This window comes from Tachyglossus aculeatus, chromosome 8, assembly GCF_015852505.1.
Source record: "Tachyglossus aculeatus isolate mTacAcu1 chromosome 8, mTacAcu1.pri, whole genome shotgun sequence".
Lineage (NCBI taxonomy): Eukaryota > Metazoa > Chordata > Mammalia > Monotremata > Tachyglossidae > Tachyglossus > Tachyglossus aculeatus.
In genome coordinates this window covers 22133374-22276764 of record NC_052073.1, presented here as the reverse complement: position 1 = coordinate 22276764, position 143391 = coordinate 22133374, and the positions used below count along the sequence as shown (strand labels likewise).

General features: G+C 47.6%; 2 protein-coding genes and 1 long non-coding RNA gene across 6 annotated transcripts in view; 2 read left to right on the top strand and 1 right to left on the bottom strand.

Annotated features, from left to right (window-relative positions):
• Positions 1–4790, top strand: part of LOC119931711 — a 15173-nt gene extending 10383 nt beyond the window's left edge. Inside the window, exon 3 of the long non-coding RNA XR_005452148.1 lies at positions 3822–4790. This is a non-coding gene — a long non-coding RNA (uncharacterized LOC119931711). The remainder of the gene's footprint in view (positions 1–3821) is intronic.
• Positions 4791–39511: 34721 nt separating this feature from the next.
• On the top strand, positions 39512–64803 carry TCEA2 (transcription elongation factor A2). 2 transcript variants are annotated; one of them, XM_038750148.1, is made up of 10 exons: positions 39512–39636; positions 45576–45638; positions 48198–48303; positions 50483–50573; positions 53839–53972; positions 55760–55816; positions 56966–57120; positions 59057–59203; positions 62674–62745; positions 64481–64803. In XM_038750148.1, the coding sequence occupies exons 1-10, from the start codon at positions 39562–39564 to the stop codon at positions 64487–64489; spliced, it is 909 nt and encodes a 302-aa protein (XP_038606076.1). In that variant the 5' UTR covers positions 39512–39561; the 3' UTR covers positions 64490–64803. The 2 variants fall into 2 exon arrangements, with proteins under 2 accessions (XP_038606076.1, XP_038606077.1); XM_038750149.1 differs by lacking the exons at positions 39512–39636; positions 45576–45638 and adding an exon at positions 45891–46042.
• A 12663-nt stretch (positions 64804–77466) lies between these two features.
• On the bottom strand, positions 77467–128644 carry RGS19 (regulator of G protein signaling 19). Of its 3 annotated transcripts, none has more exons than XM_038750312.1 (6): positions 128520–128644; positions 91143–91273; positions 89938–90074; positions 82062–82136; positions 80965–81199; positions 77467–78617 (listed from the first exon to the last, which is right to left on the bottom strand). In XM_038750312.1, exons 2-6 carry the CDS (start codon positions 91170–91172, stop codon positions 78429–78431), a joined length of 666 nt encoding a protein of 221 aa, XP_038606240.1. In that variant the 5' UTR covers positions 91173–91273; positions 128520–128644; the 3' UTR covers positions 77467–78428. The 3 variants fall into 3 exon arrangements, with proteins under 3 accessions (XP_038606240.1, XP_038606242.1, XP_038606241.1); XM_038750314.1 differs by having other exon boundaries at positions 89938–90067; XM_038750313.1 differs by lacking the exon at positions 128520–128644 and adding an exon at positions 91451–91574.
• Between the last annotated feature and the right edge of the window lie 14747 nt (positions 128645–143391).

The following is a 143391-nucleotide window of genomic DNA, read 5'->3' as shown; positions in this document are numbered from 1 at the left end:
AATTTACAGGAAGATCCCTTCTCCTTCGATGAAGAGGGTTGGTCTCCTAGACCCCCTTTCTTAAGATGCTAATGGTCGACTTTTCCTTCCCTCGATGTTTGCTTCACTCTAGGCTGTTAACTCAGCCCAGAGTTTCCCAACAAGCATTTTCTCCTGGGGCTTGAGAAGGCTCACCCAGGCAGGCAAGAGGCAAGGAGGTTCTGATCAGATTTAATGATTAATGAAAATCTCTCCTCTGATGGATGATTCACAAGCTGTATGGTCGACCGTTTCCCTTTCTGTTTAATGGGTGATTCCACCTGGAGAGCCAGTTCTGTGGGTGGGAGTGGGCCCCAAGCTGCCTTTAGCTCTCCTCTGGTGGACCTCTGACCTCAGAAACCTTTTCTTCTGGTAATCCTAATCATAGTGTCCTCCTGGGTTAATTCATTCTGGGAAAGATAATAATAATAACTGTGATATTAGTTAAGCATTTACTATGTGCCAAGCACTATATTAAACTCTGGGATTGATAGACTATATGCAGGTTGGGCACAGTTCCTGTCTCATATGGGGCTCACAGTCTAGGTAGGATGGATGAACAGGAGTCCAGGCCACAGGAATCTTGGGGAATTCCTTCCTCTTCTCAGTTGGAGAATGGAGAGGGGAAGGAGTAAAAAAGAAGAGAAGAGGAAACAGTGAATCTGAGGAAGAGGGACCCTGAACGAAGCTTCAGCTCTTCATTAGGTTATGCCCTCCGCTGAGAACAAACAAGGGATAATTGTCTAAAATAGCAGCAGCATGAGAGAAATTAGAGACAGGGAAGATCGTCTTCACAGGGAGGATTGAAAGATAGTTGGGTGGGTAACTGAAGATCATTGACAAATGTTTTTACACTACTGATTTCAGAAACTGGAGGCAATTCTGTTGGGACTCCAAGTAGGGTCTGTTCTGCACGGAGGCAAGGGAATGGATGGGATAACTTTGAGAGGGCCTTGGGAGTCTCATTTCTGTGGCTAGCCCTTTCCCCTCTCAATGAGTCTCCCATCACAGGATCTGAACAATATCACCCTTCAGGTGAGAAAGATAACGAAAACTCTCCTCTTTTCCAATCAACTTTATTTACTGAGCCGCTACTGTGCAGGAATCACTGTACTAAGAACTTGGGAGAGTACACTAGCTGTTAAAGACACTATCCCTGCCCTCCATGAGTTTTCCCTCTAATCCCATCCCCATTTCAGCCTTTTCTTTTGGTGGTCAGTGATCCTGGTCATCGAGTGTATCACTGCTAAGCCCCTGTCATAGTAAGCAGTTTTTTTAAAATGGCATTTGTTAAGCGCTTGCTACATGCCAGGCACTGCACGAAGTGCTGGAGTAGATGCAAGCTAATCAGGTTGGACACAGTCCATGTCCCATGCGGGGCTCACGGTCTTAATCCCTATTTTACAGATGAGGTCACTGAGGCCCAGAGAAGTTAAGTGATTTGCCCCAGGTCACACAGCTGACAAGTGGTGGAGCCAGGATTAGAACCCACATCCTTTTGACTCCAAGGCCCGTGTTCTAACCACTAGGCAATGCTGCCTTGCCCCTGACGTGGGAAGCTTTTGGGGCCTGGCAGGCGTGTTTTGGACTCAGAACTGACAGACGGCACTGTAAGGATATAGTCGTCTATCGACACTGTTGGGTGAATCATCTCATAATCCAAAGTACTAAGCGAGCCCCGATGAGGACAGTTCCAGCTCAATAGAACCCTGACAGTCTTCCTCAGCAGCAGCAGCGACAGCAGCAGCATCAGCAGCAGCAGCAGCAGGGGTAAAGGTCACCTGAAACAGCCCAGGGAGGAGGAAATGGAACCACCCCTTCCCCACCTCCTGAAAATCCAAGATAGAAACAGAGGAGCCCTACATCTGGGAAAGATTTTCTGTTCCTCCCAACGGCTGCGTCCTTGACAGGCTCGAAGTTATTCTAACGCACCATTACCTCACCATCCCCCGCAAATGGTGGCTCCCTGGTCAGGCCCGGAGCACGCCGCGATCCGCCGATGGGCTGGATCCCGCTGGCGCCAGGCAGCTGACCGTCTTGGATCTGGCCTGGGGAGGCCTCCTGGATTTGGGGCTGCATCCTCACTGCTCCCTCTTCCCTCCTCCCTGCAGCTCTGGGCTCAGGCTGTTGAGGTTTCACCGGGTGGGTGCACGGGTGGGATGTGAAAAGGCGGCAGTCTTGAGAAGGGCCATGTCCGTTTTGCAAACAGACTGCGGTGCTCTGGGAGCGGGGCACTTTCTTGGCATGGCGTGGAGGGGGTCTAAACTCCTTTGGATGTACTGATGAGACTGTGCTGACCTTGGCCAGTATCCTCCCACTCTCCTCCCACCTCCCCTGGTCCCCAGCCCTAGCCCCAGCCCTGGAATGGGTGAGATGGATTTCCTTTTTTCTTGCTTTGGGCAAGCCCCCCACCCCTCTCTATTCTTACCCTGGTCACTGGGGCTGCCAGAGACTTTGCAAACATCTGTCAGTGGCAAGCATTGGTCCATTTCATCACTGGAGGAAACAGAAACCCAGAGAGGATTAGTGACTTGCCCAAGGTCTCTCAGCATGTCAAGGGCAAAGCCATAAACAGAACCCAGGTCCTTTGGCTTCCAACCCAGTGCAAATAGCGCACATCATCCCTGGATTCCTTCATGGGCTTTTCATTGTTTAGGCAGTCAGGGTCCAAGGAGGCTGAGAAGAGCAATGACCGGCTTTGCACCATTTCCAGGGCAGCAAACCAACATTATAACTAAGACTTGCAGATAAACACCAGAAAATTACCAGTCACTGACATTTTTTCTCCCTCCAAGTTTCTCTGTAAGTGAGAGAGGGCTTGGGGGAAATACAGGTAACAAAACCATCAATCCATGGCACCCCTGTAAGATGTAAGCTCATCATTATTATTATTATTATTATTATTATTATTATATTTTCTAAAGTGCTTACTATGTGCCAAGCACTGATAGGTTCAAGATTGTCAGGGTGGACAGAGTCCCTGTATCGCATGGGGCTCATGGTCTTGGTGAGAGGGAGTAGGATTTAAATCCCCATTTTACTAATGAAGAAACTGAAGTCCAGAGAAGTTAAGTGGCTTGTCCAAGGTCACACAGCAGACAAGTAGCAGAGCTGGGATTAGAACCCAGGTCCTCTGACTCATAGGCCCGTGTTCTTTCCATTAGGTTATGCCACTTCTCTACCAATTCTATTTGCCTTGCACTAAGTACAGTGCTCTGCATGCACAGTAAGTGCTCAATAAATACCACTGATTGATTGATCGATTATCCTACCATTAATGGTTCACCTAGTATAAGGGGGCAGATGGTTATTCGCAAGACCAAGATCCTCTGACACAAAGCTCAGGCAGTATCAGCCCTGCAGATCTTGAAAAGAGGAAAATGTTTCTCCCCGACTTGTCTCCCACACCCTTATCCCCCTGAGTCTTGACAGACCTCATCCCTTCCCCTGGTGAGCTCCGGCCAGCCAGTGCCACTGGGGTCCGGGAAAAGGAGGCTCATCTCTCCCTATCCTTGAGTGTTCCCAGAAATACGACCGGTTGGGAAGGGCTGAGCTAAGCATCACCCCAAGGAAAGGGCCTGAAGGAGGAAGCCTGGGTGTCTCCTGGGGAGTCCCGGGGAGATTAGTCAGGGAAGCTGGTGGTGGTGGTGGTTGTGGTGGGGGGGGGGTCTCTTTATAAATAACAGCCCCGGTGACTCTCAGGATGTGTCAGGATGATGATGATGGAGTGTTTCTTTCCTGGAGGGGAGGAGAAGGGGTGGGGCTGGTTTTCTCTAAAATGACGGCTCCTTTTATTTTGGCAGGGGAAACTACCAGGCAAAGGTTCAAGAGGAGCAGCACTTTTCCTTTCCAGTCCTGGAAAGTTGGTGGTGAAAAATCAGAGCCACAATCTCAGCTTCCCAGCCCCAACCTCCTGCTCCAGCCTCAGCCCCAGCCCCAGCCCCAGCTGCTCCAGGAGTGAAAAGCCCCAAGCCTGGCAAGCCTGAGAAGGGGGACTATGTAGAGTGGGGAGCCGGATACGCTTCATCATCACTAGGAACCAAATAAGAGGAAATGGGCTTCAACTGCAGCACAGGGAAGAGAGGTTAGATGGAAGGATGGACTTCCTGACAATTAGGAGTATGAACTGCTGGTACCAGGGACCAAGGAAATAGCCTTTCCTGGCTGTGTCATAGGACAGCCTGTTCAGGATGGTTTGGTTGTGGTCCTGGGTCTTAGGACAGCCTATTCAGGATGGTTTAGTTGTGGTCCTGTGTCTTAGGACAGCCTGTTCAGGATGGGTTAGCCATGGCCCTGCCTGGTGGCAGGTGGTTGGATAGGAGGACATTTCAAGGTCCTTTCAGCTTGACGATTCCATCATGATCCTAAATTTGGAGGATTTTTTTTTTTCCCTGAAGGATCACTAGGGTCTCAAAGCATTTTACATGTAGGCACAACTGAAATCCTACAAAAAAATCTACCAGCCCACCACCACCTTATCAGTCTACAACCAATTTTTTCTACCAGTGTTCTGGGGCTTTCTTAAATAGTTCAGGCCCAATTCAAAGTGTGTGGGTGAGGGGTAAGATTAAGGTGATGGGAAGCAGCCCTACTCCAATGGGCCTGAAAGAGAAGTGGAATGGACTAGTAGAAAGACCTCAGGCTGGGAATCAGGAGACTTGGGTTCTAATCCCAGCTCTGTCATTTGCCTGCTGTGTGACTATTGACAACTCACTTAACCTCTCTGGGCCTCAGTTTCCTAATCTGTAAAATGTGGATTAAATATCTCTCCTCCATCCCTCTTTGACTATAAGCTTCATGCAGGACAGGGACTGAGTCTGATTGTATTCAATTACCACAGTGCTTGGCACATAATAAGTGCCTAACAGATACAGTTATTATTATAATTGTGTTAATAATAGTAATAACAATAATAATAATAGAAGCAACATGATTAGTATGTAGATTGGGGGCCTGGGAGTCAGAAGTATCTGGGTTCTAATTCCAGCTCTGCCACTTGTCCACTGTGTGACCTTGGGCACATCACTTAACTTCTCTGTGCCTCAGTGGAATTAAGACTGCAAGCCCCATGTGGGACATGGACCATGTCCAACCTGACTAGCTTGTATCTACTTCAAAGCTTAGTGCAGTACCCGGCATATAGTAAGCACTTAACAAATACCATTAAAAATTATTATTGCTATTTTAGGTGGAGAGAAAAAAAAGGCAAATGGAGATATATCCTCCTCAGGATGTGTTGGGGGAGTGGGTGGACAAGGGTGGAGGGAAAACCTTACTGCAATATTCCCACTTCAAGATGAAGAATTTCTATCTTGGGGCGGTTGAACAAGTAGTGATTAATCTTGCCTCAAAGAAAAAGACACTGATTTGCAAAGCATTTTGCAGATAATTTACACGTTAGTCCCTGGAAAGAAAATTGCACTTCTGTCCCCTTGAAGCCCTAACCCTAACCCACGCAGTGAGAAGTTGGGTTAATGCAACCTGGAAAAGCCCCTGGCAGTGTGCTAGGGGGCCATTCTTGCCATCTGACCACCCCCAGTTTGGGTCTGCCTAGAAAATCAGCCTCTGGGACCACTTGTCACTTTTCCACTCCTCCTTTTCCCCTTTTCCTCCTTTTCCTCCTTTCCTCCTTTTCCACTACAACACTACATCTTGAAACCCCTAAGAAGACTTGGTGTGGAGACCAGGCTCCTGATTAAGGAAAGGACCGCCAAGGGGAGAAGGGAGGGTGGCGGGGGGGATGAGGAAACAAAACATCCGGATGGCCCCTCCTGTTTTGTGCCACGTCCAGAGCCCTGAGAAGTGAGGCTGGAGCTCTTATCTGATGGAGGGGCAGGAGCAGCTCAAGCCACTGCTATCAGCTCAGGACACATGGGCCATTGGCAAGGACCCTGAGACAGAATAATACAAACAGTTTGCATTGTGGAGTCAACAATGATGGGAGAGGAGGCCCATCCACAGGGCACCCGAGTACACCATACACCACACACACACACATGCACATACATACACACGCATGCACGCATACACACACACACACACACACCTCTCTAGGTGAGAGAGGAGGCTGTCAGAATTAGCCCCAGGACCCAGCAGGATGCCTTTCTTTTTTTTACACCTGGGGAAAGAGACACCCAAACTCTGTATGAGCCCTGGGAGAGTAGGTAAGGTGAAAGAAGAGCCATCTGCACTGCACCCCCGTGAGCCTGAATGCTCTGAGCTGGGGTCAGTACACGACCCTCTGAGGACGCGGCTAGCTGCTGGTTCTTCTGAGTAGCCAAGCCAGAAGAACACAGCTCTGGACTCTTGGGCACGGGGAAGAGAAAAGAGTTGGGAGGTGTAACCTCAGCGTGGCACGGAATGACTCCAGGAAGTGACAGGCAGTGAAGGAATCATGCCTCCCGTGCCCTAGACCACCCTCTTCAGCCCTCCTGAGGGATGCCTTTAAGTGCTCAGTATCCAAGTCAGGGCTCCGATGGACCTGGGGTCCTGGATACTGGAAAGCAGGGAAGTCACTCATGGTCATTTTCCGCAAAGGGCTTGAGAGACCACACAAACCCCAGGGCGTCATTCTGGGTGTAGGCTACAGTCTGGGCAGCCCAGCTGTTAGCTTTCCTGCCATTTGCAGTAGCAACGGCAACAGCAGCAGCAGGGTATGGCAGAGAGAAAGTGATCTGCCCCTGTTTGAACATGCAGTTCCTTTGACTTCCCCTTCACTCTCAACCACACAATGCATTGACCCATGGTTTGGATCCACTAAATATTTACATACTCAATTTATGAATTCATCTCTGATATTTAACAGTTAGAGGTTTCTGTGCTTGTTTTCCCCACTGGAACGTAAGCTCTTTGTAGGTTGGGAGTGTCTTCAAGCTGTATCTTTGTTGTATGCTGTATGAATAGAATATATGAATAGAATCAACATGACTGAGTCAAAAAGGCATGGCCTGGGAGTCAGGGAACGTGGATTCTACTCCAAGCTCTTCCCCTTGTCTGCTGTAGGAACTGGGTAAGTCACTTAACTTCTCTGTGCCTCAATCTCCTCATCTGTAGAAATGGGAATTCAGTGCCTGTTCTCCCTCCTACTAAGACCAAGACTAAGAGCCCCAAATAGGACAGGGATTATACCCAACCTATTTATCTTGAATCTACTATGAAGCTTGGCCCATAGCAAGTACTTTACAAACACCCCGGTTAATATTATTTTTAAATGCCTAATGCTTTACACATTGAAAGCAGTCAATAGACAGTATTCATAATAATAATAATTTAATAATTCATGTGCCAGTGTTTTACTAGTCTCGCTGCTATCTACACTTTATAAATGTTTCTATGTTACCCAGTTAGGCTGTAAACTCCTAAAAAGCTGGAGTTTATTGACTCTCTTTGTAAATCCCCCAGCCCACTATACTACCTCAGTCAGTCAGTCAGTAGCATTTCCTGGGCTTTGTGGGGAATTCACGGGAAGAAGAAGACCCAGACCCTGTCTCTGAGGAGCTTATGGTCTAATAGAGGTGTCAGGAGAGGGACTAATGCACAGACATTCAACAAGACATCAATCAATCAATGGTATTTATTCAGCCCTTACTGTGTGCAGAGCACTGTACTAAGCACTTGGAATAATTTGATACAACAGAATTTGTAGACATGTTTCCAGCCAACAAGGAGCTTACAGTCTAGAAGGGGAGACAGGCATTAAAATAAATTGCAGATATGTGCATAAGTGCATAAAGGGGACAAATCCAAGTACAGGGTGACATAGAGTGGAGATAGAGTAGAGGAAATGAGGGCTTAGTTGGGGTAGGTCTCTTGGAGGAGATGTGATTTTAATCAGGCTTTGAAGGGGGATAGAGAGACCTGGACTATAAAAGAACCCATCCAACAAAATCACTAGCCCTTGCCTTAGAGAGCTATTATTACTATGGCATTTGCTAAGTTCTGACTATGGGTCAAGCACCATTCTAAGCACTGAGGTAGATGCAAGCTAATCAGGTTGGGCACAGTACCCATCCCTGTTCTTCAGGAGGCTCACAGTCTAAGCAAGAGGGAGAACAGGTATTGAATACCAGATGAGGAAACTGAGACACAGAGAAGTGAAGTGATTTGCCCAGGGTCACACAGCAGGCAAGTGGCAGAACCTGGGTGAGAACCTAGGACGTCTGATTTCCAGACCTGTGCTCTTCCCACTAGGCCATGCTGCTCCTCTTATTGGTATTGGCAAGCATCGGGGGGGCAGAGATGGAGTGTTGGTGATGTCAGGAATCAGGTACTTATTCCCTGGTTTGGATGATGGTGGGGATGATGTGGTATTCGGAGATTGATCCAGAATCCTCCAGTGAAGAGAGCTGCCCCTCCTTTTCAGAGAAAAGACCAAGAGTGTGTCATCTCTGCTCTGAATTTGAAATGTGCCTGCAACTCTGTGGTGACCCAGGAGGCCCCGTTGGTCCCTCCGCCAAGGTCCCTCAGTTTCCCTCTGGACCTTGCCCCCACCCACCAACATTTCTCCTGGGGCCGACGTGGTCATCTGGGTTCCCCTCAGATGCCTGGAAAGGAGACAGGGTGTGGGTAGCACCCGCTCTCTGGCCCTCCCAACGTGAATTTGCAGAGAAGGGGAGACCTCCTGTATGCCAGAGCTCAGGGAAGCATGGGGAGACCTCACAGGCGCTGGGTCTACGTACATGGAGCAGACCGCACAGGCTCAGGGAAGCAGGGAATTCACCGATGGCTTCCCCTGTTGGGTCACAGTCTCGGCTTCGGGAAACATAATAAAGCTGGGACCAATTAGCCTAGTCTCCCAGACCCTCCCGGCCTCTCTTGGAAATGCCTCACACGGCAGAGCCACTCCCAGTTGGTGAAGGAGGGGAAATGATTTGAAAAAAAAAAAGTGGGGAGAGGAGGAGTACATCACTGACCCCTTGGGTGAGCAGTTTAAGACGAATAAACAAATCCCCTCTGTACACTGGGGAAGGCTCTGTTTGGGTTTCTAGCCCGAGGGGACGGTGGGGTGGCCCCTGCAGTAAACCGAGGCCTCCCTACTCACTTACTGGGGTGACGAGCCGGGTGGAAGGCTCACCTGCAGGTCCCTGAGATCTGGATGTTAAAAGGGTCACCAGGCTGCAGGCCAAGCTGAGTGTACCTGGCCAGAGCCCAGCCTGACCCTGAAGGAGCTGAGTGGGCCTTGCTGGGAACAGAGCAGAGCCTGGAGCGGTTTCTGTGAGCAAAATGAATAGCAGCCAAATCCTAGGTGAAATAACATTGCCAATGAGCCCTTGTTGTTTCTGCATTCACAGTCTGGGTCCTTGCTTAATAGAATGGCAGCTTTGGATATTACCTAAGCCCATGTTGGTGTTTGTCAGCTGGGAGGCCAGGCCTGATGTAGAAAGCTGTCTCATCTGTCCTTCAGGGTGCTGATGTGGGAGAGGGAGGGGGAAAAATGAGAGGAGGAGTTTCTGAAAGGGTGAAATGGCCAAAGCCCTAACTTCAGCCCCTCTCTCAGCCCCAAGGGAGACAACTCCCCCAGCTAATTTTGACTGTGTTTCCTGACAAGTCCTGTGGGCCCTGGGACTGAGATTTACAGTCAAGGTAACGTGCTCCAATTGACCTGAAAACATAAGTAAAAATGGGTCAAGCACTTAGTGCAATGCTCTGCACACAGCAAGAGCTCAATAAATACAACTGAATGAAAGTTGGAGAGGAATCTGCTCCATCAAGACTACTGACAGCCACCAACCTCACCCCCGATTCCCTAGTGGAAACCAGTTCCTTTGAAGGATAACTACAGCATTGCAGAATAACTTCAAACCACTCACTGCAACGACATTCATGGGATCTAAACACTAGAAACCGAGCAGCATCGAGTTAACATGGAAAACAACGAGCAACATTTTCATGACGCGGCCCATGAAAATGCCACTTAATCCAGCCCCGGCTTCTGATCTTCTCCACAAGGGCTAGAAATATGGCAAAGTTAAAGAGAAGCCAAACAATGCCATTGAAATCTTAGAGAGAATTTGTTCAGTGAATTCAGCCTTTCGTACAAGAACTTTAGACTCAGAAAACTGGAAGGGACCTTCAGAGATCATTTGGTCCACCCCCCCCTCCCTCCTAACAGATGAATGACTAAACTACCCAGGGCAGACGGCTGTCCATTCTATTTTTTTTTTAAGCATTCAAGGATGAAAACTTCATAACATCCCTTGTAACACCTACGTAGAAATTTTCCTACCTTGTCAGACCATTAAGATGTTATTCCTTTCACTGAATTGAACTTTCGCCTGCTTCCCTGTAAGCTGATTTTCTATCTCTTGTTCCACTGTACCCACTGCATAGGGTCAGCTTTATCAAAAATCCCACATTTCCTTCATCCCCCAAACCTAACTGTACACATCCATAGTTTATTTTAATGTCTGTCTCCCCCTCTAGACTGCAAGCTCCTTCTGGGCAGGGAGCATGTAAGCCAACACTGTTGTACCATACTCTCCCATGCATTTTAGTACAGTGCTCTGCACATGGTAAGCTTTCAATAAATGCCACTGATTGATTGATATCTCCAAATAGAGTTGCTAAGTCATCCCTTAGTCATCTGTTTTCCAACAACCCCTTTCTTCCCAAGGCTTTTCTAATGGAAGAAGATTGTTGTCACTCGTTCCTGGTTACACTCCAGTTTGCATAGATCCTTTTCAAAATTTGTTGCAGAAAACTAGATGTAATATCCCAATTAGGATCCAATAAGTGCAAAATATAGTGGAAAGATTCCTTTCCAGCCCTAGCATGCCACGCCCCTGAGGGTCAGGGACTGACTAATTCCCACCTGTGTATTCATTCTCTCCCAGGGCTCAGTGCAGTGCAGTGCACAATCAATAAATTGATTGTATTTATTGAGCACTTACTTTGCTCAATATTAAGTTTACTAAGTGCTTGAGCACTGTACTAAGCATTTGAGCTTGCATACAGTAAGCATTTAAATGCTAATATTACTACTACTAATGATAATAATGATGGTATGTTTTAAAGGTTTACGATGTTCCCAGCACTATTCTAAGCACTGGGTAGAAACAAGATAATAAGATTAGATGCAAGCACTTAGTACAGTGCTTTGCACACAGTAAGTACTCAATAAATATGATTGAATGTATGAATGAATGCAATCCCTGTCTCATATGGGGCTTACAGTCTAAATAGGAGGAAGAACGGACATTAAATTCCCATTTTACAGTTGAGGAAACAGAGGTACAAAGAAGTTAAGAGACTTGTCTAATTTCACACAGCAGGCAAGAGGCAGAGGTGGGATTAGAACCCAGGTCTTCTTAACCACAGGCCTGTGCGCTTTCCATAAGACCAAGATGTTAATACACCCTAGGACAAGACCATTTTTACTGTTTTTAAATCACAGCACTGCATAGCTGGCTCAAATTCTATTTGTGCTTGATTATGATTCTCGGTCTTTTTCTGCTGCTTGTGCCTAGCCATCCTTCCTTAGCCTTTGTTTGTGTTTGTATTTTTGTCCTTTTGTTCCCTGTACTTGTCCTGATTTTTCTGCTATTGTAGGACTGCCTGGCTAGTGTATTGCGATCACTGAATTTTTTTTGCTTGCCTTGCACTTTGGAAAGTCTTAGCAACCAAGAGTTAGCAATCACCTGCCAACTTAGTGAGGGTACTCCCTGCCTTTCTTTCACCCGGTTCTTTAATCCAGGTCCTGTGTAGAACGGGGCCGTAAATCCAATCGCTTGGGAAGAAGACTCCATACTAGACCTCTAGCCATTGATAAACACCCTTTGGGTGTTACCCGAGTTATGAAGCTGTTTTGATATTTACTAAGCAGCTGCAGCAAGCTGAGCACCAGAGAGAACAAAGAAGCAAGCCTTCAAGGAGTGAAGTTGTCCATCATCACTAGGAAATTTGCCAAGACTATCACTGCATGGGTTGCAAAAACCGGCCTCCCAGCCAATCAGAACACAGAGGGAGCTCAGAACGGGCCATGCTCTCCGTTACATTATCCTTTATTTTGTTTGTTTCGATGTTGCCAGCCTGGGCACTGGCTTCACCCTGTGGCTTCCTGGCAAACTACAATTGCTGTTGTGGTTGTGATTTTCACAGGCTGAAGACAAGTGGCCGGTTACTGCTGGCTAAGTGGGGTAGGGGGTTGTGCAGTTGTTCTGCCAGGGGGGCAGGTAATGTATGGTTTTCTCAAGGGGAGGTGTAAGGTTGGTTTATCGTGCAAATATGAAGGGTGTGTGTGTGTGTGTGTGTGTGTGCGTACATGCAAGTGTGTGATAGTCACTGGTCAGTCCTTGGATCTGCGTTGATGTCAGGCCGCCTGCTGTAGGGCGGCTGCAAAGTTTTGTTTAGATTTATCTCTCCACCAGCCCGGGAAGACGGTGGTGCCTGGCAGTGGCCTGACCTAAAGCCGGCCTCACTGCTGCCTCTGTGTTTCCATAGTGATAAGCCCCGGGCAGGAAACAGCTCAGGGAGCAGGAAGGAAGTGCTCTGCTCCCTTGGAGTTGCGCTTTGGAGTTAAGTCCACGGAGAAGCCTTGAAAGGGGGCCAGGGAAACACAAAGCAGGGGCGGGATGGGAGTTGAAGGGGGCCAGAGCCCTGCCAGCGAGGCGAGGAGCAGAGAGGGACTTCCTGCTGAGGTTAGCGTTCTCCAGCAGTCTTGGTTTTCAGGCTTCCAACCTGTTCCCAGGTGCACAAACATGGACTCCCCATCTCAGCCTGGAGACTGGTGACCCCATGACTGATGCCATAAAATCAAAACAAAATTACTTTGGACCCTTCCAGACATCACTTGGGCTCTTGCCTTGCTTTGGACTGTGGAGTTAGCTATTTACCCAGCACAATGACGATTGGGCATAAGCAGAAGCTTCTCCCTGCCCCTGGGAGCGGATCTTTTTTTAAATAAAATTTTTTTTTTAAATGATCATTTTTATGGTATTAGTTAAGCACTTGCTATGTTCCAGGCACTTTTCTAAGCACTGGGGTAGATACAAACTAATCCAGTTGGACACAGTCCATGTCCCACATGGGGCTCACAGTCTTAATCCCCATTTTACAGATGAGGTCACTGAAGCACAGAGAAGTTAAGCGACTTGCTCAAGGACACACAGCAGACAAGTGGCAGAGCAGAGATCAGGATCCAGGTCCTCTGACCCCCAGGCATGTACTCTAGCTAGTAGCTCTTTGTGGGCAGATAATGTGTCACTTGTGTCAACTGTCACCTAGTGGGTGCTCAATAAATGCCATTACTACTATTAGTCCTACTTACACAGAGATCAACACAAACACTGCCTATATGACACACTCTCCTTTCTTTCTTATGGGACAGATTCAGGAGATAGTCATGGGAGAGAAACAGTCACCAGGCCCGGATGTTTGGAGCAGGCAAGAATACTCATGGAAGGCTTCTTGAAGGGACAGGGATCACGTCAAACTACTCCAGTGTACTCTCCCACATGCTTAATACAGTTCTCTACACACAGTAAGCACTCCATAAATACCACTGACTGGAGGAAGATGACTTTGGGGAGATTTGGGAATGAAGGGGAGGTAGGAGCCGTGAGGTAAGAAGCTCTTCCGGGCTTTAGGAAAAACACAGAAGAGGAAGTTACAGATTTGGGGGCACATAATGGAGAGAAAGAGGGTAAGAGGAGGTCGTTTGGCAGGTGTAGAGGGTAGAAACATGAAGACGAGGAGGGGCCACAGCGAGGAAGAAGAGGAGAACCTCACTGGAGGCAAAAATATGGGTCAATGAGTGGGCAGGTGGATGAGATCATTGGTTGATTAATTGATTCGTGGGTGTGGGTTCTGCTGCTACTTTCTCAGTGGTCCCTATATGGTGACTTGGAGAGAGGGTTATGAGCATGGATTTAAGTCCAGGTCCTTATGGGAAGCAGCTTGGTCTAGTGGAAATAGTCCAGGCTGGGGAATTGGAATTTGGGGGTTCTAATCCTGACTCTGCCACTTGTCTGTTGGTGACCTTGACCAAGTCACCTAATTTTTCTGGGCCTCAATTTCCTCATTTTTCAAATAGGAGAAAGAGAAGAAATACCCGTTATTCCTACTTAGTCTGTGAGTCTAGTGTGGAGCGGGAGCTGTGTCCAACCTGAATATTTTGTATCTGCCCCCGTGCTTTGTACAGTGTTTTTTTACATGGGAGGTGCTTAACAGATCCCATATTTATTATTAGGGCCTGTGGCAACATAGCATTGAAAGGGAGGTGCTCTCCTTCTGTTCAACAGAGGAGTAATTCTGTGGAAACAGCCTGACCTCTCACACATTCTCACCCAACTCCAAACCTCCTCTGACATCCCCTACTCCCGATTTAACTGCAAAATCCCTCCTATTGTTAATCTCGGACATTGCAGGGGTCGGTCACATCATCCCAACTCCAGATCTTTCATTACTGGACAGAGTCCAGGGTCTGTCCTGTTCTTAAGGGTCTGACCTGATCATCTTGTATCTACCCCAGTGGCTTGTACAGCTCTTGGTACAGTGCAAGAACACACAAAAAATAGCATAATTATTATTAAGAAGCCCATGGAAGTGGACACCACGTCTTCCCTTGATCACCCGTTCCAGAGTTGCACACCTCTCATGGTTATCTTGTTTTGTCTCACGGTCAGGGAGTTCTTTTTTAGATCCAAGCCCCTGCTGCAGGCTCCAAGGACTGAAAAAGAGAGAGGAGTTCACCAAGGATCCTATCCATGGAAAGAATTGAGAGGCAAAGAAGGAGAAGGTGAGCAAAGAGGAAGGTGGGAAAGTGAAGTGGATTGGAGTTCAGGGCATTCTGCAATGGTACTGTCGGGTACAGGCGATGGTCGGCCCCTGGAGCTTTCCACCCCTGCTCCTCAGTGCCGTCACGCCCTCCCCGGCGACGGAAGGAGCAGGAAGTCTGAAGCCCAGAGTCTCTCTTCCGCTGCTTTCTCCATGAGCTCTGACAAACAATGTGTCCCCAAAGAGCACATGAGCTAAGCTTCGCTTTTTTAGATTTGGGGTGAATGGGAAGGGGGAGAGGGGTTTCCGGGGGACTCGAGCCTTTTAATGGTTTCTGGAGGTGAGCTTGATCCTAAATTCACCCTCTAACATGTTCCAGTTGTGAGCCCCAGTGGGGCAGAGGCCCAGCCTGGTGCCGGCTCTTGGTTGGCCGCAAGGGAATTGTTCGCTCTGAGAACTGCACGTGATAGAATTTTAAAGCTCTCACTAGCTGTGAGCCAGCCTTCCTTCTGGCCTTCTCCTCTGGGACCCCAGCAGTCTGTCAGAGTAACTCTTCTCCACATCTCAACCAGATAGGTTCTGGGGTGACCTTACGCAGGGGCCCAGGGGGATCCCCAACAGCATTAAGGTCATCGTGGGCAAGGAATATATCTGTTATATTGTTATACTGTATTCTCCAAAGTGCTTAGTACAGCGTTCTGAACACAGTAAGTGCTCAACAAATATGACTGACTGACTGACTGTTGTTTTGAATTATCTGTGCCACTAATGCACTCCATAGCAGAGGCCATGGAGGGGAATCTAAAGAGAAGAAATCTTCCAGTCAGTCAATCAATCAATCAATGAGTGGTATTTATTGAGCACTTACTCTGTGCAGAACACTGTACTAAAAGTGCTTGGAAGAGCACAGTAGAGTTGGAAGACACGATTCCTGTCCTCCACCTGCAGAATCTTTGAGTCCAGTCCAGGGAGTTCAGTGAACAACACCAGCATTTGTTAGCATTTGTCAAATTTAAATTGCAAGGCATCTGGGTGAGTGGACAGGTGGTTCTTTGCAAGGATTCTGGGCTGTGTGAGAAAAAGTTACCATCTGACTTCCCACCCTGGGCAGATCACAGGCCCTCTCCGGCACCCACCTTCTTCTAGTCTCCCCTCTGAATCATGCACAAGAGCATTCTTGGAACTTCTACTGATGGTAAAAGAATCCAGACAGACACAACCAAAAATCTACCAGGTCAGGTGCTAGGTGAAACGTTCCCTGCCTTTGGACTCACAGTCTAAAAACCCCACCAAGCACCCTCTCAAGGTGAGGACAGTAAGAGTCAGAGCACTATAGTAATAATAATAATTAGGTACTTATTAAGTGCTTATGATGTGTCAAGCACTGTTATATGCACTGGAGTAGATATAAGTTCATCAGGTTGGGGCTCACACTCTTATCCCCATCACATAGCAGACATGTGGCAGAGCTGGGATTAGAGCCCATGACCTTCTGACTCCCGGACTTAGCTCTATCCACTAAGCTGCACAACTAGAAGAGAGGAGTTTCCAGATCAATCAGTCATATTTATTAGGCACTTACAGTGTGCAGAGCAGTCAGTCATTCAATCATAGTTATTGAGCACTTAATGCATGCAGAGCACTGTACTAAGCATCTGGGAGAGTACAATACAATAATAAACAGACACATTCTCTGCCCACGCTTGAGAGAGTACAATATAAAAGATCTGGTAGACACTTTCCTTGCCCACAATGAGCTTACAGTCTAAAGGGGTGAAATGGGTCGGTGAGAAAAGGGGAAACCAAAGATTCTGAGAGCTGCAGTACAAAAGTGTCTTGGCTCATGTGGGGGATTCCCAGAGACCTACCCACCCCCCATCCTCCAGCCCCAGCCCTGCCTGATCTTCCCTGGGCAATGGAGAGGATTCTGGCTGAGGGGGACCAGGGGGAGAGCCGACGGGCTGGCTGGGACTCTTTCCCCAGGGGAGCCCTGGGCAGGAGGCTGAGCATTTCTGGGAATTGTGTGGGTCAGGGAAGGAGTTCATTGTTTGATCCAGGAGTGTGCAGCAGTCGATGAGCTCAGGCCCCAGGGCTGTGTTGGGGTCACTCAGCTGGCTCTGCTGAGGTTTCTCTGCAATGGCCCATCAGGGGACCTTTCCTGCATCCCATCTGTGCTCTCCCAGGCCTGTCCACACACCCCCTAGCAGCTACCTTCCAAGCAACTCCCCTGACCTCTCTTTGGATCCCATAATGGACCATGACCAGAGGGCAGGACTGGCAGCTGGACAGGTGGATTGGGCTCCAGCCAGGTGTTGGGGATGAAACCTCAGTTCTACTTGTTTCAGTTTCTTTGGCTTAGGATGCTGCTGAGGAGGGGATGGGACTTTCTGGGGAAGATTTGTTTTCTTTATTTAAAAATTCCCAATGGGACAAACGTTGGGAAACTTTCAGGAATCTAGGGGCGGCCCCAACGGGCAGCAACAAGCTTCAGAACCATTTCTCCCTCCTAGTTCAACCCTTTGCAGGAATGTATCATTCCTAACCCTACAGGTCAAGGGGCTGGAAATGGTGCCTTCATTTTACAGACACACACACAAACATATGCACATGCACATGCACACACACACACCCCCAAACACATGCACACATGCTCTATGGATCCCCTGCAGTAAAATGGACTTTATTTAGACTTGAAAATAAACCTATTTACCACATGTTTAGGCACTGGAATGGGTTTTCAAGGAAGGCTATGGAGCTTCCTTCCCTGGAGATGCTTCAAAATAGAAGCCACCCCATCGGCACAAGCTTGTGGGAAGGGTCATTCTGTGGAAGCAGGTGGGTGAGACAAACTTTGGACTGCCCTGCCCATGCAGAGGGGGATCTGTGACTCTCTGAGTTTCTTCTGCCTCCCCTGAGCATGCCCCTCAGCGGTTTTGGCAATCTCGAGAGCGGCCAGGATTGTGCCACAGAAAGGAAGTGGCTTTTTCACCGCTGAGCTCCCTTCCGCCCCCTTTCCCCTGCTTTTGGCTTGATCTGGTTTGTGGGGACAATATAGGAAGTGTTAAATGGGAAAACCCTGTGTGAGAGTTCAGGAGCCCCTGCCTTCCCACCGCAGACTTTATCGAGGACCCGGCTCAGAGCAGAGTGCTCCCCGGGCCAAACGGGAAGTGTCTGAACTCCAGTCTTCTCAGGGTCAAGGATATTAGGCGAGTGGAGAAGAGAAAGGCTGTTGGGGGTGGGCGGGGGGTGGGGTGGGGTGGGACACAAATAGAAAAATAAATGACTTTAACTTCCCATGGTTCATTTAGGCCAAAAAAAAGAGAGAAAAGAATGGAGACACCAAGTGACAGGGAGAGGGCACAGATCTCCTCCAGCTGGGCTGACCGAGGGTATCGCGGTCAAAGTTAAAGAAGGTCTCTTCTTGGACCGATTCACTATATGGAGGGAGAAGATCATAATAACCCACCCTTGTAAATAAGCACTGAACATTTACCAGCCCACGTGCACTATTTCTTCAACTGAACTCCCTCCAGAGGGGTGGCGGAGAGTTTGATGGAATTGTCGTTCTTTCCATTTGACCCTCACAAACTGATTCCCTGTCGGAGAGATCCAGGTGAGGAGAGGGTCTGTCTGCAGAGCAGTGTAGCGCTGGAGACCAAACTCAGGTTCTCAAGATATCTGCAGCTCTTTTGACATCAAAGAATGGTTCTTGGAGATAGCCCACTTAGAATGTGCAGTTAACAGCTCCTGGTAGAGTTTCATTCCTTCCCACTGCTCCAAAACTAGTTTTGCCCCCACCCATAACTGTAGAACTTATAATCTGAAGAATCCGCAGTGAAGAAGCTGGGAGGGGTAGCCAAAAAGATGGTGTAGGCTGTCATTCTCATGAACATCTGATCACTAGTTTCTTGCGGCTTTTGCATTTCTAAAGGATGACTTGAAATGGCCCTTAGAGTTCCCAAGTTTGACACCCCCTCCTCCAGGTTTTGTTATAGTGAATAAAGGTGTAAACCTATAAGAATGAAAATGAAAATATAGAAGGAATTGAGATCCTAGAAGCTGCAGGGGCATCTCTAACAGACTGACCTACCATAATCCCGAACTGTGGAGTAGGTAATCTGCAGACCCGATAACCACTCAGCATGATTTAGTGGAAAGAGCATAGGTCTGGGAGTCGGAGGACCTGAGTTCTAATCCTGGCTGTGCCATTTCTCTGCTGTGTGACCTTGGGTAAGTCACTTAACGTCTCTGCACCTCAGTTTCTCATCTGTAAAAGGGGGATTTAATCCTTCTCCCTCCTACCTAAACTGCAAAGCCCCATGTGTGATAGGGTCTGTGTTCAACCTGATTATCTTGAATCTACCCCAGGACTTAGTACAGTGTTTGCACATAGTAAGTGCTAACAATACCATTATTACTATTATTATCATCAACAGCAGTAGCAGCAGCAGTATTTACTAAACATCTATTTTGGAAGTGCCATGTAAGAGGTGCATGGAGAAATATACAGTAAAAGTAAAAGATTCAGCTGCTGCTCTCAGCTTCCACAACCATAAAATGGGAATGGTTCATACATCCCACCTCAGCACACCACAACCACGAAGAGCAGGAAAGCTCCAACCCTGGCAAATCTGCCCAAACCTAGAAGTCCAGGGGCAGAAAAGGAATCAAGGGAGCAAATGGAAAATAAATGAAATAATCTCTTCCCTCTCCTTCCTATCCCCATTATGTAGTTTTCCTAGGACTGTGTGTGTCCCCAGAATGGAAATGGGAAAGACTGAGCATCCTTGTAGCAGGCAGAGGCCATGGTCTATGAGCCCAGATTCCTAGGCAGAGTAAGGTAATTAGAAGACAAAGGAGAAGATTTAATACGATTGAGTGAATGAATGATTTAGAAAATGAGGGTAAGGTTCATTCAGAATTTGCAAGTTAGCAGTCATGCTTGCAAGCTTGAGCACACCTGCAAAGCTGGGCTGAATTTGGCTCATGAAAGAAGACCCGACATCTTGATGGGATCAAGAATAGCCAAGTGACCAATAACAGTGTAAACAACATTTTTTGAGCTTGAGGGACAGTCAAGTAAAAGATGTAATTCTGGCCCTCAGGGTGCTTGCAGTTAGAAAAGAGAGCCATTGAATGTAAGTTGAGGACTATACCCCAGTGAAGAGTACTGTGAAGAGCCCAGACTAAGCCCCCTCCTTCCTCTCCCCCTCTTCCCCATCCCCCTGCCTTACCTCCTTCCCCTCCCCACAGCACCTGTATACATGTATATATGTTTGTACATATTTATTACTCTATTTATTTTACTTGTACATATTTATTCTATTTATTTTATTTTGTTAATATGTTTTGTTTTGTTGTCTGTCTCCCTCTTCTAGACTGTGAGCCCACTGTTGGGTAGGGACCATCTCTATATGTTGCCAACTTGTACTTCCCAAGTGCTTAGTACAGTGCTCTGCACACAGTAAGTGCTCAATTAATATGATTGAATGAATGAATGAATGAAAGTAAGCGGACATACATAATAGACACAAATGAATAAAATACAAAAAAGTTGATAGATTGCTTAATTTAGACTGCAAGACATCGAACCTGTCTCAAAAAGGACTCTTCTGCTCCTTTGCACGTCCCTCAAGGCTTGTCCAAATTACGTGCAGAGTTTGGCTTTTCCTTACCTTGAGAGCCTTGAGGGAGGAATAGACACTGACCCTGAGAGGGAAGGAAAATGGATTTGGAAAGAGGCATGAACCAGGCATAGCCAGGGATGTGGGGCTTCATGGTGAGGTGGCCCTCAGGCAGAAATCTGGACAAATTGCTTGAGCTGCACAAACCCAGATGAGCATGGGCCTTAGAGTCAGGGGACCTGACTGCTGTGTGACTTTGAGCAAGTCACTTCACTGATCTGTGCCTCAGTTATCTCATCTGTAAAATGGGGATAGAGACTGTGAGCCCCAGGTTGGACAGGGACTGTGTCCAACCTGATTTGCTTATATCCACCCCAGTGCTTAGTACAATGCCTAGCATATAGTAAGTGCTTAACAAATACCATAATAATAATAATTATTATTATTATTATTACAAGCCTGTTTGGTTCACTGTAGGTGAGTGTGACTCCAGCCTGAAAAGAACTTGCCATTTCTCTCTACAGGATGAACTAATAATAATAATAATAATAATAATAATAAGAAGAAGAAGAAGAAGAAGAAGAAGAAGAAAAGAAGAAGGAGGAGGAGGAGAAAAAGAAGGAGAAGGAGAAGAAGCCAAGCACTGCTATGTGCTGGAGTAGAAATAAGATTGTCAGGCCAGAGAAAATTCCTGTCTCACTTGGGTCTCTCATTGTAAGAAGGAGGGAAAACAGGTATTCAATCCCCATTTTACAGATGAGGAAACTGAGGCCTAGGGAAGTTAAGTGATTTGTCCAAGGTTGCCCACAGTCAAGGGGCAGTCAAGGGGCAGAGTTGGCATTAGAACCCAGGTCTCTTGGCTCTTAGGCCCGTGCTCTTCCCACTAGATACATTGCTTGTAGGGTGCTGGGTCCGGGGGCCATGTCACCCCCAAGATCCTCCCGGGGCAGGCTGCTCCCTCGGGGGCTGCGGTCCCTCTGTGTGCTCCTGGTCCCCGGTCTCCGGCCCCCAGCCTCCAGCCTCCGGCCCCTAGGCTCCAGGAAAGGCGCTTTTCCCTCCCAAGTCCGAAGAGGTCGGAGAGGGGGCTGTTAGAGTAACGGGTCGGCTGGCTCGGCCGGGGGTCAGCGGCCGGCCACGGGTCAGCGGCGCCTTGGGCCTGCCTCCCGTGGCAGGTTGGCTCCTGGAGAGGTGGGGTTTCCTCCCTCGTCCCTCCACCCAGTCTGCGGGCCGCCACAGGAGGAGTTCGGTCCGTTGGCTCCGACCTCAGTGGAGTGGGAGGGGGGCGGGCTCCGGCCACTTCCCTGCCCAGCAACCCCACCTCCAACAAAAAACCTCCAAGACAGTGGGCCTTTGTGCTTTTATGTTTGTGTGCCTGTGTGCATTTTTGTCTGTGTGCTTGTGTGTCTCTGTGTCTGGGTGCTTGTGTGCCTTTGTGTGTCCTTGTGTGCCTGTGTGCCTGTGTTTGTATTCCTGTATGCTTGTGTGACTGTGTGCTTGTGTGCCTTTGTGTGCCTGTGTGCTTTTGTGTCTGCGTGCTTGTGTGACTGTGTGCTTCTGTGTCTGTGTGCTTGTGTGCCTGTGTGCCCGTGTGTCCATTGGCTTGTGTGCCTGTGCTCTTGTGCGCCTATGCTGCAAACCATGGGGAGGGCGGGTGGCACTGGAGAGGGGCAGGGGGCTTGGGTGGCATCAGGATGGGCTGGGCAGGGCTGGGCAGGGCTGGGCTGGACAGGGCTGGGCCGGATGGTGGGAAGGGCTACTGGTCCTCGGGGGAGCGGTGTGGCCAGTCTGGGAAATGGCCAGAGCGGGATGACTCCCCCTTCCTGATACAGGAACAGCAGAGGGAGGGGTCATGCTGCTGCCCAGCGCCCAGGGTCTGGCTGGAGCCTCTCCCTCTCACCCCATCCCAGCCTCCCGGATCACCCTTTCTCTGGTGACCGGAGCTCAGAATGAGGGTGGGGGTCCGGCCGGCGCTGCCCTGGGGGTCTGGCGGAGCTTGGGGTGGGGACACCGTGGGGGAGGGAGGGGAGAGGCCTGACCTCCCCTAGCCTCACCACCCCAGGAGCCCGGATGGCGGTGTGTGTGGTAGTGGGACACGGGGAAAGAGGAGGGGGCAGGAGGGGAAGGGAGTTCATTTCCGCCTAACCCCGGGCCTGGGAGATTATGTCACTGTATGAAGTCATCCTCCTCTTACCGGCAGGGATGCAGCCTTCTTAAGAAAAGTACCAAGGCCCTTGCCTCTAAAACGGAACTCACCTCTCCCTATTTTGCAGATCTTTGGATGGAGACAACGAGGCCTTGACTCCTCCTAGGAACTCCCCCTAACCCACATTCCAACCCACATCTCATCACGGTAAGGGAGGTGAAACAACAAAAAGTGGGTAATGCCAGCAGGGTCCAGCCCATCAATGGTGAAGGTATTTCCAGGACGGCGGGAATCTCGATAAATAGCTCTCTAACGTGGGCAATAGGGATGACAGAGGTTTCCGAGTCAACCGCCGATTGGATTATGGCGCTAACCCCCAGCATCGATTCCGGGCTGTGGTCACTTCTGCCGTAAGCGGGCCCTGCTCTTATAAAATCTGCCTATGCGTTTCCCAGTGTGCTGCGTCCCTGCCCATCTACTCACTCGTTGCACTCTGTGCCCCCAGGGCAACTGACTGACAGGGATGAAAAAGTGCACGTGATGCTGCACAGATTAGTATTACTTGAATCAATTTCTCAATGCAAATGCTCCATCCTGAAATCCTCCAACCGGGCTAAGACCCCTCCATCATTTACAAATGGGGAATCTGCCACCTCCTAGGAAGTAAAATAAAGTGTATTGGTTCATGCTACACTATGCACTTACATAGACTGCAGCAGCAACCCTATTAAGTGCTTAACAGATATTAACGTTATTATTATCGTTATTATTATTTCTTCATTTCCCTCTGTTCATATCTATTCTATTGTTCATATCTATTCTATTTATTTTATTTTGTTAGTGTGTTTGGTTTTGTTCTCGGTCTCCCCCTTTTAGACTGTGAGCCCACTGTTGGGTAGGGACTGTCTCTATATGTTGCCAACTTGTACTTCCCAAGCGCTTAGTACAGTGCTCTGCACACAGTAAGCGCTCAATAAATACGATTGTTTGATTGATTGATTGATTCTCCCTACCCTCACTTGGTTTCTACTTCTCTCTATCCAGGGACGCTGCCTTCGAAGTAGAATACCTGGTTGGGATAGTACAGATTGGCCCAAGCCGCTTAATCGGGGAAGACTTCCTGGAGGAGGTGGTCTTTGAAGGAAAGGCAGGCCAAGTTGGGTAAGAAATTGTGGCAAAGACCGATTTAGTTTATTTATTTATCATTTATTTTTAGATAAATTCTATTGTTCATATCTATTCTATTTATTTTATTTTGTTAGTATGTTTGGTTTTGTTCTCCGTCTCCCCCTTATAGACTGTGAGCCCACTGTTGGGTAGGGACTGTCTCTATATGTTGCCAATTTGTACTTCCCAAGCGCTTAGTACAGTGCTCTGCACATAGTAAGCGCTCAATAAATACGATTGATGATGATGATTTATTTATTTATTTTTATCATAAATCATGATATTTTTTTCGTGACATTCTGATTTGTCGTCTTATTAAAGCTGCCTACGCCTAGCTGGCTCGTGAGTGGCAGGGGAGGGGAGTGTTACCAGGGGGCTTAATGGCCCCAAAAGCGCACCATTCCCGCCCCCTCCAAATCTTATTCAACCCATGTTTTAACCTTTTGTAGGCAAAAGATGGAGAGAAAAAATGAAGGGGAATGGGGAGACCGGGAATGGGGAGAGCAGCAGGGGGGAGTTTGGGGGTCCAGCCCCTGGAGGAGTGAGGCGGCATCTTGGAAAAGTGGAGGCAGGGAGGTCCGAGGGGGCAATTCTTGGGCAATTTGGTCGGTGGTGATTGAGAGCTCAGGAATCCGTGCAGAAACTCCAACTCCAAGCCGGCGGCAGCGCCCAGACCGGCAGATAGGAAACACATGGGCGGCGGTGGTAGTAGCCAGGGCATCCCTCCCGGGACCGGTTCTCTTCCAGCTAGCCAGGAAGAGGGGGAGAGGGGCACTCCCGGCTCCGCCACTTGTCTGCTGTGTGACCTTGGGCTAGTCACTTTACTTCTCTGTGCCTCAACTACCTCATCTGTAAAATGGGGAATGAAGACTGGGAGCCCCACGTGGGGCAACTTGATTACCTGGTGTCGACCTCAGTGCTTAGGACAGTGGTTGGCACATAGTAAGCACTTAGCAAATACCATAATTATTATTATTATTATTATAATTACAACCCTCTGAACTAAATGTGTATTGATGTCCGTCTCCCCTGCTCGAGACTGTAAGCTCACGGTGGGCAGGGAATGTGTCTATTGTTGCATTGTACTCTCCCGAATGCTTAGTACAGTGCAAAGGTGGGTGTTCTATAATTCTATTTATTTATTTTGATGCTACTGATCCCTGTCTACTTGTTTTGTTTTCTGTCTCCCCCCTTCTAGACTGTGAGCCCGTTGTTGGCTAGGGATTGTCTCTATATGGTGCCGAATTGTATCAATCAATCAATCAATCAATCACATTTATTGAGCGCCTACTATGTGCAGAGCACTGTACTAAGCGCTTGGGAAGTACAAATTGGCAACATATAGAGACAGTCCCTACCCAACATTGGGCTCACAGTCTAAAAGGGGGAGACAGAGAAAAAAAACCAAACATACTAACAAAATAAAATAAATAGAATAGATATGTACAAGCAAAATAAATAAATAAAAAAATAGAGTAATTAATATGTACAAACATATATACATATATACAGGTGCTGTGGGGAAGGGAAGGAGGTAAGATGGGGGGGATGGAGAGGGGGACGAGGGGGAGAGGAATGAATGAATGAATGAATGGAAAAGCTGTAGTTTCTCCTTCCCCAATCACAGTCTGGATTCTTCACGGAGGGAGGTGGGAGAATCTCTTCCCCACTCCAGACCCCCCTCCATGCTCTCCTGTTCCCCACCCTCCAATCTCTTTGTGTCTCCAGATTGATTTTCCCTGGTTTTCACCCAAATGTCCCCTAGATTACCCACGCTGTTCCCGTCCCCTCAAATGCTGGTGAGCTCAGGGGAGAATGGGGCACGCCAGGGGTTGGTGTAAGAATAATAATAATATATGATAACTATGGTATTTGTTAAGCGCTTATTATATGCCAAGTACTAGTCTAAGCACTGGACTAATTCATTCATTCATTCAATTGTATTTATTGAGCACTTACTGTGTGCAGAGCACTGTACGAAGCGCTTGGAAAGTACAATTTGGCAACAGAGACAAACCCACGCTGTTCCCGTCCCCTCAAATGCTGGTGAGCTCGGGGAGAATGGGGCACGCCAGGGGTTGGCATAAAAATAATAATAGTATATGATAACTATGGTATTTGTTAAGTGCTCATTATATGCCAAGTACTAGTCTAAGCACTGGACTAATTCATTCATTCATTCAATTGTATTTATTGAGCACTTACTGTGCGCAGAGCACTGTACGAAGCGCTTGGAAAGTACAATTCGGCAACAGAGACAGTCCCTACCCAACAACGGGCTCACAGTCTAATGGTATTTGTTAAGTGCTTACTATATGCCAAGCACTGTTCTAGGCGCTGGAATAATGGTATTTGTTCAGCACTTACTATGTGCCAGGCACTGTATTAAGCGCTGGGGTAAATTCAGCGCTTAGAACAATGCTTTGCACATAGTAAGTGCTTAATAAATACCATCATCATACAGGCAAACTGTGTTGGAAGCAGTCCCTGTCCCACGTGGGGCTCACAGTCTCAGTCCCCATTTTACAGACGAAGGAACTAAGGCCCAGAGAAGTGAAGTGACTTGTCCAAGGTCACCCAGCAGACAAGTGAGAAGCAGTGTGGCTCAGTGGAAAGAGCACGGGTTTTGGAGTCAGTGGTCATGGGTTCAAATCCCAGCTCTGCCAATTGACGGCTGTGTGACTTTGGGCAAGTCACTTAACTTCTCTGTGTCTCAGTTACCTCATCTGTAAAATGGGGATTGACTGTGAGCCCCCTGTGGGACAACCTGATCACCTTGTAACCTCCCCAGCACTTAGAACAGTGCTTTGCACATAGTAAGCGCTTAATAAATGCCATTATTATTATTATTATTATTATTATTATAAGTGTCAGAGTCGGGATTAGAACCCTGCAGAGAAGCAGCGAGGCTTAGTGGCAAGAGCCCGGGCTTGGGAGTAGGAGGTCGTGGATTCTAATCCCGGCTCCGCCACTTGTCAGCTGTGTGACCTTGGGCAAGTCACTTAACTTCTCTGGGTCTCAGTACCTCATCTGTAAAATAGGGATGAAGACTGTAGGCCCCACGTGGGACAACCTGATACCTTGTATCTACCCCAGCTCTTAGAACAGTGCTTGGCACATAGTAAGTGCTTAACAAATACTATTATTATTATTATTATTATTATTATTATTATCATCATTCCATGACCTTCTGAACCCCAGGCCCCAGGCTCTAGCCACTACAGCATGGAGGGGGCGGATAGAGAAGCAGCGTGGCTCAGTGGAAAGAGCACGGGCTTTGGAGTCAGAGGTCATGGGTTCAAATCCTGACTCTGCCATTTGTCAGCTGTGTGACTTTGGTCAAGTCACTTAACTTCTCTGTGCCTCATTCATTCTATCATATTTATTGAATGATCTGTGTGCAGAGCACTGTACTAAGCGCTTGGGAAGTACAAGTTGGCAAAATATAGAGACGGCCCCTACCCAACAGTGGGCTCACAGTCTAGAAGGGGGGATGAAGACTGTGAGCCTCCTGTGGGACAACCTGATCACCTTGTGACCTCCCCAGCGCTTAGAACAGTGCTTTGCACATAGTAAATGCTTAATAAATGCTATCATTACTATTATTCAGCATGGCTCAGTGGAAAGTGCACGGGCTTTGGAGTCAGAGGTCATGGGTTCAAATCCCGGCTCCATCAGCTGTCTGACTTTGGGCAAGTCACTTCACTTCTCTGGGCCTCAGTTACCTCATCTGTAAAATGAGGATTAAGACTGTGAGCCCCACGTGGGACAACCTGATTACTTTGTTTCCCCCAGCGCTTAGAAGAGTGCTTTTCACATAGTAAGCGCTTAATAAATGCCATTATTATTATTATTATTATTATTATTATTCTCTGGGCCTCAGTTACCCCATCTGTAAAATGAGGATTAAGACTGTGAGCCCCACGTGGGACAACCTGATTACCTTGTTTCCCCCAGCGCTTAGAACAGTGCTTTGCACATAGTAAGTGCTTAATAAATGCCATTATTATTATTATTATTATTATTCTCTGGGCCTCAGTTACCCCATCTGTTTATTATTATTATTATTATTATTATTATTCTCTTGCGTGGGGAAGTGGGGTCCGTCACGCCTGTCCCAGCAGGGGGCAGCAGAGCGCGGAGGGACAATTTACGCGGTTCGCCAGTGCCATCTTCAGGCCACCTGGGGCATTGCCGAGAGCCGCCGCTCCCTCCGAACGGCCGAGGCGCCTTCATTCGTTCATTCATTCATTCATTCATTCATTCATTCATTCATTCATTCATTCATTCATTCACTCAATCACTCACTTAGTCATATGTAATAATAATAATAATAATGATGGCATTTGTTAAACGCTTACTATGTGGCAAGCACTGTTCTAAGCACTGGGGTAGACACAATGTTGCCAACTTGTACTTCCCAAGCGCTTAGTACGGTGCTCGGCACACAGTAAGCACTCAATAAATACGATTGAAGAAGTGAATGAATACAATAATAATAATGATGATGACATTTGTTAAGGGCTTACTATGTGCAAAACACTGTACTAAGCGCTGGGGAGGATACAAGGCGATCAGGTTGTCCCACGTGGGGCTCACAGTCTTCATCCCCGTTTTCCAGATGAGGGAACTGAGGCCCAGAGAAGTTAAGTGACTTGCCCAAAGTCACACAGCTGACAATTGGCAGAGCAGGTATTTGAACCCATGACCTCTGACTCCAAAGCCCGGGCTATTTCCCAAGCACTTAGTACAGTGCTCTGAACACAGTAAGCGCTCAATAAATATGATAGAATGAATGAATACAATAATAATAATAATAATAATGACATTTGTTAAGCGCTTACTATGTGCAAAGCACTGTACTAAGCGCTGGGGAGGATACAAGGTGATCAGGTTGTCCCACGTGGGGCTCACAGTTTTCATCCCCATTTCCCAGATGAGGGAACTGAGGCACAGAGAAGTTAAGTGACTTGCCCAAGGTCACAGAGCTGACAATTGGCGGAGATGGGATTTGAAGCCATGACCTCTGACTCCCAAGCCCCTGCTCTTTCCATTGAGATTATCAGGTTGTCCCACGTGGGGCTCACGGTCTTAATCCCCATTTTACAGATGAGATAACTGAGGCACAGAGAAGTTAAGTGACTTGCCCAAAGTCACACAGCTGACAAGTGGCGGAGCCGGGATTAGAACCCATGGCCTCTGACTTCCAAGCCCGTGCTCTTTCCACTTGAGCCGCGCTGCAGAGCACTGCACTAAGCACTTGGGAAAGTACAATGCAGCAGTAGAGACAACCCCTGCCTACAACAGTGTAGAAGCAGTGTGGCTCAGTGGAAAGAGCACGGGCTTTGGAGTCAGAGGTCATGGGTTCAAATCCCAACTCCGCCACATGTCTGCTGTGTGATCTTGGGCAAGTCACTTAACTTCTCTGGGCCTCAGTTACCTCATCTGTAAAATGGGGATTAAGACTGTGAGCCCCACGTGGGACAACCTGATCACCCTGTATCCTCCCCAGCGCTTAGACCAGTGCTTTGCACATAGTAAGCGCTTAACAAATGCCAATTATTATTGTTATTATTATTACAACAAGCTTACAGCCTCAGGGGGAGAGGGGAGGGGACGAAGACAGACATCGTTACAAGTAAACAGGCATCAATATAAATAAATAAAATTACAGATATATACATAAGTGCTGTGGGGCGGGGGGTTATGGTAATAATGATAATAATAATTGTTATGTGCTCACTACGTGGCAAGCACTGCTCTAAGCTCTGGGGCAGATACAAACTAATTAGGTTGGACACAGTCACTGTCCCCCATGGGACGCACAGTCTTCACCCCTATTTTACAGATGAGGTAACTGAGGCACAGAGAGGTTAAGTGACTTGCCTAGGGTCACACAGTAGACAAGTGGCTGAGCTGGGATTAGAACCCAGGTCCTTTTGATTCCCAAGCCCATGCTGTTATCCGCTACGCTATGCTGCTTCCCATATGCTGCTTCCAGGGGTGCTCCGGGTCCTGTCCCAGGACTCGTCCCTTCCCCAGTGTCCCCGGAGGAGGGGCAGCTCCTCTACTTTCCCTAGGGAGGTATTCCCAACCTATTCCCTGCCCTCCCCTTTTGATACAAATGTCTTCATCGTGGGCAGGGAGTGTGTCTGCTAATTCTGTCATAATGTGCTCTCCCAAGCGCTTAGTTCAGTGTTCTGTACACAGTAAGCTAAATATGATCTTTCGATTGATGGCTAGGTCTTTCCAGCAGTAAATGTTTATTTGTGCGTTTCTTATCCCTTGTGTTCAACCAACGCAGAGGGACAGTCTTGGTTCTCCCTCTCCCTCGCCCTCCCATGCCACAGAGTTCACTCATTTAATTAGCAAATCTTCCAGGGAACGTTTCTGGAGATCCAGCAAGTTTCAAGGAAAATCCTTTTCTCCCCAGAATAAAGATGCTTCAGCTCATTCATTGAGGCCGTTGTTGGTGAGAGACCCCCCCGCCTCCCACGCTGAAAACACTGGAGAACTGATTCCTAAGTGACTGTTGGATCATTTGGGGAAAGTCAGGCACAGTTCTGGGTTCTAAAAAACTCTGCCAGGCTCTCTCCCTGAGGACTTTCTGACATGGAGGGAGTGAGACACTGAGGCAAGAGATGGAGGAATGTTCTGTTGGTCTGTAAGAACAGGACAGAACTACCCAAACCCCTTCAGGGCTGGGCAGGAGAGGCTTTCCCTCATTCCCTCCTACTTAGACTGTGAGCCCAATGTGGGACAGGGACGACATCCAGCCTGATGAACTTGAATTTATCCCAGCACTTAGAACATGCTTGATATATCATTATCATCATCATCAATGGTATTTATTGAGCACTTACTGTGCATAGAGCACCGTACTAAGCACGTGGGAGAGTACAACAATACGTGTTCTCTGTCCATAATGAGCTTAAAGTCTAGAGGAGCATACACAATAAGTGCTTAACAAATACAATAATAATAATAATAATTCCTGTGCCTCACGTTTTCAGAACTATTGATGAGATTCTGAGATCTAACCTCCAGTCATCCTGCTGTATATCATTATCATCATCAGTCGTATTTATTGAGCGCTTACTGTGTGCAGAGCACTGTACTAAGCGCTTGGGAAGTACAAGTTGGCAACATATAGAGACAGTCCCTACCCAACAGTGGGCTCACAGTCTAGAAGGGGGAGACAGAGAACAAAACCAAACATACTAACAAAATAAAATAAATAGAATAGATATGTACAAGTAAAATAAATAAATAGAGTAATAAATATGTACAAACATATATACATATATACAGGTGCTGTGGGGAAGGGAAGGAGGTAAGATGGGGGGGATGGAGAGGGGGATGAGGGGGAGAGGAAGGAAGGGGAATGTATATCCTCTGGGATTTACATTCTCCAACTGTAGAATCATTGAACAAGATCTTGATTATGAGATAGGTTTGCATGAAATGCTTCTTGTAGCGAGGCTGGATCAGCTGTGAAAATAAGCACCAGTCCATAAGCCCAAGGGCTAAGAGAAATCAGGCAGAGGGCCTAATGGAAATCAGGCAATGTGCCTAAAGTAAATAGAATAGATTAGAATAGTACATTTCTGTTCCATTTTTGTTTAGGTTTTATGGGAATCTCTGTTGGGGAGGTAAATTGGGGGAGCGATTCTGGGTCTATTTGCTGTAAGCAGATGCTTTTTTTCTGTTCTTTTAGCTTAGTGAGATGAGCAGCAGGAGTGGGATGGGCGGAGCAATGGGGAACATCCACGTCAAATTGCATTTTTAATGTGAAGAAGAAAGGGGGCGATTTGGGGGAGGATGAAGAAAAATGGGTGATTTTTGTTGGGCTAGTGCAAGTGGAATTGGGAGTGGACGGGCTTTCAAAACTAATGGGACAAATATGTTTTATTTTGGATCTTTTCAGCGTTGCTCAGAAGCTGGTGTTTTTAAGGATCCCGGGGTGAGCAAAACTGGGAATCCAGCCCCAAATGTTTGGCAATGAAATCAATGACTTCAACCCCCAAAGCTGGAAGCCCTTGGGAGCAAAGACCCCTGTCATCTCCCGGGAGCCGGCACCTGTTTTGGGGAAGTGTGAACTGAACCAGCACCCATTTAAATCACGGGGCAAATAATTAACTTAACAGTATTTACTGACTACTCACATCATCATCATCATCATCATTTTAGTATTGGTTAGGGTCATACATTGTGCCAAACACTGTACAAAGCACTGGCGTAGATACAAGATAATTAGGTTGGTTACAGTCCCTCTCCTTCTTGGGGCTCACAGTCTACGGGGAAACAGTATAGCCTAGTGGAAAGAACAGGGGCTTGGGAGTCAGAGGACCCGGGTTCTAATCCTGACTCTGCTGCTTATCTGCTGTGTGACTATAGGCAAGTTATTTAACTTCTCTCTGCCTCAGTTATCTCATCTGTTCAATGGGGATTAAATCATCCGCCCTCCAATTTAGACTATGAGTCCCAAGGGGGATAGGACTGTGTCCAACCGGATTTTCTCGTATGCTTAGTACAATGCCTGGCACATAAGACCTTAACAAATACCATAAAAAATAAGGGGGAGGGAGAACAGGTATTAAATCCCCATTTTACTGATGTAGAAACTGATGCACAGAGAAGTAACTTGACCAAGGTCACTCAGCAGGCAAATGACAGAGTCAGGATTAGTATGTGATGGAAAGAGGTAGAGTAAGAATCAATCAATCAATCAGTCTTATTTATTGAGCACTTACTGTGTGCAGAGCACTGTACTAATCACTTGGGAGAGTACCCTGTAACTGGGGAGATAGGCTAGGCTAGGCTACATAAAGCAGTGTCAGAGAGCATAACAGATACATGTAAACAGGCATCAGCAACACATACTCATAATTTACACTGATAAGAATAATCAGCGTGACCAGAATTGAATGACCTGGGGCAGCAATTTCCAAGACTGCACTGCAGGATTTCTGTTTATCCAGAGCTCTAATCCCATTTGCTTGGGTTCATTCGAAGTGGTGGGTTGGGAGAGCAAAGGAGGAAGAGAAAGGTCTCAGGTAGAAGCCAGAGATGAGTTTCTAGCTCCAAGCACTGCAGCTGGAGTGGAAAGATGAAAAACAAAGAGGGACAAACATCTTTCCCCAATCTGCCACATATCAGACAACTCCGGAAATTCTGTTTTTGAGACAGCAGTGAACAACTCCACTTCCCCTCTCCATTATGGTCTCAGTTCCTTTGCTCCCGATCCCTTAAAAGGGAGAGGCTCTAGGCATTTACTTGAGGAGGGGGCTATGTGTCCATGGGAACAGCTCCCCGAATTTACAAGAGGCTTCTGATCATCCTTCTCTCTTGTTCCTCCTCCCCTACCCACCCCTGCCCCACAAGACATTTTTCTCTGGAATCCCAGCTGAGCAAAAGCAGCAGAAAATGTCTGGGGGTGGGCAGGGAAAGAGTAGACTTTTGCGTTCCTTTTTCTATCGTAAATTCCGTCATGAAAAGACATGTCTGCTAACGGCCTCTGTGACCTCCCCAAGTACATTTTCTTTGTAACCTAATCCTTCTTTCTCCTGTAAAAAGAGCAGGCTGGGTGAAGCCCAAGTAGAGCTAATGAGAAGGGCAGACAAATGACTTCCAGCTTCTTAGGCTTAAAGGGAAAGGCTCCAGGCACGAATCTGGGGTGAGATGATTCTTTTATCAAAACTGTACATATATTTCCAGGGCTTTCCCACTACCAGAGGGCTAAACTGTCGTTCTCATTAGTTGTCTATCCTATTGGAGGAAGAGAAATCTTGTTACCCTCGCATTTTCCAAATTGGAAATACAAGGCCCTGAGAGGCGGAAGAATCCATTGAAAACTGGGGACCTGAACTTGAATGATTGGCTACTTGGACGGATTTCAACCAGTTGTTTTGTCAGGCTAGCCCAGTTCAATCTGATCCACAAGGGACTGAAAGAGGAAAGAATCCAAGAGAAGGGATTAACTGAGACCAAGAAGGAATCACTAACTTATGAAGATAGAGTGCCCCTGTGTCTCTTCAGGGCCTGATGATTTCACTGCCTCTTATCAATTTTTGAGAAGAGTGCATACTGATGCATAACTTATTCACCAGTGTACTACTCAAGTCAGTGATTCCAGCCAAGCTGGGATTCTTACGGTCTCTAAACCCATACCTCCCTCTTTCCCTTCTGAACCCTTATCCCAGGATATGATATTAAACGTGGAGCAACTTCCCAGTCCCTGTCTGTCCATTACCTCCTTCTCTTCCTTTAAACCACAATTTAAGCTCATTGTGGGTAGGGAATGTGTCTGTTATATTGTTGTGTTGTATTCTCCCAAGGGCTTAGTACAGTGCTCTGCACACAGTAAGCACTCAATAAATACAATTGATTTACTTAAGGTCCGTTTTTTTGAGAAGCTTTCTCAGATTATCCTTACTCAGTCTCCTATCATCCTACCTATTCTGGAGTCCACTGCACCCCCACTCGTTTTTATAATTACTCTGAAGAAGTGTGAATATACGTATATAGAGATATATCCTTATGCTGATTGTATGGTATATTTAGTTACCTTCTACAACCTTCCCCCCCTATTAGAATGTAAGCTTCTTGAGACAAGGACCATGTTTTTCTCCAACATGGTCTCTAACTTTTGTGCCTGCAGAGTTGAGGCAATTTGCCAAGACGGTCCACTTCTGGATTGATTGGGTGTCTGACCTAATTATATCTAACCCAGCGCTTAGAACTGTGCTTCACACATAGTAAGCACTTAACAGATGTTATAATAGTAATAACAATAATAACAATAAGAAGAAGAAGAAGAAGAAGAAGAAGAAGAAGAAGAAGTAGAAGAAGCAGCATGGCTTAGTGGAAAGACCATGGACTTGGGAGTCAGAAGACGTGGGTCCTAATCCCGGCTCCACCACTTGTCTGCTTTGTGAACTTGGGCAAGCCATTTAACTTTTCTGTGCCTCAGTTATCTCATCTGTAAAATGGGGACTAAGATTGTGAACCCCATATGGGACAACCTGATTACCATGTGCCTACCCTAGTGCGTAGAACAGTGCTTGGCACATAGTATGTGCTTAACAAATATTATAATCGTTATTATTATTATTATTATTATTACTAATACATTCTGCCCTTTGTCTGACACGTTTAGGACAGCACTTGAAAAGCACTTGAAAACCTGCAATGCCAGGAGGGGGTTTGGTGGAATAATCCCCCCGCCAATTCCTTTCCTCTAGACTGTAAACTTGTTGTGGGTAGGGGATGTGTCTGTTTATTCTTATACTGTACTCTCCCAAGAGCTTAGTACAGTGCTCTACATACAGTAAGGGTTTAATAAATACGATTGACTGACTTTCCTATCTGCCATGGGGAGAACCAGGGAGAGAGGGCAGGAGCCCTCATTAACAATAATAATAATAATAATAATAGTATTTGTTAAGCTCTTACGATGTGGCAAGCACTGTTCTAAGCCCTGGGATAGATAAAAGGTAATCAAGGTTGTCCCACATGGAGCTCACAGTCTTAATCCCCATTTTACAGATGAGGTAACTGAGGCACAGAGAAGTTAAGTGACTTAACCAAAGTCACACAGCAGACGAGTGGCAGACTGAGGATTAGAACCCACGTCCTCCGACTCCCAAGCCCGTGCTCTTTCCACTAAATCACGCTGCTTCTCAACAGAGAAGTTTCATGGCAGGGACCCTAAACTGGCTTGTGCCCTCGTATTTCTGGGATCTTAATTCCACCCTTGTTCTTAGGCCCTCAGAAAATACGGTATTTGAATCCAGTGATGATTGAGCCAGGGTACCTAGAATCAGTTATTCATATTGATGGTATTTATTGAACGTTTACTGTGCGCAGAACATTGTACTAAACGCTCGGGAGAGTACACTACCAAAGAGTTGCGTTGAGGGTACGGCAAGTGTGGTAAATGCCACACTGACCACAACCATTTCCAGCCCCTTTGTCCTCCTGCCCTGTAGCATCCAAGACTAAACTCGGTAACGGACATTTGCAGTGAGCACTAAATCGATTGTGAAATCAAACAATCGGCCTCAGCTGCAGCTGTATTAATTCCAGGTAATGAATGGGCCCAGCGCTTAGAACAGTGCTTTGCACATAGTAAGCGCTTAAAAATGCTATTATTATTATAATTATTATTATTATTATTATTATGGGCAAGGGCTCCGGGATTGGGGTCTGTTATACTTTCCAGAGACCAGGCAGCTGAGACACGAACACTTCATCTTTGCCTCCCAAATCAGCTGCACCTCTGGTCATTAATGCGCTTCCCATCCGCTGCTGCATTGATACCTGTAACGGGTCTCAACAGGTTAAATCACTTCATGAGAAGCAGCGTGGCTCCGTGGAAAGAGCCCCGGGCTTTGGAGTCAGAGGTCATGGGTTCAAATCCCACCTCCTCCAATTGTCAGCTGTGTGACTTTGGGCAAATCACTTAACTTCTCTGTGCCTCTGTTACCTCATCTGTAAAAATGGGGATTAAGACTGTGAGTCCCCCCTTGGGACAACCTGATGACCTTGTAATAATAATAATGATGGCCTTTGTTAAGTGCTTACTATGTGCAAAACACTGTTCTAAGCGCTGGCGGGGGGGTACAAGGTGATCAAGTTGTCCCACATGGGGCTCACAGTCTTAATCCCCATTTTACAGAAGAGGTAACTGAGGCTCAGAGAAGTTAAGTGACTTGCCCAAGGTCACACAGCAGACATGTGGTGGAGCCGGGATTCAAACCCATGAGCTCTTTCCATTGAGCCACGCTGCTTTCTCTTGTAATAATAATAATAATAATAATAATAATAATAATGGCATTTATTAAGCACTTACTATGTGCAAAGCACTGTTCTAAGCTCGGGGGGCGGGGGATGCAAGGTGATCACATTGTCTCACGTGGGGCTCACAGTCATTCATTGAATGAATTAATTAATTAATTAATCCCCATTTTACAGATGAGGTAACTGAGGCTCGGAGAAGTTAAGTGACTTGCCCAAGGTCACCCAGCAGACATGTGGGGGATGTGGGATTAGAACCCATGACCTCTGACTCCCAAGCCCGTGCTCTTTCCACTGAGCCATGCTACTTTCTCTTGTAACCTCCCCAGCACTTAGAACAGCGCTTTGCAAAGAGTAAGCACCTAATTAATTCTATTATTATTATTCATTCATTCATTCTATCATATTTATTGAGCACTTACTGTGTGCAGAGCACTGTACTAAACGCTTGGGAAGTACAAGTTGGCAACATATAGAGACGGTCCCTACCCAACAGCGGGTTCACAGTCTAGAAGGGGGAGACAGATGACAAAACAAAACGTATTAACAAAATAAATAGAATAAATATGTACAAGTAAAATAAATAGAGTAATAAATGTGTACAAACATATATACATATATATTCATTCATTCAATCGTATTTATTGAGTGCTTACTGTGTGCAGAGCACTGTACTAAGCGCTTGGGAAGTACAAGTTGGCAACATATAGAGACGGTCCCTACCCAACAGCGGGTTCACAGTCTAGAAGAGGGAGGCAGATGACAATACAAAACGTATTAACAAAATAAATAGAATAAATATGTACAAGTAAAATAAATAGATACAGTAATAAATGTGTACAAACATATATACATATATATTCATTCATTCATTCATTCAATCGTATTTATTGAGTGCTTACTGTGTGCAGAGCACTGTACTAAGCACTTGGGAAGTACAAGTTGACAACAGAGACGGTCCCTACCCAACACTGGGCTCACACTCTAGAAGTACATGTATACACATATATACATATATATACACATATACATACATACACATATACATATATACACATATGAATATATGCATATATATACACATATACACATGCATATATATACATATATACACATATCATCATCATCAATCGTATTTATTGAGCGCTTACTATGTGCAGAGCACTCTACTAAGCGCTTGGGAAGTACAAATTGGCAACATATAGAGACAGTCCCTACCCAACAGTGGGCTCACAGTCTAAAAGGGGGAGACATATGCATACATATTACAATATTACTCTTTATTTATTTGTACATATTTATTCTATTTATTTTATTTTGTTAATATGTTTTATTTTGTTGTCTGTCTCCCCCTTCTAGACTGTGAGCCCGCTGTTGGGTAGGGACCATCTCTATATGTTGCCAACTTGTACTTCCCAAGTGCTCTGCACACAGTAAGCACTCAATAAATACTATTGAATGAATGAATGAATATAATAATAATAATAATAGCATTTATTAAGCGCTTACTATGTGCAAAGCACTGTTCTAAGCACTGAGGAGGTACAAGGTGATCAGGTTGTCCCACGGGGGTGGGGGTGTGTGTCCCCATTTAACAGTTGAGGTAACTGAGGCACAGAGAAGTTAAGTGATTTGCCCAAAGTCACACAGCTGGCAATTACATATATACACACATACGTATCTATCTATCTATCTATATATCTATGTATATATACACACATACATATATACATACATGCATACACATACACACATGCATATATATGCATATATATATACATATACACACATATACATATACATATATACACACATACATATGCATATATATACAGATATGTGCACACATATATGCATATATACACACATATATACATATATACGCACATATATAGACATGTGTGTGTGTGTATATATATATATATCTATATATCTATATATATATATATATATACACACATGTATATATATGCAGGTGCTGTGGTCTATTTATTTTACTTGTACATATATGTTCTATTCATTTTATTCTGTTAATATGTTTTGTGGTGTTGTCTTGTCTCCCCCTTCTAGACTGTGAGCCCGCTGGTTGGGTAGGGACCGTCTCTATCTGTTGCCCACTTGTACTTCCCAAGCGCTTAGTACAGTGCTCTGCACACAGTAAGCGCTCAATAAATACGATTGAATGAATGAATGAATGAATGAATGAATGACTATGCAGGTGCTGTGGGGAGGGGAAGGAGGTAAGACGGGGGAGGGGGATGGGGAGAGGAAGGAGGGGGCTCAGTCCTTGAAGGCATTCATTATTAACCAATCGTTTTTATTGAGCGCTCACTGTGTGCAGAGCACTGTACTAAGCGCTTGGGAATACAAGTCGGCAACATATAGAGACGGTCATCATCATCATCAATCGTATTTATTGAGCGCTTACTGTGTGCAGAGCACTGTACTAAGCGCTTGGGAAGTACAAGTTGGCAACACACAGACAGCCCCTACCCAACAGTGGGCTCACAGTCTAGAAGGGGGAGACAGACAACAAGACAAAACATATTAACAAAATAAAAAATAGAATAGATATGTACAAGTAAAATAGGGTAATAAATATTATTATTATTGTTGTTATTGTTATTCTCCCCGCTTCTCGGCAACGATGACGGGACTTGGAGTCCGCCCCTTCTGCAGCGGCCTAGCGGTTGGTGGAAGGGAGGACTACAACTCCCAGAAGGCATTGCGGCGGCGGGGTGGCTGGCCGCAGGGGCCGCTGGGAGTTGTAGTTCAGAGTGGGGGCTTTCCCCGCGCCACTCGGCGGGGGCCGGGCGGACCGGGAACTACGACTCCCAGGATGCAAAGCGGCAGAGCCGCGGTTGCCGTGGCATCCTCCTCATCCTCCTCAGCAGCAGGAGGAGGAGCGTTTGGGAAGCGCAGTTCCGGAGCGGCAGCGGCGGAGGGAAGCCGCCCCCTGGCACGATCGATCAATCAATCGATCATCAGTCGTATTTATTGAGCGCCTACCGTGTGCGGAGCACTGTACTAAGCGCCTGGGAAGCGCAAGTTGGCAACAGGGAGAGAGAGAGAGACGGTCCCTGCCCAACAGCGGGCGTGATGACGGGCAAGGAGGAGGAGGAGATCGTGCGGATCGCCAAGAGGCTGGACAAGATGGTGACCAAGAAGAGCACGGTGAGGGGCCCCCGGGATGAGACTCCCCCTCCTCCCCATCCCCCGCCTTACCTCCTTCCCCTCCTCAAAGCGTCTGTATAGATGCATTCATTCAATTGTATTTATTGAGCTCTTACCGTGTGCAGGGCACTGGACTAAGCGCTTGGGAAGTCCAAGTTGGTAACATAGACTACCCAACTGTGGGCTCCCAGTCTAGAAGACAATCGGTTCTTGCTGCGTCAAGGACTCAGATTCTAGTGTCGCCTCTAGCACAGAGAACAAAACATTCATCATCATCATCATCAATCGTATTTATTGAGCGCTTACTGTGTGCAGAGCACTGTACTAAGCGCTTGGGAAGTACTAATTGGCAACATATAGAGACAGTCCCTACCCAACGTTGGGCTCACAGTCTAAAAGGGGGAGACAGAGAACAAAACCAAACATCCTAACAAAATAAAATAAATAGAATAGATATGTACAAGTAAAATAAATAAATAAATAGAGTAATAAGTATGTACAAACATATATACATACATACAGGTGCTGTGGGGAAGGGAAGGAGGTAAGATGGGGGGGATGGAGAGGGGTACGAGGGGGAGAGGAATCAATCAATCAATCGTATTTATTGAGCGCTTACTATGTGCAGAGCACTGTACTAAGCGCTTGGGAAGTACAGATTGGCATCACATAGAGACAGTCCCTACCCAGCAGTGGGCTCACAGTCTAAAAGGGGGAGACAGAGAACAGAACCAAACATACCAACAAAATAAAATAAGTAGGATAGAAATGTACAAGTAAGGAAGGGGCTCAGTCTGGGAAGGCCTCCTGGAGGAGGTGAGCTCTCAGCAGGGCCTTGAAGGGAGGAAGAGAGCGAGCTTGGCGGATGGGCAGAGGGAGGGCATTCCGGGCCCGGGGGATGACGTGGGCCGGGGGTCGATGGCGGGACAGGCGAGAACGAGGCCTAACGGTGAGGAGATGAGCGGCGGAGGAGCGGAGGGTGCGGGCTGGGCTGGAGAAGGAGAGAAGGGAGGTGAGGTAGGAGGGGGCGAGGGGATGGACAGCCTTGAAGCCCACTGAATGAATTCATTCATTCAGTCGTATTTATTGAGCGCTTACTGTGTGCAGAGCACTGGACTAAGCACTTGGGAAATCCAAGTTGGTGACATAGATGGTCCCTACCCAACAGTGGGCTCCCAGTCTAGAAGACAATTGTGGGAAGTCCACGTTGGTAACATAGAGAGACGGTCCCTACCCAACAGTGGGCTCCCAGTCTAGAAGACAGTCGGTTCTTGTTGCATCAAGGACTCAGATTCTAGTGTCGCCTCTAGCACAGAGAACAAAACAAAACATTCATTCATTGTCGTATTTATTGAGCGCTTACCGCGTGCAAAGCACTGGACTGAGTGCTTGGGAAGTCCAAGTTGGCAACATAGAGAGACGGTCCCTACCCAACAGTGGGCTCCCAGTCTAGAAGACAATCAGTTCTTGCTGCGTCAAGGACTCAGATTCTAGTGTCGCCTCTAGTACAGAGAACAAAACATTCACTCATTCAGTTGTATTTATTGAGTGCTTACCATGTGCAGAGCACTGGACTAAGCGCTTGGGAAGTCCAAGTTGGCAACATAGAGAGACGGTCCCTACCCAACAGTGGGCTCCCAGTCTAGAAGACAGTCGGTTCTTGCTGCATCAAGGACTCAGATTCTAGTGTCGCCTCTAGCACAGAGAACAAAACATTCATTCATTCAGTCGTATTTATTGAGCGCTTACTGTGTGCAGAGCACTGGACTAAGTGCTTGGGAAATCCAAGTTGGTAACATAGACGGTCCCTACCCAACAGTGGGCTCCCAGTCTAGAAGACAGTTGGTTCTTGCTGCGTCAAGAACTCAGATTCTAGTGTCGCCTCTAGCACAGAGAACAAAACATTCATTCATTCAGTCGTATTTATTGAGCGCTTACTGTGTGCCGAGCACTGGACTAAGCGCTTGGGAAATCCAAGTTGGTAACATAGATGGTCCCTACCCAACAGTGGGCTCCCAGTCTAGAAGACAATTGTGGGAAGTCCAATTTGGTAACATAGAGAGACGGTCCCTACCCAACAGTGGGCTCCCACTCTAGAAGACAGTTGGTTCTTGCTGTGTCAAGGACTCAGATTTTAGTGTCGCCTCTAGCACAGAGAACAAAACATTCATTCATTCAATCGTATTTATTGAGCGCTTACCGTGTGCAGAGCACTGGACTAAACGCTTGGGAAGTCCGAGTTGGTAGCATAGAGAGATGGTCTATGGATACTGTACTCTTAGTACAGTAAGCGCTCAATAAGTACGATTGAATGAATGAATGAAAGAAACCCCCCCAAGAGGCCTTTCCTCTCCTGACCCTCCATCTGGACCCTCAAGGAGACCTGAGACCATCCCACCCCGATCCCACCCATCCTTCTAGACTGTTGGGTAGGGCCCGTCTCTATATGTGGCCGATTTGTACTTCCCAAGCTCTTAGTACAGTGCTCTGCACACAGTAAGCGCTCAATAAATACGATTGGATGAATCCTTCTAGACCGTGAGCCTGTTGTTGGGTAGGGACTGTATGTGTTGCCGAATCGTACTTTCCAAGTGCTTAGTCCAGTGCTTTGCACACAGTAAGCGCTCAATCAATACGATTGAATGAATCCTCCTAGACTGGCAGCCCATTGTTGGGTAGGGACTGTATGTGTTGCCAAATTGTACTTTCCAAGCGCTTAGTCCAGTGCTCTTCACACGGTAAGCGCTCAATAAATACGATTGAATGAATCTTTCCAGACTGTGAGCCCGTTGTTGGGTAGGGACTGTATGTGTCGCCGAATTGTACTTTCCAAGCGCCTAGTCCAATGCTCTGCACACAGTAAGTGCTCAATAAATACGATTGAATGAATCCTTCTAGATTGTGAGCTCGTTGTTGGGTAGGGACTGTATGTGTTGCCGAATTGTACTTTCCAAGCGCTTTGTCCAGTGCTCTGCACACAGTAAGCGCTCAATAAATACGAAGGAATGAACGCATGAATGAATGAAATGGATCCCCCCAAACCCCCGAGATGCCCAGCTCCAAGCCTTACCCCCTACAGAGATGGGTCCCCTTGCCTCCTGCCCCCAACCAGACTTCCTCCAGAAGAAGACTTGTCCCCCCACTCTTTCCCCACCTGTTCTTCTAAGGAGTCCCATCCCGTTTCCCATCCTTTCCTCCGCAGATCACCCCATCGTCGCCACGGTGGCCCTTTCTGAAAACCTATCCCGTCTCTGAGACTCCCCTTCCCCTCTTTGTGTGATCGAGAGCCTCCTCTTCAGTGTCAGAGACCTGGCTGTTATTCCCTCCTCTTGGCTTATCACACCTGATCTCTCCATCATCACCCCATCATCGCCCCATTCTTGGATCTGCAATTCTTCCTCCATGGAGGAATTGTCTGTTTCCTTTCCTTGCTCCTCCCTCTGCCACTCCACTGTGGAAAGAACTGCCTTCACATCCTTTTCCCTGGCCCCGGGTGGAACCGCCCCTCCGTTTTCTCGTCTGTTCAGGGCACTCCTCCTTTATCCCTGGTTCTTTAGTGTAGCTGACTTTCCCCAGATTAGGTGTGGTCGTTAGAGATTCCAGGGTTTGACGCTTTTCACTCTCTTTAGCTAAAACCCCAAGGAGATACTGCACCTGCAGTGAACTTCCCCGGGCCTGAGGAGTCCCTTCCCCAGGGCCACCCAACCCCGTTTGTCCTCCCTTAACCGTAGCTGAACAGCAAGGGACCAGGGTTTCTCCTTTCCCCTCATCTAGATTGCTTTCCTGATGTGTTTCTGTGGCAGGAACTGGGAGAATGCCAGGTCCTTCCCCCCCACCCCCGTTGCAGAAAAGCTTTTTTTTTTTTTTTAAAAAAAAAAAGGATTATTTTGTAAGATGTAAGGGCCATTGTTGCAGTGGGTGAGGAGAAAATGGCTTAACATGTCTGAGGCATCGAATGCGCCACTTTGGCGCTTGTCCAGCTCCCTGCCCCTACCTCTCTTCCCCCTTTATAGATAGGAAGTCCTTCAGGGTTGGAAGAGGGGGTGGTGAGATAACTTGCATTTGCAACTCCTAGTTTTAAATAGAGGGTTATGTTGTAATCAGCAGAAAGGAACATGTATTCTTCTTGATGTAGTCAGTATCCCCATATTGACTGCGGTAACTATGGTTCTGCAGGGTTCAGCAGAGCCTGGGTGACCCACTCCCTGCATGCTGGACTCTGCTCCCTCCACAAATGAAGAAACTCACGTTTGGTGTCTCTTGTGGTCTGTTGTCAAATGCGAGCCCTGGAGTTAACTGGTAATTTTTGATTTTCAGAGAGATTAAAGGGCAGAGTATTTTGAAAAATGGTAAGCCATTTCAGGTATGTTGCTGAAGGGGTCCAGCATAGTGCATTACAGATGTTTGTATTTAATCCTCTGATTCTGGTTTGGTTTGGCCAAAAGCCTCTGGCCTACAGAATGGTTTTGGCAGCTGGTTCTATTCCTGGGATGAACTGCAAGCAGTCTGTGTAAAGGGGAGGCAGAATGAACTGAAACTAGTCAGCTGAGCCTCCTTCACACCACTTTAATTATAGGCACTCCAAGACTTTTATTCCAAATAGCTCCTTTGTGGTCTGTATTTTTAATGAGCTGTTAAACTTGTATGCTAGAAGGTCTTTTTGGATGGAAAGGGAGGAGAGGGAACTGCAGTCTAAAATGGAGACTGACATACATTTTAGGATGTAGTAAGCCGGAGTCCTGCCTGAAAATGTACGCTACTGGTTAAAGCACTGTAGACATGTGAGGTTTTGCTGGGCTTATTCCTCACTGTATCTGGTTTTGCAGAGAGTGTGTTTAGAAGCCCTGGCTGGTTCTAAACACGGTATCCAGCAGGGATGGCTCAGAGCAACTGACTCATAAATTAATAGGACTTTCCTCACCATCTATTTCCCTACATCTACCACCCCAGGCAGAAACTGACAACCTCAGAGGAAGGACACTCCCCCATCTCTCCTGAGGTAGCCACTGAGGTTATGTAAATGTTGATGGAACTCTCCTATGATGGAACAAGATGAATAGTTCCTTCAAGTTTTTAGTTGGTCATTCGTTAACATTTTGGACTTTGGTAGTTTTCAAGTGCATATTGGGGTTATTCTTCTAAACAGAGGCTGCTTGAGGTTTTAACATTGTGTGGGAGTTCAGTTGGCTCATTACAGGAGGCAAGTAGCTAACCTTGTTTTCAGAGGGCAAGTTACAGTGGGGCTAGAGTTAGGACCAGTTCCATCACTCAATCAATCATATTTATTTAATGTTTATTGTATGCAGAGCACCATACTAAGCACTTGGGAGAGTACAGTATAACAGAGTTGGCACACACATTCCCTACCTACAAGGAGCGTACAAGTCTAGAGTCATAACCTGTACTTTGCTAAAAGATAGGTATTAAAATGGATCCAATTACTGATAAGATGAACTATATTTTCACAAGAAAATGTAGCATAAGGAAATAATGTTACAAGAAAATCCGTGTCTAGGGTAACATTGGCTAGTCTGGCTATCTCTGGTCTGATGAAGAACAAAAGTACATCAAATTATATTAATGTGCTGTGGACCTGGTTATATCTATTGAATAATGATGCTTTCATGAGTTTTCTTTTGGTCCCATGCCTGTGTTAGGGCATCACCACTTATTAATTCCAGCAGTATTGGGGAACTTTTAACCAGTCCCGCCTAAAATAAATCCAGAGACAACTTTTTGGCTTCCCCAAATTCCCTTCAATCCCACAGGAACTGGAGGAAGAATTACTGGGTCTATCCTAAGTCTTTATTGGTCTGCTTGGATTAACTTCAGTCTCTGGTCTATTCTTTTTCCTCAGAGCTTTGAGGTAGAAGGCTGGTGTTACCTAATTATCTTTAGGAATTGCTTTTTGGTAAATTTTAGCTCTTTCTTCCTTCTAGGATGGTGCTGTGGATCTATTAAAGGAGCTGAAAAGCATGCCCATTACTTTGGATTTGCTTCAGGTAAATCATTCCACTTTATTCTTGTGAAAACAGAAATCTACCTCTAGATCTCTCCCTTTGAGTATGACTAATTACATATTAAATTTTCAACCACCCCATTTTGGGATTCACTTATCAAAATGCATCTCAATTACAGTGAAATTAGTAATTTCTTTCTTGGAAGCTTCCCATAGCACTTATCATTCTTCAAATGCAGTTTTGTAATTTCCCCGAAGAATTGGGCCTCCCTTCTTTCTATTTTTCCCAGTCAATATAAATAATGGTATTCAGTGTCTGTCCAGGGCTGCTCTAGAGTATTCATGAACAGATGCTGAAAGACAAGAAGGAAGAAAAAAGCACCCTCAAGCAGAGAAGTGGAGAGAGCTGAGAGTGGGAGTTCTTTTTGGACAGAGAAAAGAACACAGGTGGGAAAAAAAGGTGAATGGAGGGAGAAAGAAGAGAGAGAACGGGAGGCAGAGATTTGGAGGGAAAGAGGATGGATGGAGACAAAATGCCGGGAGAGGTAAATATGGGCAGGCACAGAGAAAAAGAAAGCCCAGGAGCCAGCCTGAGAAGGAGATTGGAGAATACAAAGGCTATTATTATGGAATTTATTAACTGCTTACTACATGTCAAATGCTGTTTTAAGTGTTAGGGTAGATTCAAGTTAATCAGGTCAGACACAGTCCCTGTCCTAAAGGAAAATTATTTATATTAATTATCTGTCTCCCCCTCTAGACTGAAAGCAATTCTGTCATATCGTACTCTCCCAAGCTCTTAGTACACTGCTCTGCACATAAGTGCTCAGTAAATACCATTGATATTGATGAAGGGAAGAAAATCTGGAGGGAGTGAACATGGGCAGGAAGCAATCTGAAGCAAACAGTGGTTTTTATTGGCCACTCACTGTGTGTCGCAAGTGTGTGTGTGTGTCTGTGTGTGTGTGTGTGTGTGTGTGTGTGTGTGTGTGTGTACTACACACATGCACATGCAGAGTCCTGAGGTAAGCACTGGGAGAGTACAGGACAGTACAGTTGGTAGACACAATCCCTGTTCTCAAGCAGTTTACAATTTAGTTGGGCAGACAGACGTTAAAATAAATTACAGCTATGGGAAGCAGCAGTGTGTAAATCTATGTACCTAAGTGCTGTGGGGCTGGAATGGGGTGAGTAGCAAAGTGCCTAAGTGGTACAGACCCAAGGGAGAGTGAAGAGGGTGGGGAAATGAGGGATTAGTCAGGGAAGGCTTCCTGGAAGAGAGATGATTTCAGTAGGGCTTTAAAGATGGGGGAAGTGGTGGTCTGGGGGGGCAGAACTCTCACTTTCCTTCTTTCTCTCCCATCATCTCAGAGACCAGAGACAAGGACAAAAGCCCCAGTACCGAGAGAGGTGGAAACAGGCTCAGAGACAAGCAGACATTTAGCGCTTACTGTGTAGAGTGCATTGTACGAAGCACTTGAGAAAGTACAGTGCAACAGAACAAGGCCTGCCCCCAGGTTTCACTTCTAGTCTCCGGCAGTGAAAGTGGAGTCCATAGGCCATGATCACAGATTTGTGGGTGTGAAAGGGAGGGACTGTGTATTTTATATAGACATTCATGTTTATACTCTTGGAGAGATTTGTGGAAGGGCCTGCGTGCCTGTAGGTTGGTGTTTCTGTGTTTGTGAGAGGAGGGTATGGGTATACATATTCCATCACCCAATCTGATTGCAAAGACACTTCAGGGAGGTAAAAGCAATCCATACCTTCCCATTTACATTCACTACACACTTATATTTATAAACACATACCCAGAAATTTATGTCCTTTCGTCTCTCCTTCCATGAGCTTGTAAGCTCCTCGAGGGCAGAGTCCTGAGCCTTTTATTTCTGTTGTGTTTTCCCAAGTACCGCATAGAGTGCTCTGTAGTACAACAGGTGTTCAATAAGTGCTGCTGTTGACACACACCCATACATGCAACATGAGTCTCCTCTCATCTCCCCCTTCCTTCCAATTGAGATTCAGGAATGTACATAGTTGTGGACAGGCAGATACCTCAAATTGGGGTAAATATAGGGGGCTCTCTCTGTGTCACTAACACACACACACTTCCTCTCTCTCCCTCTCTCTCTCTCTCTCTGTTGAAGTATACAGGGTCAGTGAAGGAGTAGAGTGACAGCACACTAGGAGCAAAAACAGAGCAAGAAAGGGAAGGCCATAAGGGAGAGGGAATGAAAAGTGTATTGTTTGTCTACCCTGGGTCAGGACTGAGCATAACCATTAGTAATGCAATATGAATTCAGAAATAGCTGAGGAGATGAAAACCAGGTTTTAAGGTAAAGGTGTAGTTTTTTTATAGTGGAAGTGAACTGTTAGGGACGTCTTCTCAAATAATTTTCAGGAGTTTGAGGCCATACATAGCTGGAGTCATTAGGCATCGATTTCTGAAATGGTAGAATGAAATAAATGGAAGACATGTGAATTGCAGAGTAATCCTGGGATTTGAACACCTGGCTTAACGATGGTGTTAAGATGAAGACATCTGCGTGTTTTGGCGTGTAGCGTTTCTTGAACAGTTCTCTTCTTGAATCTTGCTTTGCAGTCTACCCGGATTGGGATGTCTGTGAATGCACTGAGGAAGCAGAGTACAGATGATGAAGTCATATCCCTGGCCAAATCACTCATCAAATCTTGGAAAAAGCTGCTAGGTAAGGAGAGACATGCATTGTGCAGATCCTGTGTCCCAGGGTTTGTGTTTTTTTTCATGCTAGGTTTTGTGAGAAGCTGAACATAACTGGATGTCAAGTTTATATTAAGATATCTAGGGACAGGTTACATCTTACAGTGAGATTTGAAAAAGGAATCTTAGTGTAGGAATCAAAAGAGGTTAACATTTATTTTAATATTCTGTAAATGTGGGAACAAAGGTGTGGATTGAGGGCACATGGTGTGCATGTGTTGGAGTAAAGCAGAAATCTCTCCCTTTTTTAGAGTTAAAAGTCCAAAAAGCCAGAAATAGTCAGTGGCCTGCAGCAGCCTGGAAGAGCCAAAAATGAGCTGGGTCAGACTTGACGTGTTTTATCTCTAGCACAGTTTATTTCTAATTGACTCTGAATAAATGATTGCCTTTTTCCTGAAGAAACGACTGCAATTTACAGCTAACCGAGTACTAGGCAAATGGCTCTATCCAGTGATGTGGGGGTAGCCATGTTGATTGGGGAAAGGGGAGCAAATTGTGGGCAAACTGCAGCAGTGACTGGAGAGAGCTGGCCAAGGGGAATCTGGGGAAGGAGAGGCAGGATGACTTATTAGAGCCTCAGCCTCTTGATTTTTTTAAAAAAAATTGTATTTATATGGTAAGCCTATTTCACTTCTCTGTGCCTGTTACCTTATCTATAAAATGTGAGCCTCATGAGGGACGTGGACTGTGTCCAACCTGATTAACTTGTATCTACCCCAGTTCTTAGTACAGTGTCTGGTACATAGTAAGTGCTTAACAAATGCCATTTAAAAAAATGACAGCATTGCACTGTCAGGTCAGGCACTCTTCATTCACCAAACCCCCTCCAGAAATATGTTTGGAATATGAATAAAACCAATTTGCAAAGATCTACCTTTTGAGGGGTCTTTGAGATAGCCAAAAAGAGATTTGAACAAGAGGAAAAATTAAAACGTTAGAAATGGTGGTTTTCTTAATCACTCATTATAATTAGTACTAAATAATTTATAATCACAGATATTGTTGAGTTCTGTCAGCATGCACTGGGCATGCTTGGTGGTAATTAGGAAATCTCATCATATACATTAATAGGGGTGAGTTCAGTTCTTACACAAAATGTTCAGATTTGGGAGCAGACAACTGGGCCTGAGGCCAGAGACCGAGAGCATGAAGTGAAGCAGAGTCCTGGATCACATGTGAGGCTGGGAGTGGAAAGACAGTGAGTCTTGGAAATGGGGTGACCGTGGGGACAAATAGAGCTTTGTCAGCAGGAGAGGGGAAAAGAGACGAACAGGGAGGACCAGAGGTTGGGACTGCTGGGAGAATATTACCAAACCATGAACTTCTCCCTCCCCCTACCCAGGTCTTCTCTAGCGATCAGGTGACTGATTTAAGTGCCATTTCATATTTCAACTCCCTTCCCTACCCTCCCCCAAAACTGAGTTCTTTCCTTTTTTTTCTGCAAGCAGTTGCTGTAGTTTTTTTTTTAATACAGCTTCATTTGTAGAGTGACTACATACCATCTGTCCCATGTATTTTAAAATCACTAAACCTCCAGGAACTTGCCTTAAGTAACTTTTGTGTACTGCTATTCACAATATCTGTAGGCATGAGATTTTTGGGTATCACCCACAATCTTCAAATGTGTTTGAAGGACTGAGTTACACAAGAGGTCTTACAAGGTATTTTCTTTAGAAGAATAAAGTTTCCTAAACTGAGAAAGGCCATACACTTCCATAGACTAGATTACAAAAGCTCCTTTAGAGGCTTCCCAGCAAATCTGGCCCAAGAGTTCACTATGAAAATTTCGAAGAAACTTTCTTGAAATGGCGGGGTGGGAGGGGGATGTGTTCTGGTAATTGCCTGAAGGGAACGAGGAAAGTATGCTGTTTGTCTTGTAAATTGCTTTGGTAGCATTTATCTTCTTCTCCAGCTGTGCTCTTCTGGGATTAGTAGCATAACTGGGCTCAATGTGCACTTTAGGCCAAGGGGTATGACCAGGGCTTTGGAACAAGCATCTCGTAAGCTCTGCTAGCGGTCCTCTAGCAGAGAATAACAAGGATTTGTGGTTTGGTTTCCGATCAATTATCAACGTAGTTCGCAATTCCGTATGTCCTATCCATTATATTTAAGTGTTCTCACTCTTTTTCTTTCCTCTCTGGGTTTAGATGCTTCAGAAGAGAGAAATGATGAGAAGAAGAAGAATTCTTCCCTGCCAAAATCCTCTTCAAAAGATGCCACTGACACAAAAGATCAAAGGTAACTACTTTCATTAGGCAGAGCTGCTTGGGAGAGAGGATAATCAGAGAGGCTTGCATGCTTTGGGAGGTAACTGGAAGACCTGGATTCTATTCTTGACACTGCCTTTGTTCTCTTAACACTTTTGGACAAGTTTTGGAACTTCTGTGCCTCAGTTTCTCCATCTGTAAAATAGGAATGAAAATATTTACCTCATAAGGATATTGTGAAGAACTGGTTTGAGCTCTTTGGTTTGAGCTGCAAATAAAATATCATATGACATCCATATAAATTGAGATGCTTTTTCAAAGTGCCTGTTTCAGAATTTATGAAGACTTCAGATTAATCACTGAGTAAATGCACTCCTATGAATTGTTTTCAATTAAAGAGAATGCTGAATATCTGTTGACTACATTGATGAGTATTTTATGGTTTTCTTCTGTTTTGCTCTTTCTTTGCATATTCTACAGTTACTTTTTTTTTGCTTTGGTTCTCTCATTGCAAGGAAATTCACAGATTTAAGGGTGAAAGGTTCCCACTGGGCTATTAGAGGGGAAAGGAGGGTGTAAATGGTAAACCCTGAGTTTGAAATCAAGAAAGATAAGCATGTTATTCCTCCCAGCATACTCTGGTGCCATTATTGTAGACACAGTTCTAGGCTGATGGACCAGCGGTCTGGAGTAGTATAGGACTTTAGCCTAGAATGGGACTTCTGATATACTCTGTTAATATACAAGTAGACAGCTTTTTAGCTTTTTGAGTTTCTCCATTTTTGACCCTTTCCCAATGTCCTCCCCCAACCCATTTTTCCATTAATCTTATTTTGGCTGTTTCTTATTGACCCCAGCCAAGCATTTCTGAATATACAATTAGCTGGAATAAAAAGTGCCCTACTGGCAGCTGCTTGAGGGTGATTGTCCTGGCATCAGTTACCCCTGGCAACCATTCCTCTGTGGCAGAAACCTTCATTTTCCTTCCATTCCCACTAAAATAGTCTCAGACAAGCTCTGGCAAAATAATTGCCTTGACCTGCTCTTTCCCAGCTTAATTTTCTCCCCCCCTCAATTGGCTGGAGAGATGATGTCTATGAAGTGCGAGTAAGAGACAGCTATTTTCAGGAACTATTATTTGAGTAGCTGTGTAGGCTTGCATCATTTCATGTGCGTTGATGCCCAAAGCAGGACTGTGATTTACCATTGTGCCAGTGTGAAAAACCTTGGGATTAACACATACATGTTTCCCTTTGGAAATAGGACTGGTGTGGCTGTAATTTTTCCCAATTAAAGTTTAGTAACAGTGACAGCTTCTTTTGGTTTGGTGGAAGAGGAATCGGAATGTCCTTCTCTTAGCATTAAGAGCAACTTGTTCAATTTTCCAGGAGGATGCACCTCTGAAGCTCCTCTGAAGAAATGTCGTCATAGCACCTAGGAAAACTCCAGTAGCTAAATGTGCTGTTTTCTCTCCACTGTCCAAGGAATAGAGATTTATCAAGGAGGATTTAGCATTTCCTCAAGGGAGGGCCACTGGAATCAGCCCCCAAAAGATCACCTTGTCTATTTAGCTGTAACTTAATGCTATCCTTCCCTTCTCAGGTGCTTGGTGAGAAGGTGATTTAATCTTTGGGATCACTTGAGAGAAGGGCTAAAATAGTTCAAAAAGCAAAGAGCGAAGGTCTTCCCTAGCTTATTTGTGTCTCTTAAGGTTTTTAAAAGAGAAGAGATTCTAGATTCACTTAATCTTGCTGGGAAACATTAGCTAATTATGCCTTTGTTCCCGCTGGATTTGGTTCAGTAATGTCCTTTTTGTGGGTTTGGAGGGAGAGCTTTGGCTGGGCAGCTGGTGTGGACTTGCTGAATTGTTCTTGGAGGAAAGACAACAGCGATTTATCTCCCATTTGGCTTCACCTATTTCAGTGAATGATTTACATTTCCCCCACCCACCAACCCTAAAAGTTTATATGGTACTGAGGAAATGAGCTCATCATTCTGCACCTGTATGGGTTTTCTTCTCTCAGGAAGTCTTTCTGCTTCCCTCAGGTATTATCCCAGGTCGGTAAATTTTACCTTTCAAAAACAGAGCAGCAGCACATCATATGGTGATAATACATGTTCTGAAAGATCTGTGTCAGTGCCCAGGCTCTTCCTAGAGTGGTGGACACAGGAGAGACAGTGTGAAAACCCTAGGCAGTGGATTAATCACAGGGCCACACACAGTTACCACTAGCTGCTGGTCACATCTGATTTAGTGACTTGAGATGTATGAAATGGGCTGATTCTGATCTACCGAAGCCTAAAATTGTGTAGTTCCATAGACTGCTTAAAGCTGGAACTGTGTATTTTAGTACCACCCTCTCAGGGGCTGATTCAATTGTATATTTTTTTATGCCTGAAAGAAACCAGTAGACAGGGGATGACATCTTGTCTGGGGACCATACTGACATCTGGATGCAAGCTATCAGTCAGCCATCTCTAATTTTATAGACAAGAAAATAATGACCTGACTTGGATAACTTGTTTCTGAGGCCTTAGCCCCTTGACTGAAGTAATCCTACAGACTGCTGGCTGTGCTTGAACCAACCAACTTAACTCATTCTGGATCTCTCTTCGATGTTTGCTTTTTTAATTATCTAAAAACAAAAGAACATTTCGTCCTTTACCTCCTAGAAAACTCTCAGCCTGCCCTTGAGAATGGAGCTGCATAGCAGACCTTATTCTCCCCATTTTATTGAGGAGGAAACAGGCTGAGAAAGACTTAAGAGTCTTGGCAATAGTCCTTCAACAAAGCAGGGATAGTCAGAAATAGATTCCGAGTTGGTGACCAAACTCTTGATGTAAACGGCTTTCTATTTCTTCTGTGTTACCTCTGAAATCCTAAATTGACCGCTAGAAAAAGAGGTTTGTTTTTTTCACCTTATTATTCGGGCATTTCTTTTTATAAAGTACCACTTGAACACCACTATTGTAGGGGAGGAATCCAAGGAGTTCTTAGAAATCTGTATAGCTTTCAAAGATGTATGGAAACCTGATTTGTTAAATGTGCGCAGACATGTGCAGGTTTCTACATATGTATCTGCTTGCACCAAATATGTATTCCCAAGCCCCTTATAAATTTTACTGGAGTATTGAACTAGAAATGGACTTAGGGTATCAGTGAATGTGTATCTTCCAGTTTTCCTAATTTAGCATAAAGTTGTAATGAGCCAGTTGCTGAGTCCCTTGTCTGTCGGTCATCGTTATCTCTGATCCCAGACCTTAAAATATTCTGAGAGTCAAAGTTTCTCTTCTAGCTCCATCAAAAAACAGGAGTCTCCGAAGACCCCAACCACCCCCAAAATCACCACCTTCCCACCCGTCCCCATCACCTGTGATGCTGTACGCAACAAATGCCGAGAAATGTTGACAGCGGCTCTACAGACAGACAGTAAGTGGAGAGGAGCAGCGTGGAGGAGGGAGCTGCTGAGCTGGATGGTAAAAATGTGAACTAGGGGAGGAACCCTACTTGGTTTGAGGCCTCTGGTTCCTTGTTCATCATTTCTGTTTGATCTTTAACTCAGCAGGGTTTGAATGGAAATAAAATGTCAGAATCCGCTGAAAGTGGGCTAGCTCCACCTGTCTGGTGGCAAGCTCCCCTGACTTAGCAGCGGGTTTATTTGTCCGGAGGTGATTGGGGGTGGAAAAGAAAAGTGGACTGCTCAGGTGTCTTCCCACCCCTCTCCCTCCTCCCATCCCTGCCACCTCATCTGCATCCTGCCCAAAAAGTACCAGATCTGTATTCCTGGGAGATCTCAGGCTCTGAAACCCTGAATCCTGGGTCGTGTTGCATTGAGTGGGTTTACCTCTGTGAGTCTCTCTATAACTTGTTACTTGATGATGTGAGAGATGCTGGATGGAAAGGTCCATATGAAAACAGTAGCATTTACATAATTTTCTATAAGTTCTCTGTGTCTGTAAACACTTTGCTCTGGACCAGGACAAACCAGAAGCTGTAGATCAGGCAGAGGAAAAAAGATCCAGGAGATCAACAGCCAGGCAAGAAAAATAACAGTAAGCAGAAGTTAGATAGTGGACCCAAAACAAAGTTAAGGTAGTCCTTTTTGGGAAGAATTCTGATTGTGGAGGATATGAGGAGAAATCCCAGAGAACCTCACAAGGGATTACACTCATTCAGAGATAAAGAGGTGTAAAGAGACACAGGCAGGAGGGGATGGAGGGAAGAGAAAGAAATGGAGACTCAAAGATAGATGGATAGATGAGGGATCATGACTTGGTGGGTGGGTGAGAAAGGATTGGTGGGAGGAAGGGAGTGTGGGTAACGAGGTGGTTGTATGTGAGAGAAGGGAATGTTTCGTTAGTACTGGCTGTACCCTCGCTGTGGGGTTCACCATAGTGTTAGGGGTGTGGCCCCCAAAGGGCAAGGGCAAGGGCAACGGCATTCCCAGAGCTTGTTTTTAAACAGAACTGATAGGCTTCTGCTACTGCTGTCCATTCTGTCCCCAGCGATACTGGAAGGGTCTTAAACTATATATGGAGAAGAGAGGTATGGATGCATGCACACCGTACCGATTCTCTTCTTCCTGGCAAGGCTGGTGGTGTGAGGCATGGGTGGCATGGAGGAGGAGGGGAAGGGAATCTGGAGGGGTAAGGTATGTGCACACTTTGCCTTTCAGCCTGTCCTGACAATTCAGCCACCATTACTGTGGTGCAGTTGCTAGGACAGGTGAGGAGACAGTTAACTGGAGAAGGTAGTAGCGATAATAAGGCCCCAAATACAATCCAGAAGAGCCCATTCAGAGAGGGAAAAAGCCCCGGAAAATAGAAAAGGGGGAAAAAAATTAAAAGATTTCCCTAGCTAGGAACTAGACGTTTACAAAAATGTGAGAGATAAGGAAGATGTGAGGAAGTGATAACTGATTGCAAGATAAATTGTGAAATAGAAACAGGAAAATAATCCCCTGTACTTGAAGAAAAACAAAAGCTGAAAATTAAAAAGAAACTAGGCACCAAAATATGTAAATCTCCTACCTCCAGTTCTTCCCCTAAAAGCAGGACATTAGTAAAGGAAGGAAAAGTGAACCTACCCTGATAAATCTGGTTGAAGCGGGGGAGCAAGGGGGAATGAAAATGATGAAGTAACACTCTTCTCTAAATGAGAACCCTTTGGTCATTCTCTGATATTGATTATAATTCAAGCTTCTTATTTGTTTACAGATGACCATATTGCGATTGGTACAGACTGTGAGAATTTATCTGCCCAGATTGAAGAATATATCCTTTGGATGTTGGGTCCCCAGGCTGTGACAGGACAGTTCTAAAGGAATGTGAGCAGAGCAGTGCAGCTAGGTTTATTCATGTCCTGAGGGAAGTGATATAGCTTAGGTCGTTCCCATGAACCAAAAGATTGCTTGGTGTGAGTCCTCTGAGTTCTTCTTCCCTCTGTGTTTGTTAGACATATCCCAGAAGGGCCACCTGAAAACTTGAAATCAAAATTAACCCCTTTTTATGAGACCGACAGGGATTCATCTTCCACTGACCTGTGTGATGCTCATGCATGGATTGGTAATATGACTAGCCTTCAAAGTTGCTGCTTAGCCCCTTCCAATTGGCACTACACTATTATAACTGCTCCCTCTTCTCCAAAGCCTTAGTCCTGCTTCCCCTGGAATTTTAGATGTCCTTAGTCTGATGGCAGGGAAAAAGTCTTCATTTGTGATTCTGCAGTGGATCTAAGAGTTTCTTTCACTTCCCAATCCTCTGGCTAATAAATAATGTCCAGGAGACCTCACTTGAGTTGAAAATGCCTGCCCTGCCTACCAGATACTACTTAGTTCAGGGCTTCTGCTGGACAGCTGTTTGTATAGTCCATTAAAGTTAGCAGTAGATAGGGAAAATCCAGGCTGCCATCTATGCTTCTCCTTATCAGATCTCCTGGACCCGGTAGCTAGCCTAACAGGTCAATCTAGCGGGAAAACAGTGTGTCTTAAGACCATGGATTATTTATTTATCAGCCAATCGGTGGTATTTATTGATTGCTTACTGTGTGCACAGAACTATACTGTTTGCTTGGGAAAGTACAATACAAGAGAATTGGTTGACACGTTCCCTGCCCACAATAAATTTACGGTCTACAGGGGGAGAAAGACATAAACGTATCAATTTATTTCCTCTAACTCAGGTTTCAAGAGTTGCAAGGGGAAGTAAATAAAAAATAATCTCCCCCTGCCCTCAGAGTCTGTGTTGTGGAGGTTTTTTTTTTTCTGGAAGGTTCATAGGTGAGTTTTTTTTGTGTGGGGGTAGGGAAATAATTTGGGGAGGAAAAAAAAGCAAACGTGTGCCCAAAGGTGGTAGAGTTCCAGCTGGTAAGAACAGTGATGACAATGGACCTATTCACTTAGACCTCCTTAAACCTGTTTGTACATATCTACCAAGATGTCAAGAACACAGATATGAAGTACAAAAATCGAGTGAGGAGCCGGATCTCCAATCTGAAAGACTCAAAAAACCCCGATTTGAGAAAGAATGTTTTGTGTGGAGCAATCACTCCAGAGCAAATTGCTGTGATGACCTCTGAGGTGAGATTTTAAAAGTCCTTGATGGTTTCGTTTATTAAAAAAAAAACGTAAAAAAAAACAAACAAAAAAAGAGCTCTCACCATATTCCAGAAAGGCATTCCAGGTTTTCAGTTTTCTAAAGTTTTCACCCAGATCATTGTCACCTATCAACAATTTTGAGCCAACTAACTGCTCTTAAAGGAGAGGTTTAATCCGAATCACTTATGTTAAGGAGTATGGCACATACTTTTTCTTCCTCTTAGCAGTGAACAACTGAGCCTTTGCTGCTGAGATTGGGAGCTGGGTTAGCATCTAGAACTCTAATATTGGAATTGTAATTCATTCTTTCCATTTTGAGATTCATTGGAAGATCTGGTTAAGTTTTTCCATATTCTTACTGCTACCATCGATGTGTTGTGATAGTTTTTATGTTCTTATTAGACTTAAAAACAAATGTGGCTTTTCCGACTGAAAAGATAAAAACTTTCCTAAGCACATAGTAAAGTGCTCTGCACACAGTAAGCACTCAATAATACTATTGATTGATAAGAGGATGTTATTGAAGTTCACAAAAAAACCCTAGTAGGAGTTAGCCACCAAATTCCGAAGGACTAGGACTAAGGGGCATTGAAGCTTGAAGGTGTTTGCTTCACAACAGAGAAGACTGTTCTACAGGTGGTAAACATTTGGAATTTACCCCAAGAAGCCATGCAGACTGAAAATATTGCTGATGTTCCAAGGGCTTGGTAGTTAATGCTTGAGAAGTTCATAATAATCTAGTAGAGGGAAAATTAGGATGTTAAAAGGCTTGAGAATAAGTCGAATAGATACATAGGTAGATGGGTGATTGGCCCATTATGGATTATTAGAGGGGGGAAATTAAGGATGTTAGAGGGTAACATATGGTAGCTAACAGAATGGATGTCAGAGGGCACTTTTTGTGTCCACTGTTGTGGAGACAGAATACCAGGCTAATGTTCTACCCCAGTGTGACATTTAGGTTATCTTTCTGAATCTAATTATATCTATTTTCCCAGTCTTCTATTCTGGACCACTCTGTGCTTACAGTGTGGTACAGCGGAAGGGCGCTGGGCTTAGAAGTTGATGGTTTGAAACCATCCTCTGCTAATTCTATTTCTTTCTCTAGATTGTAAACTTGTGGGCAGGGAACATGTCTGCTAACTCTGTATTGTACTCTCCAAAATGCTTAGTATGGTGCTCTCCACATAGTAAGCGCTCAATAAATGTCATTGATTCTGTGTAGTGTAAAAGTGAACAGCATATGAAGATCGAAGTTTACTAAGTTTGGTACAATTAAAGGAGATGTCCGACTCAGTTTTCTCTGATAATTTCGTGACACCTGGTGTTTGATGCCTTCTTGCGGTTTTTCTTTCTAAGCTATTAGGGAAGTGGGATCAAATCATCACTATTGATTCTCCACAACTAGCTTGCTAATTGATCCTTGTCAAATGAGTTAACTTATCTGTTTCCATATTGGCAGGTATCTATATTAATAACTCGTATTTATATGAGACTTTTTTCCCGAGTGGCTTATTAAATACACTGATCTCCTTTAAAGGGTCTTATGAGGATTAATAAGTACTTTTTAAAATAAATAGAACCATAGGATAGCAAAATATCAGTAACAAATAATTCAAGCTAACGGATGCCCTGCAGAGAGAGAGATCAAAGTTGAAATTTGATCATTTATTTTAATACAGGAGATGTGCTGAAATAACCTTTTTAAATGAGAAAATGTAAAATGGAAGAAGAAATAAGCCTCTGGAGCCCAGTTCACATCTTAGAATATTGCCGTTCACAGCTATTTTGCAGGTGGTATTTTGTTCTATCCAAGATACAAAGGCATTCAGCAGGATTCATGTTGCCGACCGAGGTAGGATCACTTTGATTCTGTATGGATAGGATTTTGTATCTTTTTTTTTTTTTTCCCCTAAAGGAAATGGCTAGTAACGAACTAAAGGAGATCAGGAAAGCAATGACAAAGGAAGCAATCCGGGAGCACCAGATGGCAAAGACAGGTGGGACCCAGACAGATCTCTTCACCTGTGGGAAGTGCAAGAAAAAGAATTGCACTTACACCCAGGTGAGTGTCATAGCTCCTCTGGTGCAGGGCTCCTTGGGATTGGTAAAGCTGTTATTGTGTATGACAACTCTTGGAGTTAAGCACACACTTGAGCTCATTCTTTCCCTTAGAGAGCAGGGACCTGAAGTTATACCGTTCTAAATGTTGACATTAGTTGATCCAGAAGGACCAGTTTGCCTTGGCCTCTAAGGAACAAAAGATGATTTATCTTTTTTACTATCAATAATATAATTATAATAATTATACCTTAAGGGAAGGAATTTTTAATGACGTTTTAGAGTGCCACTGTGTTCTCTTTCATGGTTCACAGACTTTGTTGGAAATCCTTGCACTTTCCCAAACCAGAAAGAAAGTCTCATGGCCTAGTGGAAAGAACAAGGGCTTGGGTGTTAGAGGACATGGATTCTGATCCTGGCTCCACCACTCGTCTGCTGTGTGACCTAGGGCAAGTCACTTAACTTGTCTGTGCCTCAGTATCTTCATCAGCAAAATAGGGAATTGAATACTTGTCCTCCGTTCTACTTACACTGTTAGCCCCATGTGGGACCTGATTATCTTGTTTCTACCCCAGCGCTTAATACAGTGCTTAGCATACAGTAAGCACATAACAAATACCAGTGTATTTGAGAGAGGAAGGATGCTTTTGGGAATTTCAAATCTTGGCATCCATCCCAGAAGAGAAAGTCAAGAGAATGAATTGATATTGAGTCAAGCGTATTTCTTTCCCCAAAGAGCTGACTGTGTAATTTCCCACAGCTCTCCACTCCTTTTCCAGAGCGGGAGTTCAGGATTGAATGTGAGAGGATGTTTTGTGGCTAATGTGCTGCCAATGGGACAGATAGTGTGCTGCAGTATCCACTAGTTTAAAAAGAATATTTCCACCTTCAAGATAAATATGTATATGTGGATACTTCACTTCAGATTTTCAGCATGTGCCCGTGTGGGTCTATTTCTTGTTGAACTGCTTTGAAGAAGACCCTCTGCTCTATTTATATGAAGACTGTGTGCGTGTGTTTAAGAAATGTGCAGTGAAGCCCAGTTACTTTTCAAAGAATGTGGGTGGGGTGTGGTAAATATTAAAAAAAATCCAAGAGTTATTGAATGTCTGGAACTTAAATTCAAAGGGGGAGGTGTCCAGAGAAGGATTGTCATCAAGGTATCATTGTTCTTTCATTCAGTCGTGTTGAGTGCTTACCGTGTGCAAAGCACTGTATATACTGCACTGCACTTATATAACTTTCATATATAACTGTTCATATAACTTTCAGTTGGATTTTAATCTGTCACATAGGTTTGTAGCCTCAGATGTTAGCAATTGATGAGGCTTAGTCCATCCATCTTCTAAGGTCAGATCATTTTGGACCTCTTGCTATCAATTTCAGGAGTTTTCTCCCATGAACTATCACCGAATGTGCTTTGACGGTGGGTACATCATTGCTGAATTATTTTGGGGTGCATTGCAGTAGCGGCCTACTAAAAGAAGCCCTAGAGTACTTTGGAAGATGCTAGTGAGGGTGTCCAGGAGATGTGGTCTGAGCTCTTGGGTACAGGCATGGGATCAGAGAGCACTTGGAGAAGGGAGTGGAAGAACTGTGAGGTCTGAGGCTGGGGAAACACAAGGGGGTGTTTGGATTCCAGGCACATCTCAAGGCCCTTGAGATCACAAAGGTAAGAGTTGAGTGCCAGGGGCAGCAGCGGCCAAGGTGAAGTAACACTCCAAAAACTTAAATCAGTTAAAAAGAGAACTGATGTGCTGTTATTACTCTTCAGGCTTGAGGCCGGGCACATATTTCTTCCTTTTATGGGCAGTCATCTACTGTCTGTCACCCATCTTTGGGAAATCCGAAATTTTCAGTGGCTTCGGAAGATCCAAAGAGTTTAATGGAAAATATCCCAGTTGATGTCACTATGACATACCCATCGTCAAAATAATTGGTTACTTTTGGCATTCAGAGTCTGAACGGAAATGTTAAGTTTTTCATACGATTCTTTTTTCCAGCAGGAAGCCTAATACTTTTGGGTAAAAAAAGAGGTGCATGGGGTAGGGACTAGAAGGAAAAGTTTGGATGCTACATCTATCCTCTGTTCTTATAAAGGAGAGCAGTGATGAAAAAGGAAGTTGATTGGTGGGTCCCTCTATCCATAAGACAAATGGATGTGTGCTGATTAACTTTTCCCATCCCTTGAGGACTTGTGGAATACTCCCACTGTTGTGTCTGTCTCTGTGTCTAAAGTACCTGATTTGCTCTTGAAAATTTGAAGCTGTGGAACTTGGAACTCCCATGGAAACTTTCCAGGTTCAAAACGGGGTTAGAGCTGCAGTCTCAGTAAAACAAACAAATAAACAAAAAACAAAAAAAAATCCCAGTCCTCAAGTTTTTTTTACCAGCTCTAAAGTATGCAAAATCAAAATTCTTTGCTACCATCCTGAAAGTGATTGAGCTAATGTATTTTGGCTCTTAAAACTCAGTTCCCACAGACCTTGTGAAATTGGAGCTTTTCAGTGTCCCCACTTCCCCAGAGAGGAATTAAGGAAGGTTTGGCCAGGCCAGCATCTTCCCAGGAGGAATGATCAGGTTTGGGTTTCTGTCGATTTATCCCACAAGAAACACAAACTGCTGTACCATCCAGTGATTTATTGGTCCTTCCAACAGGTGGCCCTTGGAGGCCAGACTAGAACCTGGTGGGTTTGGGAAAGCCTGGATTATCTGAATCCTCTGGGGTGAGTGGAGTCGATGTTAAATCCACGCCAAATTGGGGCTCCATTGAATTAGAAATTCAGCTAGATCAAAATCAGGCCGGAAGGGAGCACTGCAACATGTGCAAGATTCCCTGGGGACTGACTTGAAGGAAACCTGGCATCTTGTGGGCTCTTAAGGACCTCTTGGAAGTGAGTTTCCAGCCCCTTCTGGTTTGACTCTGCTTCCATAAAGCTGGGCACAGTTTGTGGGGGGTGGTGAACTTGGATTTCTGACCTACGAAAGTCTCCTTCCTCCAGAGGGATAAACTGATAAACCGTAATGGTAAAGCTCCTTGCCTGAAGTCACACAGGTTGTCAGTGGCAGAGCTCTGACCTCCTCACTTTATTGCAACCCAAAGCTAGACTGTAGATTTAATTCTTCCTTCAGACAGAATAAGAAGTGATCCCCATTTGCTGTGACCAATCCGCAGGGCGGCAGGAACTTGGAGGCAAGACTTTATATGCTATAAATGGCTCAAACTGCTATACTTTGAGAATGTGGGCCTCACAGGGATCCTCATTAAAATCCAGTCCTCGCTTTCCTGCTCAGAGTGCAAACATGACGTGAAGCTTTTAGCCTGGCTTTCAACAAGCCAACCGAAATTGTGGGTCGGGGGTTGCCAGGGGGAAAATCAAATCCAGTTGCTCCATAGTGGCCATTTCAGGGAGCCAACATATGTCTAAGGTTTTTGAAAATTCTGATTTTATTCTTTTCACCCAATTTCCTCAGGTCCAGACTCGCAGCTCTGATGAACCCATGACCACCTTTGTTGTCTGTAATGAGTGTGGAAACCGCTGGAAGGTAGGGGGCCATGTCGTTTCCTCCTTCCTGGGAGCCTGAAGTTCATGAAAATCAGCCTGTGAACGATAATTAACTGGCCTTGAAACAGGAATGATTTTCAGGTCATATTTACCTTGTCTCATAGGGTACCTTGGAAGTGCTATCTAAAAAGCATGGAGGGTCAAGTTGATAATGGCCCATTTTAAAACTGTCCCATTGAATGCAACAACGATAATTACTTTGAACCATGGTAAGGGCCCTTGTTGAGCTAACTACAAAGCACTGTATGCTTTTTCCTCAGAGTACAGGCCCCAACAGTGCTAAACTGGCACTTTCTGTGTCCAACTCAATTAACTTGTATCTACCCCAACCCTTAGTAAAGCGCTTGGCCCATAGTAAGCACTTAACAAATACCAAAACTATTACCATTATCATTGCAGCACACAATAATCTGGGGCAACTCAGTGATGAAAAAGATGATTCAAATATCTTTTCCCCAAAGACTGGGCTGTTCCATATCAAGGCTGCCCTTCATTTGCTCATCCTTATTGAACATCCATTCTTCTACACATGGGAGGGATAGAGATCATCACCAGCAGAGTCCCTTTAAGCCTGCAGTAGCCTGAAGCCATGTTTGTTCATCAGTCAGGGCCACCAAAATCTAAGGTGAAAACAAATTCTACGTTGAGGACACCAGCTGATCAAGGAAGCTCTTTCCTGGTGCCAGTGCTGAAGTGTCACTGTTCTGTTCTGTTTGGGCAGTGCTGCCTGAAGTTTTCTAGAAAATGCTTCCCTTGCCTCTCCATTGGGCAGCCTTAAAACATTATTCATGTTGAGGAGTCAGGTCCATGGTGCAAAAGAGAGTTTTGGTGTATTTAGCTGGCCTGGGCACTTTGTTCTGAGCATGCAAGAACAAATCGCCAGCCCATCTGGCAAGTGGCAGAGCATCTTGGAGGTTGTGGCACCCTCTGCTTCTAGTCACTCCACTTCTCTCCCTGGGTGTGGAGCCTCTGCAGCTCAGATAGCCATTGTTTCAATGCAGAGGGGAACAGTGGAAGGAATACTGCTATTCAGTTTTGAGCTAATTCCTGCTGTGCCGCTGTCTCAAGATCATCTTTTAAAAATCAAAAGACTCTTATGCCAACTTGGTTGCATTTTCTTCCCCGCTTGTTCCCCTCTTTAAAAGTGAGGTCCCTTTCTCGGGCTCCAGTTTTACTTGTTTTTGAACTCTTGATTTCCCGAAGACAGTGAGCAAACTGGATCTCGCATCTTAGAAGCCTGGGGTCCTAAGTCTGTGGCCAAGATGGCCAAGAATATCATCAGCTCTGTGTGATGTAGCAGAGGAAGTGAGGTTCACAACTCCTAGCCATGCTCCTTGAAGGCAAGGATAGCTTCTCCACCAGCAAATAGGACTAGGTTCAGAACTCTGGGTGTGCTCAGGATATGTACTGAATTGAACTTGAAATGAAGGCCTCAGTCAGAATTCTGACTATCCCAGCCCAGCACCAGTCAGCCCTAACTTCCAGCCATTCTTCCCTCCATGATGAAATGGGCCTTTAAGAATTAATCAATGGTATTTGAGCGCTTACTGTGTGGAAGAGCATCAGTCTTCCATTTGCTCACCTATCCGGCAGGTATCTGACCCTGAAACTGATCACTGGAGCTGGAGGCTTCCTTCTGGGCTGGACCCAGGTGGTCTCTCTGCCCAGGAGATTCTAGGCAAGGCGGCATTTACATTTTTTTTCATTTCTTACAGTTCTGTTAAGGTTTTGCAGAACAGGATGACGGCTACCGATCCGGATTGAACCCACCCCTACATTCTCTAGCTTCTAAACCAATTCGGTACCGTCCTCCCCGCGAGTTTACTCGGTCACCCACGCAAAAGTGCATCATTGCAGTGGTGAGGCCTTCATCTCCACATCCACATCGGCGAAACCCAGCAGCTATCCGCGGGAACAGAGGAGGGTAGGTCAGAGTGCCAGCTCACACAGCCAGAACATTTGTACTTCCTCATTCCAGTATGTATCGTCATTTCTTTTCCTCCAAACACTAATAAACGTTTTCTTTTTGCCACTTCTCGCCCGGCTGTTCCATCATCGTATGATTCAGAGTGTCAGGGTCCTACTGCGGATGAGAGCCAGGCAGCCCGTCTTGTCCACGAGGCAGTGGGGAGGGGCTTGGCGGAGACAGAGTCAGTGCACCACTTGGACACAATGAATAGCTCTTGCAGTGGTGGCTGGTGAGTTCCTGAACCTGTTCCTTCTAAGCCCATCCCTTTCCAAAGGAGAGCAAAGCAGGCTTATAAGCAGGTCAGACTTATAGTCATTGACAGGTCCGTGCTCATTTTCTGGTTCCACATGTGCCACTGTTAGAATTGTGGCCCACTGTTCTGTGACTCCCACTAAATAAGTGTAATGGTGATGATAATTGTGGTAATTAAGTGTTTACCATGTGCCAAGTACTGTAGTAAGTGCTGGAGTTGATGCAAGATAAATAGATCAATCAGTCAATCAATCGTATTTATTGAGCGCTTACTGTGTGCAGAGCACTGTACTAAGCGCTTGGGAAGTACAAGTCAGCAACACATAGAGACAGTCCCTACCCAACAGCGGGCTCACAGTCTAGAAGACTAGACACAGATCTCACATGGGCTCTCACTTTGAGGGAGGGAGACTAGGAACTTAGTCCTTGTTTTACAAATGAGGAAACTGAAGCACAGGGAAGTTAAGTGACTTCTACAGGGTTATACAGCAGACAAGTGGTGGAGTCAGGATTGGAACCCAGATCCCTGGACTCTTTCTACTAGGCCATGCTGCTGTCTCTCCTGATGACAGGAGAGACTGGAGATCCCCAGGTCCAACTTTGGAATTAACCATTCACCTGCTCATTTTAGGGCCCCAGAAATAGAGCCTGGATGGAAGATGAGGTTTAGGTGAAGGTCACAGGCAGCATGAACGGACACGTGAGCCATGGTGACAGGGTCACTTCTATTCCTTCCAAATGACCAGTGTAGTGCACTGCACCAAGTGGGCGCTCAAAAATGCTGCTGCTACTAGTACTACTTACCACCACCACAACGATTACTACTACAACTACTGGTGAGCAGCCCACATAAACAATCAAGAACTGGGAAGACATTTCCTTCTAATTTGCTTAACTTGATAGCAGCCTCCTGAGGGCCTTAATGGCTTAAAATCTCTGGGATCAGGATGTGTTTGGAGATTTGAGCTGTTAGTTGAACAGGGTGTCCTTATACATACATACATACACACCCACACACACACACGCACACACACACCCCACCGCCCCCCCACCAGCTTGCTATTTTTCTCCAAAAGTGTAGGTTTAATAGAACATACAGTATATTTGATTCTCTGAAGCAGCATGGCCTAGTGGCAAGAATACGGGCCTTGGAATCAGAGGACCTGGGTTCTAATCCTGACTTCACCACTTACCTGCTGTGTAATTTTAGGAAAGTCGTGCAATTTCTCTGTGCCTCAGTTCCCTCATCTGCAAAATGAGCATTCAATATCCGTTATCCCTCCTACTTAGACTGTGAGCCCCATGTGGAACTTAATTATCTTGTATCTACTCCAGTGCTCAGTACAGTGTTTGGCATATAGTAAGCACTTAAGTACCATTGTTATGATCTTTATTAACAATAAGCAATAATAATAATGAGTTGATTCACTCATCCTTGCTAATAGACTGTAAGCTTGTTATGGGGTGGGAAGCATCTGCTGATTCTGCTGAGGTGTACTCTCCCAAGCATTTAGTACAGTGTTCTGCACATAGTAAGTACTCAATAAATACCATTGATTGATTCATAGTTTCCTTAGTTTTATAGGAGGTAGTTCTAAATTCCTCTGGACACGAAAGCTTTCTAGCACCTTCTGCCTTTCAGGAGGGCTATGGGTAGGTCGCTTTCTCTGGCTCTGCCACGTCTCAGGAAGGGATAGCTAAGTGAGTAGGTGTCCACTTAAATCAGTCACTGGAGCTGAGCAACTTTCACTCATTTGCCCTTGGAAATTACTTGGGGGAAAAGACTCTGGGCGGAGAAGTTAGCTCTTGAGGAATGATTTAATTAAGATCCAATTAGCCTGGGAGTCCCTTCTACGAATCGGTGGTGTGGGTCTCTTCTATACCAAATCTCTCTGTCTCCCTCTCTCAGCTCCAAACCTTGCTTTAGAATGCTCAAGATTGGACTTTGGTAAATAATGGTGGTATTTAAGTTCCTACTATGTGACAAGCACTGAACTAAGCAGTTGGGTAGGTATCAGATAATCAGGCTGGACAAGTGAGGAGGGAGACCAAGTATTTAACCCGGATTTGACAGATGAGGAAACAAGCATGGGGAAGTGGTGACTTGTTCAAGGTCCCAGTGCAGACAAATGGCAGAGCTGAGATTAAAATGCAAATCTTCTAACTCTCAGGCCTGTGCTCTTTCCAGTAGGTCATGCTGTTTCCGGTAAACACTTCAAACGGTGCCTGGCACATAGTAAGTTGTGTAACAAATACCATCATTATTAAACAAGCCATTGCTGTTTCATCAGCTCCCAAAGCAACTAATCCCAAAAGAGAAATGCCACTTGATGTGTGGAGCAGCCAGGCATTCCTCTGAGCCAGCATGGATAGTTTAGAACTATCAGCCAGTTTGGAATTGAGTAATCTAAATCTACCTGGGAGGCTGTCCAGAGGGCTTGTGAGAGGGAATTGGTAGGTTATTTAAAGGAGTTCTATCTGTCAAACTCTGCCTCAACTACATTCTTCTTGCTCAGAAGCACATCTGTAAAGATTAACGCAATCAGGCCCGATGTGGCTTTGAAGTCATTTCTGCTAATTTACTCTGACGGTTTTGACACTGTCTACATGTTTTGTTTTGTTGTCTGTCTCCCCCTTTTAGACTGTGAGCCCGTTGTTGGGTAGGGACCATCTCTATATGTTGCCGACTTGTACTTCCCAAGCGCTTAGTGCAGTGCTCTGCACACAGTAAGTGCTCAATAAATACTGGAGCCGGATATGAATGAATAATCTGTGGATGTCAGTGATCCCCAGGGGCTGTTCTTTCTCCATACCTATCTTGCTGTAGGTGTTTGAGGCACCAACAATTTTGGTTTTCATCAGTTTGTGTTCTTGTCCCTTCATTAATTCAAAAGTATGAGCAGAGTGGCAAGAAGGGTGTGTGTGCATATTTCTAATGCTGCTCCTCCTTGGGTTTCTCAAGGATGGCTGCATATCCATCAATCAATCAATCAATCGTATTTATTGAGCGCTTACTGTGTGCAGAGCACTGTACTGACTGCTTGGGAAGTACAGTTGGTAACAGAGAGATGGTCCCTACCCAACACTGGGCTCACAGTCTAGAAGGGGGAGACACAGAACAAAACAAAATATATTAACAAAATAAAATAAGTACAATAAAAATGTACAAGTATATATGCCAACTAATTGTGTGTGTGTGTGTGTGTGTGTGTGCAAGCTTGCAACGTTTGGGATATTGAGGGAAAAGTTAGGGTGGTAGATGGTACATCTGTCACTATGAGGTTGGATTGATGACCATCACCCTCTTCCTCTAAGAGCATTTTTGTTCCCATTGTCAGAGACAGGACCCTGGACTGGATGGATTATTTACCTGACCTAGTGATAGTGTCACCTTCAAAAGGGAAAAGGTGTTTGGCACTGGAGCCGGATCCTGCCTGAAAGTATGTGAGTGGTGTCAGGGGCAATTCAATTCAATTGTATTTATTGAGTGCTTACTGTGTGCAGAGCATTATACTAAGTGCTTGAGAAAGTACAATACAGCAATAGAGAGAATCCCTGACCACAACGAGCACACAGTTTAAGGCAGAGATTAGCAGCACTGCCTAATGGAAAGAGCACAAGATTGGGAGACAGGACACCTGGGTTCTATTCCTGGCTCTGCCACCCACCTGTGTGACATTGGGCAAGTCACTTAACTTCTCTGTGCCTCAGTTTCCTAATCTGTAAAATGGGGATTGAATACCCACAGCCTTAGGCTGTGAGCCCCATGTGGGCCAGGGACTCAGTCGGATCTACCTCAGTGCCCGGCACATAGTAAGTGCTTAACCAATTCCACCATTATTATTACCTAAGATGAGGAAATGGGTGTGGGGGAACATTGACCAGAAAAATTTCCAGAACATCAGGGATCATCTCAAGCTAACCTGCCCCTGACATGCCCTTCAGTTGTGGCAGCTTTCATTCAATGAATACAAGGCAATATGGGCCTTGGCTTGAGGTTATAGAAGCCAGCCTCCTCTTTGTTAGATCCTTCCGGACTAGGCCAGCTCAAAAAAACCACATAGGGGACTTCTGGATCTCCATATCCAGCTACTTCCCCTCTGGAATGCTCGGGAGGAGGAGGAGATGGGGAAGGGGGAGATGAAAGGACAGCCTTGTGGGATATTCAAAACCTCTCCCAAGATGTTAATAATTACAGTTGTTTGGGCCTCCTTTCCCGGCGCGAGAGAGACACTAGTACGTGGGAAAGCCGCCACCTCAACCGCTCTCCCCACAACACGATGCCCCAGAGCGACTGCTGGAGACAAAAATGCAGAGCCTCCAACACCACGTGGAACCCCGGAGAAGCTCGGTCATGCTTTCAAGTCACTTTAACGAGAGCTGACTGTGATGGTTTTCTACATGATATGCTTTGCAGAGTCTCCTGAAAACCCAGCCTCCCCCGGGGGGTACAGCAGACCAGACCAATACGCGATGACTTCACGGGCCCGGTTGGAACCTTGCAAAGAATGAGGCGATTATAATATGCAGATCCCTCACATGATTATTATTGTTAAATTTCATTAGACTTGTTGGCGGCTTGTGATTACCTCAGACGTAGCAACCGAGCATTGTTTCTTCAAGTAAACATGTCAGTGGATGCAAGAGGAATCTTGCAGAGAAACAACAAGCAGCACAGGCCGTTTGTGCAAGGCAAAGGTGGAGGAAGAGGAGGGTGGCGTGACGGCCCCCATTTGCAGGGCACATCTGCTTTCCAGTTCCGAGGCCCTGGCAAGGGGAGGGAAGCCATACCAGGCTGGAACGGGAGGGCGAGTGGAAAGAGAGGGTTGCCCAAAGACCAGTGCCGGTAAGAAAATGTGTCTCAGGCTTACAGGCTTCTCGTTGTGGTAATCGGCTTTTGAGCTTGACCCCAGAAGTCTTCCCATACTTCTCAGCTACCACATAATTGGGATCAGTGTTTGCTGTGTACTCCGATTGGCCGAGGTCATTTATCCCGAAAAAAGATGCCGACAGAGTTTGAGGCATCTGGAAGGCAGGAGGATCCGCTTCTGATTTTCCAGGAGGAATTAACTGGATTATGGTTACTTAATTACTTGTTTCTTTCATCCTTTTTTGGTTGGCATTTTGACCATCCTGCTGGTCAATCAATCAATCAATCAATCAATCGTATTTATTGAGCACTTACTGTGTGCAGAGCACTGTACTAAGCGCTTGGGAAGTACAAGTCGGCCAGAAGTCTTTCCACAGGAGTTGTGACTAGGTGAAGAGAAAGAGAAGCCTGGAACCTCTAAATGAGAAAATTTTGCTCTTTGGCACGGAAGAGATTTAGGCTACCTGTAAAGTTTGGGTCACTTCTAAGGTTTACTTACCAGTGTGGTCTAGTGGAAAGAGTACAGGCCTCGGAGTCAGAAGGCCTGGGTTCTAATCCTGGCTCTGCCACTTGTCTTCACTGGGATCATGGGCCAGTCACAACTTCTCTGTGCCTCAGTTTCCTCAACGGTGAACTGGGGACTAAATATTTGTTCTCCCTTTGAGGATGTGAGCCCCACTTGGGATGACCTGATTATTGTATCTATCCCAGTGCTTAGTACACTGTCTGACACATCAATCAATGGTATTTACTGTGTGCAGAGCACTGTACTAAGCTCTTGGGAGAGAACAGTACAAAAGGGTTGGTAGGCAGGTTCCCCACCACATAGAAAGGACTTTATAAATTTCTTATTATGCTTGCTCTCTTCCCCTGAGTCTCAAGATAAGTAGGTTCTAGCCATACCTTTTTCCCTACACTAAGGTCCTCTCCAGAGGAGGAATGTTTTTCTAAAAGGGAATAATGGGCTGCCGAGCAATCCCATTGAAACAGGGCCTGGCTGACTTGTGAGCTGAAGGAAGGCTTTATTAGGACACGGAAGCCTGAAGCACCATACCTAAAATCCCCACAGTAGAAATAAGATGGAAGCCCAAATTCATGATTCAGGTTTGTTTTGCCAGTTTTCCCGTGCTCCATCTGTGTTCTTTCCTCTCGCTCCCAGAGTCAGGACATGTCAGACACTTAATGGGACTTGTAATCCAAGGAAGTGAACAGTGGCAAGGCTGTTGTGTCATCCGGAATTCCATGCCAAAGTTTCCATTTTTCAGCAGCAGCAGCTGTAGCGGCTGCCATCCTCTCAGTGGCCTTTGGATGATAGGATTCTGTGTCAATAGAAGTTTACCCTAGGATAGGACCTGGTGGCATTTAGTTAAGTCTGGCTACAGTTGTGTTTTTTTGACTTTTATTGACAGGCTGAACAGATCTGGGAAATCCCAGACTTTAAAGGGTTTCTGACAGGAGCCAGATCTGGAGTTTTCTAGGGAAACAGGAATCATTTGGCCCTCCATGTCCAAGCCTGATGCCTCTGCCTATTGAATGACAGTGCTGAGAATTTAGCTGTCTGATCTCGTCTGCCAAATCTAATGGATTCTTTTACCTTAACCCACTTTAATCTCTCAACTGAATTTGACAGTGTAGACCACTCCCTTCTCTTGAAACACCAGCTAACCTAATTTTACCTGCAATTCATTCATTCAATCATATTTATTGAGTGTTTATTGTGTGCAGAGCACTGTTCTAAGCACTTGATCCTTCCTGGTTCTCCTCTTACCACTAGCCAATCCTTCAGTCTCTTTAAGCTGGCTCTTCCTCCATCTCTACCCCCTGAGCTGTGAGGGTTTTCCATAAGCCTTTGCTCTGGTTTCCCTTCTCTTCCACTGCAGTGGCTTTAACTACCACTTGTACATAGAAGATTTCTTAGTCTACCTTGCTAGCCCCTGCCCCCATTTCCCCATCTTCATACCTCTCAAGCTCACCTACTCATTGTCTCTCACTCTTGACACCTCACTCAACCCCACTTCCTGCAGCTTGAAACTCCTTCCCCCTTTATATCCACCGGATGACAGCTCTTCCAATCTTCAAAGCCCTTCTGAAATCACATCTCCCCCAGGAGACCTTCTGTGGTTGTCTCCTCTCCTCCCCAGTTTATCCTCCCAAATGCCACTTTGCGCCAACTGCACCAATATGAATTTATAACCATCTGTAGCAGTTTTTTACGTACACTTTTACTTCAGCACTCACCTAAATATCCACTTTCCTCCTTTTCCCTATCAGTAAATTATTTTAGTATCTGTCTTCCTCAATAGATTGAAAATTCCTTGAGGGCAGGGATTGTCTACCTATTCAACTGTACTCTCCCAGATGCTTAGGACAGTGCTTAGCAAACAGGCTTAATTATTAATTAATCAATTGTATTTATTGAATGCCTACTGTGTGCAAAGCACTGTACTAAGCACTTCGGAGAGTACAATATAACAGAGTTGGTAGACATGTTCCCTGCCCCAAACGAGCTTGCAGTCTAGAGGGGGGAGACAGATATTAATGTAAATTATGGATATGTGTATAAATGGTGTGGGACTGAGGGAGAGGTGGATGAAGGCTGCAAATCCAAGTACAAAGACAATGCAGAAGGGAGTGGGAGAAAAGGAAATAAGGGCCTAGTTGGGGAAGGCCTCTTGGTTAAATAAATACTCCTTATTGCTCAGTGGACCCCCGTGGTTTACTGTTGGCCCTTGCAGTCATTTCGCTCTCCAAGAATGAGCTCTCTTTCAAAGGCTGGACTGAGAGACAGTTGGATCTGTCACAGGCCATCAGCTTGCTCTTCTCCTGATGAGGACTTATGTCTTTTGTGGGTCTTCGTGTCACCTTCAGATTTTGGTCAGAAATAGGTATGGAGAAACACATAGCTCAGTAATAATAATTGTGGTTTTTGTTAAGTGCTTATCATGTACTGTGCACTGGGGCACATACACACTAATCAGTCCAGGCACAGTCCCTGTTCTACGTGGAGCTCACAGTCCAAGTAGGTGTGAGAACAGGTTTTGAACCCTCATTTTACAGATAAAGAAACCGAGGCACAGTTAGGTTAAGCAATCGGTCCAAGGTCACACAGCAAGTAAGTGGCAGAGCTGGGATCAGAATCCAGGTCCCCTGACTCCCTGGACCATGGTCTTTCCAGTAAGTCATACTGCTTCTCCAGGTTAAGGCCCAGTTTCTCTCTCTGCTGGTTTGGAAAGAAAATGCCCTAGTGCTTCTTTCTCTCCATCCTGAGAAGGAGACTTCCAGACTGAATCAGCCCCACAGGGAGCAAAGCTCCAAAGAGGGGAGCAGGGAGCAGTCGGAGGGGATCCCAGCAGCTACTCATTCTAGACTGTCTTTAGCAGACCCTGTCTGGGACACGTGTGAAAACATTGGCTCCCTCACACCAACAGCAGGGTGAAATCTGAAAGGCTTCGGCTCTGAGAACAGGCAGGTCAAGTCCGGGGTAAAATTCTCATTCTTTTAAATTCCTAATGCCAGCAAGGAAGGAGACCAAGTTAAGATGGAATTTGCCAGGTAACTGTGGTCTCCCCCCAGTGCTGGAGTAATCCAGAGGTCTCTATTTTGCACCTATCCCCATTCATAAATAGCACATCTCTTGGAGAAGCCAACCTTGGGAGTCATGGACAAGGGCGACTGCAAATGTAGCAGAATCTTTTCCTGCTTAGTCTAGGCTCCTGTCTGGTCCTGTCCGATGGGGACAGGATACCTGTTTGCCCAGAAGGCTTCAGACTCTCACCTTTTGTTGAATATTGTGGCTGTGGTAGAGGGGTGGGGATGCTCTGTTTCCCTAAATGTGTCCTCTGGGACACCCCTGGGCTGGAAATGAGCTAATGATGATTGCCCCAGGCAGCCTCGGACACCCCTTTTCTGTCTGGGCAGGCAGATTCCGTGAAGCTCTGATCAGACTTCACGGCATCTCTAGTCCCACGGCCCAAAGGATCAGTTCAAACCTCCAAAACCATTTCTCTTCCTCATCTGACATCTACCTCAGACCAGCATGTGAAGAAGCCAGCGTGGCTCAGCAGAAAGAGCACGGGCTTTGGAGTCAGAGGTTGTGGGTTCAAATCCCTACTTTGCCACTTAGCTGTGTGACTTTGGGCAAGTCACTTAACTTCTCTGTGCCTCGGTTACCTCATCTGTAAAATGGGGATTAAGACTGTGAGCCCCACATGGGACAACCTGATCACCTTGTATCCCCCACCCCAGTGCTTAGAACAGTGCTTTGCACACAGTAAGCGCTTAATAAATGTCATTATTATTATTATTAGTGGCAAGAGCACAGGCTTGGGAATCAGAGGGAGTGGATTCTAAGCCCTGATACATCACTTGTTTGTCGTGTGGTCTTGGGCAAGTCACTTCACTTCTCTGTGCCTATGTTATCTGTAAAATGGAGATTAAGAGTGAGAGCCCCAAGTGGGACAGGAACTGTGTCCAACCTGATTACCTTGTATCTGTCTACCCCAGTGTTTAGAACAGTGCTTGGCACATAGTAAGCACTTAACAAATACCACTATTGTTATTATTATTATTATGTGTGCTTCCTTTGCTCGTTGGCCTCAATACATGATGTGACTTTATTTATTTTCAACAAATTCCTTGGGCAGTGAAAGGCCTCCAGAGGCCACTTGGTTCTTCTGTTTGCCTTTGGCTAGGTAGTATGATAATAATAATGATGGCATTTATTAAACACTTACTATGTGCAAAGCACTCTTCTAAGCACTGGGGAGGCTACAAGGTGATCAGGTTGTCCCACGGGGGGCTCATAGTCTTAATCCCCATTTTACAGATGAGGTAACTGAGGCCCAGAGAAGTTAAGTGACTTGCCCAAAATCACACAGCTGACAATTGGCGGAGCCGGGATTTGAACCCATGACCTCTGATTCCAAAGCCCATGCTCTTTCCACTGAGCCACTCTGCTTCTCTGTATTCCAATAGAATACAATTCTATTGGATTTTATTCCCCCAAGCTCATAGAGGTCTGCACATGGCAAATGCTCAATAAATAACACTGATTAATTGATCGCTTGATAGGGCTATGCCTAAGCAGGCCCAGGCAGATAGAGTTTCTCTTTCCCTCTCTTAGTCAATCAGTGGTTATTTATTGAATGCCTACTATGAGCTGAGCATCCACTTAGGGCTTGGGAGAGTGCAATTCAGTAGAGTTGGTAAACACAATCCCTGCCCTCACAGAACTTAAGTCTGGTGGTCTAAGAAGCCTACGAGGTGAGAGGTTCTGCTGCCTTTGTCAAGCTCCCTCATCCCGGTCTCTGTTCCTTCTCTGGCAGGGAGTACATCCAACTACTATGGAATTGATTGATAGTATTCCTCTGACTAGGAAAAACAGGGGTTCCATCCCTGGGAGCAATAGGAAGGGACATGTTAAGTGAAATCTGAGTTGCCAAGCTAAATGACCTTTCCAAACAAGGATCAGTAAAGAATATGTGTGGATGTGATTTTTCCTCTGAGTGCCAATTTTCTAAAGTACTATCCAAATTATGGCATCCGTCAATTGGCTTCCTTACTAGGAAAGGATGATGATAATAATAATAATAATTAATGACTCAAATCAATCATCTCTACTTTTTTCTCACAACGCTATCTCTGAAACAAAATTTCATGGTTACATGTTTGCTTTGGGATTTCCCACCGAGGTAGAAAAAAAAAGGGGGGGGGTAGGGGGAGAAAGAAAGAGAAGAGAATTTTGTTGTTTAAAAAATATCTTCAATAAAAAGATCTCATTGTCCTTAATTCTTCGGAGATAAATAGTAAAACTGGGAGTTTCATTTTCTTTTCTCTTTTTTTTTTGGTAAAACATACATACAGTAAAGACTATTGTTTCATACACTACGACAGAGACTTTAAGAATTATATGAAAATACAAAATTTAGCTCTGGGCCTATAACTTCTTTTTTGTAGATGTTGAAAAGGCTGCCTGCTCCCCAGCTGGTTTTTCCTTGGATTCCTCCTGGAGTTGGGGGAGAGGGCCACAGAGGGAGTTGGTGGAGACGGCTGAGATCTGGCCAGGGCTTTTGAGTAAACAGTTCCTCCTGTGCTACAAAAATATACATATAGAATATATTTCCCACTGAAGGCATTACTCTGACTGATCCTGTGCACATGCCTGAAAAGGTGCTGCCTGTCTGAAAGGTGTTATGGGGTTTAGAGGAAGTTCCAATTTTCTGGAAAGACCAGAATGGCATCTCTGGGAGAGTGTGGGTCCCAGTTGCTCTGTTCTGTATGAAGGGGTCAGGAGGGGGGTCACTGGACCCATCTACATTTAACTGTGACCTGTTGAAGCCCAATTTTACAGGTTGGTGGAGCAGTGGGAGGTTTTTCTCCAACCCCAATCCCTGGTGGTTTCTTCAGGGCAAGACATTTGGCAGTTTGGGCTCTGAAGTTCCACATTGAAAAGTATGGGATGAATCTCTGCAGATTAGATTTGGAAATTTAGTGGGGATGGACAGCATGTTGGGGGAGGGCGGTGGGGAGGGTATTTGTGTTATGGGGAAGGGCGGGGGGAGAATGTGTGGCTCGGTGACCCCACAGAGCTCCGTTTTGAATCTGGCTTCAACTCCAAGAAATCACATCTGGCAAGCTCAGTGCAGAGCTTGGGAAATTTGGGTTTTGCTCCCAGCGCCACAGGCAGGATTTGGCACAATTAGAAGTTGATGTTGGAGAACCCTGGGTGTGGGGGCACTGGCAGAGGTGGGGTACTGTAGGTGGGGCCCCTGTGCTGCTGTCAGAGAAGATGGGGTCGTCATGGCAGCATCTCCCCATTTTATCCTTTCATCTAGGCTCATGAAAAAGCCCCAAAGGAAACCAAGAGGGGTGGGGAGGTGGGCAGGGCTCCTGGAGCAGGTGGAAAGAGAATTTACGGTAGATGGTGGTTGCGATGGGGGGCCGGCTGAGATGAACTGCGACCCAAAGCCTCAGGCAGCAGTGCGTGATTGTGGGGGTCTGTGAGAAAGAACCAATTTCTGTTAGCAGGGCCATGGGCAGAAAGCAATGTTTTGTTTCTCTGACCTACAAGAGGTTAAGGCCTTAAATTCTCAGAAGGGCACCTCTGTTGACTCCTTCCTGACCTGCCCTGCCCTGTGTCCTGGGCACAGTCCTCAGAGTAGCCACTCTCGGTGTCAGTTGGCTGTTGAGGCGATCCTGTCCTTGAGAAGGGCAGTCCAGCTCCCAAGGGTCAGGTTCACTAAGGGGCTACACCTGGCAGCTCAGAGGCTGAGCAAAAGCCCGTGGACTGCTATTCTGCCCACTGGGCCTGCTCTTTCCCAGAGAGTTGAGCCCTGCCCACCCACCCTGGGAGCCCAGGACTGAGTAGGCCGGGGGGCGGGTGGGTGTAGGGAACTCTTAACTCCCACTTCCTTTCCCCTCCACCCTTTAATTCTGGGCATACAAGGCTGGGAAAGCAGAATCACCCGTTAGCTTTCCACAGCTTTAGGTAGCTTGTGTATGAGGCCCAGGGGACAGATGAGGGAGGAGAGAGACTGCAGAGGGTACCACCAGGGCAGTTAGAGGTGGGGTTCTCCAGCCACTGAAGGATGGGTAGAAGAAGGAGAAAGGAGGCAGACTTGCGAGCCTTAGAAATTCACCAATAAAACCCCCCTGATGGTGAGGAAGCCCTGTATTGAGAGCTGATTCCAACCCACCATTAGTTACATATGGCTGGAGAGGACAGGAAGGTGGAGAGGATTTAAAAATACTTTTCGATAGAACTGCTGTAAACGGAGTTGTGGATGAGGTGGGGGGCGGGGGGTCACTACAGGTCGGCTCTTCAGGGACCCTTCCCTTAGGCATCATTTTCATTTGCTCTTCTCAGGAGGCCATGGACTGATAGTGCTATGTAAACCTGACACTTTATAGACTTGAAAAAATAATAATAATTCTCTTCCCCAAGTCCCAGAGTAAAGCAGACTGAAGCAACAGTGGTGGTGGTGATCTCTCGGGGAGATGGATGGGGGATTTAGCTGGAAAGGGAGTCATAAGGGGAGGGGAGAGGTTATAAAGTGACTGTTGAACAGAAAAGGAAAAGCAGCAGCCTGGGCCTGCTGAGGCAGTGGGGAGGGGAGAAGAGGGAGATTGCCCCCAGCCCCCTCCTCCTTCTCCTCCTCCGCTTCTTCCTCCTCCAGCTGCCCTTCCAGAGAGTCTCGCTGGTCTGGGGCTGGGTGCGCCCAGAGGGATTCAGTAGTAAACGGCAGGCCTGAGTTTCTAAAGAAACGGCATCGGACGCCGCAGTCTGGGCGGTCGTGGTAGGCGGGGACTACGGGCGGCCTGAGTCACAGAGCTGAGGATGCTGTGATGACCAGTGGTGCCTGGGGGAGGCAGTTCACGGCTAAAGCTAAAAAATGAGTCTTGTGGGAGAGACTGAGCATGTGCTGAGGGTGAGTGGGGGTGGGGGGGCAAGGAAACCCGAGTTGGAGAGCTGTTCACATGTGTCCTCTGACAGCGGTGCTGTGACGATGAAACAGAAGTGGTCTGTGTGGCCAAACTGCCCACGGGCATGAGACCATGCGGTGACCGGAGTGTCCTAGGACTCTGAGGAGCAGCGGGACACGGTCTGGAGCAGGGACTTGTAGTTAGCAGAGTTCAGGAAGCGGGGGTAGGAGTCCCTGTGCATGAGAGTGTAGATCTGTAGCTGGGCGTCATCGAACGTGTGGGAGGAGGGTTCCTGCATCTTCCTGTTGATGACCTCCCGGACTCGTGAATCCAGGCTCACCTGGGTGCGGCCGGCAGCCGGCCGGAGGGAGAAGAGGGACACGCAGTTAGGGCCCAGAGAGGCGTTTAAAGGTCTGCCCCCTCCCCTGCATCTGTCCTTGCGGGCAATCAGGAGACCCCTGATCGGGAGGAAGGTGAGGATGCGAATGGGTGATCGAAAGGCCAAATGGGAAAGCCCCTTGGGGTCGGGAAAGAGTCACCTCTGGCCCTGGAGAGCCAACTGGGAATCCAGAGGGCGAGCAGCAGTAGATCCGGGCCAGTGGAAGGCTGGGGACAGGGGAGGGTGGTCAGGCGGGGCCCGGGAGAGGGAGGAGTGTGAAATCCAGCTGGAGTGGATGCTTTGTTTCTGGAGAGGCCTACTTAGACTGTGAGCCCCATCTGGGACAGGGGCTGTGGCTGACCTGATTGATTTGTATCTATCCTAGCACTTAGGACAGCGCTTGACACACGGTAAGTGCTTAACAAACACAATTAAAAAAAGGAAAAGGAAAAAAAAAAAAGGCCGGAACCCAGGTGAAAATGGGAGCTTTTCTGGCTCCTTGGCCCCCTCTTGAGCCTGGAGAGGGTAATGCAATCACCTTTGGGAAAAGGAACCGCACATATGGACTTAACTACTCATTTCTACCCTTGTTCCCCTTCCCTCGGGTCGCGGAGAGACCTGCTTGTGGAAGGAGCACTGCTCTGGGAATCAAGAGACCCGGGATCTAATCCCGGTTCTGCCTATAGCCAGCTAATGCGGGTGAAGCCCGTTCCCGCACTTCGCCATGTGCTGTACCCCTGCCCTGCCCACTTCCTTGACCGCTGCACTTTTTGCCCCAGCGGGAACATGATGGGCAGGGGCAAGAGAGTGCGTGTGCTGCTGAGACAGCCACTGACCCCTGTGAACAATTCCTCTGGGCAGGCTCTTGGTCCAGAAATCTCAGGACTGGTGGTCACCTGTTAATTTCTGTTTTGAGACTCCATCATTCATTCAATCGTATTTTTTGAGCGCTTACTGTGTGCAGAGCACTGTACTAAGGTTGGGGTGGAAGTGGAGTGATGGGGAGGGGTCGGAGTCAAAGAGGAGAGAGGGGCTCAAGGGGTGTGAAACCAGCATCATTGGCTTCTCTGCTATTTGGTGTAACTCATCTGGGGCAAGTGTTGAGTGGCAATTGTGGTAATTGTAGTATTTGTTGAGCTTTTACTATGTGCCAAGCACTGTAATAAGCACTGGGGTAAATACAAGATAATCAGCTTGCACAGGGGGCTCACAGTCTAAGAAGGAAGGAGAACAGGCATTGAATGCCCATTTTGAATTGAATCCCCATTTTGCAGATGAGGAAACTGAGGCACAGGGAAGTTAAGTAACATGCCCAAGATCACACAGCAGGTCACTGGCAGAGCCGGGATTAGAACCTAGGTCCTCTGACTCACAGGCCCATGCTCTTTCCCCCAGGCTCCAGGAGCTCCAGGGGCACCTGGGTTTCTAGGTTGGCATTTTCCCATCCCAGGGCCTGGAAGGGTGTGGAAGGCGTGGGCTTCTGAGCTGGGCAGCCTGTGTAGGCTGGGTGACCTCACAGTGCATGCAGGGGGTTTTGCCCATCAATTGGCATTTTAAAGAGTGATAGCAGCCAGAATGCTGGGGCCCTGGTACTCCCAGGGCAGCCAACTGGGGCAGGAGTCCTCCTGCAAGGCATCTTTGGGTCATGACTTTCTCTCTGTGCAGTAGCCAAAATCAGAGGGAGCAGGTGGTCTGCCCTACAGAGCTGGAAGCCTTAGACAGGCTGTTTCCTAATCTTCCTGCCTCCCTCCTGCCCCTTTACCATGGTTTGGAGGGGTATGAGAGAGGACTCCCCTAATTTTGGTGAGTCTACCATCCCTCAACACATAGTTCCAAGTCCCCCAACACCTAGCCCCTGGTCCCTCACCACCTAGCCCTTGATCCCCCAACACCAAACTCCCAGACCCATTAACTCCTAACCCCCATTCCTCCAACACCTAGCCCCTGACCTCACCCCACCCCAAACCCAACTACTGGCACCATCAACTCCTAGCCCTTCCCCTCCCTCAACACCTAACACCTAGTCCCCGGTCCCCCAAAATCTAGCCTCTGCCCACTCCACTCCCAAACTCTTATACCCTTCCCCCACCCAACTCCCCTGGGCCCTGCTTTACCAGCCCCATCTCCTGAGATGGTTCCCAGAACCTATTAGCCTCCTAGCCTGCTCCGAGTCTGGCCTTGCAGCCCACTCTGAGAGCACTCAGCCCACTCCCGGAGCATTCCCATCCCATTCTCAGCTTGTCCTCCCAGCCTGCTCCCAGCCCTTTCCCAGCCTGCTTTCAACCCGGCCAGCCGGTTGGTCCCACACCTCCTTGGGCGAGAGGATGGAGATGTAATCCTCGTAGATGAGCCGGGCCTTCTCGTCGATCGTGTGCTTGTTGCACTCTGTCTTGAGCTCCTCACAGGCCAGCCAGAAGAGCATGTTCTCCTCGCTGTACTCAGTCCGTAAGAACTCGCGGAACACGTTCCGGCCCGCGGGGTTCTTCATTAGCTTGTCGAATGACTGCGCCCAGCCCTGGATCTCCTCGGGGCTTGGTTTGGTGCTGGGGCATTCCAGCGCCCAGGGAGGCGGGAGCGGCCAAAGATAGGGGGAGGGAAGGCACAGAAATGAGCCTGGATTCCCCTCTTGGCTTCACCTTCCCTAGGATTCCCCCCTGCCCTGCACCAACTGGAGGGGAGGTGACGGAGAGCCTCTCACCCAAACCTCGTGTCCTAGCAACCCTTGCGGCCAGTCTTACTGGATTACTCATCTTTGCAACTGTCCCCACCCTGGACCAGCCCAAACTGCCTGAAAGCCTTTCATCAGTTTGGTGAAAATGTGATCCAGAAGGCCTATGGGCTTGGAGCTTGGGGGTGAAGTTGCTGAGTGAGGCTAAGGCCAGACGGGAGGGCTGAATGGGTCCGGGAGTCCCTTCCCCTCCTTGTCCCTGCTGGAGAACACCCCTGACCCCACTTCCGAGAGGTCTCACCTAATCCGAAACAGCCCCACACAACTTCCATTTCTCCCTCCTTCCCTTCCTCCTGTTCCTGTTGCTACTGCTCGGTTGCTTCTCTCTCCTCTGGGTTCCAGTGGTCAGGCCAGAGGCCAGTCACCCCGAGGACTCAGCCACCTTGTCCCAACTCTGCAAAAGCTTCCCCTGTTCCCCTTCTGCCCGGCCCTACTTTCTGGTCCACTGATTTCTGTCCGGCTCTACTTGGTGGCCCGCTGACCTCTGCCTAGTCCTACTGTCTGGCCTGCTGGCCCCGGGAAGGACGATGAGTTTGGACCCCCAAAAAGTCCCGTACATTGGGAAAATCCCAGTCTGGAGCAGGTGGTTTCCTGGGGCTGTTCCTGCCCCCCCCAGCCCCAACCCCTCGGCCCCCCGACCCCTCGGGGGGGACACAGCCGAATGGGAAGGCACTTACCAAGCTTCACAGTTTGGGATGGTCTCCAGTTTGGTATCTCGAGAGGCTCTCCAAGCCCTCTCCCGATCTTCATTCCTAACAGTGAGACTGAAAGGTAGTAAATGGCATTGAGCACCTTTCCCATCCCCCCTCCCAATAAGGACCTGCGTGTACATGCACTGGCGTGCGCACACACACACACACACACACACACACACACACACATTCTCTCTCTCTCTCTCTCATTCTCTCTCTCCTCCTCTCTCACCCCTAGGGCTGGTTCCTTTAGAAGAGCACAGTGCCCTGTCTGTTTTGGAGACACAGAAGGAGATGGGTGACTTTGTGCCTGAAACACAGACCTGGTGAGCTCAGACCTTGAAGTTTTTCTGCCCTCCATCTGGGTCTGGTAGCGGAGACCATCTTTGTCCACACAGCCCCCCGCCAGCTCCCCAGAACCCACACACTCCTGGTTCTCCTGCTTGCTGCCCCACAGGTAATCCACATGCCATCTTGCTACCTCCACCTGCCCCCTGGGCCTCTGCCCACAGCCGCCGTTCCCCAGGGCCATCCCTCTGTCTCTCCTCCAACCAGGCAGTTCCCTGCAATGAGCCCTGCTCTGGAGCCCAGGTCCATACTGACTCTTAAGACTGGAACCTGGAAGCTTCAGCCTCAGTTTCCGCCTCTGTAAAATGAGGATAAAAGGCCCATTCTCTCTCCTACTTAGACTGTGAGTTCCATATGGGACAGGGACTGTGTTCAATTTGATTATCTTGTATCTACCCCAGGACTTAGTACAGTACTCGACACATGGTAAGTCCCTAACAAATACCACCATTATTATTATTATTTTTTTTAATAATAACCGAGGGGGGAAGGCATTCTAAAAAGATGTGAGCAATAGGTTGGAAGTGAATCTTACAAGTGAGGACCAAGTGAAGAGGTTTGCTTAGGAGGGGCAGAGAGAGCTTGAACTGGGGTGTAGAGAGAAATCAAACTGGGGAGAGGTAAAGGGCAGGGGGTCGGGCCGGTTCCTGTGTCTCCATTCTTAAGGCTCACAAGCCAGGAGAGCCTGGAATGGGGAGGGGAGGGTAGTCCTAGGACAGAGGCTAGTAGAGTCCATAACTCCGTTCCTGGAGTATCCAGTCCCCTTTAGTCCAGCTTCTGCACAGGGGTGAGGGTGCACATAGCGAATGGTTCCCAAGACCAGAACCTCCGGTGTCTGAAAATACGTGTTCCCCGAGCCTCACCCTCAAGTCCCCTCCACCAGGCAGTTCCTCTGGCCCCAAAACTGTATGCATGTTGAGGGTAGGGACCATCCCTGCTAACTCTATCCCATTCTCCCAAGTGATTAGCACAGCACTCCGCACAGAGTAAGCACCCAATAACTATTACTGATTAATTAGGCCATCTACCTGAGGGTGCAGCTTGATGGGTAGAGAGATGAAACTTTCCCTGTCTCAACTATTAGCATCCAGCATGTGTGTATTCATTCATTCAATTGTATTTTTGAGCGCTTACTGTGTGCAGAACACTGTACTAAGCACTTGGGAAGTACAAGTTGGCAACATATAGAGATGGTCTCTACCCAACAACGGGCTCACAGTCTAGAAGGGGGAGACAGACAACAAAACAAAACATGTGGACAGGTGTCAATGTTTGCGAAGAATAGGTGTGTGTGCATGTGTGCGTATGAGTACATTCAATTTAGTAAAATTTATCTCACCAGTTGCTGATTTATTTCACCATTTTTAATGGTATTTGTTAAGCACTTACTCCGTACCAGACACTGTACTAATTACTGGGGTAGTTACAGAATAATCAGGTTGGTTATAGTCCATCTCCTCCATAAGGCTTACAGTCTTTTAATTCCCATTTCACTGATGAGGATGAGGCCCAGAGAAGTTAAGTGACTTGAGTAAATTAAGGTCACACAGCACACATGTGATGGAGCTGGCATTAGAACCTAGGTCCTCGGCCCCCCGGGCCCGTGCTTTTTATCCATTAGGCCACGCGGCTTCACCTCCCTCCTCCTCAGGGAGGAGTCCGTGTGGGACAGCGACCGTATCCAACCTGATTATCCTGTATCTACCCCAGAGCTCGGCACAGTATTTAGAACATAGTGGGAGCTAAACAAATACCACAATGATTATTAGTAGTAGTAGTAGTAGACATCACTCCAGGCCTGTGGGCAGTGACCGATTCTGGCCGCTGGATGGGGTGATTGACCCAAAACAGCCTCCCCCTAATTGCTAATTACGGGAGGGTAATTAGTGCCGAGGGGAAGCCTTGGATTTCCCTGGGGCTCACACCCCCGGGCCCTGCTCCCACGCCCCTTGAACTGGGGTCACGCTGGCCCTTCCGCAGTGCGATGGCTGGGACTCGAGCTGGCGCCTGGCAGGTCCAGAGGGACATGGATGGGGGTGGTCCCCAGATTCTTGTCCCAGCCCCTTGACCTGGGCTCCCCCTCTCCTTCCTGCCTACCCATCTTCTCCGCTTTCTTCTCTTCCCTCGTATCCAGGGCAGTGGGTCGGCCCCGGTTGCAGACTCTCCATTCTTGGGGGATGAAGGCCAAAAGTCAAGGGGAAGCAGGCCCCCATTGCTGTAATCCCTAGGGGGAAGAGGAGGCTGACAGAGTGAGCTTGGGAAGGGCTTTCTCTTTGCCTCTCCCCTTCTACCCCTCCTTACCTCATTCCGCTGCCCGAGCTCCATCTCTAACTTGGAAGGAGTCCCCAGGTCCATAGCTGGGGGTTTGGGGTAGGTCTCTGTTCCCTCTCTCTCAGCTCAGGCCCTGGCATCTCCGAGCATCATTGGCTGCAGCCTTCAGTGGCTTCACCCAAACCCTGGGCCGCGAGGGCCCGACCTGACCCCCCCAACCCCCTCTCCGGACCCTTCCAGCCTCCAGCTTGGGCTGCCCATTATCCTTCTGCTCAGAATCCTGGAGCCTTGGACAAGTCACTTAACCTCTCTGGCCTTGTAGCCTGTAAGCTCCTTGTGGGCAGGGATTGTGGGTCTACCAACTCTATTGTATTGTACTTTCCCAAGCGCTTAGTACAGTACTCTGCAAACAGTAAGTGCTCAATAAATACCATTCAATGTCCCCAGTGAACTCTGAGGACATTCAATAAATAAATAATGGTATTTATTGAATGTCCCCAGAGTTCACTGGGGTTGGTCAGGTGTAGGGGTAGGGGGGGATCAGCACTTTGGAATGGAGGGTTAATAGTGGTAAGGGTTGTGGGGGAAAAAGAAGAAAGGGATAGAAAAGGACTTCCCAACCCCCACAGCTCATGTGCTGTCTTGGCCCTGAAGGAGTACTGAACTGGGCCAGCAAATGCCTGTCCACTCCCACTGGTTGTCACCCATAGACACTGAGCTGACACCACAGGAGTAGTGGTTCCTGTTTGTTAAATTCTGTACCACCCCTGCTTGGGGGCAACATTTACACAGGCTCTCCTGGGGCAACAGGAGTGGGGAGGTGGGGAAAGTCTGGGGATAGGGCAAGGGATGGGGAGAAACCAAGGAAACTTTGGGGAGACAGGCGGAGGGATACAGAGAAGGGGCAGGATGCAGGAAAGAGGTGAGATAGGGAAAGACAGAATGATCTTTATTGCCTCTGTGCCTTACAGACCTAGAGCAATGATGAATGAGAGATAATGCCCGAAAGATGTTTTGAATTTTTGCAATTAAGTGCATATTCTCTCTCTTTCTCTGTGTCTCATTTGCAGGTCATCACAGTATAGAAAACATTTGGGCTGGCAGGGTAAGGTCAATCTGTTCCATCAACCTGTCCCCTAACATTCTAGGCAGATGGAGCCAGATAGGGTCTCTCTTGTTATTTATTATTATTAATACTAATAGAAGTAATAATAATGATGATGATACATGTTTGTTAAGCACGTGTCATGTGCCAAGCGCTGTACTAAGCGCTGGGGTAGATACAAGATAATCAGGTCCCACAAGGGGCTCTCAGTCTAAGTAGAATGGAGAACAGGTATTGAATCCCCATTTTAAAGTTGAGGTAACAGGCACAGAGAAGTTAAGCCTACCCAAGGGCACACAGAAGACAAGTCATGGAGCTGGTATTAGAACCCAAGTCCTCTGACTGCCAGGCCTGTGATCTTTTCCCTAGGCCACACTGCTTCTCAAGCCTCCCCAGCTCCTTAACCAATTCTTCAGCCCTTCTTGGTTACCTGCCCAGCTCATAGTGAGAAAGAGCTTCCTGTTGTCTAACTTCAAGCTTTCTTACTGCATTTCCATCCTATTTCCTCTCATTGTGCCCTTGGCAGAGATGGGGAACAGCCGGTTCCAAGACTTAGAGACTTGTGAGAGAAGAGGCCAGCATGGTGGGGATTTCATATCCTGCCCAGAGTGAAGGAAAGAGGCCAGATTCACAGTGGAGAGGAGTTGGTGGGAGGGGGGCTTCCTTCCCACTTCCCACTCCTTAGAAACCTAACTCCCACAATACCTAGCATGAACAAATGGCCCCTGGCTCTAAGGAACTGAGCCTGGACCAGTGCCAACAGCTGCATGCAGTTGGGAGTCCAGATGTGCTTCCTAGGGGGAAAATGGCAGTGGCTTTTGTTGAAAGAAGAGGAAAGGAGCATCCTGGATCCAGAGGAAGGGCTGGCGCTTCTAGGATCTGTGCTGGGCAGGGCTGAACCTCAGAGCAGCCGCTGAATCAAGGTCAGGGGATTCCTAGTGTGTCCACCTTCAGGACTGCTCAGCCTCCCTCAAGCCCCTGAAATTACTGCCAAAGCCCCAGGTCTCCCATCACTATGGAACCAGCGAGAATCAAAACAGAACCCCTCCCCTACCCCGCTCTGGTCAGCCTGCCATTCTGGCTTAATACTCATATCAATTTCAAAAGGCCTTCTTCCCCAGCCCCAAAAGGAAGTGGGTGGCCTCAGCCTAATCAATCAATCAGTCCTCATTGAGGACGTTCACTCTGCACAGGTCTGTAGCCTGAAAAGCAGCATGGCCAAGTGGATAAAGAATGGGCATGGGACTCAGAAAGACTGGGTTCTAAACCTGACTCTGTTACTTGTCTGCTGTGTGACCTTGGTCAAGTCACTTCACTTCTCTGTGCCAGTTACCTGATCTGTAAAATGGGGATTAAGACTGTGAGCCCCCCATGGGACATGGACTGTGTCCACCTTGATTACCTTGCATCTACCCCAGCCCTTAGAATAGGGTTTGGCACATAGTAAGCGCTTAACAAATACCATTAAAAAAAGACTAAAACCTGCTTGACACTGCTCCCAGCCCACATGACAGAATCACCCTTGGGCTCCCTGGGATGGCTGCTTCAACCACTACTTCAGGATGGAGGCACCTGAAGAAGCTTCCATGGCCAGGCAAGGGGAGCCCAAAGACTGCACATGTAACCTTCACTTAACACGGTGGCAGTGCCGGCAGGTGACGGCTGCTACTGCTCCAAGCCATGCTTCTCCCCCTTCAGCTGGACCCGGCCCTAGCAGAGTGACCCAAGCCTCAGGAGAGGGGACGTTCCTTTGACAACTGAGGCCTGGTCTGGGGTAGAAAGAGAAAGGCCTCAGGAAAGAGTCTGCCTTGTCCTTCTGGGGACCACAGAGGGGTGGGGTGGGAGAGGAGGGAGAGAAGGAGAGAAAGGGGAGTGGGGGAGGAAAAGATGGGTGGGAGGGAAGAGAGGAGGAAAGGGAATGGAGAGGGGAGAGGAAAGAGGGAGAATGATAGATATACACTGAAAGAGATAGAGATAGAATCATAGTGAAACAGTAGTAGTAATAGTATTTATTAAACACTTATTGTGTGTAGAGCACAGTTCTAAGCGTTGGGAAAAGTGGGAATTAGACACAGACCCTGTCCCTTGAGGGGCTCGCAATCTATGAAGGATAGACAGAGAAAGGGAGAGCGAGACAGGGAGGGGCGGGGGGGCAAACTGTTAAATTAGGCCGGAGACTGTTTCTCCTGGGGGGAGGGGGTCTGTATCTGAGGAATGTCCCTTGAGTGATGTCTGGCTTCCCAGCTAGGAAGGGCAGGTTAGAGGAAGGCAACTGGGCCCACTCTCACTGGCCAGAGTGGGGACCAGATTCACATCCTGGGTATCTCTCGACCTCCCTGCCCACCCCACCCCAGCTTGACCAAGGGACCTACTGCAGGTCAGATATGGGCTGAAGGGTTGGGGGGCAGGGGCTGAGGCCATGATAAAATGGCTGGTGCCCCTCTTGCTGGGAGAGGAGGAGGCTAGAATTGTAGTGGAGGAAAGGCTGCCTCTCCCCTGAGCCGGCTGCCAGGCAGTTTCCCGGAGAGGGTGGAGACCAGCTTTCCTACAGCTCTAATGAGAACTGGACAAGAAGACATGGGTCAAAGCTGAAGAACTTCCCACCGGCCCAGGCGGTTGAAGGCTGGAGAGACTGAATCCTCCTTCCCCGGAGGGCTCTGAGAATGGGGGTGGTCCTCAGTGGCCTGGGCTGGGGCGATGGGAAAAGAGAGCCCCACGAGGCCTGTTAGGAGACTAACGATGCAGGGGAAGCTCGCCCCACCCAGTTTCCTGCCAGACTCTCACTTTCACAATCACTCAGTTCCTCTCCACCCAACACCCACCTTCCTCAGTGCAGGGCAGACTTGGAAGCAAGTCTCCCGGGGTTCCGGGGTTATAGGGTCAGCGGAATGGAGCCCATCCACACTCTGACGTTTGTTGGGGGGATCCTACTCAGTGGGGACTAAGGGGAGGGGCAATGAGAAGGTGGGACTATTCCCTTGCTCCCTGCCTAGTCTCTGCTCGCTGTTCAATTTTCCCAGCTTGGAATGCCCTCCCTACTCCTCTTCACAAGTCCCCCCTGCCTGGACTGCCCTCCCCACTCCTCTTCACCAATTTCTCCCTTCATCTCTCACACCCCCATTTCAAAACGAGTGAGAATTCACCCCTTCCAGGAAGCCTTCTCAGATTGACCCCAATTGGCAGAGCACTGTATGTGTTTGGTGCAGTCCATGAATGCTGACCCATCCAGCCAGGCTGGGGCAGGGTAGCTTGTTTCCCTGCTTCCCTGCCCCCTTTTGATCCCTCATCCTCTGTCTGGGTACAATGGCCTGATACTCAGAAAATCTCTCTCCCTGTCACATACACATGTACACTCTCTCTCTCTCTCTCTTCCCCCACCCCCACTCTCCACTTCCCCGACACCAGCCTGTTGCCAAGCCTCAGCTTCTCTCCTGTCACAGGAGTTCAGGCCTGGATGGCTCAGGGGTCAAAGGTTACAGCAGCAGCAGCTATAGAATCATGAGCTCAGTCCACATGCAGTCCAAAGCCCGGGAGAGGGGTGGGCCAGGCTCTCTTTGGGATACTTGGGGAGGGGCGGGGGCGGACTGGGACTCAATCCCAGTTCAACCCCTGCAAGGCTCCGCCCGGCTCTGCCAGACCGATCCTCTCCCTCTGGCAACCCCGGGCTGGGGAACACAACCTGCTCTGTCGATTGCGTCCTTGGATAGTATCCTTGATAATTTTCAATTTTTGCTGTCTAGGTTGTGCAGGTGTTTACTTGTCTGTCAGCCTGCATCTGGTCTGTCTCCCCGACCTGACTGGCATCTCCTTGAGGACAGGGATCGACACCACTCTCCCTCCTCTGCCCTCTCCGCTGCCCCAGGATGGTGAGGGACCAATTAGATCAGTAGATGCAGGCTGCAGGAGGCTCTCATCCCCATGTGCCCCCTGCTCTCCTCGGCACACACAGCCCACACCAGAACACCCCAAGATGAAGCACACAGCCCCCGCCGGCACACACACCCCACACCGGCGGACACAACTTACACCATCGCACACCAGCACGCACAGCCCACACACCAGCAAACACAGCTGACACTGGCATACGCAACCCACACTGGCACGCACCCAGCTCAGCACTGGCTTCACCCGACATACCACGAGCAGCTGCAGCAGCAGCACCAGCAGAAGCAGCAGGCGTTGGGGCGGTGTTGACCCACGGGTTGCACGGCTGTAGGGGAGGTCTCATGGTGGGACATGGACGGGGGTCTCCCTGCCGTCTCGGGTCCTGTGTACTGAGAACAGAAGCATGAGCATGGTGGGGAGCGGTGGGGGGGCAGGGCAGAAGGGGAGCTGAACTTGGGGTTCTAGAAGCCCCTTCCATTCCCCACTCCCACCTCTGGCCAGCTGGCTGGACTGGGAGATGCCACACAGGCCACCATTCAGTCACCTTTGAGTCTCTAATAGTGCCAGACGAGTGCTAGGGAGTGCCAGCCGGCTGCCTTTCCTCACCCCCGCAGACCTAGAAGAGGGCAAGGACGCGGGTCTAGGTTGAGGTTGTGGGCAGATGAGTACCAGCAGGGCAGCTCAGAAAGCTGGATTTCCCTTTGGGAAAGAGTGGGTCTCTCCCCACAGCAGATAAGAGCTAGCAAAAACTCTTAGAGAAGCAGTGTGGGTCAGTGGAAAGAGCCCGGGCTTTGGAGTCAGTGGTCATGGGTTCAAATCCCAGCTCTGCCACTTGTCAGCTGTGTGACTTTGGGCAAGTCACTTCACTGGGCCTCAGTTACCTCATCTGTAAAATGGGGACTAAAACTGTGAGCCCCCCATGGGACAACCTGATCACCTTGTAACCTCCCCAGCGCTTAGAACAGTGCTTTGCACATAGTAAGTGCTTAATAAATGCCATTAAAAAAACAACAAGTCATGGACCTAATTGAAAGGACCCCCAGGGCCAGGCCCTTTTTCCTCCCCTTACCCTAGGCTCTTCCATTCTTTACAAGGTTCTGGGAAACCCAGGTGGTAGTGATTACTACAGTGCTTTATAAATCAGCACAGCCTTCCCACCAGCAGCCAATGAAGGACTCCAGCCCCACCCACCATCTCCGCCCCCTCCCCAGGCTGTCGCTCCAGGAAGTTCCACTCTACAGGTTTGCCCTGCCTATTCCCGGGCAAGAGGGCTAGGTGGGCCAGGCTAGATGAGAAGGAATTTCCCTGGGAGAGCCAGACCCTCTAACTGGTGCTCTCCCCTCAACGTGTCTCCACCTCCTCAAGATCATGGGTTCTATTAGCTCCATTTCACAGATGGACAGATCGTGGCCCGGAGGGGAGTGGTGTGAGAAAGGTCTGCCCGCTTGTTCTCTCACCTGCTTCCCAGCTTCATACACCGTCGGCATGGACAGTCCTTGAGCAACCCAGTTGCTCCCTCCTCTCGCCGCCTTGGGACTTCAACGCTGATTTGCCCCGTCTAGGGCACCGGCCGTTGCCTCGCTGGAGTCTGTGGGGACCAAGAAGCAGCCTCCTTAAGGTGAAGTTGCAGCCTGGATTTGCCCTCTCCCTATGGCACCAGGGCTACTCTCCCCACCCCTCCTGTTTGTTCTTCCTTCTGCCCTCCTTCCAGGACTTCACCCTGGCAGGCAGGGGCTTAGGTTGGGGGCTGGGACTATGCCAGTACCTGCTGAAAGAACCGGCAATGGGTGGACTTTGGGCAGAGTCACAGAGAGAGAAAGCCACGGGCAGATAGGAGACAGATGGATAGAATGACTCTGAACTTTTCCTCCATGGCGGGGGTGGAAAGATGTGCGCCGGTGTCATGAGGAGAGTGGAAAGAATGAAAGTTAGTCTCTGGAAGTGGCGCCTCTGACAATCTCCCTGTGCCAGGCTCCTCCCTCTCTAGTCAGCACCAGGTCTGGGGTGAGTAGTCCACAACTCTAGAAGCAGTGTGGTCTAGAGGAGAGAGCTTGGGCCTGGGAGTTAGAAGAATCTGGGTTCTAATCCTGACTCAGTCACTTAATAATAATAATGATGATTATGGCATTTATTAAGGGCTTACTATGTGCAAAACACTGTTCTAAGCGCTGGGGCAGTTACAAGGTGATCAGGTTGTCCCATGTAGGGCTCACAGTCTTCATCCCCATTTGACAGATGAGGTAACTGAGGCACAGAGAAGTTCAGTGACTTGCCCAAAGTCACACAGCTGACAATTAGCAGAGCCGGGATTTGAACCCATGGCCTCTGACTCCAAAGCCCGGGCTCTTTTTCCACTGAGCCATGCTGCTTCTCTTCTTTGCTGCTTCTCTTGTCTGCTGTGTGACCTTGGGTGAGTCACTTCACTTCTCTGGGCCTCAGTTACCTCATCTGTAAAATGGGGGGTTAGACTATGAGCCTCATGTGGGACATGGACTGTGTCCAACCTGATTAGGTTGTATTTACCCCAGCGCTTAGAATAGGTGCTTACTATGTGTCAGGCACTAACAAAGGCCATACAAAACAAAACAAAAAAACTCAGGGAGGCAAGATTCAGCCATCTATGCAGACAGCTTTGTAGCCACACCAGTAACGAGCTGCTTAACCGTAGGTCAGAAGGAATGTCTGCCCTGGATCCCCTTGCCTTCTGGGCCTCACCTCTGCTGTCATTTCAGTGCTACTTCTGCCTTGCCCTCTTACAGTGGGGTGAGTACTACGTGAACCTGCAGTGCTGGGGAGGGGAGTGGGGGCTCTAGGGCAAATGGGAGGGGGTGCAGTGCGAGCCTCACTTTCCTCATCTAAAAAATAAGGAGGATATCTGTCCTCTCTGTACCTCACACTAATGTTGTCATTAGACTGTGAGCCCGTTGTTGGGTAGGGACCATCTCTATATGTTCTCAACTTGTACTTCCCAAGCACTTAGTACAGTGCTCTGCACACTGTAAGTGCTCAATAAATACGATTAAATGAATGAATGTTGTGAGGATTAAATGAGAAACTCACACCAATGTTGTCATTAGACTGTGAGCCCGTTGTTGGGTAGGGACCATCTCTATATGTTCTCAACTTGTACTTCCCAAGCACTTAGTACAGTGCTCTGCACACTGTAAGTGCTCAATAAATACGATTGAATGAATGAATGTTGTGAGGATTAAATGAGAAACTGGTGTGAAAGCGCTTTGGAAAATAAGAGCTCCGAGGTAATAATTTATAATAATAAAAAAAGTGAAGTGCTAACTACATGCCAAACACTCTCAAGTGCCGGGGCAGATACAATACCTGTTTCTCATGGGGTTCACAGTTTAGGAATCCCCACTTTATAGCAAGTCAACTTCTCTGTGCCTCATTTACCTCATCTGCAAAATGGGGATTAAGATTGTGAGCCCCACATGGGACAACCTGATCACCTTGTATCCTCCCCAGCACTTAGAACAGTGCTTTGCACATAGTAAGCGCTTAACAAATACCAAAATTATTATTATTAGATAAGGAAACCAAGGCCCAGAGAAGCTAAGTGACTTGCTCAAAGTCACAGAGCAGGCAAGTGGTAGAGCAGGATTAGAACCCAGGTCTCCTGACTCCCAGTCCCACGCTCTTTCCACTAGAACACGCTGCTCCTCCAAGGTAGTAGTACTATAATACACTAGACAAATACAAATCAAGGAAGACGGCGAGAACTAGGGCTAACCGACCTGGGGGTGGGGCTGGGCTGGATTCACATCCGGGGCTGGTATTCCCCTACTTCCGTGCGTGTTGCCTTTGCCAGCCTTCCTGAAAAGCAGCTACTGTACGACGTGACAGAGCAAGCCTAGGAATGTGTCAGTTATATTGTATTCTCTCAAGCACTTAGTCCAGTGCTTTGCAAACAGAAAGTGCTCAGTGAATATGATTGAATGAATGAATACCCTTTCCTCCTCTAACACCCAACAGCTCAGCAAAGCGGCTGGGTCCCTCCTGGGGCCCGCAGAATTTCCGAGGAATTTTTCCCCAGAGCATAGCAGGGGCAATCCCAGTTCCCTGCCACGATGCCGTCCAGCCTGTTCTCTGACCCTGGGACGGTGCATGCATGCATGCATACATACACTCACAGCCCTGCAGCAGTCAATCCTCTGATCTGAACAGCATCTGCACCACTTCCAGGAATGGGCTTTTCAAGGAGAGGGGGCCCCTTGTTTGGACAAGAGAAACCCCCGTGGGGAACAAACACACACCAAATATTATGATTGGACTTGGCGTTAAAACCTTCTCTATCCCTGGCAGCTGTGAGCTGGGACCCCAGAGGGAGAGATGGGAAGGGGCTGCCTCTTCTCCCTCTCCTTAGTGCCCCACACCAGCCCCAAGGGATCTTTAGGATTCTTGGCCCAGGGCGCTCTGCCCATCAGTGACCCTTGGGCACTGCTCTCCCCAACCTTGTATTTGCTACCCCCAGGAGGGCAGGGAGTCACCATGGCTCAGGGGCTGTTGGGCAGGGGGACTCTTCCAGGTTGCGGGGGATGGGGAAAGCCGACCAAGGGCTGCCCCCTTGGCCCAAGCCTGCAGGAAATCAAGACAGGGGCCTGGCAGCTACAGCTGATTCCAAGGCCGCAAACCCCTGACCCCAGGACCCCTACACTGCTCCAACTCTGCTCTGCACAATCTGGGCATCAGGGTCCACGCTCCACTCAGAGAAAGCGCTCTCTTTGGGGTCTGGCTTGACCTCTCCCCATGCCTGTGGTTGATTTGCTTCTGATAGCCTGTAGCAGACTGTACCCACTCTACCGTGGGGCAGGGAGTGGTGTCAGAGGTGCTCGCTTTGCACTCGTGGCCCACTTGGACCCTCCCTTAGCTGCTCTGGGAATGGAGAGGGAGGTAGAGGAGCCAGGGTCCTGCCCTGTACCCACCTCAGATTCCTTTCTGCTACTCACGCCTTAACATGTCTCCAGACAAGGGCGAGGATGAAAGCGGGGCAGGTAAGCTCGTTGTGGGCAGGAATGTGTCTACTTACTCTGTTGTATTACATGGGCTGGTTACCGATCCACTTTCGCATCAGACAGAAACTCCTTACCATCTGGTCTAAAGCATAATCGCCTTAACTCCTCCCACCTCACCTTACTACTCTCCTACTACAACCCAGCCCGCAAACCTTGTTCCCCTAAAGCCAACCTATTCACTGTACCTCAATCTCATCTACTTCACCATTGACCTTTCACCCATGTCCTGCTGCTGGTCTGGAACACTCTCCCTCTTCATATCTAACAGACAATCATTCCCCCCACCTTCAGAGCTTTATTGAAGGTTCATCTCCACTTAGAGACCTTTTTTTTTGGGGGGGGGGGGGGGGGTTTACTAAGTGCTTACTATGCGCCAGCAACTGTACTAAGAGCTGGAGTAGATATACGTTAATCAGGTTGGACACAGTCCATGTCCCACATGGGGCTCAGTCTTAACCCTCATTTTACATATGAGATAACTGAGACAGAGAGAAGTTAGGTGACTTGGCTCGGGTCACAGAGCAGACAAGTGGTGGAGCTGGAATTAGAACCCAGGGCCTCCTGACTCTTAGGCCCATGTTTTATCCCCTAGGCCAGGCTGTTTTTCTGACTCAGGCCTTCCCCGACAAAGCTGTCGTTCCACTTCTCCCACTCCCTTCTGCATAGCCCTTGCACTTGGATTTGTGTCCCTTTTTCACCCCTCCCTCAGCCCCACAGCTTATGTACATATATGCATTTTATTTACGTATATAAATGTCTGTCTCCCCTTCTAGACTGTAAACTCATGGACAGAGAACTTGTTTACTGAATCTGTTATATCATACCATACCAAGTGCTAGTACAGTGCTCTGGTCCTGTGACGATGCCTGGCCTCAGATGCCCAAGTGACCGCCGGACACCCGCCCATCAAGCCCATTACAGTAGGCTGGGTGGGGGCCTGAGAGGGAGTGACTGACAGATCTGATGAGGATGGAAATATGTTGGCCTAGTCGGAGGGAACTGGGGGTTGGGTGGGACGGGGGAGGAGGGGGATGATAGGAGCAAGGAAACCAAGGCTGGTTGGGACTTGGGCCTCCTGAAATCAGAGCACTGTATTAAGCACTTAGAGTAGTGAAATAATAATAGTGGTATTTAATAATGACTGTGGTATTTATTAGGTGCTTACTTACTATGTGCCAAACTAAGTACTGGGGTAAATACAAGATCATCAGGTCCCATGTGGGGCTCACAGTGCTAAGTAGGAGGAAGAACAGGGATTGAATCCCCATTTTGCAGATAAGGGAGCTGAGGCACAGGGAAGTTAAGAGACTTACCCAAGGTTCCACAGCAGGTAAGTGGTGTTGATGAGATTAGACTTCCAGGCCCATGCTCTTTTCATTAGGCCACACTGCTTGACTGTATTTAAGGGTTTACTACTGAATGAATGAATGTGCCAAGCACTGTACTAAGCACTGGAGTAGATAAAAGATCATCAGATCAGACCCAGTCCCTGGCTCACAATCTGAGAGGGAGAGCAAACAGGTATTTAGTCCCCCTTTTTCAGATGAGGAAACTGAGTAACAGAGAAGTTAAGTTACTTGCCCAAGGTCACACAGCAGAGCTGGGATTAGAACCCAGGTCCTTCCGACTCCCAGGCCTGTGCTCTATCCACTAGACAATACTGCTTCATAGGCTTCTTAGATTGGGAGGAACAGGAAAAAAGACAGCCTGCCTGGCTGCATTGAATCTAGAAAGACTCTCTTCTTCTCTTAATGATTCCCCAGGTAGACTCTAGAACCACTCTGGCAGAGTCAGTCCCTTACTCTGGAGAGTCTGAACTTGATGGGCATTTCTTTCCCAAATTCTTACCTCTTCCTCCTCCCACACATTCTCCTTCCCATCCAGTCGGGGGACTGAGCCCAAAAGAGGATGAAACAGGCCACTCAGGGAAACAGTGGAGGGGATGGAAACAGAACACGACTCCAGTCACTGGCATTGACTTAGCAAAGTGCTGTACTAAGGACTTGGGAGAATGCAACTAAAGCCCTCAAGAAGTTTCCATTCAAGTAGACTGGATCCCACCTTCTCTCATCTGGGGAAGGTGAAAGGTCCTCAGCCCAAAGGAAAACTACGACAGAGTCCTTGCCTAGTCGACTGGACACTTGCATCTGCTGACTTGGAACGCAGAGGACTCTCCTCTCCGAGCTCTGCAGAGGCGAAGATCAGATGCTCTTCATTAGCCCCTTGCCTCTCTTCTCGTATCCAGCTAATCACCACTACAGCCTTGGGAGGTCACCCAGGAAGGTGATTAAGCTCTCCATCTTACAGATGGGGAAATTGAGGCCTAAAGAAGTCAAATGATATGTTCAAGATCCTACTGGTGCTCTGACTCCCAGGGCTCCTGTCCCTCCCCTCCTTTAAATAATAATAGTGGTATTTGTTAAGAGCTATGTGCCAAGCACTGGGGTAGATACAATCAGGTTGGACACAGTCCATGTCCCATATAGGGCAGCTCAAAGCCACCTCCTCTGGGGAGCCTTCCTTGATTATGAGCCCAATCATATTCCAACTTTTCAGAACAACCCCTCTCAATTCACTCTTGTTCTTTTTGTGCCTATTTGCAGATACTGGGGGTGACATGCATTTCACTCTTATCCCTTCAATATGGAGGAATTCATTCAATTGTATTTATTGAGTGCTTACTGTGTGCAAAGCACTGTAACACTCAGTTATTAATTCTGGCATTTCACTCTGACCTACTTGCACTACCTCCTGTGTTTTTATTGCTCTTCCTCCTCCTCCCACTATTTATAAATCATTCCCAACAGTCTGTTTCCCTTATTAGATTGCAAGCCCCTTGTGGGCAGGGAACTTGTGCTTTGTTCTATGGTACTTGCCCAAGTGCTTAATGCAGTGTTTTGCTCTCAGCGGGCACTCAAAAAATGCTATTGGTTGGCAAAGTGGTCATTAGGCTATTAGTTCCCTGTAGACTGTTGTGCTCCCTGTAGGCAGGGATTATGTCCAACAATTCTGTAGTATTGTACCTACCCAAGCACTTAATATAGTGCTTTGACCACAGTAAGTGCTCAATAAATACCACTGGGTTGTCAGCTTCTTTGATCAAGGGTAGCTCCTGTCTTTAAGAACTCCAGAAGCAGTGTGGCCTAATGGAAAGAGCACAGCACCTCCCTTGTCTGCTATGTGACCTAAGACAAGTCACTTAACTTCTCTGGGCCTTGGTTTCCTCAACTGTAAAATAGGGATTAAATCCCTTCCCTTTGAACTGTGAGCCCCATGTGGGACAGGAACTGTGTCCAACCTGATTGTATTTTATCTACCCCAGTGCCTGGGGCACACAGTAAGTGCAGTGCTTTGCACATAGTAAGCGTTTAATAAATGCCATCATTATTAACAAGGACCACAATTGCTACTATTAGTAACCTCAAAATCTGTAGTTCAGGGCTCTGCATCCAGAGGGGTACTTGACCCACTACTCTTATTCAGGTTGGGAAGGACCTGTCTCTATATGTTGCTGACTTGTACTTCCCAAGTGCTTAGTACAGTGCTCTACATACAGTAAGTGCTCAATAAATACGATTGATTGAATGAATTCACACTACTGAGCCTCCAGATGTGTAGAAGAAACTGGGGCTCCATGACAATGGTGGGGGAGGGACGGGGTGGGAGGGGCATCTGAAGCCCTAGGGGGAACATTCAGTCATTCAATTGTATTTATCGAGTGCTTATTGTGTGCAGAGCACTGTACTAAGCGCTTGGGAAGTACAAGTTGGCAACATATAGAGACGGTCCCTACTCAACAACGGGCTCACAGTCTAGAAGAGAACATGAGAGCTTGCATAGCAAGGGCACCCAGGAGTACCGTAAAGTGAAGCCTCTAGCTCTGAGCTGGTGTGATAGACTCCCTACCATCTCTACCACCACACAGCTACCCACCCCCAAGCTCCACTCCAGATCATACCCCAGGACCTAATACTCTGCTGTTCTTTCTTGGACCAGAATGTGGGCCCACAGATCCATCACATCAGGGGAGCGAGTCTGACTGCAGGCGATGCCTCCTGGACCTCCCTTTCCCTCCCCCAGGCCCCTGGCCCTGAGAAGAACTTGCTCTCAGTGTGTGGCTGGGGGATACTGGGGTGATTGGGGGGATTGGACCCCCTTCCACCTGAGCTGGTGGGGGTGGTGATTGGTGAAGCAGCTGTCCTTCCTGTTTCTTTCCCTTTGCCAGCCCACATCCCAGGGATTCACTCCTCTCCAACCACAACCCAGCTCTCATGGATTGCTCCTCTAATGCCATCCTACTCATGGTCCCTTGCTCTTGCCTCACCTGCCCCTGCCTCTTGGCTCATGCCTTCCCTCCTGCCTGAAACCCCTTTCCCCTTCACATCTTCTAGATCACTACTCTCCCCACCTTCACAGCTCTACTAAAATTACATCTCCTCCAAGAAATCTCTCCTCACCCCACCCTATTTCCTCCCTGCTATATCACTTATGCACTTGAGTCCTCACCCCTTAAGCACTTTGTCTCTCACTTTACCCTCCCTACTCAATAGCATTTATGTCCATATCTTTAAATTCCATTGCACCCCCTTAATTTACTTTGTGCCTGTCTCCCCAGCTAGATTGCAAGCTCCTTGAGGGCAGGGATAATGTCCACCTCAATCACTCAGTCATTCAACAATATTTATTGAGCACTTTCTGTGTGTAGAGTACTGTAATTAGCACTTGGGAGAGTTCAACAAAGTAAACATGTCCCTACTTGTCCTATGTACAATCCTAAGGGTTTAGAATAACAGTCTGTATAGGGTAAGCGCTCAATAAATACTGACTGGTTGATTGATAAGGGTGTAAAGTTTTATTCCCACTTCTGTCCTAGGTAGGCCTCTCTTTGGCAGCGGAGCCAAGGGACAGACTGGCCTGGGGAAGGTGAAGGACCGCGCGGGGGCAAGTTACCACGTAGCTGAAGGCCCGTGGGCAGGGTAGGCGACTCTGAGTTCAGAGCGAAGCGTGACTCGGAAAGGACAGGCATGGCAAGGTTTGGCTGGGGAACATCAGCAGAGTGCGCATACCAGCCTGGGCAGAACGAGCAGAAGAGATCTGGGATGGGGGCTGCCAGGCAGCCGCATGCCACAGACCAGAACCACAAACGGTGATGGTGGTTACATCACAGACCCCCACCACCCCTTCCCAGGGACTCACTGAGTCAAGTATTACAGTCAGGTCATGGGGGAAGAGAAGGGGCAGGTCTCACCTACACAGACTGGAACTCTGAAGTCTAACCTAACCTAGCCCACCCTACCCTTCCTCGCCTGCCCCTGGAACTGGACCACAGAGTTGTTGGTACCAAGGCTGGCCCAGACTGAAAGTGATCCTGGTCTGAGCCGGAAGTGGATGTTACTTTGTTAGTGTGTCGCAGTCTGAGCCGCAGCACGTACTGGGTATTTGCAAAATAACCATAAGTGCATGACAGGTCTCTAACAGCTATGCGGCAGGCCCCCAACCTGAAAGTGGGGGCCCTGGAGGGTCCAGAACCTGGGCTGCACTCAACCAGATAGAGCCCACCTGCCAGCTAGGAAGCCCCCGCATCTGCCAGCCTTTCGGCCAACCCGCTCACCTGCCCACTAGCCAGCCAGCCAGCCTGCCTGTCCACCCACCCAGCCATCCAGTCATCCCACCCACCCACCGGCAGCCAGCTTAGCCCACCACCAAACAGCCAGCCAGCGTGTCTGCCCACCCATCTACTCACCCAGGAGCCAGCCAGCCAGCCATCTCACCCATCAACCAACAAGCCGGCTCACCTCCCCATCCCACCACCAGCCTCACAGGCTTGGATCCTGAGGTTCTGTGGGCTGTTCCAGGATTGTTCAGTGTTCTATGATGGAAGGTGTTTATTCGACCTGAGGATGCTACCCTAGAGGCAGGCAGGCTGTTCAGACACCCAGGGCTACCTCTTCAGGAGAGAGTCCAGATTCCAGATTTTATGCCCAAACCTCAGGTTTTGGCTGGCTTAGCCCCTGTCCGGTAGAGATATGGCACCGGTATTTTTATTTTCAGCTCCCAGTATCCCTCTGCCATGACTTCCATAGTTGAGTGCTGTGGCTCAGAAGTGGCTATCATGTTCTCAGGGAACTGGGAGGGAAATGCGACAGCCCTGGCGTGGGTAGTTGGGGGGCAGTGTAAGGAGTTCCCCTGGAGAACTCAGCATACTTCAGCAAAATGGTGTGGAAGACATCATCACCCTAGGCTGAGTGGCAGGGGGAAAGCAAGTGATGTCACATTGTCTGGGATTCTTGCCTGCCATTGGCAGAACCTCTACTGTGCAGGGGCTTGCAACCCATATTGGGGCAGGAGTTGAGATTTGGATAACGCACTAACACAAGTTGCTGTTATACAAATGGAAAATGCACTGATGCTATTTATACCACCTAGCAGGGCGGCCAGAAGAAGTTAAGGATGCAGCAACCAGGAGCAGGCTGGTCTTTTTTAGTTAATTACAGTATTTATTAAGTGCTTAATCAATCAATGACATTTATTGAGCACTTACTATGTGCAGAGCACTGCACTAAGTGCTTGCTTACTCTAAGAAAGCAATGAGCTAGGCACTGGGACAGATAGATGATTATATCAGACACAATCTCTGTTCTGCCTGAGGCTCACTAAGAAGTAAGGAAAGCAGGCATCACACCCCCATTTTACAGATCAGGAAAGTAGATTGCCCAAGGTTTTAACACAGGCCAATGGCCAAACTGGAATTAGAACCTGAGTCTGATTCTCAGTTCCACATGCCATGCTGCCTCCCAAATGAGAATTCTTTGTAAGGCTGACTTCCTAAACTGTAAACTCCTTGTGGGAAGGGAATTGGGAAGCAGAGAGGCCTAATGGAAAGAGCCTGGGGTTGGGAGTCAGAAGACCTGGATTCTAACCCAGGCTCCATCACTCATCTGCTGTGTGAACTTGGGCCTCACTTAACTTCTCTGGGCCTCAGTTTTCTCCTCTATAAAATGGGGATGTAATATCTGTTCTCCCTCCTACTTAGACTGCGAAACCACCCCGCCCTCCCCACCCCACCACCACCCCTTGTGGGACAGGGACTGTGTCTGATCTGATTAATTTTAATTTGTATCTATCCAGCACTTGGAACAGTTCTTGACATATAATAAGCACTTAACAAATGACATAATTATCATTACCAACTTTATTGTATCATACTCTCCCAGGCACTTAGTAGAGTGCTTTGCATACAGTAAAGGCTAAATGCCATTGATTGATTTTTGCAAGTGAAATAGATGATCTAAAAGGTAATTATTATAATGGAAAGTAGACTGCAAAGTCCTTGAGAGTAGGGATCATGTCTACCACTCTACTGTACTCTTCTAAGTGCTCTGCTTGAGTTAGGGCTCAATAAATTCTACTAATTGATCAGGACAATGCAAAATGCCATTACATGAGGATCTTGTCTATAGAGGAATTTGTAATATACACCCATTTTTCCTATAACGTGGGGGTTGCATTCTTACAGAGCCCCATAGTAAACAAAACTTGTGCTTTAGTAGTCCTTGGATCTGACACCGTGTGTGTTATCCTAAACAGTTTCTTCAGACACTTCAGCACACTGAATGTAAAGAGGCTTGCATTATCCATTAGCATGCTCCCATTCCCTAACAACATTTTAGCCAAAACATGACATGAAAACATGCATTATGGAATAATTGAATACCCTGCTTTCTCCCAAATTTCTCAATCTGCTCCAGTATACCCCAAGGTGGAACTGGATCCCCCTCTCCCCACTGGCCCCAGCCCCACAGCACTTGTGTACATACCTGTCATTTATTTATTTATTTACATTAACGTCTGTCTCCCACTCTAGACTGTAAGATCACTGTGGGCAGAGAATGTGTCCATTTATTGTTATACTCTTGCAAGTGTTTAGTGCTCTGCGCACAGTAAGCGTTCAATACGATTGAATGAATGGATGAAAGGTTCAGGAATGAGTATCTTCTATGAGCCTCTGGACAAGTAACTGACCCGAAGTCACTGAAGGACACAATAATCCAAGATTTGGGATTAGGAGAAGTCTGAAGACAGGGGGCTTGTTCTGGCAGAAGAAGGAGCAGTCTGAGATACGGCACCCTCAAAGCAGCCTCCCCTTTTGAGGGCCACAGTGTGGCTCAGTGGAAAGAGCACGGGCTTTGGAGTCAGAGGTCAGGGATTCAAATCCGGGCTCCACCAACTGTCAGCTGTGTGACTTTGGGCAAGTCACTTAACTTCTCTGGGCCTCAGTTACCTCATCTGTAAAATGGGGATGAAGACTGTGAGCACCCGTGGGACAACCCCATCACCTTGTAACCTCCCCAGTGCTTAGAACAGTGCTTTGCACATAGTAAATGCTTAATAAATGCCATTATTATTATTATTACTATTATTATTATTATCTCTGCCTCCCACAGAGGGACTGAGAGCCTCCAGACAGCCCAGAGGAAACTTTCCCCATTTTCAAAAATGTCTGACATCCTTGGCCTCTAATCTTGCTCCTTCCTTTAAGGAGCAATAATTGTGGTATTTGTTAGGTGTTTACTATATGCCAAGCCCTGTACCAAGTCTTGGGGTAGATACAAGATTAATCAGATCGGACACAGTCCCCACCCCCTATTGGGCTCCTGGTTTGGGCCAGACAAACCTAGAGAGAGTCCTGGGTTCCAGAAACCAAAGTATATTTCCTTCCTTCGAGGGCTGGAAGGCAAGAGACCTGACCAGATCACCAAAAATTGCCAGAAGAATCTTTTTTTGGATAAAGTCTTCAGGGATGGAGCCTCCCAGCTACTTCTGAGTACTCTGTCCTAGTTTTGACCTAGCAGGAAGGTTTTTCAGGTGCCTTACTGCCTCCTGACTCTTCCATCCTCTCTGGATCATCCACCTGGCCCTAGGCAATCAATCAATCCAGCGATGGTATTTATTGAGCGCTTACTATGTGCAGAGCACTTTACTAAGCACCTAGGGGAGTACAATACAACAAAATTAGCAGACATGTTCCCTGCCCATAATAAGCTTACAGTCTAGAGGGAAGATTCTGGGAGAGAGCCTCCATTCATCTATCATTACTCTTCCTGTTTGGATCTTCCTGAGAGAGAGTGTCTGTCTGTCTTGCCTGTTCCACTCCCTGCTGCATGCTCTCCCTCCGGTAGTTCTCTTTTACTTAGCTCCTGGGGCTGGCTGAGAAGGAAAGGAGGATGGAGGGTGAAGAGAGGAGGAGGCGATGCCTCTTAAATGCTCCAGCCCACAGATACTATCAGAGATAACAACATCCTGGTCCAGTCACTTCCTGGCACTTTCCAAATGAGAACTATGGCAGGCAGTGGGCCTCCGGGTCTGCGCGGAGCAGCTGTTCACACTCCGGCCACTGTCTTGTCTTCCCCTCCCCCACCAAACTCCGGCAAAGCCACTGGCCAGAGCCAAAAAGCTGAGACATCCGGACTGATTTATTACCCGATTGATAGATTGGCTATGACCAGAAAACACAAAAGGATGGCTCGGGTTCAGGAACCTCCGGTCACTGGTTGGAGACATTTAAGGCGTCAGTTTCTGACCAAATGCAAGATGCCTGGTCTCCAGACTTGCCTTGCCCCTGGTTCATGTGTTCTATTATAAAGCATTTTTACCAGGAAGTCAATCACCGTTCCACCTCAGCTTCTCTCGGAAAGTGATTTCTCGTTTTCTTCTTTAAATGACGGAGAATGAGTCACAACCGTTAAAAAAAGCAAAACAACAACAACTGAAAACTGTCAGAGGAGACTCTTGGTTTCTCTACTGCAAATGCTCCATATGAACCACTCTGAAGCTGGGGAAAGAGACAACAAACCAGCCTAGCCCAGGGGCACCACTGCCCCACGCCAGCTTTCTTTTCTTGATGCCCCTCCTGACTCGGCTGTGGAATGTGGGCAGCTGGACAGTGGGAAGGAAGAGGGATTGGGAAACTTGATTGGTTTAGATTAGGGCAGAGATTGTACCTTTGATTCCTTTTGCATTTCTCCAGACACCTCATGCAGTGCCCTACACAGAGTAGGTGCTCAACAATGCTGAAATCCCTTGCATTAATGATGGCATTTAACGAGTTTTGACTCTGTGCCAAGCACTCTGTATTCTACATGGGGGTGACATTGGCACTCCAAAGTTTTTCCCCATTTCCATCCCTGCGTACAAATGTATTTTTCATGAGAAGTTGGGAACTTGCCTAGGTTGAATATCAGGAATAAAGCCAGTGCACACAATGCCATCCTTTCTAGGACTTGGGGGTCATAGGTGCTAGTGTTTCAATTCAAACACAGGGGCAAGGTGAGTTGGGAGCACGCTGCATGGCCTAGTGGAAAGAGCACAGGCTTGAGAGTCAGAAGACCTGGGTTCTAATCCCAGCTCTGCTACTCGCCTGCTATGTGAACTTGGGCAAGTCACTTAATTTCTCTGTGCCTCAGTTTCCTCATCTGTAAATTGGGGATTAAATCTTACTCCTTCCTACTTAGACTGTGAGCCCTATGTGGGACAGGGAATGTTTCCAAACTTATTATCTTGTATATCCTCCAGCATTTAGTACAGTGCTTTGCACATAGTAGGCATTCAATAAATATGATTATTATTGTTATGCAGGATGGGGCTTGGGAGTGCAGGCATGCTTCAAAGACTTGATGGGTTAGAAAGACCTGATATAGATCCTTTTCTGCCCTCTTTGGAATGCTTAGCTGTTTTCATCCCTGCTCAGACGTTTTTGGGCACTCAATGGTATCTATTGAGTGTTTACTGTTAGCATACCTCCGTACTAAGTACTGGACAGTACGAGTAAGCAGATTTGATCCCTGCCCTCCTGGAGCAGAGAATTTGGCTTTGTCAGATGACTGGGGGTGAATAAATACTACTGATTGCTTGAATTATTCATGGTGGCTGGCTGCCTTTTCCAGCTTGCCGCCTTCCCTCTAGACTGGAAGCTACTTGTGGGCAGGGACTGTAAATCTACCAACTCTGTCATATTGTACTCTCTCAAGCACTTAGTATAGTGAGTGAGAAGCAGCATGGCCTAGTGGATAGAGCATGGGCCTGGGTGTCATAAGGACCTGGGTTCTAATCCTGGCTCTGCCACATGACTTCTGTGTGACCTTGGGCAAGTCACTTAACTTCTCTAGTCCTCAGTTACCTCATCTGGAAAACAGGGATTAAGAATGTGAGCCCCGTGTGGGTCAGGGACTGTGTCCAACCTAATTAACTTTGTATCTACCCCAGCGCTTGGAACAGTGCTTAGCACTTAACAAGTACCATAATTATTATTATTATTGTTATTATTACAGTACTCTGCACACAGTAAGCCTTCAATAAATTCAACTGACTCCCCAATACTCTACAAAGTAGCAGTCAGTGCAAGTAAAAGTGCATTCATTCATTCGATCGTATTTATTCATTCATTCACTCAATCGTGTTTATTGAGAGCTTACTGTGTGCAGAGCCTGTACTAAGCACTTGGGAAGTACAAGTTGGCAACATATAGAGACGGTCCCTACCCAACAACGGGCTCACAGTCTAGAACGGGGAGACAGACAAAAAAACAAAACAAGTAGATAGGTGTCAATACCATCAGAATAAATAGAAGTATAGCTATATATACATCATTAATAAAATAAATATAGTAAATAAAATAGAGGAATAAATATGTACAAATATATACAAGTGCTGTGAGGGGGGGAGGGAAGAGGGAGGGTGGGTGATGAGGAGAGGAAAAAAGGGGGGCTCAGTCATGGAAGGCCTCCTGGAGGAGGTGAGCTCTCAGTAGGGCTTTGAAGGGAGGAAGAGAGCTAGTTTGGCGGATATGTGGAGGGAGGGCATTTCAGGCCAGAGGAAGGACATGGGCCAGGGGTCGACAGCAGGACAGGCGAGAACAAGGCCCAGTGAGGAGGTTATCAGCAGAGGAGCGGAGGGTGCGGGCTGGGCTGGAGAAGGAGAGAAGGGAGGTGAGGTAGGAGGGGGCGAGGTGATGGAGAGCCTTTAAGCCGAGACTGAGGAGTGCAAAAGTGCATTCTGCAAAGTCATTTCCCCCCACTCCCCCCAACCCCACTGCAGGAAGTGCTAGGGTTCCTCTTTTCCTGTGAATGACACACACTTCCTGTCCTGGTTGGTTCCCTGCTGCCCTTCTCCACCAGTGTGGCAACAAGGAGCACTCTCCTGCCCCTCTCCCTTGAGGCAGGCAGTGCCCACCGGCCCCTAGAATGGAGATCATGTACTCCACGGGAAGTCCAGACCTGTCACACACTGCAGAGGGGGCAGGGAACGGGCAGAGAATGTGAGTACCAACTCTGTCTCCTAAGCACTTTCGTACTCCATAAATACGATTGATAGGGAGGATGGGATGGAGGGTGGCAGGGCGGTTTGGGCAAATGGGCCATCAAAGAATCACAGATTCCTTTTCCCCTGGCATATGAGGTATACCACAAACGTCATCTCATCCCTTCCCCTGCTCCCTCCACATCACAAGCTGATGGGAGTCTCTCTGGCTCTTAAAGATCTCCAGGGAAGGTGACTTCACAGCCAACCTCGATCATGCGTTCTGGCATAGCTAGTCAGGAGGATTCCAGGGAAGAGTGACAGCTGTGTTTTAAAATAATAATAATGATGGTATTTGTTAAGCGCTTAATATGTGCCAAGCACTGTTCTAAGAGCTAGGGAAGATACAAGGTGATCAGGTTGTCCCACGTGGGGCTTACAGTCTTCATCCCTATTTTCCAGATGAGGTAACTGAGGCCCAGGGAAGTGAAGTGACTTGCCCAAAGTCACACAGCTGATAAGTGGAGGAGCCAGGATTAGAACCCATGACCTCTGACTCCCAAGCCTGTGCTCTTTCCACTAAGCCACGCTGCTTCCCAATTATAAAATGGAGACTAGGATTCTCTAGAATAAAGATGGAAAGTGGGATGCCTTAACTCAGAAAAGCAAGGTGTCCAAGTGGAAAGGGTACAGGGTAGAGAGTCAGGAGGGATAGAAATTCAGAAGGCAAGTGCACTCGGCTCAGCCCCTCCACTGCCTGCTGTGTGATCTTGGACAAGTCACTCAACTTTTCTTTTCCTTAGTTTCCTCATCTGCAAAACGGGGATTCAATATCTATCTTTCCCTCCCACTTAGGGCATAAGCCCCATGTGAGACAGGGGTTGGGTCCAATCTGGTTACACTGCATCTAATTCAGTGCTTACCATAGTGCTTGGCACACAGTAAGGGCTTAACAAATACCACAATTATTAGAACAGAAGGCTAAGTGAAAGGATTTACAATTGCATTGGTAGGGCTAATATTCTGAGGATTGTGAACGGGTATTCTCCTCCACTTAGGGCAGACAAACAGATAACCTGCTGTGGGAAGGGCTTTAACTTCTGGAAGAATTTCCTGAGAGAAAGAGCTGGAAAGTCATGGGAAGAAGTGACCAAAGCAGGCTGGAACTGGACACCCATATTTAGTTCTTCCTAAAGGCTGAGCAACGGATCAGATGACTCCCCTGCTCCTTGTCCCTATGCAGTCCTGGGAGTACTTCAGTTTTACCCGCACACTGGGGAGAGGAGGCAAGAGTCTGAGGTTCACCCCCACTGAAACACAGATAGTCCCTGACAAGGCCAGCTCTGAGGTGCCCCCGTCCTTCCACCCTCCCCCTTCTTACGTCCTCTTTCTCCATCATCTTGAGGAACGGGACAACCCCATGCCCACCGTGGTCTCTCCAGCTCAGAGGGTCGCCTAGCTTCTCGCTGTTTTCCCTCCAGCCACCCCTTCACTCACCACAGCCTCCAATCTGCGAGGAACCACCAGCCGCGTCTGCCCGGGACCCTGCAATCCCAAGTCTGAACCGGATGCCCCAGATAGGAAGCCCCTTAGGGTGGGGAGGTAGAGAGTGACAGTAGCAGACAAGCGGAGCCACAGCTTAGTATAGTCAAGTTCACGCACGTGCACACACACACACACACCGCACACACCCCACCCCACCCAGACTCCGGGCTATCCGTCTATGCCTCTACATCCCATACAGTTATACACTACTTGTTATTTGCAAAACCTCGGCTGACCGCACCACCTGCTAACATTACAGGAAGTTGCAAGAGAGGCCACTTGCTTCTCTACTGTACACTCAACCGGGGCCCAGTGGGCGGCACTCTCTGCAGCGTAATTCAGGCCTCAGTTATCTGAACTGTTTGGTTATCCAATCTGAGCCAGGTTCGGTGAATCGGGAAAAAAATGACCTTCTGATGACCTAGCGACAGAGGGTGTTTGCCTGCCCTGAATAACCAAACCCAGTTTTGTTCAGGTTGTTTATTGATTGTGGGAATTAGTCCAATTAATTTGGAGAGTTGCCTTTGTTTAAATTCCTTCACTATTTTTTGGAGGGTGGAGGGATGAAAGTGGAGATGGGGAGTACATTGGGTGGGTATCAGGGAAGATTGGGGGAAGGGACGGGTTCACTGTCACTTCCAGTGGGGAATATATTGCCCCTTGGTGTTAGTAATACATAACAGAGAGCCAGAAAACCTATCTTTGAGTTACCCAAATCTAGGAACCTTATTCCTGTCTCGCCGTCAACCCCTAGCCCATGTCTTGCCTCTGGCCTTGAACGCCCTCCCTCGCCAAATCCGACAGTCAATTATTCTGCCTTACTGAAGGCCCATCTTCTCCAAAAGACCTTCCCAGTCTAAGCCCCACCTTTCCTCATCTCCCACTCCCTTCTGCGATGCACTGACTAGTTCCCTTTGCTCTTCCCCCCTCCCAGCCCCACAGCACTTATCTACATATCTGTAATTTTATTTATTTGTATTCATGTCTGTCTCCCCCTCTCTAGACTGTAGCCTTGTTGTGGGCAGGGAATGTGTCTGTTTATTGCTGTGTTGTACTCTCCCAAGAGCTCAGTACAGTGCTCTGCACACAGTAAGCGCTCAATAAATACGACTGAATGAAGGGATCGCTTGGAAATCAGGAAGGTGAGGATGTTGGAGCCAGGAAAGATTTCCAGGCTCACTTCCAAGGCAAAGTTCAGGTGGCATTTAGAGGGTGAAAGGGAGGGAATGTTGGGGAAGTGGACTGGAAAGTATTAGGAATCAAGAGGTCTGGAGAACAGGGTGACACTGAGCCAGCTCTGCCTCTGGTTACAGGATGACTAGACAAGGTGATTCAACCTCCATCTGTAAAAGGAAGAGACTAATCCATGCTTCTCCCTGGCTCCCTGTGAAGCTAAAGTACATTGGACTACTGGACTGGCCTCCAGGAGCCTGGGCTGGGACTGAGTTCCCATCCTTTCCAGCAGCAGCTCCTCAGAAGAGGAATGAGCAGTCACATTCCAGAGGCACCCTGACAGCTTGGTTCGCTATCCCTGAACTGGGGTTGGGGGGGACACACCCCTCAAGAGGCCAGAGGTCTGTAAGAGGCGAATTCCCTGCCTGTGTTCGCCTGCCTGGAGGCAGGGGGCTGTATCTGGATGACCTTGTGAGGTCCCTATAATTTCCAGGGTTGTCTGAAAAGATAAGAAGCCCCCTGGGCAAGGGTACCAGGTGCAGTTTTCCACACCAATTACCCAACTTGGGGTTTCAAAGCCTCAGGGAGGAAGGATTTGGCCTCAGTGAGAACTTACACTCAGAGAAAAAGTGGGGGGCAACAGAAAAGGAGAGGGGAAAGGCACAGTTATAACGAAGCTAGGGCTCTGTGGAGATAGAAGTGCAATGATCACATATTTTGCTATAATGTGAAACTTTGAACTATCTAGGCCCTGCCTCACTCCAGACAGGAGGAGCACAATCAAGGCTGGGAGTTTTCCCCGGCTAAGAGACTCCCTTTCCCCTGGTCACAAGCCCCAAAGGAGAGGTCTCTCCTCTCCTGAACTGTAATCACCCTCTTCATTCAATCAGTAGTATTTACCGAGTGCTTACTCTGTGCAGAGCACTGTACTAAGCTCCTGGGAGAGTACAATAGAGTTAGTAGGCATGACACCTGTCCTCCGGGAATTCGCCATCCTCTTCAGAGAAGTGGGAAATTTTTCCCAGGGCCTGGGAGATACTGTGAATCTTTTTCAGTTGGCAGCACAGCCAAAGCTCTGGAGAGTTGGGGTGGTGGGAGGATATAGGGGGGAGGGTTCTGAGAGGCATGGTGGGTGGGGTGACCTTCCATGCCCCTCAGAATTGTTCCCAAGTACATGGTCTCCCCTCCCCTGCTGGGCAGCATCACAAACACAAAGGAAAATCCACCAGGAGTTGTTTTTAGGAGACAAACTACATTGATGAGCGAGCTAATAATAATAATACCTGTCATGTTTGTTAAGCACTTAAGTGCTAAGCACTGTACTAAGTGCTGGGGTGGATACAAGTTAATCAGGTCAGACACAGTCACTGTCCCACATGGAGCTCACAGTCTAAGAAGGAGGGAGAACAGGTACTTACTTAATCTCCATTTTACAGAATGGGAATTGAGGCAAGTCACAAGCAGCTAAATGGTGGAGGCGGCTAAATGGTGGCGGCATTAGAACCTAGGTCCTTTGACTCCCAGGCATGTGCCCTTTCCACTATGAGTCTGTTATATTGTTATGTTGTACTCTCCCAAACGTTTAGTACAGTGCTCTGCACAAAGTAAGTGCTCAATAAATACAACTGACTGACTGATTAGGCAATGCAGCTTCTCACAAGTAGTGAGAAGCACTATCCCTTCTCCCTTTGCTGTACTCCTAAAGGCACCAAATTCCTTGGTCTCTTATCTGTACCTGGCAGACACTCTAACAAATCCGGCCCTACCCTGAATCAGGTAGGCCGCAAGTCTGTGGGCATGATGAAAATGAAACAAATGCCATCAGAGGATTCACCATGTGATAGCATTACCCTGCTATTACCACCTCATACAGGTTGTCTTTATGAATCATTTCTTATTTAAGCATATACTTGGTGTGATGTTAAAATCAGAAAGCACACACTTTCTGACAACACTAGTCAAAATCTTCACTAGAAATAACCTACCCTAAACTACTGTTTATACCTTTAGCCCCACTTGAAATGCCCTCCCATACTCCTCTTCACTATACCACATTCCCCCCCTCTTTCAAAACTCTTCTTCTAAAGTCTCCCTCCTTCATGAAGCCTTCCTAAATTAACTCTGGTCTCTCTTGATCCCTCCAGCGCATCCCACGTAGGTAGCCTATGGAAATCATGCAGTTTTGGCATTTGCCCTTTAATCTTTTCTGTCAGGTGTACCTTTTATGTTCTGTGAATTTGGTGTCTAGTGTTCAGCGTTTCTGAATTGGTGTTGATTTCTCCACTAGACTGTCAGCTCTTCAGGGCCCAGGACTCTTGACTCGCCTTCCTTTCTCACTCTCAGTCATGCCTTCCTTAGCCCGTGAGTGCCAAGAGTGCTAAACATACGGTTGGCTAACTGAAGGGATACAAGTGGCTCACGCAGAAGTTGCTGTTGTGGGGATTAGGGGGTTACCGCCACGCTGCGTGACCTTGGGCAAGACCCTTCCCTTCTCTGTGCCTCAGTTACCTCATCTGTAAAATGGGGATTGACACTGTGAGCCCTACCTGGGACAGGGACTGTATGCAACCCCATTTGCTTGTAACCACCCTAGTACTTAGCACAGTGCCGGGCACATACTAAATACTTAAATACCACAATTTTTATTATTATTATTTAGCAGCCAGGGTGTGGATTGCTGGCAGGGGAGGGGCACTGAACACTAGTTGGGGTCTTCTTTCCTACAAGGACATTTTCTTGGGGAGGGAAGTCCTCTCCCTGTTCTCACCGCTATCTGCTTTCTTCAGGTAGAATTTGGGGTTCACATAACATTGTCTTTGGGGGACAGAAAACAGCATGGCCTAGTGGAAGGAGCACGGGACCGGGAGTCAGAGGACCTGGGTTCTCAACCCGGCTCTGCCACTTGCCAGCTGTCTGACCTGGGGCAAGTTATTTAATTTCTCTGTGCCTCAGTTTCCTCATCTGTAAAAAGGGGGGATTCAATCCTACTCCCTCTTAGTTAGATTGTGAATCCCATGCGGGACAGGGACTGTGTCCAACCTGCTTATATCTACCCCAGCGCCTGGTACAGAGTTTGGCACATAATGAGCGCTGCTTAGAGAAGCAGCGTGGCTCAGTGGAAGGAGCCCGGGCTTGGCAGTCAGAGGTCATGGGTTCTAATCCCAGGTCTGCCACTTAGCTGTGTGACTTTGGGCAAGTTGTTTAACTTCTCTGGGCCTCAGTTACCTCATCTGTAAAATGGGGATTAAGGCTGTGAGACCCACTTGGGACAACCTGATCACCTTGTATCCCCCCAGTGCTTAGAACAGTGCTTGGCACGTAGTAAGCGCTTAACAAATGCCATCATTATTATTAATAAATACCATATTTGTTATTATTATTAGGAAACAACTGGCTTCAAAGAGGTCCCAACTGGGGCTGATTCTCCCTCCTCTACCACAGCTATGTAGGCAAGGGCTCAGCCCAACCGCAGCCTCCAGCCTAGAGAGGGATGAGGCTTGCCAGGGATCACAGCAGTCTTCACCTGAAGGAGGTGAGCGAGGGTCCTCCTTTGGTCCTCACCACCTCCATCCCTCTACCAAGCAGTACTGCACCCTCTGAACACCCACGTTTCATCCCTCCCCACATCCCTGTTACTGCAGGCATCCCTGGCCAACCCAAACCCCGACCCACCTACACACCCAGCTCAAACCCAGTGTCAAAACCGGATACAGGTGCAGATCACTGCTCTCCCCATCTTCAAAGCCCTGCTTTGATCACACCTCCTCCAGAAAGTCTTCCCTGACTAATTTCTCATTTCCCCACCTTATTTCCATCCCCTTTCACCTCACTTCTGCATTTCAGCCCTCAAAACCTAAGCATTTAGATACTCACCCCATTCCCCACAGCAACTATGTCCATTTTTTTCTACTTGGTTGCTCCCCAACCTGAAATTTGTTTTAGTGCCTGTCTCCTTTGCTAGATTGCAAGCTCCTTGAGGGTGGGGATAGTGACTGACTACCTACTCTATCATATTGTACTCTCCCAAGTGCTTCGCATAGTGTTCTGCACAGAGTAAGCACTCAAAAAATAAGCTCAATGTGAGCAGGGGATGATGTCTACCAAATCTGTTATATTATATTTTCCCAAATGCTTAGTACAGTGCTTTGCGCAGAGTAAACACTCAATGAATGCAACTGATTGATCGACTGAAAAAACACAACTGATTGATAACAAGCATACATCCCTCTGATACTTCCCCGGCCCCTCCCAAGGCAGTCCAACCTGATCCGAACACAGTCAACCTCGAGTCCAACAGCAGGCGGGAGAGGGGAGGGATTTCCATCAGCCAAACCACTGGACTTCAGCCCCACCCTCTCAAGGACCATCGCCCTATGCTGCGGTGCCCAGCCTTCTTCTTACTGCACTTCACCATTTTTGCCTGCTTTGCTATTTCCTCCAAATCAGATCCCTCTTGGAAGGGTCCGGCCTCTTCAAGTTGAGGTGGAGAGGGAGAAGAGCAGCCAGGGAGGGAGGGATGACCCACTCTTTTCTCCCAGAATGACACCACCAATATGTCCTGGGAAACCAATCAGATGAATCTGCTGCAGACTCTGATTTGCGCGTGGGCCAGACTCTTCATTCCCACGTCTGTCGTCCCTCCTGCTCTGCATCTCGCTTTCTGTTGAGTTTCAGGGTCTGGAAAAACTGGGCAGATGGAGGGGAAACCCTTCTGGAAAGGGTCCCGGGGTAACTTCATTTGGGCTGAAATTGGGCGGGGGGGTGTCCAACGTCCAGGGGCTGCACCTTTCTGACTGCTGTTGGCTGGCAAAGGAAGGGACTAGAGGGAGAGAGGGTGACGAAGAGGCCCAGTAGGCTCTGAACCCATAAGAGGTTAATGTTGCCCAACACAAAGAGCCTTGCTCAGTAAGTTGGGGGTCAGGCCCCTGGGAGAAAAACCAACAACCCAGGACAACTCTCCACTCCAAATCTGTCCCCAAAAGGACAGTTACGACTCAGAACCAACAAAAATGCAGACACAGAAGGCACTAAAAATGGAAAGTACAGGAAAAAAAAATTGGAGCCCATAGCCAATCATATCATTTTATTATCCTCCAGGGGCCAGGCCAAGCTGGAGCTTGGAACCCCTCCTTGAAAGCCCGGGCAGGGACAGTACAGGATAAGGGGATCCTGGCTCCCAGGTGTCAAGGGGTTCTCCCCTTCCCCAGCCTATCTAATCTGAGGCATCATTCCTAGAAAGACTCAACTATCCTCAGAAAATAGAGAGAGGACCTAGTGAACAGAACCCTGGCAGCAAATCAGGACCCTAATCTTCTGCCCACTCTGCCACCGATTCACCTCCTGAGCCTCAGTTTTCCCACCTGTAGAATGGGGAGATGCTCTAACAGTTGGTGAGATCAACTCTAGAAAGAGTTCTAAGCTTTCAGTGGAGTAAAGGAGAACCCCAGGAAATAGCATCACTGACCACTTGGCAATCCTTGTGCTCTAAACACAGTGAGCGCTAAATAAATACAATTGAATGAATGAACATTCCAACTTCAAGGGCTTTCCTCTTTCAGTTCCAGTGGCCTCCAGCTCCAGCCCTCCAACTGTACCAGATCAGCATGGCTTAGTGGAAAGAACCCGGGCCTGACAGTCATGTGACCTGGATTCTAACCCCGGCCCTACCACTTGCCTGCTGTGTGACCTTGAGCAAGTCTCTGGACCGCTCTGTGCCTCAGTTTCCTCTACTGTCAAATGGGGATTCAATATCAGTTCTCCCTCCTACTTAGACTGGGAGCCCTATTTAGGGCAGGGACTGTATCTTACATCTACCCCAATGCTTAATACAGTACTTAGCACATAGTAAGTGCTTACCAAATACCACAATTATCATTAAGGTTAGGCAGAGCCCTGGATGGTAGAATCCCCCAGAGCTCCACACCAGGTGACGTCTTAACAGGCACTCCCACCCAGAACCTCCTACACTTCCAACTGCTTGAGTCCTTCCCTTCCTCCCTGTCATCTCCAACCTCCAACCCAAGCCAGGCAGAGGAGACTGCCTTTCGACTGGCTAATAGGAAGTCTGTCTTCCGGCTGCCGGCACAGCAGAATTCAGCCTACCTCCCTCCCCGCCCCCAACTTCCCAAGTGCCCTGGTCCCCTGAAAGAGGAGAAGGAAGGAAGGAGAGGAGGAGGAAGAAGAAGAAAGGGAGGAGGAAGAAGAGGAGGGAGAGGAGAAGGATAGGAGGAGGAAGCAGAGGAGGGTGTGGAGAAGGGGGGAGAAAAAGAAAAGGAGGAAGAGAATGGGGAGGAGGAAGAAGAGGAAGGAGAGGAGAAGGGGAAGAGGAAGAAGAGGAAGTAGAGTGGAGGAGGAAGTGAAGGGGGAGGAAGAAATGAAGAGGGAGAAGAAGGGGGAGGAGGAGAGCTGGAAGGAAGGGTTCAGCAGATGCAAGGCCACCATGGGCTGTCCATGCACCCGGGCCCAGTCTCAGATCACAAGTTTGTACTTGAGGGGCTGGGCCTTCTCAGTGCCCTCTCCATTCCTTTGTGGATCTTGTTTGCGACCCAAGATTAGCAGTTACACTGCAAGGACAATGGTGTACACAACTGTTTGAAAATAGGCTGTTTTCCTTGTGAGGTTGGACAGTCTTTGCAGGGCAATGACTAATACACCACACTCCCCACCGGCTGGCAGATGGGGCTGGGCTCCTGAGTACCTCCCTGGGAATTCGCCTGTCAGAAGACCCTGCTTCCCGTCCCTTATCCCACAAGGCTTACCCTCAGCCCTGACCAGTTGAGCCACTCTCAGTCTGGGGGCCAGAACCACCAATCTTCCACTCTCCAAAGCCTCCAACTATGTGAGTTGTATAAAGTTTTTTTATGATATTTATTATGCATTTACTATGTGCCGGGCACTGTTCTAAGCACTGGAGTAGATATGAGTAATCAGTTTGGACATAGTCCATGTCCCACATGGGGCTCTCAGTCTTAATCCCCATTTTACAGATGAAATAAACTGAGGCACAGAGAAGGGAAGTGACTTGCCCAAGGTCACACAGCAGATAAGTGGTGGAGCCGGGATTAGAACCCAGGTCCTTCTGACTCCCAGGCACTTGCTCTATTCACTAGGCCACATTGCTTCTGCAGCCAGGCTCTCAAAGAAACTCTCATTCAGGCTGCTGAGTCCCTTGCACTCTTGGGCTCACCCCCACACCTGGCTTGTAGGAATTGCTTAAATAAAAAACAATCCATTATTAGAAATAAGCTTGCCTGGACTCTTAAAAAAAATCAGGGCAGGGGGCTTAAAAGAAATAGGACAGTGAGTTTTTAAAAGAAAGGAACACATTTGATCTCTTCTTTCTCTCCCCTGGGTGTTGGTACCCCAGGGCTGGAGGGTCAGGGATTCCTGGGGCATTTCTTGTGCACAAACACCAAGTTTCAGAGCCTGGGTTCACAAACAGGGAGAGAAGGTGGGTATTAGTGAGGGGATGCAATTTGACCTAATGGAAAGAGCATGGAACTAGGAGCCAGAAGACCAGAGTTCTACTCCTAGCTCCCCCACTGGCCTACGATGTGGCAAGAATGGCAAATCTCTGGGCCATGGTTTCCTCTTTAAAATGGGGATAAGATAAACCATGAGCCCTCTGTGTCTGATCTGAAGCCATGTATCTTCCCCTAGTGTGGGACACGTAGTGAGAGCTTAACGAATTTCCTAATTATCATCTGCTTCTGAAAACAATTTTGGCAGACTTCTGGGATTTGAAAACTATGCCCCCAAGTTGGTTTAATCGATCCTCTCTCCACTGGGGAGGCAGTGATTAGAAACGTTCCCTGCCGCAAAAGGAAGCAGAATGTGGAAATTGCAGTGGACTAGTAGGGAAGTTCCCCCCACCACCCACAACCACAAAGCCCCCTTTGCCTCTGGAGTGACATGTTCAGTGTCTGCGCTGCTGCAAGGGGCACCACCCATGAAGAAGTGGATGGAGCTGGGAGCGAACCCCAGCTCCAGCACAGAATCCACAGTCTGGGACCTGGGAACCTCCTTTGCTGTTTCCCCTTTCCCTCACCCCATGACAGAAGGAGCACGGACAGCTGGCCACAGACTTCAGAAACGTCCCATTAAAAATACCCCACAGCCCTCAACTTCCCTTCAACCCCTACTCCAGGCCTCTAGCCTGTCCAGGTGAGAGGTATAAACCTCTTTCTCTTTATGCTGGCCTGGGTACTTTAGAGATTGGTCCCACAGCTAAGCTTAAATAGAGTTCTGCAAAGATAAGGGGTTAATGTGGGGCCTGAGGCTTCTGAAGGGCAGAGAGTAAGGGGCTGGGTAAAGGTGACTAAAAAAGTAATAATCATTATGTTATTTGGTAAATACTATGTGCCAAGCACTGTTCTAAGCATCGTGGTAGACACAAGACACCAGGTCAGACACAAGCACTGCCCCACGTGGAGTTCACAGTCTAAGGGGGAGGGTGAACAGGCATTTAGTACCCATTTTATGGGTATTTTGTGGCTATTTTTATTTCCTAATCCATAAAATTAGGAAACTAAGTACAGAGAAGAGAAGTGTCTTGTCCAAGTGGCAGAGCCAGTATTAGAATCCGATCCCCAGATTCCAAGGCTCGTGGTGTTTCCACTAGACAAAGGGCATCCCAGGTTGAGTTCCATTATACACCAGTCAAGGGGTACAGAATGCTGATCTCTGCATATTCTCTTGGGCGAACACCCCTGGGCTAGGGGAAAGAATGCTGTGGGCTGGTATTGTGTACTTATCTGCAAGGCTGACTTACAACTTGCTTTGTCTCGTGCCCCCACCCCTTCGCCTCCAAAACTCCCAAGAAAAAGCAGAAAGCCTCACTGCAGAAAGACATCCCTGAATCTCCCTGCTTTGGGGACAACGTTCTATGGTCCTCTTCCTCCTAACACCAAAGGGATTTTTCCCTAAGTCTTTCAGGCCATAAAGTGAGATAGCATCACCCTTTGCCTCTCCATGTCTGAAAATCCAAGCTGTGGGGTGATCCTGATGATTATGGTGGTTATGGTATTTGTTAAGCACTTACTATGAGATGAGCATTGTTTTAAGAGCAGGGGTGGATACAGGTTAATCAGGTCGGACCCAATCCCTGTCCCACATGGGGCTCACGGTCTAAGTAGGAGGAAGAACAGGTATTGAATCCCCATTTTATAGATGAGGTAACTGAGGCACAGAGAAGTGACTTGCCCAAGGTCATACAGCAGGCAAAGTGGCAGAACTGGGATTAGAACCTGGATCCTCTGATTCCCAGGTCTGTGCTCCTTTCACTAGGCCATCCTGTTTCCTGGATGGGGTTTAGTCTGGCAGGGTCTACACTGTGTCAGTAACACTTTCTGAGGTTCCAAAGTCATTTATTTGGGCTTTGCTTCTCGCAAACAAATAGCTCACCACGGCCATAACAACTGCAGAGCCATGTACTACCACCAGGATCTATTAGCCCCAAAGAGGGTTCAGTTGATCCAGACGGTTGAGGGGAAGTGGTTGTTAGCTGAGCCCACAGCTGTTGGGGGGCGAGATGGGGGAAGAGGCTAAGTCGTGGATTGATAGGTATATAGAAGTTGGTTCCTGCTATTCTCCCAGACAGACCTGTCCCTTTCCGCCCCGGCAAAGTGGCCATTTTAGATATAGACAACACAGCAAAAAGAGTGACTTTATTGGCTGAGGTAGGCCTAGCTGACTGCCTTAACTGAGGCACAGTAGTAGTCATAATAGGAGTATATATTGATTAATTGCTTATTAAAAACAAAGCACTGTACTACGCACTGGGAAACAAATCCAGGCTCCGGGTTAATGGGCTGTGGGGAAGAGCCCGGGGCTGGTCCCGGAACAGCAGATCTCAGGGGTTGGATATCTTGTTGCCCCCACTACCTCTCAGATCCACTGTCCCTGTCCTGGACTCCCCCACTGGGTTCTGGACAGCTCCACTGGGCTCTGGCCACAGTTACTTTTGAAAACATCTTAGCCACCCGAGTTTCTGCATAGAACTACCAGAGAAACTAGCTTCTATTTTTGTGCAAACTCAAAAACCCTGGCTTGTGCATTCCAGACACCCCTCAACTGAACTCAACATAATTGGGCGTCTTTAGGACACTCACCTTCGGGTAGAGGAAATAGTTTCAGAACACATGAGCTTCACGTCTGTGCTGACAGGAAAAAACAGTCCCTCCAACTTCCCCTTGTAGTGGGTTCGTTCAGAGGCAGAAACAAATTCCCCTCCCAGCAGTCCGTCTGCCCCTCTAGGACTCAATGCACTACCCTGACCTACCCAACTTTCTCTCTCTCCCACCCCCTCCCCTTTTCCTCACCCCCCTCTCATTTGGGGAAATTATTTCTGTTTGCAGAGAAGAGCTGAGAATTAGGAGCTGAGAGGAGCTGGGAAGCAACATGGCTAGAGGAAAGAGCACAGGCTTGGGAGTCAGAGGACCTGGATTCTAATCCCGGCTCCACCACTTGTCTGTTGTGTGACCTTGGGCAAGTCACTTCATTTCTCTGCCTCAGGTACCTCACCTGTAATATGAGGATTAATACTGCGAGTCCCATGTGAGACAGGGACTGTGTCAAACCTGATTAGCTTTTATCTTCCGCAGCGCTTAGTACAGTCCCTGGAACATAGTAAGTGCTTAACAAATCCCATAAAAAAAGAAAATTACATTGGTCTCTGTCCCAGGGAAACTTACTTGTGACATTTCTGTTTTCTTTCCTCAGAAGAGTAGGAAAAGCAGACCCGGAGAGGTTAAGCAGCCGGCACAAAATCGCTAATGGGGCAGTCAGTGCTGGGACCTTTGTCACCCAGGTGCCTGCCCTGAACACTTTCCATCCAGACTTATCCATCCATGAGTAACCCTGAATGGGCCATGAGGTCTCCCTGGCCCCACACCACAGAAACACTTTAAAAATTAAGTCGGGGCAGAGGAAGGAGGCTGGGCGTTTCAACTAGGGAGGCTGAGTGAGGAAGCTGCTGATGCGATCGGGGCCTCTTCCCCTTCCTGCGCTGTGAGGGGTTTGTCAAATATAATCCCCAGACTCTGGCTACTCAAACGTCATGGGGGCTTAGAACTGGTCTTCCTGATATTCCCCCCAGGATCTCTCTGCCTTCTCACCCAAGAAAATCATTACATCCACTCAAGCCAATAGATCACAAACCTGAGACAAAAATCCAACAGAGAACAGAAAGGGAGGCTGGGGAGGATGATCCGTGGGGAGGCGATCTGCTGGGAAACAGGGGGAAAAATACAGAGACCCCCCCTTTTTGGATCTCTTTAGGCAGCCCAGCAGTGCAGCGGCACTGAAGTCTGATTACCCAAAATGTAATCGCCCTCAGAACCGGGCTGGGACTGCAGCATGGGGTCTCCGCTCCCCATTGCCTGCCTCCTCACACTGGCCGCCACCAGAAGGAACTCCGGGATGGTCTACCAACCTGAGCCAGGAGATTCTCGGACAACGCTGGACATGGAATCCAAATCCTGAGCACGTGGATCTCAAGGCTCAATGTTCCCACAAGAAGCACTTTGGTCCTGGCCCTCCGCCACCAGCCCCGTCAGCATCCCGACAGCAGGAGGAGCTCAGAAGCATCCATGCTGCAGCCTGGCCCTGAAGCCGGGCGACTCGGGCTCCCACACGCCACCATTCAGCCAGAGTAAAGCCGCCCGGGCTGGGCCACGTGGCATTTGCAACATAGGCAAACCTCAAAGGGCAAACCGTCTCGCTTCCTGTTGTGGAGTAATGCTTGGCACAGGAGGCAGGACTGGGCCCCTAGATGCTACCACATCTGCACACGAGCCTGGGGTTCTGGGCAATGGGGAGATGAATGAGGTGGTCTGAGGAGACGCGGTCTGAACCAAAGTCCGATGACAACTGTGGGTGGCAATTCCTCTCGCCGGGAGCCATCTCATCGCGTGCCAGAAACTGGTTCTGGACTGGAGGACTCACTGGCCATCCCTTCACTTCCAGCCTGGACTCCGTGGTTCCCATTACCCAGGGAATCCTGACCAACACTGAAGGATTCTACCCCTGTCTCACCCATGTCCCCATGACACTTGGAGACTTTGGCCTCTCAGCGGTCCTGTGAAAATCTTGGGCTAATGGGAACTAATCCCAGAGCTGGGGACCCCGTAGCATCAATCCACTTCCCAGATGTAGACCCAGGAGGCATTGGAATGAAGCTTTCCATGACCTGGATGGACAGCGGGAGGAGGACGCTCCTCAGAGACCCAGAGAGCAGCCAAGATCAGGGAGGGAGGCTAAGAATCCATAGTTCCACTACAGGAGGTTCCACCCCTCGCTTTGATTTTTTTCTTTTTGACTTCACTTTCATGTGGCTTGCTTGGCTTCCAAGGGATGTAGACCACCACTTAAAAACCTCTGAATTTGCTTAATATTTCTGGGTCTCTTTCCCCACCATGGACCCAGGCCAATAAAGCACTCGGTCCTAACTGGGGTCAAAACCAGATTTCACAGAGATTTCAAAAAGCATGGTGCTTCCCTTCTACACAAAGCTGGTGACAAGGTGGCATCCAGAACCTCAACCAGCCAACCTTCCCACACAGCCCCTCCAGCCAGGCCCTGGCAGAGCGCTGGCAGGTTTCCAACAGACAAGGAGGGAGGGAGGCAGGCGAACGGGTCTCCTGAGAGAACTTATCCACGTAAATCCCAAAGGCAAAAGCCATGCTGCCTCCGGATCAGGACTTGGCTCCCCACAAGGAAAAAGGGAACGTTCCTGGGAGCCTGCAAGCTCCAAAAAAAGATGTGACAATCCCAGGGAAAAATGCTGCTCTGTGTGACACCCAGAGGAGAGGCGTCTCTGGAGCCAGGGCTGCCACGAAGGGAGGGAGATTTCAGGAGCAGAGCATGGTCCCTGACCCTTTCCCTTGTCCATAACCTCCCTCTGGCCTGCTACTCCCTCTCACTTAATATATATGGCAGACCCCACTCTCCTCACTTCAAAGCCTTCCTAAAAATCACACCTCCTCCAAGAGGTCTTCCCTGACTAAGTCCTTGTTTCCCCTCCCTGTCCTCCCCTCTGTTTCCTGTACGCTCGGATCAGTAACCCTTAAAGCACTTGATATTTACCCCACTCTCACCCCCACAGCATTTATGTCCCTATCTTTTTTATGGTCTTTGTTAATAATTAACTACGTGCCAGGCACTGTACTAAGCGCTGTGGTAGATAAAAGCTAATCAGGTTTGACACAGTCCCTGTCCCATGTGGGGCCCACAGTATTAATCCCCATTTTACAGATGTGGTAACTGAGGCACAGAGAAGTTAAGTGACTTGCCCAAGGTCACACAGCAGACAAGTGGTGAGTCAGGATTAGAACCCAGGTCCTTCTGACTCTCAGGCCCGTGGTCTATCATCTAGGCCAGATTGCTTTTCATATATCCTTACACTCTTCCATTTCCCTCTCTCTGTAATTTATTTTAACGTCTGGGTCCCCTGTAAACTGTACGTTCCTCATGGGCAGGGACCGTGTCTATCAACTCTATCGTACTGTACTATCCCAAGTGTTTACAACAGTCCTCTGCACACAGTAAGCACTCAGTAAGAACCATTGATCAATCCCTGCCACTAACAGGGATCTCTCCCTGCTCCAAAGCATAAACCTTCTCTCAGCAGCACAAAGCAGGGGCAGCTATCAATACATTTTGATCGATAATCTCCAGCCCAGACGAGTGCCTCTGTTACTAACTATGCGCAGGGTGGTGGCCACATCTGGATTCCAGAAGGAGGCTTCTTTTGCCAATGGGTCTCGATTCAGGAATCCCTTCAGAGCTCACCAGGGCTGGGCTGGGCTGACTGTCCCAACCCACTCACGCCAGTGACTTTGGAGCGCTTAAAAAATTCCATTCTTCAGGGTTAGTGGTTCCTTGGATGGGTGAGCCCAGGAAGCCACTCAGTTCTCCTAAAACATGGGGGTTAAATTCCTAACAGAGCCCGCATTGAGGACGACTCACATAAGAGTACGTGTGCCTTGACGGGTGCTGTGTGGAGGCCTTCAAATGTTTCTCCTGACAATGGGTTGTGTTCCATCCAGGCTGCCCCTCTTTGTCTGAAGAACATGCCCTAATTCGCAAACAGGGTTCTGTTCAAAATGTGCAGCAAAAACCCACATTATGGAGGACTTGAATGTGCCCTTCAAGTAGTCTCTAATGCTATTTTCCCTATTTGTCCTCCCTTTTATGTCACCTACGCACTTGAGTTGGTAACCCCCAGGCATTTTGCTACACTGTGCTACTAGAGAAGCAGCGTGGCTCAGTGGGAAAGAGCATGGGCTTTGGAGTAAGAGGTCACGGGTTCAAATTCCGCCTCCACCAATTGTCAGCTGTGTGACTTTGGGCAAGGCACTTAACTTCCCTGTGCTTCAGTTACCTCATCTGTAAAACGGGGATGAAGACTGTGAGCCCCACATGGGACAACCTGATCACCTTGTAACCTCCCGAGCGCTTAGAACAGTGCTTTGCACATAGTAAGCACTTAATAAATGCCATCATTATTATTATTCTTATTACTCACCACCCTAGCCCCACGACACTTTCCCTTACACTGTACTGCTACCACAATCTCTAATGCATGTTAAATTTCTGTCTCCCCCATTAGACTGTAAGCTCTTTGACAGCAGGGATCGTGTCTACCAACTATACTGTACTCTCCCCAGCGCTTAGTTTAGTGGTCTGCCCACAGTAAGCAGTTAGTAAATATAATTTGATTGAGTATTGTTAGCAACTGCGCCCAAACCCTGAGCTCCAACGACAATGCTCCTGGCCCCTCTCAATCCAGTACATTTCGCCTTTGCTGCCAACGAAAGCGCAGCACCAGTTTCCCCAAAACAGGACTGCCCCGAACTTGGCCATATGAACCTTAGCTAATTAGCCACATTATTAGTAACAATCATGCTCTGTACAAATAGTGGCAGCATGGAAAACAGGAGGAAGAGGAGCAGTGGAACTAGCCAGTGCAAATAACCTCAACAGTGTTTGTCTTGCTAATCCAGCGTGACCTAGTGGATACAGCATGGGCCTTGGGAGTCAGAAGGACTTGTGTTCTAATCCTGCCTTCTCCACTTGTCTGCTGTGTGACCTTGGGCAAATCACTTCACTTCTCGGTGTCTCAGTTACCTCCTCTGTAAAATGGGGTATAAGACTGTGAGCCTGATGTGGGACATGGACTGTGTCCAAACTGATTAGCTTGTATCTACCCCAGTGCTTAGTACAGGGCCTGGCACATTGTAAGCGCTTAACAAATACACAATTGTTATTGTTATTTTTATCCGAACTGGAGAAAGCACTAAGTTCTGCTGTCCGTCAAAAACAGGTATGCTAGTGGTTTTGTTTTGACCAGTTCCCAAGTTTTACTGCAACCTTGAAAATAAGGTTGACCAGCTCATCCTTCTGATAGTGGAAACACTCTACATCCCATCCTATTTGGTTATTCTCTTGTGGTTTAGTAGCTGTTTAGCAAGCCTATAAAGTGTCCCCTGACCACTCTGGATGTGAAATATGCTTGAACTAAAACAGAAGGGACTTGGGTATAGCATAGGGTAGAATTAAAGGATTGAGATGTGGAAACAGGTGTCTGAAGAAGATAGAGTAATCTCCTTTCCTGGGAAGACTTTAAAAACAGGAGTTAGAAACATGGATAAAAAAAGTGATGGTATTAAGTGCTCACTGTGTGTCAAGCACTGTGCTAAGCGCTGGGATAACTCCAAGAAAATCAGCTGGATACAGTCCCTGTCCCACCAGGAACTGACCATCTAAGCTGGAGTCAGGAGATTGGAAATCACTCCCTGCTAGTCCAGTGCCCACTTTTTTGACAAGACTTAAGAAATGTGGGTGGAGTCCCAGGCACCCCAGAAGACTTATTAGCAGAATAGCCTAGTGGCAAGAGTCCGGGCTTGGGAGTCAGAGGAAGTGGGTTCTAATCCTGGCTCCGCCACTTGTCTGCTGTGTGACCTTGGGCAAGTCACTTTCATTCATTCATTCAATTGTATTATTGAGCTCTTACTGTGTGCAGAGTACTGTACTAAGCGCCTGGGAAGTACAAGTTGGCAACATATAGAGATGGTCCCTACCCAACAGCGGGCTCACAGTCTAGAAGGAGGAGACAGACAACAAAACATATTAACAAAATAAAATAAATAGAATAGTAAATATGTACAAGTAAAATAGAGTAATAAATAGGTACAAACATATATACAGGTGCTGTGGGGAGGGGAAGGAGGTAAGGCGGGGGGGATGGGGAGGGGGATGAGGGGAAGAGGAAGGAGGGGGCTCAGTCTGGGAAGGCCTCCTCGAGGAGGTGAGCTCTCGGTAGGGCTTTGAAGGGAGGAAGAGAGCTAGCTTGGCGGATATGCTAAGGGAGGGCATTCCAAGCCAGGGGGAGGATGTGGGCCGGGGGTCGATGGCGGGACAGGCGAGAACGAGGCACAGTGAGGAGGTTAGCGGCAGAGGAGCGGAGGGTGCGGGCTGTCCTGTAGAAGGAAGGAAGGGAGGTGAGGTCGGAGGGGGCGAGGTGATGGAGAGCCTTGAAGCCTAGAGTGAGGAGTTTTTGCTTGATGCGTAGGTTGATTGGTAGCCACTGGAGATTTTCGAGGATTTTTGAGCCACTTAACTTCTCTCTGCCTCAGTTACCTCATCTGTAAAATGGGGATTAAGACTGTGAGTCCCACGTGGGACAACATTACCTTGTATTTACTACAGTGCCTAGAACACTTGGCACACAGTAAGCACTTAACAAATACTATCATTATTATTATTATTTCTGCCCTGTCTCCAGCTCTGAGGGAGGGGAATCTGAGACTAACAGGATCTCAACAACTCAACAGCCCTGATGGTTGAGTCACCTGGAGGTAAATACACTCCCTCAGCCTACAACCGTTCAGGTAGTCTTCCCCAAGCCAGCACATGGGCACTTGTGAATGGATCAACTCATGCTTGGCTGGACAAATTATGGGCCCTGTAGAGACTCCGCTTAAAATAGGTCAACCTTGTCACGGGGAAGGGACAAGCCAGTTAAATAGTGGGGGGCTAGGGAATTTTGGGGGCATGGTGGCGGAGAAAGGAGACCCAGGTGTACCACTTTCTTCCTCCCCTGTCCCCCAGGTTCCAAGTCTTAGCATGCTTCCTGGAAGAGAGAGACTCAGGCCCCGCTTCCGCATTTCCCTTCACGCCCCAAATAAGGCTGTCTCTTCCTCCAGCAGGGCTGGGCTCTGCCCACTTCTCATTCTGCTCCTGGGGGCTGGGTGGGGGTGAACTGGGGGAAAACTACTCTTGCCGGGAGTGAGGCAGGCAATCAATCAATGGGCAGAATTACATTAAGTTCTTACTGTATGCAGAACACCGTACCAAGTGCTTGGGAGAGTGCAATACAATGGAGTAAGAGAAGCAACATGGCCTAGTTGATAGAGCACAGGCCCTGGAGTCAGAAGGTCATGAGTTCTAATCCCGGGCCCACCACTTGTCTGCTGTGTGACCCTGGGCAAGTCACTTTACTTCTCGGTGCCTCAGTAACCTCATCTGTAAAGCGGAGATTGAAATTGCGAGCCCCAAGTGGTACTTCCAGACTGTGAGCCCACTGTTGGGTAGGGACTGTCTCTATATGTTGCCAACTTGTACTTCCCAAGCGCTTAGTACAGTGCTCTGCACACAGTAAGCGCTCAATAAATATGATTGATTCATTGTTGGGTAGGGACCGTCTCTATATGTTGCCAACTTGTACTTCCCAAGCGCTTAGTACAGTGTTCTACACACAGTAAGCACTCAGTAAATATGACTGAATGAATGAATCCTGTGTCCAACCCAGTTTGGTTGTATCTACCCTGGCTCTTGGTACAGTGTCTGGCACATAGTAAGCGCTGAACAAATACCATAATTATTCTTATTATTGGACCACGGTCCCTGTCCACAATGAGCTTACAGGCTGGGGCAGGGCAGCTGTTAATATAATTTATGATACATATATAAATTTGTAGATATGCAATATGATTTATAGGTCTGTAAAGGCAGAGGGGAAGGAGGGCACTAGTCCACACTCCCTGGCTGTTTCTTTCCTCCCTAGGTCTGGGGTTTTATGCCGCCAGGTCTTCGTATTTAATGTTGCTCTTCCTCCCCCAGTATACCGCTTTTTCTCCCCGCTCCCAGCGCAGAGCCCCCACACATGGGGTTTCTTTAGTGCCCATGCCAGGCTGGCCGGGAACCAGGGTCCTCCCGGCCGCCTGCCTCACCTCCTCCTTAAAAAAAAAAAAGGGGAAAACGTTCAGTCCTGGACCCTGGAGGAGTCACTTTGGACAATCGAGGCAGAGAGTGGGTCGAGGGAGGGGAAAGGGGGAACCAGAGAAAACGTAGCCAACCTTCTCCAAATCCACGAGGGGGGCAAGGAGCCAGTCCTGGGAGAGAAGAGGGGTCCGGTGGCAACACGTGAATAAAGAAGGGGAGACCCCCCCCCCCCCCAACAACAACACGCCTACAGATGGGGAGGGTGGGGAAGAAATCGGGTGGCACCAGAGTGATGCCCACCGCCCCGGGGGTGGGGTGGAACTGGTGCCCGGTTGGCAATGCCCCCTCCCTCTCCCCGATGATAGGAATTGGGGGGCTTGGGGTTGTAGGGGCGGAGGGGACCCCCAGATCACAGCTCCCCTGGAGGAAATCCCCACCTGCCCGCGCCTGCAGATGTCGGGGTGCCCGGCGCCCCCTTCCTACCATCGCCACCACATTTCCAGCGCAGGGCACCGATGGAAAAGGCTGGGGAGGGGACGGGGGGGGTGGGGGGTGGGGGGCAGGGGGACTCACAATTTCTGCATCCAAATCTCTCGGGGAGTCGGGGGGGGCAGCCGTCCCGGCCGGTGGTGAAGCACATCCGTTTGGGGTTGCCCGTCGTCTCCTCCTTTTAAGATTATTATTAGGGTGATTATTATTGTTTTACCTCCAGAATCGCCTCCCGGGGAGCGGAGGAGCCAGGCTGGAGGGGGGGGGGAGGGGGAAGGGGGAAGCTGGGGAGGGAGGGGGGGAGGAGGGAGGAGGAGGGAGGAGGAGGGAGGAGGAGGACGGTGGGGAGGGGAGGGGAGGGGGGAGCCCGCAGTGCGCAGGCGCCCCCGGCCCGCGCCGATTGACTTCCCCAAAGCCACCGCAGGTCCGCCCGACACTTCCTCACATCAGAGGCGCGGGGACACGGGGACATGGACACACACACATATCCCACCCCCAAACTCTCTCTTTTTCTCTCTCTCCCTCTCTCTCCCTCTCTCCTTTTCCCTTCCTCTCCCTGTGTCTCTCTTTCTCCTTTTTCTCCCTCTCTCTCTTTTCTCTCACCTTTTCTCTTTCTCTCTTTCTCTCTGTCTCTCTTTCTCTCTGCCTTTCTTTTTCTCCTTCCCTCTCTCCCTCTCTTTCTCTTTCTCTCTCTCTCACTCCCTCTCCTTTTCTCTTTCTCTGTCCCTGTCTCTCCCTCTCTCTTTTTCTTTCTTTCTGTCCTTTTCTCTTTCTCTGTCCCTCTGTCTCTCCCTCTCTTTTTCTCTCTTTCTGTCTCTCCTTTTCTCTTTCTCTGTCCCTCTCTGTCTCTCCCTCTCTCTTTCTCTCTTTCCTCTTTCTCTCCTTTTCTCTTTCGCTGTCCCTCTCTGTCTCTCCCTCTCTTTTTCTCTCTTTCTCTCCCTCTCTCCCCCTTTTTCTTTCTCCCTCTCTATTTCTCTTTCTCTCCCTCTCTCCCTCTCTTTCTCTCCCTTTCTCTCTCCCTCTTTTTTTCTGTCCCTCTTTCTCTATCCCTCTTTCTCTTTCTCTCCCTCTCTCCTTTTCTCTTTCTCTGCCTTTCCCTCTCTTTTTTCTCTCTTTCTCTCCCTCTCTCTCGCCCTCTTTCTCCCACTCTATTTCCCTCTCTCTCCCTCTCTTTTTTCTCTTCCTCTCTCCCCCTCTCTTTCTCCGTCTCTTTCACTCCCCCCCTCTCCCTCTCCTCCCCCTCCCTCCTTTCCCCTCCCCAGGAGCAAAGGAGAGGGGGAGGGTCTCCACCCATCTCCCCCGCCCCGCGCCCCGCACCCCGCACTCGCCTCCTCAGCTTCGGCGGGGGCCCGGAGCCGCCTTCTCCCCTGCCCGCTGTTGGCAGTGGTCCTGGTTATTCCCCGTGCCCTCTTGGGGAGCCCCCCGCCCCCCACCGCTTCTGCCGCCTCCCCAACTCCGAGCATCTGGGCAGCCGTGTGCAGGGCTCGTTTTCATCTCCCTCAATCGATCAAGCAGTCCCTCTTACACCTCCATCCTCCCCAAACCGCCACCGCCACGTATTCCTGCAGCCCGGATGGGCTTCCCCGCCACGAAAAAGTGTCCTTGGCTTCCTCCTATAAGAGTGTCATGCCCCCCCATCCCACCTCTATCCCTTCCTCCATCCCTCCTCTATCCCTTCCTCCATCCCTTCCTCTATCCATTCCTCCATCCCTTCCTCTACCCCTTCCTCCATCCTTTCCTCTATCGCCTCCGGCTCCAGAGACTCCCGCCCAGCCTGGGATGAACAGGGAATGGGGGTGGCTGGGAGGCAGAACCCAGCTGCTCTCCCCCCAACCCCCCCAATTCCTGCTGCTAGTGGAGCTGGACCGATTGTTCCTCTTCTCTCTAATGTTGTTGTTGTTGGATCAGTTGTTCCTCCTTCCTGGAGGACCCGTCTCCTCCATTTCCATATGTGTGTGTGTGTAGTCACACACACACAGTCCGTACACACACGCGTGGCTCTAGGAAGTTGGGGGAGGAGGGGAGAGGGAGAGCTAGGGATGTGCGATGGCTTTTTGAAAATAAGAAGTGGTGATACCAGTCCAAAGTTCATCATTTCCTCTCCCTCAGAGGGGTGGTGGTAGTGGAGGTACGGGGGGCGGGGGGAAGAATCTATCAATTAATAGTATTTATTAAGCACTTACTATGCACAGAGCACTGTACTAAGGATTTGGAAGAGAGCAAAATAACAGAGTTGGTAAACATGTTTCCTGTTCACAATGAGTTTACAGTATAGAGAGTACCGTGGGTGTTGCCCGGGTGGGAAAGTCCAATTAAGTGATGAAGTCTCTTTTCCTGGGTTCAAGTCTATGTGTGTGACCCCATCCTATCAATAGAGATATGGGTCAGTTTATCTTGGGCATGGAAGGAGTTTGATGCTCTAGACTCTAAGCTCCTTTTTGTATGGTATTTAAGTGCTTACTATGTGTCAAACAGTTTACTAAGCTCTGGGGTACGTCCGAGTTAATTAGGTTGGATAGAGTTTCTGTCCTGCATGGGGCTCACAATCTAAGTCTCATGGGCAGGGATCATGTCTACTAACTCTATAGTATAGTACTCCCCCAAGTCCTTAGTACAGAGCTCTGTACAGATTAAGCACTCAATAAATAGCAATGATTAATTAATTAAAAAACAGTTGGGAGGGAATAGGGACTTTGGTGGCTACAAGTGGCACAGTCTCCCACAGATCACCCTCTCCCTGCCTCCTCAGGGCTCCTGGAGCTGCAGTCAGGTCTTTCCCCAGGCCCACTGCTCTTTGACTTTTTAGTAAGATGCTGAAATAAATCCCCTTTCAGTTGTCATTTATTTCCTTAAAAGATGGACATAGACTCTAGAAGCCAACAGTTCAGCTCAGTCTGCTGATCCAATCATTTTTCTCCAAAACAATTCAGTCCATATTTCCCCTCTCTTCAAGAACCTCCAGTGATTGCCCATCCATGTCCACATCAAACAGAAACTCCTTACCATCAGTTTATTTAAAGCACTCAATCCCTTGCCCCCACCTACCTTACCACCCTGATTTCCAACTACAACCCAGTCTGCACATTTCGCTCCTCTAATGCCAATCTACTCACTATACCTCGATTTCATCAAACTGGCCATGGATTCCTCACCCACATCCTGCCTCTGGCCTGGGATGCCCTCCCTCTTAATAGTAATTATAACGATGGCATGCGTTAAGTGCTTACTATGTGCCAAGCACTGGGGTGGAGGTGGGGAATACAAGGTAATCAGGTTTTCCCACATAGGGCTCACAGTCTTAATTCCCATTTTACAGATGAGGTAACTGAGGCCCAGAGAAGTTAACTGACTTGCCCAAAGTCACGACGCTGGAAAGTGGCGGACTCGGGATTAGAACCCATGACCTCTGACTCCCAAGCCCGTGTTTTTTCCAGTGAGCCGTGCTGCTTCTCTTCTTATTGATCACTCTCCTCACCTTCAAATCACTTCTTCAAGACGTCTTTTCTGACTCCCTTCTTCTCATTTCCTCTTCTACCACTCCCTTCTTTGTTAATAATAATTTTGGTATTTGTTAAGCGCTTATTATGTGCAAAGCACTGTTCTAAGCGCTGTGTTGCCCCTTGCACTCAGATTTGTACCCTTTATTCACCCCCTCTCAGCCCCACGACCTTTATGTAACTGTAATTTATTTATTTATATAAATGTCTCCCTATAAATGTCTGTCTCCCTCTTTAGACTGTAAGCTCACTGTGTGCAGGGAACATGTCTACCAACTCTGTTGTATTGTACTCTCCCAAGTGCTTAATACAGTGCTCAGCACACAATAAACAATAAATACGACATTATTTAAATAATGCAGGCAGGTCTGTCTGCCCCTCCCTCATTCAGGAGTCCTCAGATTCCTAATTCCCTAGATTTGGCTGAGAATTTCATTTCAGTGCTAGACTGAAATCTTGCAGTCTTGGCTCTTTTTAGAAAGTTCAGGAATCGTTTTTGCAGATTTTTTTTTCCTGAGGGAGGGTGGATATCGCTAGGGAAGTTGTCGTAAAGTTCCCCCCCCCCCCCCTTTTTGCCATGGAGCCTCCCCACCACAGTCCTGATCAGTAAATCAGACACCTTGGGCACTGACTTTGGAAAGTTTTGGCCTTGCCTTGAATTGGGACACATCCTCACATTTAGCCATAATGTGTCATTCAGGACGAAAAACTGCACTGAAGTCTGGCTCAGTTTTCGGGGACCGCAAGACAGCTTGTCTTCATTATGTAATTCTTAAACATATAGGCTGCAGGCTAGAAAAGGAAACCGAAGGGAGTTGTGGGGGGAAGGAGTGTGTGTTCAGATGTTGCCAGCGCCACGTTGAAGGACCAGAAAACGGTGTCAGGCAATACTAGATCTTAGCAATTCACTCATCCTGTCTTCTGAAAACAGCAAAGTATCCTTAAAGCTCTCTCCTCCTTTGTCATCCACTTGGACCCTCCTCATGGAAGCCTCCAGGACAGGAATCTTCAATTTCACTCTTCTCAGGATGGGAAGGCACTTTTGTCTCTGGGTAACCCCCCTAGCATTTTATTTTCCTGGGGACATTTGCCCCACCTGTTTAAATCCTGTATTTCCCCTCTAGATTGTAAGATCATTGTAGGCAGGGAACATGTCTACAACTCTGTTAAATTGTGCTCTTCCAAGTGCTTAGTACAATGCTCTGCATGCAGTAGGCACTCAATAAATATGATTGATTGATTGATCTCACAGGCTGCAGGTTTCACACCCTCTCCCTATCTATCACTTGTACTGGCATTCCTTCTAAAATGTTCTCTTTGCAAGGTTCCTGCCTTTCTTGCAAGAAGATTGTAAGCAGTAAAAACTCTAAAGAACTCTCTTTAGCAAATTCTCCTTAGAATAGAATAAAATGTTCAGGCGGTACCCCAAGCCCAGAGAATCATTTAAGTGGTTTAAAAAATATTTCTGTGCCAAGAAATCCAGTTCAGTATAACAGAGCCTCCAAATCAGCCTCTTCAGATTCATTAGGAGATTTTCCTGTGCATTATTGTCCTTCGTGTCTGAAAATGATTCTTCTGGTTTTGTTCTCCGTGGCTGAAGGAATGGATCTGTGGCAGTTCTGTCCATGTTTTTCCCAAGTATATAAATGTTTCTAGACTGTGAGACCATTATTGGGTAGGGACCGTCTCTATATGTTGCCGACTTGTACTTCCCAAGCGCTTAGTACAGTGCTGTGCACACAGTAAGCGCTCAATAAACATGATTGAATAAATGCCATTCCTTGGTCTGTGGAAGCAGCTGCTGTTTGGGGACCTATTCCTGCTTAGAACCAAGCTCTTTTCCCTCCAGGCTGCTTAAAACCTCTGTTTAAAGTGATCTGCCCCATTTCTGATTTCTGTCAGGTGTGTCAGTTTTTGCTGCTTGTATCATACTTGGATCATCTGAAGTTATGTTTTAGGTATTAACAATGATATTAACTGTGGTACTTGTTCAGTGCTTACTCTGTGCCAAGTACTGTTCAGAGCACTGGAGTAGATACAAGTTAATCAGCTTGGCCAGAGTGCCCGTCCCACATGGGGCTCACAGTCTAAGTAAGATCGAATTCCCATTTTAAAAGATGAGGTAACTTAGGCACAGTGATTTGCCCAAAGTCACACAGCAGGCATGTGGCAGTTCTCTCAGGTGGTGTTCATGTCATTGAATCAAATAATTTTAGAGCTAGAAGAACTATCCAGAAGTCATCTGATTCAGGCCCCTGTCTCCTGGCAGGGTGCTTAGCATATTCAGGACAAATGGTGTAATAATAATAATCATAATGATAATATTACTTGCATTTTTAAGTGCTTACCATTCGCCCAGAACTGTTAAGTACTGGGGTAGACACAAGATACTCAGGTCGAACACAGTCCCTATCCAACAGGTGGCTCACAGCCTGAGTATGAGGAAGAATAGGTATCCAATCATCATTTGATAGCTGAAGAAACTGAGGCATAGAGAATTGAAGTGACCTGCTTAAGGTCACTTAGCTGGCAAATGGCAGAACTGGGATTAGAATTCAGATCCTCTGCCTACCAAGCCTGTGTTCTTTCCATGAAGCCGTGTGCATATTAAACCATAAACACTATGCCTGTGCTAGCTCTCTAGCACCCTTCATTTTTTTTTTTTGAGCAAACTGTGAGAGAGGTTGGGATGTGGGAGCAAGAAGAGGCTTCCGGCACCCTGGAGAAGAGAGAAAAAAGAAGTAGTGTAGCCTAGTGGATAAAGCATGAGCCTGAGTGTCCGAAGGATCTGGCTTCTAATCTCAGTTCCTCCACTTGTTGGCTGTGTGACCTTGGGCAAAACACTTCATTTCTCTGTGCCCCAGTTGCCCTATCTGTAAAATGGGGATTAAGACTGTGAGCCCTAGGTGGGAAAAGCACTATATCCAACCTGATTAGATTGTATCTACCCCACCCTTTAGAACAGTGCCTGGCACATAGTAAGCACAGCATGGCTCAGTGGAAAGAGCACGGGCTTGGGAGTCAGAGGTCGTGGGTTCTAATCCCCGCCCCACCACTTATCAGCTGTGTGACTTTGGGCAAGTCACTTGACTTCTCTGGGCCTCAGTTACCTCATCTGTAAAATGGGGATGGAGATTGTGAGCCCCACGTGGGACAACCTGATCACCTTGTATCCCCCCAGCGCTTAGAATGGTACTCGGCACGTAGTAAGCGCTTAACAAATACCATCATTTTTATTATTATTAACAAATACCATAGGACAAAAAGGATTTCCTTTGGTAAACCAGCGGTCAACCTGCAAAATGTTCCTCTCATTCTAAACGGCCCTATTATTTGAAAGCAAGGAAGGAAAATTAAAAATAAGACCCTCTTCTTCCTCCTCCCCATCACTAAGCTTGCTCTTTTGGATAGATACCACTTGGAAATAAATCCTGGTTCTCCCTCTCCGCCGAATCACCACTCGGGAGGCAGCTCCAGCTCTATTACCAGACATGCCCATTAGGTGTCGCCCTACTCCACAACTAGACGAGGCCATCATCTCTCCCAACCCAAATGGACCCCACCCTACCCCAGCCTCATCCCCCTACGGTTGTGTTGTTATTATCCACTTGACTAAAATTTCTCTTTGGCTCCACCGTTGTATTTAAGGAGACACATCGCTGGGTGGGCTCCCATTGCTGGTCTTCATGTGCAAAAGCGGCCTCTGTAATTCTAGAACTCTCAGGTGGTAACGTCCTCTGGAGATCACTTGGTTTTTCCCTTAGAGTCCCACAGGGATGGAAATCTGGGGCCCATTCCTAGCTCTGAACATTCCTGGCCTGGAATTTATCCTTTTGTGTGCCCATGTGGCATAGGCTGAAAGCAACCACAGTTGGGCATCAGGAAACTCATTTAATCAGAAGTGAACTGTCCCAGTGCTCACTTTTGGGGGTGCTCACTTCTGGGGGCTGCTATGGGGCCTGCTGCTTCTCCATAGGTAGGGCCACGGAACGTGGATCAATCCAGGCCTGGGGAAAGGTACTGAACAGCTTCAAACAGGAGGGCAGGCTAGGTGCTAATTATCCTTAATATATTTGATCACTAATGATGGCTTTAATTTGCTTTCATTTGTGCTATGGTGTGGGCCTTAGCAGTGCTCAGACTAGCCACTGCCCTGGCCATAGGGCTCCACAGAAGAGTAAAGCCCAACCTCTTCTAGCTTGGCCTGCCTATTTTCTAGTGCCCTGGTACACTGAGTGCCATGCATGCTCCAGAAAATGGTGTGAAGGCTGGGGTTGAGAGAGGTCTGAACCCTCTTTCAGTTTTGTTCCAGACAGTCTGCTTTTCAGTTGGTCGGTCTCCTGTCCAGTGGAAATACAGCACCAGATGCCTTTATGTCTGACATTTTTATTTAAAGCACCAGTCCCCTCAGCCTTGGCTCCTCCCTCTGAGTTCTGCAGCTTGGAAGTGGTACTCTTGTTCTTGGAGATCTTCGGAGGGGAACATGATATTTCTGGAGTGAGTTGGGGAGTGGGCAGAGGGAGGGAAGGGATGGTGAGAACTTCTCCCCCACGTGTCTCAGTGTAGGTGCAGGAGGCCTCAGACTGACTTTCATAAAATGATACTGTAACATCATCGTATTATGCTGCACATTTGGTATAATGCATGCTGTTGGTGGCATCCTGGCCTAACGGAAAGAGTGCAGAACTGGGAGTCAGGACACCTGGGTTCTAATCCTGGATCTGTCACTTGCCTGCTGTGTGACCTTAACTGTTTAACTTTACTTGACTTCTCTGATTCATCATCTATAAAATGAGGATTAAATACCTGTTCATCCCCTTAGACTATAAGCTCCAGTGTTATTAAATCAAAGCCACTGTAATTCTGATTTACCTGCCCCTTGAAATAGAAAACATTTTGTTTATTCATTATGACACTGCAGCCAAAGAATTAACGAGGCAGCTGGAATGCCACCGGATTTAACTACAGAAAACAGAAATATGTGTAAGCATTGCAAGCGGAAAGTAGTCCTGTTAGTGTTTTTTTTTAAGTGCTCTCAAAAGATGCAGAATAATTTCTCTTCTCAGATTTTTGGTACTTGTGGTTAGTGGCTTAGTGTCTCTTCCCCTGCCTCCCCTCCTACAAGACCATTAGGTTGGGGAAGAACAATCATCTCCCTTTGTTTTCCAGGGTAGCAGGTGGGGGTGTTTCAGATGTTCTACTTAAAAGTCCTGTACTTTCTCTTGAGGCCTCAGCTCATGAAAATAATTATGGCAGTTGTTAAGTGCTTTCTATGTGCCAAGCACTGTTCTAAGCGCTACGGTAGGTACAAGGTAATCAGGTTGGATACAATCCTTGTCCCACATGGGGCTCACATCTGTAAAATCCCCATTTTACAGATGAGGTAACTGAGGCCCATAGAAGTTAAGTGACTTGTCCAAGATCACACAGCAGACATATGGCCAAGTCAGGATTAGAACCCAGAGCCTTCTGACCCCCGGGCCCATTCTCTATCCACTAAGCCAAGCTGCTTCTTGCTAAACCACCCTGCTTCTTGTGATCCACAGCCACAGGATCTGGATGGCACAGGTGACATTGCCAAGGTAGGAGCCAACGTAGAAATTGGATTTTTGATCTTCTCAGCTATTTCCTCTGCCCCAGGAAGATCAGCAAAGTCCAACCTTAAGTGAGCATCTAAGGTCACCTTGAAGCCTCTAGGACTCAGTTTAGTTTATTTTGTCAGTTCAGGTGGAGGCTTCTCAGGTGTTTATGTGAGCCCGTTGTTGGGTTGGGACTGTCTCTATGCCAAATTGTACTTCCCAAGCGCTTAGTACAGTGCTCTGCACACAGTAAGTGCTTGATAAATACGATTGAATGAATTGAATGAATGAATCTAGATTGAGCGAATCCAGCAATGACATGGTAAAGGCTCCGGGAATGGGGACAGGTCCAGGGACATTTGAGGAAAGGAGAAGGGGCTTGAGAGCATTGGAAAAAATAAGCTGGGTTTGGGAGAGATTTCTAGGTATGTTGATGTTAAATGCATAGCAACCCTCAATTTAACATCCACTATTTTTGAGTCATTAGTTCTGGTGCTGTTATGAGGCTGGATGGGCTGCCTGGGAAGAAAATGAACCTGGAACCAAGTCCCAATCCCTAGACAAATAAAGCGTCATTACAGGAGATTTGCCCTCTTGGATGCCTTCTATCATCTATTGACTGGTCAGATCTACAGGGGCCAAGGTGGTATTTTTGAAAGGACTCTTTTATTGGAAAATTCCTCCTCTGTTCTGAATCTGCAAAGGCAATTCTATTGGGTACCACCCCAACGCTGGCAGGGAATGGTAATACTGGACAAGTATAAGTTTCATCTGTGAAGCTCATTGTAATAGTGGTGATCCAGGTGACATCCCAGGAACTCTGAGGTCAGAGGTCCGCTGGAATGGCATAGAACTCTAGATTGCAAGCTCATTGTGAGCAAGGAATGGGGCCTCTCAACTCTGTTGTATTGTACTCTCCTAAGCACTTAGTACAGTGCTCTGTATACAGTAAGCACTTATTAAATACCATTGATTGGGCTTTCCAATTCTTTTCCACCCCCAGGGTCTCCATCGCTGGTACCTGAGCACAGGCACCAGGGAAATCAATCAATGGATCAATGGCATTTATAAGTTGCCAACTTGTACTATATGTTGCCAACTTGTACTTCCCAAGAGCTTACTACAGTGCTCTGCACACAGTAAGTGCTCAATAAATACAATTGAATGAATGAATGAATTTACTGGTCGCTTACTGTGTGCAGAGCACTGAGCTAAGTACATGAGAGATTACAATATAGTAATATTACGGAGTTGGTGGACATGTCCTCTGCCTAGAGTGAGTTTACAGTTTAGAGGGAGACTAGACTTGCTTGGAGCCCCCAATCCCCTTGAGCAATGCTGTTAATCAGGTGGGCTTCCTCATGGTGCCAACCTCCTTGTTTGCTGGGAACTTGTTTACCAATTCTGTTGTACTGTACTCTCCTGAGTGCTTAGTACCATGCTCTGCACACAGTAAATACTCAGTAAAAACTACTGATTCACTCCCTTGGAGAACTCATTCGCTCCCATGACTTTAACTATCACCTATGCAGATGATTCCCAAATCTACATCTCCAGCTCTGATTTCTCTCCCTCTCTGCAGTCTCAGTTTTCCTTCTGCCTTCAAGACATCTTTACTCAGATGTCGTGCCATCACCTCAAACTTAACATGTCCAAAACAGAACTCCTTGTTTTCCCACCCAAATCCTGTTCTCCCCCTGATTTTCCTCTCTCTGGAGACAGTAGCACAGTCTTTCCTGTTTCACAAGCCTGTAAACCTGGCATTACCCTTGAGTCCTCTCTTTCATTCAACCCACACATTCGACTATGAATAAATCCTGTCCTTTCAACCTTCACAACATTTGCTCTCCATCCTAACTGCTACCACATTAATCCAAGCATGCATCTTATCTCACCTTGATTATTCTATCAGCCTCCTTGCTGACCTCCCTGCCTCCTAATTCTCCCCTCTCCAGACCAAATTTCACTCTGCTGCCCAGATCATTTTTCTACTAAAATGTTCAGTCCTTGTTTCCCCGCTCCTCAAGAACCTCCAGTGGTTGCCCATCCATCTCCACATCAAACAGAAACTCCTCACCATTTATTTTAAAGCACTCAATCACCTTGCCCCCTCCTACCTCACCTCACTACTCTCTTACTACAACCCAGCCCAAACACTTCACTCTTGTAATGCCAACCTACTTAATCTACCTTGATCTCATCTGCCTCATCACTGACCTTTGGCCCAGGTCCTGCCTCTGGCCTGGAATGCCCTCCCTTTTCATAGAATAACAATCAAAATGACAATATTAATGGTGGCACTTGTTAAGCTCTTGCTATGTGCGAAGCACTATTCTAAGCACTGGGGTAGATACAAGGTAATCAGGTTGTCCCATGTGGGGCTCACAGTCTTAATCCCCATTTTACAGATGAGGTAACTGAGGAAAAGAGAAGTCAAGTGACTTGCCCAAAGTCACACAGCTGATCAGAGGCGGAGCAGGGATTAGAACCTATGACCTCCGACTCCCAAGCCCATGCTCTTTCCACTAAGCCATGTTGCTTCTCCGGCAGCTTCTCAATATCTGATAGACAATTACTCTCCCCTGATTCAAAACCTTATTGAAGGCACATCTCCTCCAAGAGGCCTTCCCTGACTAAGCCCTCATTTCCTCTTTATTCATGCAATCATATTTATTGAGCGCTTACTGTATGCAGAGCACTGTACTAAGCGCTTGGGAAGTACAAATCAGCAACATATAGAGATGTTCCTTACCCAACAATGGGCTCTTTACCCACTTCCTTCTGAGTTGCCTTGACTTGCTCCCTTTATTCACTACCCCCACCTCCAGTCTCACAGGACTTATGTACATATCCGAAATTTATTTATTTATATTAATGTCTGTCTCCCCCTCTAGGCTGTAGGCTCGTTGTGAGCTGGGGATGTGTCTGTTATATTGTGTTGTACTCTTCCAACTGCTTAGTACAGTGCCCTGCACACAGTAAACACTCAATAAATACGATTGATGGATTGATTGTTAAATTACACTAAGAATCATTTTTTATGGAGCCAATCATTGTTTCTGCCCTCCATCTGCTCAACCAGAGTGTCAGACTGTGGGCTGGCCTGTCTATGTCTGCGGGTGTGGAGGGATGGTAGAGAGAGGGCTGAGCATCTGATTAATCCTGGGGACCAGCCTGAAATCTCTGCCCAGGTCCTTTGTTCAACAGCTATGACAAAGAGCTGAGGGGGCTAAGTCACAATAACAGAGAAGCAATGTGGCATAGTGGAAAGAGCACGGGCTTGGGAGTCGGAGGTCTTAGGTTCTAATCCCTGCTCCGCCACTGATCAGCTGTGTGACTTTGGGCAAGTCACTTGACTTCTCTGTGCCTCGGTTACCTCATCTGTAAAATGGGGATTAAGACTGTGAGTCCCACGTGGGACAACCTGATTATCTTATATCTACCCCAGCACTTAAGCGCTTAACAGATGCCATTATTATTATTATTATTGATAAGGAAGATTAATCCCTCACACTCTATGGCATTTTGCTCTCTCAACTCTTTTGCTTCATTCATTTTCACAACTAATCAGGAAGCAATATAGTCTAGTGGATAGAGCACAGGTCTGGGAGTTGGAAGGACCTGGGTGCTAATCCCAGCTCCCCAACTTGTCTGCTGGGTGACCTTGGACACGTCACTTCACTTTTCTTTGCCTCAGTTCCCTCATCTGTAAAATGAGTATTAAAACGGTGAGCCCTATTTGGGACAGGGTCTGTATCCAATTTTATTATCTTATATCTACCCCAGTGCTTAGAAAATACTGCCTGGAACATAGTAAGTGCTTAACAAATACCACAAAAGAAAAAAAACAAAATCTCTTCTGTAAGGTTAGGGGGGATGGGGAATATTCAATCCATTTGCTGATAGGAAAAACAAGCTCCAGAGAGTCTAAGAGACATGGCAACTCAGAAACTAGAAACAAGGACCATGGCTATATTCACAGAATCCATTGTAGTGTCATCCCTGCCTATGTTCCTTTGATCCTACTGGTGTGGCCCGATTTGTTGAGTTTGCCTGCCATGCCTGACTGCCATCTCTGCTCCTTCCTATCTCTGCGTGACTGTCAACATTGGATATAAAAAGAAACTACAGTGAACTCATTCCTCCCCAGCGGAAGGAGCCTTCCAACACTTCTTTTTTGGAGCCCTGCAAACAATTGTGGTTTGGATGGTGCCCAACCCTAGCAAAGGCCCCAGAGTGAAAGAGGGGGCTGGGGATAGAGAGAAGAGAGGGAGGAAGGAAAGAGCTGGGTTTCAAGGCAGAAAATATGACTGACTGAAAGCGCTGCAAAAAGGTGTTTCTGTTACTCTTACAGACTTCTCTGAGCAACAGTTTCTTAACTTCTGAGCATATTCCAACTTTTAAAATTCTGTTTATGAGCAGCCTTTCCAAAAACATAAAACAAAACAAATCATGGACAACAAAGGATTAAATGTTTTTAAATAAGCCACACTATAGATATGTAGATGTGTAGCAACAGTAACCCCATCTATAGTGGCTGGGCTTGGGACAGTCTTGAGAGGCAGGGGGATGGATAAGACCCCTTCCACAGACACTAGGGGGTGGGGGGTGGGGGGCTGCAATGAAAGCTAGGAGACATGAGTGCCCCAGGGGGAAATTTGGACTCTGTTTACACAGGAAGGAGCCCAAGATTCAATTAGCTGGGGAGATGCCTACTCTGGGGGTATTTCCTTAGTCAGAGTGGGTTTGGAAGGCTATAGTTAAGTCAGGGATAATGAGCTAACTCTGGTTTGGTTGGTTTTTCAAAGAAATGTCAGGGAAGTGTTAAATGCCTGTGATCAGGGTGTTGTGACTGTATCAGGAGCAGCATTTGTCTCCATTTGATTGTATCTTTGAGTACTAGATGCATACATTTGGGATAATAAAGCAGCCTGGCTCCCCACCTTCCTGAAGGGTGTGAATAGGTCAGGGCCATCCCTGGAGGGGTGGGGGAGGTGGGAGGTAGCAACTTTTTTGTATTGTGCTCTCCCTAGCTTGGTATAGTGCTCTGCACACAGTAAGTACTCAAATGGGATTGATTGATGGATTGATTGCTCAAGTGTGTGTGTGTGAGTGTGGTGGTGGTGGGGGGGTCTTTTAATGAACAGATGTTCCCGGATATGCAGGCAATCCTGAGGTCTTACTGCTATAACCTCTTCCTCCCCAGGCCACGCACCCTATAGGGATCTGCTTTTGCTTCCTAGTGGGGTTTGGGAGGGCTGCTGCCTTAAGAGACAAATGAGACCAAAAGAGAATGGCCCTGCTTTCGGTCCAGGTGAGAGACCACTCTCATCCTGCCCAGTTTGGTGGCACCTTCTCAGGGGACTGAGAGTGAGAGGTGAAGGACCCCCTAGGATGAGGGGCCTGGGGCATTCCCTTAAAGGTGGCCCTGGAAAATATAGCCCCAGCAGATGGGGGAGACAGCAAGCTCCAAAGCTCAGTTACCTCAACGCTGAAATGGGGATTAAGACTGTGAAACCTAGGTGGGACGGAGACTGTGTCCAAGCTGGTTACCTCGTATCTACCCCAGTGCTTAGTACAGTCCCTGGCACATAGTAAGTCCTTAACAAATTCCATAAAAAATACTGGAAAGAGCATTTAGTACTTAGTACAGTGCTCTCTGCACACAGTAAGCAATCAATAAATCCCTCTGAATGAGTGATTGATTCTGACCCCTGCCCTGCCATCTGCCTGCTGTGTGACCCTGGGTAAGTCACTAAACTTTTCTGTGCCTCAGTTTCCCCATCTGTAAAATGAGGATTCAGTGTCTGTTCCTCCTCCTAGTTAGATTGTGAGCCTTATGAGGGATAGGGACTGTGTCCGATCTGATTATCTTGTTTC

Coding starts and splice junctions, on each gene's coding strand:
- RGS19 (XM_038750312.1), bottom strand. CDS start 91,172: ATGCCGACGGTGTATGAAGCTGGGAAGCAG. Junction 82,137..89,937: donor TGCTGCTGCAGCTGCTCGTG/GTATGTCGGGTG, acceptor TCTCACTGTTAG/GAATGAAGATCGGGAGAGGG. Junction 78,618..80,964: donor CCATCCTCTCGCCCAAGGAG/GTGTGGGACCAA, acceptor GGCCGCACCCAG/GTGAGCCTGGATTCACGAGT.
- TCEA2 (XM_038750148.1), top strand. CDS start 39,562: ATGACGGGCAAGGAGGAGGAGGAGATCGTGCGGATCGCCAAGAGGCTG. Junction 48,304..50,482: donor ATCTTGGAAAAAGCTGCTAG/GTAAGGAGAGAC, acceptor CTCTGGGTTTAG/ATGCTTCAGAAGAGAGAAAT. Junction 59,204..62,673: donor AGAATTGCACTTACACCCAG/GTGAGTGTCATA, acceptor CAATTTCCTCAG/GTCCAGACTCGCAGCTCTGA.